General features: G+C 38.7%; 6 protein-coding genes across 8 annotated transcripts in view; 4 read left to right on the forward strand and 2 right to left on the reverse strand.

The window, feature by feature from the left end:
- The first annotated feature begins 2930 nt into the window (after positions 1-2930).
- On the forward strand, positions 2931-7384 carry sdr42e1 (short chain dehydrogenase/reductase family 42E, member 1). The gene is made up of 3 exons (XM_084125274.1): positions 2931-3005; positions 3982-4074; positions 5994-7384. Exons 2-3 carry the CDS (start codon positions 4010-4012, stop codon positions 7090-7092), a joined length of 1164 nt encoding a protein of 387 aa, XP_083981400.1. The 5' UTR covers positions 2931-3005; positions 3982-4009; the 3' UTR covers positions 7093-7384.
- A 1532-nt stretch (positions 7385-8916) lies between these two features.
- On the forward strand, positions 8917-40000 carry wtip (WT1 interacting protein). Its single transcript, XM_084124666.1, has 8 exons — positions 8917-10423; positions 20889-20990; positions 29342-29409; positions 33854-33916; positions 34181-34311; positions 34756-34807; positions 34906-34974; positions 36181-40000. Exons 1-8 carry the CDS (start codon positions 9181-9183, stop codon positions 36331-36333), a joined length of 1881 nt encoding a protein of 626 aa, XP_083980792.1. The 5' UTR covers positions 8917-9180; the 3' UTR covers positions 36334-40000.
- Positions 40001-56540: 16540 nt separating this feature from the next.
- On the reverse strand, positions 56541-67010 carry gpib (glucose-6-phosphate isomerase b). The gene is made up of 18 exons (XM_084124908.1): positions 66668-67010; positions 66208-66298; positions 66045-66113; positions 64992-65111; positions 63669-63752; positions 63268-63414; positions 62570-62641; positions 62438-62482; positions 61759-61812; positions 61311-61371; positions 61188-61231; positions 60523-60675; positions 60323-60452; positions 60172-60248; positions 59405-59533; positions 58789-58864; positions 58638-58704; positions 56541-56910 (listed from the first exon to the last, which is right to left on the reverse strand). The coding sequence occupies exons 1-18, from the start codon at positions 66784-66786 to the stop codon at positions 56787-56789; spliced, it is 1662 nt and encodes a 553-aa protein (XP_083981034.1). The 5' UTR covers positions 66787-67010; the 3' UTR covers positions 56541-56786.
- Positions 67011-67779: 769 nt separating this feature from the next.
- Positions 67780-107855, forward strand: garre1 (granule associated Rac and RHOG effector 1). Of its 3 annotated transcripts, none has more exons than XM_084124906.1 (14): positions 67780-67890; positions 85651-86978; positions 91919-92131; positions 92682-92822; positions 93443-93538; positions 93955-94116; positions 94892-95050; positions 98416-98513; positions 99321-99446; positions 100146-101119; positions 102140-102308; positions 103123-103260; positions 103356-103434; positions 105935-107855. In XM_084124906.1, exons 2-14 carry the CDS (start codon positions 86475-86477, stop codon positions 106271-106273), a joined length of 3198 nt encoding a protein of 1065 aa, XP_083981032.1. In that variant the 5' UTR covers positions 67780-67890; positions 85651-86474; the 3' UTR covers positions 106274-107855. The 3 variants fall into 3 exon arrangements, with proteins under 3 accessions (XP_083981032.1, XP_083981033.1, XP_083981031.1); XM_084124907.1 differs by having other exon boundaries at positions 67780-67813; XM_084124905.1 differs by lacking the exon at positions 67780-67890 and adding an exon at positions 78393-78558.
- A 1620-nt stretch (positions 107856-109475) lies between these two features.
- On the reverse strand, positions 109476-112764 carry ss18l2 (ss18, like 2). The gene is made up of 3 exons (XM_084124683.1): positions 111682-112764; positions 110144-110220; positions 109476-110065 (listed from the first exon to the last, which is right to left on the reverse strand). The coding sequence occupies exons 1-3, from the start codon at positions 111748-111750 to the stop codon at positions 109954-109956; spliced, it is 258 nt and encodes an 85-aa protein (XP_083980809.1). The 5' UTR covers positions 111751-112764; the 3' UTR covers positions 109476-109953.
- A 10995-nt stretch (positions 112765-123759) lies between these two features.
- LOC311089878 (uncharacterized protein) overlaps positions 123760-144179 on the forward strand; it is a 39945-nt gene continuing 19525 nt past the window's right edge. Inside the window, exons 1-5 of the mRNA XM_084124909.1 lie at positions 123760-123954; positions 125473-125598; positions 134028-134117; positions 142279-142377; positions 143646-143750. Of these exons, the coding sequence (XP_083981035.1) occupies positions 125540-125598; positions 134028-134117; positions 142279-142377; positions 143646-143750 (353 nt within the window). The 5' untranslated portion in view covers positions 123760-123954; positions 125473-125539. The remainder of the gene's footprint in view (positions 123955-125472; positions 125599-134027; positions 134118-142278; positions 142378-143645; positions 143751-144179) is intronic.

Raw genomic sequence — 144179 nt, forward strand, 5'->3', positions numbered from 1 at the left:
ACCCATTGACTTCCATAGTAGTTCTCCTCTACTGTACAGTGTGAACATGTTGCCATTGAAAATGTCTTGCATAAACATGACGGTGAGTTTTACTTACACTTTCCAGTTCAAACCAGTATCTCAGAAGCTTTGGCACACGCAGTAAACGGATCATGCTGAGAATCCTCACAAACATGAGTATCCGCACCAACTTCGAAACCACCAGTGAAGAGGTGTCAGTGTGGTCAAAATGCTCCTGTGGTGAATTCATTGGTTGTACTGTAAGAAGCATCTCTACAATTTGATCAGTGTGAGTGATATTAACTGATGAATACAATTACCACAATGACAATGACAACGTCGACCGGAAATGCAGCCACCACATCAGGAACAAACCAAGACCTGAAATAATCCTTTCGAATTAATTTCGGATCAAGGATGACCTAGACAGAAACAGGAATGCATTTTTAAACGTATTTTAGAAAGGTAAAGCCATAATAAATGATTAATATTAAACTATAGACATACAAGACAATGAAGGCATGTTCATACCTGACCGCCTTCACTGAAAATGCCCATTCGAAAATTAAAGCCAACATCAACACAATACATGAGGTCTGAGAATAAATTGTAAGCCACCCAGTATTTGTGGGCACTTCCATGCATATCATCAGAAAATGCCATGTCCACAGGAATCGTTATGAGGTTCACAAATGATAAGACCACCATATACACAAGATAGATGTTCCTAAAAGACAGAAAAAGGCTAATTTTAACATTTCATTTTAGATCACTGTCACTGTGATGCCATTAATGGCACATTGACAGACATAAGAAGACATTACATCCTCATGACAACATATGTATTTATTTAAATAAATAGTGATAATGCCATATAAGACTTTATACCTTGAATTACCATGCAAAAAACATAGTATCATTCGCAGCACACGTTACGTATTAATTTCAATTGCAAGTGTAACATTTTTAATTTTATCGTTACATTTTATATTACTTATATTTATTTAAATTTAATCGCGTGTATTAAAAATGTGAATGTGAAATATGTATTTAAATTGTGTTTGATTTTATTATGAAAAATATTTGTCCAGTGTAATCAGTTCTCGTCTGTCATTCATGTTCACTCTTAATAACCGTAGCCTACTAGAGATAAAATAAGACGTTATCATAATAGCCTATATATATTTTTACGTTACAACGATCACACTTCTAATGCTGATGCTGAATAATTAGAAATTGAATTACATTAGCTTGGTTAATATGAAATATGGTGAGCGTTAGTTTCCAGGCTGTGTTAACGTAGCTACCTGAAGTGACTCCGTGGGTTCAAGACCCAGCGGTGGGTTTCGTCTTCAGCTTCGTTTTTATCTTCATTATCTTCATTTATCTTCATTTTATCTTCATCGTTCCGTTCAACACATGGTTCAACACACACTGTCACTGATCGTCGACTTCCTTTTACGAGATATTTAAGTTTCATCCAGCTTGTTTTTTCCCGACTACTTGAGCTATTTTCACTCTTCATCGCGACTGAGAAACTGCCTGATAAAAACAGACTGCAGACACGATTACACGCATTTGTTATTTGTTTTTGTTTGTTGAATTTGTTATTTGTTTCTGTTTGAATTTTAGAATGACGCGATCGCGAACCGGCGCGTGACAGTCGAGCAGTGATGGCAAATTACACTGTTATAAAACCTCGTTCATTCACTGGATGGTTTTCATTGGACTGTTTGATTTGTTGCAATATATTAAGAAGTTATCCTGAAATCGTGAGACATTTTCGTGGACAAATTTAAGTACACTCCAATGACAGCTATTTAACAAACGGGCGCGCGCGCACACACACATTATGGGTGTTGTTCATAATCTGTTTGCCTCTACAAAGTATGCTTTATTAAGGTAGGCCTAAATTGTGTACTAAATTTGGTGCTTCAATAGCACTTTCTTAAGCCACATTAAGCGTATTATATGAGAAAAGAACGCTTGATTACGGTGCCGTCTGTTTTAGCAGCTCCTGCCATCTAGTAGTAGTAGTAGTAGTGTGTGTGTGTGTGTGTGGATCGTGCAAGGCTAAACCGGCGAAATGAAAGTCTCAAAATCCAAATGAAACAAATATGATCGACTCAGAAACGAGTCAATGAATGCACGCGTGTCACCTGATCCACAAATGCACATCTTACTTGTTGCTTGCACATATTCTGACCTACATTAATACAAAATCGAGGTTTTGTATTAACAACTATATCTCTATTTGTACAAAATGGTGCACATTCATGCATTTCTGGATTTTGTTTTGGAAGTTTTGAAATTTTTCTGGAAGTTGTATTGTATTAGTTTAAATGTAGTGACACACATTTGTGAATTTGTCAAATAAATGGCTAGTTGTGCACACATTAATAATTAGCACTAGGCCTATTCATTTGTACTTGTTTGTGTGTGGTTTGTGAAATGCTTAAAAACCGCGAAGCCTCAAAATCCAAATGAATCAAATGAGATTGACTCAGAAAAGACGTCAATGAATGCACGCGTGTCCTGATCCACAAACACACATCTTCTTTGTTGCATGCGCAAATTATGAGACACTAATACAAAAGAAAACATTTGTATTCACAAAAAGTCTCTATTTGTACAAATTGCCACACATTCATTTAATTTTGAATTTTGCACACGTAAGTTGAAAGGCATTTGGTTGTAGATAGTAAAACATATCAGCAATATTTATAAAGTTCATGGATTATAGTGCTTACACGTGTTAATCATTTTGATACTATATTCACCCCATAGAATAGTAGCAATGTACACTCTGCTCTAATGTGCATCTGTTATCTCTTCCTAATGGACGTCGGACAGAGTTCATTTTCAGCCAATCACAGCGAGGCACAGCTCACTCTTATCCAATGAAAACGATTGACCATGTTGTCCCGCCCATTCACGCGTTTCCTAGGAAGTACAGGACAGGTTTTACACACACTTTGCGATCGATTCAAACCTCGATTGTACTGGTATGTATTTATATTTTTATTTATATCAATGTTGTATAAGGTTAACCGTTTTACAGACTGCGTATGATGTTTTCTGTGCAGATTCTGTTAGATCTTGTAAAAGTCGTGTTTATTTTTTTATATATAAAAGCACATCGATGTTACTTAACACTGCTCGAGAGAGACTTCAAAGTCGTTTAAGTACGTGATTAATATAATTATGTTATGATTAATATATTCTACCTGCTTCCAACTCATCCATTTCCAGAGTCTGCATGAATATTAGACATCAGTTGAATCATAGCATAGCATAGTCTGACTGAACCATGATCATTAATTTCACTCAAATGCAATTACTTCTATAAAAGTATGATTAGCAAAACGTGTGTGTTCAGTGTCACATGATCCTTCAGAAATCATTCTAATATACTGATTTGATATGGATATTTTTTTGGAACATGTGGTACTTTTTTTAGGATTCATTGATGAATAAAAAGTAACAAAACAGAAATCTTTTTTAACAATATAAATCTTTACTATCATTTTTTTTTAAATCAATCCTTGCTGAATAAAAGTATTAACTTCTAATTTTCTTCTTTCAAAAAAGAAAGAATGAAAAAATACTGACCCCAAACGTTTGATATAGTGTTACAAAAGATTTCTATTTTAAATAAATGCATGTTTTTTATTCATCAAAGAATCCTGGAAAAAAAGTATCACATGTTCTAAAAAAAAATATTAAGCAGCTTTTTCCAGCATTGATAATAAATAAGAAAATTAGAGTGATTTCTGGAGGATCATGTGACATTGAAGACTGGAGTAATGATGCTGAAAATTCAGCTTTGATCACATGAATAAATGACATTTAAAGTATGTTAAAATAAAAAAAAACATTACTTTAAGATGTAGTAATATTTCACAATATTACTGTTTTTTTTTTATTTTATATTTTGATCAAATATGCATAGGCCTATAATTTTTTTTAACTTTCTTGCAGATTTTATTCACCCTGCATCTTTAACATAATGGAAGTCAACAGAACAGCCAGAACCTTCCTCATAACCGGCGGAGGAGGTTATTTTGGATTCCGGTAAGATTTTATGACATCTTACAATCTTTTCTGCTTATTTTCCACATAACCCTAATAGGAGTACCTCCATGAACCACTAGATAGCGCCATCATACTACAGTACAGTACAGTAGATATAACCCTGTTCCTGCAAACCCCACAAAAATACACATTTTCATGCCCTTATCTTACACAATCATTTCATTCCTCTAAGAAAGAGCTGATGATTTCATCTAATTCTCACTGGGCCACCAGGAACTGGGTTAAAGACCCCTGTTAATGTCTTATCATTCTTTAACATGTGTTATGACTATGTTTTAAATGCAATAGATAAATGCATGTGTCCAAAAGTAAACAGATCATTATGATCACTAGTGATTTTAAATAGGGCTGCATCCGAAATCTCATACTTCCCTACTATATACCAGGCGAAAAACCATATGTGACAAAAGAAGTGTCTGAATTCACAATGCTCATAAAAGAGTCTGCTGAGATTCTGAAGTGTGCATATGATGGACACTTTACTATCCCATGAGGCCTCAGGAGAAGATGAATGAATGAGGATTGATGAACGAGGTCGCATGATAATGACAACACCAGATTAAATTCATACTACACACACTCATACTTTATAAAACATGCTTTTTTTAGTTGTCACGAAGTAATTGCATATTGAAAATAAGTTCCTACTCAAGAGAGTAAGCGATTTTTTTTTTTCAATTTAATACAATTTAATACAATATATATATAATTTTCTTTCAGTTTATGTACTTTTTTGCTTACCAATTTTTTTTACAGGATAATAAAATGTAGGGTACAACGGGGCTAAAGGCGCATTTGACTTTATTCACTTTTAAACCACTAGATGGCACAAAGATTATGAAGAATATGTAAAAGGATGGTATTTTGGGGTAAAAGGCGCCCACTGCTATCTGATCTCTCTGTCTGTCTATCATAAATGTGATAATCAACATATTTATAATGAAACCATCATGTTTACAAATGTGATATGAATCATATCATATGATAAAGTGTCAAATTAAATATTTATTTGTTATTACTGTAAAGCTATATTAAATTATTATGGGATCTCGTTCAATGCTTTCAGAATCTTAACTTTTTTTAAAAATAATTTTATCTCTGTATTTTTAAAATGAACATATTTTAATGAAAGTTTATTTATGGAACAAAAATGAATTATTTTGTCAAAATATACCGAAAATAGTACAAACTTCGTTAAAGTGATTGTTTTGAACAAGCATTAACTTAGATATAAATTTTAATATCTAAATAATATATAAAAAATATTTTAAGTAAAGGTATTTGAATCAATACTTTGTGTCTTTTGCCCCGTGTGTTTGTGGGGTAAAAGGCCCACCTTTAAAACTCATACATTTGTACGATTTTTAAACAAACAAACAAACAAACCTCTTTTATTATTTATTTTCACACAAAATCTGTTGCTGCATCCAAGTTTCAATAAAAATTAGGGCTGTGAAAAGATTAATCGCGATTAATCGCATCCAAAATAAAAGTTTGTGTTTAAATAATATATTTGTGTGTACTGTGTATAATTAAATTTGTATATATAAATACACACACATGCATGTATATATTTAAGAAAAACTGTTATTTATATATATAAAAAATTATATTTATATATAATATAAATTATATATAAATATATACAGTATATGTATGCAAATATTTCTTAAATATATACATGCATGTGTGTGTATTTATATATACAAAATAATTATACCAAGTACAAACACATATATTATGTAAACACAAACTTTTATTTTGGATGCGATTAATCGCGATTAATCTTTTCACAGCCCTAATAAAAACATACCAGTATATATTTTCTGCAATCATACACTATCATTTCCCCCCACTTTATTACAATAAAAGCTTGATTGTTCTGATTTCTCTTTCAGTCTCGCCTGTGCTCTCCTCAAAACCTCCTCAAAGATCGTGCTGTTTGACGTGAATCCCCCAAACCAAGAGCTTCCCGAGGGAGTCGTGTTCACGCGGGCAGATATCCGGGATTACGCGCAGGTGGAAAAAGCCGTTCGCGGCGTTCACTGCGTGTTCCACATCGCCTCCTATGGGATGTCAGGACGGGAGCAGCTCAATGTGAAGCTCATCGACGAGGTGAATGTAAAGGGGACGGAGAACATCCTCAGGGCTTGCGTGGCACAAGGCGTCCCCCGACTGGTCTACACCAGCACATATAACGTAGTGTTCGGTGGTCAGGAGATTAAGAACGGGGATGAAAGTCTGCCTTACTTGCCCTTGCACCTGCACCCGGATCACTACTCCAGGACTAAGTCTATCGCCGAGATGCAGGTGTTAAAAGCTAACGGTTCACAGCTGAATGACGGCACAGGTGTCTTACGGACTTGTGCCCTGCGTCCAGCTGGGATATACGGCCCCGGGGAGCAAAGGCACCTGCCCAGGATCGTTACTTACATTGAGAAGGGGATCTTTAGGTTTGTGTACGGAGATCCTGACAGTCTCGTGGAGTTTGTTCACGTGGATAATCTAGTATCCGCTCACTTGTTAGCAGCCGAGGCGTTGACTGAAAAGCACCAGCACTGTGCCGCCGGTCAGCCCTATTTCATCTCTGATGGAAGGCCTGTCAACAACTTTGAGTTCTTCCGGCCTCTGGTTGAGGGTCTGGGATACTCGTTTCCCACGCTTCGACTGCCTATATCCCTCATATACATCTTCGCGTTTCTGACCGAGATGCTTCACCATGTCGTGGGTCGGATCTATAACTTCCAGCCCCTGCTGACCCGCACTGAGGTCTACAAGACGGGCGTCACGCATTACTTCAGTATGCGTAAGGCACGAGAAGAGCTGGGATACGAGCCTAAACAGTATGACCTGGAAGATGTTGTGCAATGGTTTCGAGGCAGAGGTCACGGGAAAAAGAGCAGCCAGTCATCAATTAGGAAACTAATTTTAGATGTTGTTTTGGTGGTCGCATTTGCGGCCGTGGTTCTGTCCTGCCTTCCGGTTGTGGGACACTGAATGTGCATTGGCTTTCATTTCAGTGCTGTGCCTTATGTGAGGTTCATGTTCACGTATGTTCATATCGATGCACATGAGGGATGTTATGTTGTAGAATGCTGTAAAGAGACAGTAGTGTACACAAAAACACTAAACCCTGATCATTTTTTTTTAATTTCCACTCTTCTCCACTTCCAGGGTTTGAATGAATTTTTGGGGGGATTTTAAGTGATCTCCCTCATTAACATGAAGTACTTGTTTGTAGTGTATAACAATATTAAATTACTTCAAAATACAATTGTTCTTTTTGGTCAAAATAAATTATATATGTGTTGTATGTACTGTAAGGACCAAACATTTGAGATCACAAAAATGCATCTTCTATTTTGTTTTTGTTTTCAGTTCAATTTTTTATCAATATAACAGTTTGATGTGTGTGTATAAATGTGTATATATATGTATATATATATATATGTGTGTATATATATATGTATATATATATATATATATATATATATATATATATATTAGTGCTGTCAAATCGATTAATCGCAACTAACATAAAAGATTGTTTATATAATAAATGTGTTTATACTGTATTTATATTATTATATTTATATATATGCATTATACTCGCATAAATAAACATACTTTTGTGTTAGAGTCAATTAATTGATTTGACAGCAATAATATATATATATGTGTGGGTGTGTATGTTATTTTTGCACTGTATCTTTGCACTAAATGGCATTTATGCATTAGACGATTTTATCCAAAGAAACAAACATTTTATTAATTAATGCAAACATAATTCATAGGCTATATGCTTAAATATTTGCTTTTTTCTGTATAAAAAAAGGTATTGCATAAAAGGTATGAATGTCATTGAATAGAAAACATATCAATCAAGTCGTCCTCGAGTTCTCAGTCAGCGGTGATCCAGGTGCAGCTCATCACATGAATTATCAACATTTTTCTCTAACCACAAACAAATATGACACAAAGTCATACAATGTCTTCATTATATCTTTTAGTTTTCGTTGTTCAACCCAAACCATTTTTTGTCAAACGTTTCACTTGAAAAGTGTGCTTGCTTTTAAAAGTGTCTCAAGTGTCAGAATGTGAGCCACTGTATTCTATGGGGATGGAAAACATAGGTTCGTGACAATAGCTTTTGTCACTGATGTACAATGAAATGTTTGGGATCTGCCCTTCCCCCAGATTCAGTTCAAACACTCACTGCTGTACCTGCATGATAGCACTATTGTTTTTGATGCATGAACTACCTGGGAAATACAAGACAGGTAGAGTTTTACAAATCATTCATAGAGACTTCACTTGCACAGGAGAATTTCTTTAATACTTGTTATAGTCTCTCAAGAATATAAACAATTCAACAGCATAAAAGATTTACCTCTTGTTTAAAGTTTAGAGATGTTCAGTTTAGATTTTAATTATTTTCTGAGGGCTGGTCTATGTGGTTAAATCTTTAATCTGGCCCGCTGGATGAAAGTGGACACACATAGGCTCTCCAAAGGACTTTTTTTCAGGATTCTGCTCCCCCTTGCTGAGTTGCTCTCTATCATTGTTTCGCTCCGGCATTAACCACATTCCAGAGCGCCGCAGCGCCACTCGTCTCCCTCCGCGCATTCCTCTTACACAAACTAGTCCTAAATACATCGTTTAAAACACGCATTCTCGTTCGTCTACGCACTCAACATCTCTCCAGATTGTTGCGAAATTCTCCGGAGGGAATTTCAGGCGAGTTGGATTCGCTGGAAACAAGTTTGCAGAAACAATCATGTAAAATCAAAGCGAGAAAATTCCTCCGCGCAGCGCGCCATTGACTGTAAAGACCTTTCAACTTTACAAAAACTGAAATTGACAAACGTTCGCTTGTGAGGAAACTTTGTCACGACGCCTGTATCGCCACAAATCGACACACGGGGATCATGTATCGTGACGAAATGACGGTGATGGACTAAAGTAAGCGCGAACAGTCAACGATGGCTCGCCTGAGGCGGCATTTTTCCGTGTAAAATGCAGTTTGTGTTGTAGTTAGTGCTCCGCGCGCTCCCGCGTACAACGTCCCTCAACTCGCCGCGCGACATGGATGAATATGAGGAGGATCCGGGGCGCAGAGCGAGCAAACTGATGGAAAACCTTTCCATATATGACGTTTATCAGGATGGGTTATACGGGGAGCAGAACCCCGACATGGAGAAAACTAAGCGAATGAATGGCAGCTCCGGGAACAAAGTCTACGGCGCGGCTCCCGTGCGCTCCGTCAACGGTAACCGACCCTCAGTGCCTCTGGATTTCTGTTCTCCGCAAAGGGAATCGGTTTACCCCGATCCCGACGCGTACTGCACCAAATCTGAAGTTGCCTTGCCGTGTTACAGCGGCGCGTCGGACCGTCTCAGGAGATACACGCACGCGGAGGTGCACCGGTACAGCACCGGCTGCGCATATGACGGGCTCGTTCCGGGGAAACAGGTGCCCGTTTCGGGCGCGAGGAGCAACAGCTTGTGTATGGCCAACCCTGACGGCAGGTACACGGGCACGAGCCCCCGGTCCAGCTTGGCTTCCACTCACTCGTCGCAGGATCAGAGCAAACACACCAGCCCGAGGTCGAGTATCAGCAGCCCGCGGACCAGCTTGGTGTCACCCGGTCAGGACGGGGGGAACAGCGTGATCAGTCCCCGGTCTAGTTACGCGAGCACGGCCAGTGACACCAGCAAACACTCCAGCCCCAGAACCAGCCTCACTAGTTACGACTGCGGGAGCAAACCGAGCAGCAACCGAACTAGCGGTATCAGCATGGGCTATGATCAGAGACACATCAGCCCCAGGTCGAGCACCACAAGCCCGCGTTCAAGCTACTCCGACTCGCGCTTCACGCCTGCGGGGAACCACGACCCGGAGAGCTCCGTGGTGCACGGGATTATCCCCGGTATCTGCAGTCAGGACGGAAGCGCGCGACCAAACTGCGTGATCAGTCCCCGGTCGAGCATCTCCAGCCACAGCTCCAGGAGTTCGCGGAGCTCCCGGGGATCGATGAGCGCTTACCCCGAGCTCCAGATCCCGTTACCGGAGGACTTCACTGAGCCAAACGGCCACCGCGTTCATCTCCAAACGTTTCCCGTGCTGGAAGAACCGCAACAGGAGAGTTCAGACGTCAATATCGCGTTTAGCTACGGGAAAACGGGCTCCGGGGGGCAGCGCTTCAAGCTCCCGTACCAGGTCACTCCATCCCGGGACAGCGGCCCGAGTCAGGCGGAGCGGCGCCTGGAGGCCCTCACCCTGGAGCTAGAGAAGGAGCTCGAGCTGCACATGAAAAAGGAATATTTTGGTGAGTAGATCCAGAGTCACTTCTTATTAGTTTAGAGTTCACACTTGTGCATTTAAAGGGGGTTTTCGCAGTGATGCCACAGATGAACCATTTTGGGTAACCTTTCAGCGAACAATCTTAAAAGAATTTTTTTTCTCTTTATGTGCAAAAGAACACTTTAATAATCTAAATAACATTTTTCCTCCTTTTGGGCAATGGAAAAGTTCCATGGATGTTAAAGAAACTTTATTTTTTAAGAGTGTATTAAAGGGTTCGTTCACCCAAAAATAAAAATTATCCCATAATTTACTCACCCTCTCAAGCCATCCTAGGTGTATATGACTTTCTTCTTTCAACCGAACACAAATAGTTAAATAAATAAAATAAAAAAACTGGCTTTTCCAATCTTTATAATGGGAGTGAATGGTACCTGAGATTTTGAAGCTCTAATAAACGCATCCCTCCATCATAAAAGTAATCCATACGGCTCCAGGGGGTTAAGTGATGGGTTTTTGTAAGAAAAATATCCATATTTATAACTTTATAAACTATAATCACTGGCTTCCGGTAAAGGAAGAGTGACCTCTGACCTGACGCATGACCTATATGATTATATTTTATAAATATTTTATTATATAGATATATAAAATAGTTGTTATATAGGTATAAATATGGATATTTTTCTTACAAAAACGCATAGATTCACCTCAGAAGGCTTTTATTAACCCCTCGTATGGATTACTTATATGATGGATGTATGCACTTTTTGGGGTTTCAAAATCTCAGTTACCATTCACTTGCCATTATAAAGCTTGGAAAAACCAGGGTATTTTTTAATATAACTCGTATATTAAAGTCATACACCTAGGATGGCTTGAGTAAATTGTACTATCCCTTTAAAGAACCTTTATTTTTAAGAGTGCATTAAAGCTCTCCATCTGGAGACATCAGCTTTGTTTTTGTCCTCTTGAGTTCATAAAAACATGGGTTATTTTGAATAAACATGTCCAAAATTGTTGGTGGAAAAGTCACAATCACACCTTGACACACGCAAACCCCCTCCACCAGAGCAGCACAGAGCAGCCTTTGTGTTGGACTCATTAAAGTATCATTAGAGTGTGGGAAAACAGGTGTAAATCATGTTTTGTCAATGAATCAGTGTGCTTTCTGGACAAAAGGGTTTATACTTGAGCACTTTATATGTCTGACATTATGATTATCTTGGAGCGGGTTAAATCATCATTAATCCCGACTCTGTTTCAGAGAAAGGCAGCATGCAAACAACAGCAAATTCCCAAAACCTGGATCATATCACAAGGCATGTTACAGCATATCAGACTGATGGCCGTGTCGTTTCATTCATTAGTGCAGGTTTAATGCTCAGATGTTGAACATTATAGCTCAGGAGACTTCATGACTCTGAATTATTAACTTTATCTTAAACCAAACTTCCTATGTAGAAATAAAAATAGACACAACTGACTTGATAGTTGATAGTAATCCAGTAAGAGTAAAGAGTAGGACGCACAAAATATCGACCACTATATATCGGTATCTGCCGATAAGCCTATATGTTCATTTTTAATGTTATCGTTATCGGCCTGATAATTTTACGATATATTAAAGACAATAAATAATGGATTATTTCCTTCAGCTGAGACACTTTAGATGCGCACTCTTCAACATGATGCTTTTGAACTGCTTGAGAAATGAAATCACTTCAAAAAATAAAAAATTCAGTAAAGTGCAACGTGCAGCGCAAGTCTGTCAAATAGGCTACATAAAATGTAGAGAACATTATAACTGTGTGCTTGGGACATGGATTTTAATGGTGAAACTTTTGTTTTTGCGATCAGGCTCTCAAAAATTACATAATAATTTGGATTTATATTTATCTGCCAATATATATCGGTTATCGTCTTTCAAATATAAAGGATTATCGGTTATCGGTACTGACCAAAATGTTCATATCGGTGCATCCCTATAGACCTTATGTAGCCCCGCCCCTTATGTAGCCCCACCCCTTATGTAGCCCCGCCCCTTTTCAGCGCTGCGCTCGTTGTCTTTTGACTTCCGGTCTGTATTTTCACAGCGATCTTCCGTATTTATGAATGAACGTCTCATTTTAAAATCTTCCCGGTCTACTGACATTTGTTAAGACATCTGCTTTAAAAATGATAACTTTCGTTAACTTTAAATTAAGTAAATCCACTTCAAAAGCTAATTACTCCTGGATAGCAATGCCATAGAAATATATAGAGCGACCGTAAAAACGGAAGTTAAAAGACAATATTCTAAAGATGGCGGCGCCCTCGTTTCTCTGGCGCATAAGGTCTATAGCATAGAGCTATGAAATGAATGTGAGTAGCAGCTCGGATCATTCGGTCTCCTGAGAATTCGCCGAGTGCATATATTGGTACAAATGTGAGCACAGTTTGAGACGTAGCTGGAGGCTTCAGCAAAAAGGACTATTGTTGAAAGATCCTGCGGGTAGATCTTGTTGAATTTAATCTGCTGACAGTATATAATCATAGTTTTTGTTTGTTTGTTTATTTGTTCAGTGTGTTGTTTGTGATAAAACACTAGTTTTGCACCCGACTCACAGGGTTTAAGTATGCAGGTCGGCGCACGGTGCCAAGTGAACTACGAACTTTGGCTAAACACCGCAGTAACTGGGTGATCTGGCTCGTTTCGCATTGGAACCTGCTGATTGCTGATTGGTTTTGGTCACACCGGGCATCAGCGGTAGACCAATCACAACAAAGGCTGCTGGTATCCCAACTGGCACTGCCCAAAAAGGACATTGTAGTCGGTGAGCAGACAAACAGGGTTCTTAGCGGCATGTTTTTGGCCCGGACCTGGACGGAAAAAGGCAAGTCTTCAGAGAGTACATACTTTGTCTCCCAGTTTGAACGCCACTTCCTGCCAGTGTCCTTCCAAGTCCTGAACATCAACAGAAATGTTCTTTAGAGGCATGCGAGCGTGTGTGTGTGTGTGTTTTTTTTTTTCTTAGGGAAATCCTAATTTGTGATTTGGCAGAACTAGCATTGCTTTAGTGGAGGTGAAATACGGCAGCAGAGCAGATAAAGTGCCTTAAAATCTCTTTAAACCATAAAACTCCCATTTTCTTGCTGTAATGACCAGAGAAAACAGCATTTAAACTAGATGCGTGATTTAAGGAATCGTTCATGTCTTGGAGCACAAATGCTGCTGGTCAAGTTACACACTGACTGAAGTTTAATACTGAGTGTTTGTTCAGATCATTAACACTAGGTATGAGCAATAGTAATTGTGATGTTTGCTTAGTAAACCCCACTAACTACTACATCCGAGAAAACACCACAGGCACAGCTCAATCCACATGGGAAGTAAAACAAGCAGCTGTGAATCTCTCTCACTCTTCCATCCTTTTCTTGTTATTTTTATTTCTTATATGCATTCCATTTTTATTCCTATGTATTTGTTTCCTTTTATGTGAAGCACTTTGAATTACCATTGTGTATGAAATATGCGATATAAATAAACTTGCCTTACATGACTTTCTCAACATCTTTTCAAGTGATCAAGTAGAGCTCACTAACAAAAGCTTTAGGTCTTGTCAGATTGTCTCATCTTTTGTGTGTCCGTAGCAAACGTGTGTTTGTTTCTGCTGCTGCCTGGAAACACATTTGCACAGGTTTAGTTGCAGGAAGTCTAGAGATGGAGGTATGACTGTGTTTTTGCCTCTGAGAAGCAGGTGATGTGTTTTTCACTGCATGCCGAACCCTCTTTAGTCTGCATTAGTCTGCGCGAGAGAGCGAGCCCTCTCCGTTACCGTGACAACAGCTCCCTTAAAATCAATCTCGCCGGGTATTCGTGATGTGTCTTTCTGCACTCTTAAAGGGTTAGTTCAACTAAAAATGAAAAATATGTCATGGTTTTCTCACTGTCGTGTCATTCCAAACATGCATCAGAATCTTCTCGCTGCTGTCAAGCTCCTAAAACGACAGAACTGCACTATAAGTGCTGTATTTCCCCCAAAAGAGGTCAGAAATGCAAGTTATCAATGATCTTTCCCTCTGCTGCAGCTCTCAAAGCTTATTTGCAGTCATGTAACATGCAAAAAACAATGCAGTTCGGTATAACTGACATTAAACTGCCGAAACGCCTCCACGCACCCTATTTGAGCATGCATTGAAATGAAGAGATTATCAGTGAATTATCAGAAAACTTCTAACAAAATATATTAGTGCATGTATGGACTACTTTTCTGAGATCAAATGCATGTTTGTTTTGCATGCAAAAGGGCACTGCTAATCATCTCATTCTGTGCATGGAAATGTAGAGATTATCCTGTCATCGATTCAGTTCAATTCGATATCACGATGCACTACATCCTCAATTTTCAATTGTACTTCACATGTATACAATTTTGTCAATAAATACAAGCAGTCAGATATATGAACTGAACCTTTAATTTTGCCTGCTCAAAGAAAACACACTTCTTGAATGTATCAGACATCAACAAAACTCAAGAAGACAACAGGAGCATTTAGAACACACAAAAGTAAATACTAAAAGTGATCGCTGCCATTCGTCCACAACACGAGACCGCAGCTCTGCCAGGCGCTAACAGCTCGGGGTGACACCGGCTGACGTGGTTTCTCAAGTTTGTGGTATTACCCCCTGCATATTTTATTTGTGCGTGACATGATTTACACACAGCGTGTGTCTTCTCCAGGTCGTGCTTACCAGGTTGTTCATAAAAGCCGAAATGTGCACAGATGTAGGCTTTTGAAGTAGTTACTCGCACTTGCGTCTCGCCTCCCTCTGCCATTGTATGCTACCGCGACAAAGCACTTGCGCGACAAATGACGTCAGAAAAACGACATGTGCAACATGCCACAGGTGTAAACGGGAATGTGTCTCCCTTGTCTATTCGTTCGACCAAAACTCATCTTAAATCAACACCAAAGCACTTTTCCTCTTCGGTCCCCCTACAGGTTGGAAGCAGAATTGTCCATTACTGCTGTCGTAAATAATTTAGCCTACTGTTGCGTGCACGCTCGCTGTTTATCCAACACCGGCTTTGGAAATAGAGTATGTTGCATGATTTTATGAAAGTATGATGTATTGCGACATCAGAAACAAAGAAAAACAAAATAATGACTATTGTAACACTTGCCATAAAGCAAGTCAAATTTGTAGTTTCTTATGTCTCATTTGAACTACAGATCCGCTACCCGATCTGGCAAACTTGCATAGTGCGGTTATAGCCGATAGAGGGCCGCAAAGCGAATGCAGAAGTGCCGTTCACCCTGTTATGAGTTGATGAACCACTGAAACCATTTTGGAAACATTATTTTAAAGTAAAAAATAATCTTTAGTGTTGCTTTAATACCAGGTGTAAACAGGGACAAAGTGCTCACTTTAAGTGTATGATTGGCCTTGAATTTTGGATGATTGCTTTTTTCCTTCACTAGTTTACATTGTTTGCAGAAAAACATCGCAACTTTGGGTGATATCACAAATAATGCAGGATTGGTGGAGTTTGCATTCAGTCTTGCGTCCGCGAAGTGTTGGCGGGCCTGAATGCGCTGGCGGTTCAGAAGCAGACTCTTGGCACACACTGAGTGTCTCTGAGCCAGACACAGCTGCTGGGGGTCAACGCCGATCACCTGCTCAGAATAACAATCATCTTAGTCCGCACACGTGCACACAAACACACACAAAACACTGAAACAATCTGCACCGCAACACTCGTAGCAAACATAGCTTTGCTTTTATTTGAGTTTCTCAAAGTAATCTTCTCTGGAGAAGAGCTGGATATTTGCTGGCACCATTTTCGCCCGCTTTTGTGCTGAATCAGCTGACCTCTGACCTCCATGTATCCACACAGGCACTCGGGATTCGTGGTCTGGTTTAAAATAAACACAGAATGAGACTTTGTTCACGTTCTTGGTTTTTTTTTTTTTTTTTGCTAAGCTTCTTGTCTTTCCAACATTTTGATTTGGTGCAAAAGAAATGCAATGATTCTGTGATTTGAGTTCTAAATGCACGTCTGTGTTCAGTTTGGCTGTTGTGGTTGTTTAGTAGAGGTTTTCCAATCTTTCTGCAAAGATTCTGACTGTCGTCGAAACTGAACAATAAGAAAGCAGTAGGTGTGTAACAATATATCGCAATACAAAAATGCCTCAATATAATAATAATAATAATAATAATAATAATAATTTATTGTCATTGCGATGATACAACGAGATTATATTAGAGCATTGATGCTCTTTGATGCATTGATGCGACTGCAATTTCATGGAGTGCAAGAGATCAACAAAAGCATATTTTGTAAACAGGGCACAGCGACAAATAAACAACTAGCAAAACAGTATATGCGGTGAAGAATCATTAGTAACTAGGAAAAGTGAGTATAATTGTGTGTGCTGCAACGATGCAAAGTCCAGTTCACAGTTAATGCATTGGTGGATAATATGCATAATAGACGGATTAAGTGGGATCAACAATAGCACAAAAACAGGGCAAAGCGACTGTTTTCAAAGCGAATATGTATCGTGGATAGTGACTATGTATTATGCATAATTCACCTAAAATGAATATTACTGTGTGAGGAAAAATGAAAGTTTTCAGAGTTTTAGTGTCAGTACTACATTAAACTGCTATATATAATGTTGGATATAATGCATAATAATGCAATGGGGGAATATTTGTGGGTCCTGATAATGACAAATATCTTGTTACCAGTAAAAAGTGGCTGACATTATTTTAAATACATCTAGTCATTGACAGAGTGAAAGCATATTCATCTATAATAATTCTGTATTTTCAGCTTCAGAATCATGAATATTGTTATTCTGGCGTCTCTATTGTCCTGTGCTTTGGGTTTCAGCACCAAGACTGTTCATTTACACCCACCAAATTTAACATTTTAATCAACAGTACATTTTTTGTTAACCTTTTATCATATGTCTTGGAGTATCGCAATAATATCGTATCATGATATTTATCGAATCGTTACATGATGCATATACCCATAATCTTTGACCTGGTGTAAAACAAAGCGTTGAAAGTAGGGATGCTATGATCGATCGGCCGGAGATCACATTTTATGACTTGATCGGTACCCAATGAACTTGGCCGATCTCACGAACCGATCACGATTCGATGACGTCAACACATGAGGCGTGGGGACTTAAATGATTTGGCGCCGCAGTCATGTCATCCCCGGTGTGGAATTACTATGATGTTTCGAGAAACAATGAAAAAAATTTCATTTTCATATCAGCCAGAGATGGAGTTGTCATTCTCGAGCTGTGGAGGAACCGGTACCAGTGTGTACCAGGTGAGAAGAGGAGTGCATCTTCAGTTGCCAACCCTCCTCATTACATGTGTATCTCTCACTGCGGTTCAGAGTCTGCACAATATTGACTTGTTTTGAGTGACAAATAGGCTCATATCTAGTTAATGGTGTTTTAAATCAAGCATAATGCTTCCACTGATGTTAAAGGTTCCTCATGGAAACATCAATGCCAGTAAAGAAACTAGCGAGTATAGTTAGTGCTTCTGAACAAAATGCTTAGCTTTAAACTGTGTTTAGCTTTGTTCAGCTCAATCCATACCATTTGTGCTAAAAATGTATTTGTTTTCATGCTTCGGTTTTTATAGCGCTAGCAACGGCGATGTCATCATGGGTTCGATTGCCAGGGAATGAATGAACTGAAATCATGAATGCAATATTAGTCACTTTGGATAAAAGCATCTGCCAAATGCATGAATGCAAAAACCAGGCTTTTTTTATATATATATTTTTTTTTTCACCTTCTCTTTCGATTCTAGGGTAAAATATGACCTTCTTGTTTTAATGAAAGTCACCATTTTAGTGTTTTTCTTTTTTTTTAAGTTGCTGGCCAACATAGATCTTTTTTCTCGAAATCCGTGTACTTGATGTACTTGTCTCATACTGTTTTTCACCTGCTGTATAGTAGGGAAGAATGCAATTTTAGATGCAGCCAAATGACCATTGACAAATGTATCCCGTTTTAACTGGTTTGGCACAGACTACCCAACATTGGGTTACACTGACCCAGCACTGGGTAGGTTCCTCATTTGTATTGACAGTAAAAATGACCCAGCAAGCCAGCACCTGGGTAAAAAAATATTAAAAACAGCCCAATAAAATGACCCAACATGCTGAACCCAGCACTTGGGTTAAAAAATAAATAACCCAGCATGTTTTAGAGTGTGTGGCTGGCACTGGTCAGATGAGGACAAACCAAGTCAGCCACACTGAATGACAGTCAGTCTAAAATGCGGATCAACATTGTGATTCATGCGTCTTCAGTCGGCTGAACGTGTGATTAGTCACCGCTGGGTTAGTCGTTCTCAAGGGTTATCCAGTTTAGATACAATAACAATAGCTCTGTGATTCCACAGCAAAAAGTCATGTTCTGTTGGACACAATCCTTTAAGTGAAATATTTCTGATTCATTCACATGTAGCCGTGCTGAAGTTTTTTTCCTGGTTTATTATGAAAGCTTTTATCCAGCTAATGAAAAACCGTGCATTTCTATTGGTTACATGCTGATAATAAAACACGAGTGTGGTAAAGACATTTGCTTACAGCTTATAGACTATTCTAAACATGCTGGCCGACTGAATGTAGAAAATAATGATCAGAAAGAAACTAATGACACTGTAGAAAGACTGGTATTGTTAGCCTATTTTGTTCAGAATGTTTGTACTGACTTTGTGCTAAAATTATGCTTTTTTTTGTCTTGTGTTATAAACCAAGAACACCATTTTCTTTATAGCAGAGCATTACAGCAAAGTTTAACTTTTAACTAATTAATTAATTTTATTATTATATCATTTACATTTTATATTTACATTATTTATAGTTTTATATTATTATTTTTATATTTATAGTATTTATAATTTTTATATTTATTTTTGTTTTTATATTATTTATACTTTTATTCAATATTTATTGAATATATCAATTTATTTATTTGTTACACATTTTTATTTGTTTTTCATCTGTTCAAAAAAGTTCAAGGAAACACTGTTAAAAAATCCATGACGTTTCCAAAGTCAACAAGTAATTGTGTTGAATAACTGTGAGCATTCTGATCATGATTATGATTTCTGCCATGTTTTAGCAGCGCTTCTTCTGATTCTCGGGGTGAATAATGTGTGTTTGTGTGCAGAAGTCGTGCGTGTTTATGCAGCCGCGCCTCTCAGCCGTAAACCCGGGACATTTACAAACACGATTAGATCAGAAGTGCTGGATTCTGGGACATGACATTCCCCCTCAATGATGCTATAATTATCTTGATGAGTTAGCCATTAAGTCACCGAGAGCTTATCTGATGAGTGTTGCTCTTCGAGAGCCTGTTATCACACGCACAAATGGGTTTTATGTAGATTAAGCTTTTTTCATAAATCATTAAGGGCTGAATATATTTCCTGTCTTATCAAACAATCGTTTTGTGGTTCGGAGACTGGATTTCCCGAAACACTGCGTTCAGTATCAGAATGTTGTTGTTGGGAAGATGATGTTGTGACCTCAGCGTGACCATGTCTAGATGTTGACCGTGGCCCCGGTGTGGAATGCGACCCCCGGCGGAGGCCATCTTGTTCGTGACACTGCATGCATTAGTCTTGCTGACTCATTCTCCCATGATGCCGAGCACTTCCTGTGTAACTAGAGTGAACAATGACTGAGTTTTTAATCTTCTGTCACTTCTAAATACATAATGTCTCTAACCGTTATTTATTTAGCACTAGTACACAGTCAACCAAAAGTTCTCAACGTAGCTAATAAAACATTCAAAAACATAAAACAATAATGAGGATTTAAATAGCACAAACAGGATAATGTTATGTTTGGCTAGTTCTTTAATAGTTTATGTTTGCATGGAGTAAAATGAATTCCCTTGTTTGTCAACCCAATTTTTTGACAAATCAGTGAATGATTAAAAAAAAAAAAAAAAAAATTATATTAATTCAAAATACATTCAGAATGAAATTCATATCAGTGGCATAAATACACTGATGATCATATTTTTTATTTCTGTATTAAATATCAGATCATTTTTATGACGAGGCAAGGTTGTAAAATGGCATGATTTTTGTAAAGGAATAATTCATGATATTTGGAGAAAAAACAAACTTTAAAAACTTTTAATTTTGTTGCTATTTTTTACTTGAAAATTTTTCTTGAAAATTTTATAAAAGTTTTTACAAAATTATATGAAACCAATATAAATACATTTCTAATAACTTTATATTTAAAGATTTTTTTTGTTTATTTATTGTAGACACTTTTCACTCTTTCTCATCTCACCACATTACACAGTTTGAACTGTTTTATTCAGACTCTATTTGTCAGCTAAAGTAGTAGCGTCAGTGCCGTCTGATGTCTAAAGATCAGTGATTGCGTGTTCCTCCACACAGAATACACTCCTGACAGCTGTCTGTGTGTTTGTTCTCCCAGGGATCTGTGTCAAGTGTGGGAAAGGTGTTTATGGAGCGAGTCAAGCGTGTCAGGCGATGGGGAACCTGTATCATACTAACTGCTTCACCTGCTGCTCCTGCGGTGAGTACACACACACACACACACACACACACACACACACACACACACACTCTCTCTGTTGTGTTTAGTGTGTCTAAAACATGTTGTTTTGTGTCATTGGCATCAGCAGGGGTCCATTTGGTCTTTGATCCAGCAGTGACTGTACGGATCATTTTTAAAATGAAGAATTGTGCATTTTATTAGAATTCTGCATCAAAAATGGAAGAATTATAATTTAATTAGAATTATGCATCAAAAATGGAAGAGTTATACTTTAGAGTTATGCATTGAAAATGGAAGGATTATGCATTTAATTAGAATTATGCATCGAAAATGGAAGAATTATGATTTAATTAGTTATGTATCAAAAATTGAAGAATTATGCATTTAATTTGAATCATGCATCGAAAATGGTAGAATTATATTTTAGAGTTATGCATCAAAAATTGAAGAATTATGCATTGAAAATGGAAGAATTATGATTAATTAAATCATAATTCTTCCATTGTAGAAAACGAAGAACTATGCATTTAATTAGAATCATGATTTAATTAGAATTATGCATTGAAAGTTGGATAATTATGCCTTTAATTAGAATTGTTATTGTCGATCTAGTTTAGTTTGCCAATATGTCAAAGATCAAACAAGCCACATGTAAAGACTCGCTCCTGTAAATGTTGTGTAGTAGAATAGTGCATGTGTATTTGTGTGTATGAATGTGTTTGAGCATGTCACGTAATGCTGATCAGTGTGTGTGTGTGTGTGTGTGTGTGTGTGTGTGTGCGCCGCAGGGCAGGTCCTCTGTTCTCCGCTGAAATCACGGCGGTACTGTAGAGCACAACTGCTGTTCAGTCTTCTCTCTTTCATTCTCTCTTCCCCTCCGCACAGATTCTGTTTCCTCACGCTTTACAGCGAGCGCAGATAATTTACACGTAATGCTAGCCGTCCGCTGTACATGTATTGTTTGCCAAAAGAAAGAGGGCCAGTAAACCGGATGCGCTGTGGTCTGGGAGGAACTGGAAGCCTCTTTTAAAAGCATAATGGGTTCTTGAAGTTCACAGGAACTCTTAGCGTGACGCTGGAGTGTGTTTGTCGATGTTTGGATTATCTGTGATGAAGAAGCTGTTGTGGTTGATCTGAAGTACTTCAGTGTAATCATGTCTTAAGAGTGAAGAGATGCAACATAAACCATGTGTTGCTTTAGAGGTTTGAAAATGAGTGTTTAAAAGGCCAGTTTCTTAATGTTATGATTGTGAAATGGACCGAGGTGGGCGGGTCCGGTATGACCAAAGTCATAAATAGTTGTACGAGTGATTTTATGTCATCATGGTAATGGAATATATCATTATATAGTTATTTTTGGTTGAAGATCAACCCAAAGATGTTTTTCAAATTACATTACCATGAGCTAATGACGATTCTTGTATAATCCAGTGATGTAAATACTTTTAATATTATTTTAAATGTATTTATTTATTGTAATTATTTTATTTAACATCATGAATACAAACCAAAAGATCATTTGATTCATAACAAATAACAAATGGTTAAGTGTAAAAACAGCTTCAATAACACTTGACTAATGTTCCACCCATCCATCCATCATTCACAAATCCATCCATCCATCCATCATTCACAAATCCATCCATCCATCCATCATTCACACATCCATCCACCCATCCATCCATCATTCACAAATCCATCCATCCATCCATCATTCACAAATCCATCCATCCATCCATCATTCACACATCCATCCATCCATCCATCATTCACACATCCATCCATCCATCCATCATTCACACATCCATCCATCCATCCATCATTCACACATCCATCCATCCATCCATCATTCACAAATCCATCCACCCATCCATCCATCATTCACAAATCCATCCATCCATCCATCATTCACACATCCATCCATCCATCCATCATTCACACATCCATCCATCCATCCATCATTCACACATCCATCCATCCATCCATCCATCATTCACACATCCATCCATCCATCCATCATTCACACATCCATCCATCCATCCATCATTCACACATCCATCCATCCATCCATCCATCATTCACACATCCATCCATCCATCCATCATTCACAAATCCATCCATCCATCCATCATTCACACATCCATCCACCCATCCATCATTCACACATCCATCCACCCATCCATCCATCCATCCATCATTCACACATCCATCCATCCATCCATCCATCATTCACACATCCATCCATCCATCCATCCATCCATCATTCACCCATCCATCCATCCATCCATCCATCCATCATTCACACATCCATCCATCCATCCATCCATCATTCACACATCCATCCATCCATCCATCCACCCATCCATCCATCCATCCATCCATCCATCCATCCATCATTCACACATCCACCCATCCATCATTCACACATCCATCCATCCATCCATCCATCCATCATTCACACATCCATCCATCCATCATTCACACATCCACCCATCCATCATTCACACATCCATCCATCCATCCATTCACACATCCATCCATCCATCATTCACACATCCATCCATCCACCCATCCATCATTCACACATCCATCCACCCATCCATCCAGCATTCACACATCCATCCATCCATCCATCCATCCATCCATCCATCCATCCATCCATCCATCCATCCATCCATCCATCCATCCATCCATCCATCCATCCATCCATCCATCCATCCATCCATCCATCCATCCATCCATCCATCCATCCATCCATCCATCCATCCATCCATCCATCCATCCAGTAGTTATATCTATATATCGTCCTGTCTATCTGTCTTTTGTTTTGTATAACGTTCGTTAAATCTATCATGCGTTATATCTATCTATTTGAATTTCCATCGTTCCATCTGAATATCTATCAATGAGAGACAGAGTTCTTGATGCTTTTCTGGCCATTTTGTTGCTTCTCTATATAATTGAGCTTTTCTGTCATGTCCAGAGCTGCACCCGCCCCGTCCTCATCAAAGAGAGAGAGGAATGCACTCATTTATTCCTCCATCTCTCTCTCTCTCTGTGTGTGTCTCGTCTCGCTGTACCAGTGCTGTATCAGTCATGACACTCACTCACATAACCTGTTCTCATAAACACACACTCACAGCATCACAAACACCCTGTAACAGTTCTAAAGATGAGTGTATGTGCTCTGTGAGCGTGTGTTTGAGCTGCATTCATGTCCTTCCTCACACACGAGGGTCATTCTGAACCGCATGTTTCATTCCGGTGATTCATTTGAACTGATTCACTGATAACTTGACTGTAGGGGGTTTTATTTTTCACTGTTCCCATTGTCCACTTTGTGCTTTGGCCATGTAGTCAGAACAGATGTTTGTCTTTCCTGTAAAGCACATAAAATGGGCATTAAATGAACACCGATGATACAGACAGTATATATACAGTGTGTATATACTAGCCTATATATAGTGAGAGAGGTCGCAGAAGAACATGTGTGTGTGACCAGCAGGTCTGCACATGCCGTGAACCGCAGACTAAAATTCCCCTCTTTACACTAATACACACACTCTCTACAATCTGGATGTGAATTCCCAAACATGTACATACACTCTTTGAGTGACTCATCACCTCCACTATCCCATCATGCACTGGGGCGAACCCACCTGCAGATGATAAAGAACTGCTTGTTCTCTCGCTCTGTGTGTGTGTATCTATCTATCTAACTGTTCAAAAGTTTGGGGGCAGTGAGATTATTTGATGTTTTTGAAAGAAGTCTCTTCTGCTCAACAAGGCTGCATTTATTTGATCTGTAAAAACAGTAATATTGTGAAAAATGTATTACAATTTAAAACACCTGTTTTCTATTTTAATATATAGTAAAGTGTAATTTATTTCTGTGAATTTCCAGCATCATTACTCCAGTCTTCAGTGTCACATTTTTGTAACATTATAAATGTCTTTACTGTCACTTTTAATCAACTTAATGCATCCATGCTTAATAAAAGTACTAATTTCTTTCCTAAATTAGTTTAATCTCCTATTTCTATCTATTGTTTTGTATTAAATGATGTGTTTGTGTATTTATTATTCTGCTGGACATGTGGTATTTTCTCAGTTTAAGTGTGTTTAGTGCTGCGCTCAGCATTTCTCTCCGCTGGTGTGTTTTGAATCTTTGATAATGTTCGAGACAGATTTCCCAGCAGTCCTCGGCAGCTGTGTGCTGTGTTTTAATCACATAGTTTCATAACACTTTAGATGTGGTCTGTGTGTGTGTGTGTGTGTGCAGGCTGTCAGTGAGAAAATCATATAACCCTTTGAATGCTTAGACAAAGTGAGGTTTCTGTCAGTCACTGAGATGTTTCTCTAATAGGAGATCACAGGTGTTTATTTTCTTGAGGTTTATTTTATGTTGCTACTTTTCTTTGAGGGATTATAAACCTCAATCAGAGTTAATGCCACATTTAATTTGTCATGAAGTTAGTTGTCATAAGTACAGTCCATTAGGTTGTGTGTCTTGCTGTCGATTGTTCAGCTGACAAAACATTGCAAATCAGTGAAAATGAGGCTGTTGTCCACTGGAAATATTTAGTAAATATGTATTTTTAGAGCCGACGACCCTGACTAAGTTCAGTAGAGGACTCAGTCATGGGAAACATGCATTCTGAAGCATCTCAAGTGTAAAAATTAAATCAAAGATGCATTTAACACAGCAGACCATGGAAATGAAACTGCCCACACACTGTTCTGAGAAGAGCGGAGGAGAAGAGATGCAAGTGCATGAAAAAATAGTTTTTGGGTAATGGACCATTTTCACATTTCCGGGGCTCTCAGAAGCGGACATTATCATCGGATAAACTTCTATAGTGGTGGACGAATTTTTGCATTCCCCAATTTCCCCAACAGTAAAAGAAAAATCCTGTTTACACCAGGCGTTTTCTCTGAAGGGATTTCGATCCGATTGTGAAAAGACCAAGTGTAAATGATGTCCGAATCGGATCCGATCACTCAAACCTCTCCTGGAGGATCTGAGATAAAACTGGACCGGTGTAAATGCATTTGGTTGTTGAAACCACAAATGTGTATTTTACTCCCAAAATGTTAAAAAATGAAAGTGTGAGAGCGTATTATAGGCGATTTCCGATGTGAATAACTGGAAGCGCGTCATCTCAGTCACTGTAAAGGGTCTATTGAACGTTTTTGCTATAACTTTTTAAAAATGTATTTTCATTCACTGTTGGAATAATTAAGGTGAACTAACATTTCAGTTCAGTATTGATTGTTTGCACCGGTAATCTGTAGTTGAGGGGAAGATTTTCTGCAAGTTCACCACTGCCGGTGAAGAGCTAGATATCTGCCACAAATTAACTTTGTGTTTGATGCAAATAAGCATTTTTCGCAGGGGAGATGTAGTTGACTGTGGCCGAGTCTTTGACAAAGCCTGGAGGAATCTAGCCGTCCGTCCCCTCCCCCCCTCTCTCTGTGTGTGTGTGTGTGTGTGTGTGGTGGTGGTGGAGGGGGGGGGACACTGGGACCAGCCGGTGACCTCAGTCCGAAAGAATGTCCCCGTTTACTCAGACCTCTCTCTCTCTCTCTCTCTCTCTCTCTCTCTCTCTCTCTCTCTCTCTCTCTCTCTCTCTCTTTCTTTTTGTGTTCAGTCTCGAAATCTCAGTGATCTCAACGCCGTTTGTTGTGTTAACACGCGTCCACATCTAACTTTGCCATCTCATTAAAAAATAAAAAAAATCTTATTCTCTGAATCATTTACACCTTTTTATTGTATTTTCTGAGGATATTTTGAGTGGTTCTTGACCAAACCTGCACTCATGCTAGAGTGATCTGGATGGTTGCTAGTAGAGATGAAACAGTATGAAAATTTCATATCATGATTATACTGTAGTGACCAAAATAATCAGTTTTATCACAGTATTGTTAAAATGTGCTGGAAATTTTCAAAAAGTGCTGATACACCTGCTGAAATAATTTCAATAATTTTCAATTTTTATGTTGAAAACCAACTAAAAATTATCATTTTTTTTTGTGCATAAAAATTAAAATATCAAAAACGATGGCTGGATATTGGTTGGGTGACTTGCATGTTATCTAAAAAACATGCACAAAATGTTCAAATAAAGTTGAATATGTTCCAGCTGGTGTAAATCGTGTGTTTGCACCCCTAATTGAAAATCTTTCCTCACGTCTGTGTGTGAATCGCGCTTTATCACTCTGAATCACGTCGGGTGTTCGTGTCTCTGTCGGGCCACTGGCTGTTTGAATGTGGCAAGTGCATAAATTTTGCGATGGTGAAAAGAAACGAGATGTCTGCCTTGAGCGCTGTAAATTAAGGGACGGGGAAAGGGGTTAGTCTGATTTATGTGTGTGTGTGTGTGTGTGTGTGAGGGAGAGAGAAAGACAATGATGAGTGTTTTGTGTTTTCTGTGTGTGTTTGAATACAGAGGTCTTCCTCTCGTTCAGTCAGACTAGCGGCATAAAGTCAGATCGCTGCTTCTGTCCAAGAAACGCCCATTTAGACACAAACAGTCTGACCAACCACAGTTTGCACTTGTTTTCAGGCTGGTATAAACCTGTGCATCTTGATTGTAAGGGTGTGTTCACACTTGGCATGTTTGGTTGGATTAAAACGAACCCTGGTGCGATTGCTCTGTTAGTGCGGGTCGTTTGAATATGTGTGAACGAACTTCCAAACGAACTCTGGTGCGGTTCGAATGAAATCTGAACACAACACGGACCAAAGACATGTAAACTAGGGATGCACCGACAATTTTGGCCGATAACTGATAATTCTTTATATTTGATAGTCGATAACCGATATATTCTGATCTAAATCCAAATTTTTATATAATTTTTGAGAGCCTGATTACAAAAACAAAAGTCTCACTATTAAAATCCATGTCCCAAGCACACAATTATAATGTTCTTATTATTATAATATTATTATTATATCGCCTGTATGACAGACTTGCACTGCTTATGTTGGACTGAACTGTATCCAATCATGTTTCAAGCAATTCAAAACCAGAATTCATAATTCATAATCAGAGTGTTTGTCCTATCCAGCCGCGACGGCGACACGCGACGATCTTATTTTAGAAACGGTTTCTATTTTTCTGCGACGTTGCGCTGGAACAACAAACACAAAGTGTGGCGATGATAATCTCAGGCACTGTTTATGTGCTTTATTTAATGTTAAAAGCGTGTAATGTGACTCTGAATATCATTTAGTGCTCCAGCTTTGAAGCTGTAAAAGCAACAATGGATAATTCACCTCAGATCTGGAAATTAAACCAATGGAAACAAGAACGTTCAAACTGTGAAGAAACAAGTGTAATCTTTGACAAAGATTGTTTTAGTAACTCAGCCTATGTATTTTTAATAATGTTTAAATGGTGTAATATTAGTGAATATGATTTTGTAGCGACTTATCCATTTTCTTGCAAGTGCCGTCAAGATTACTCTCTGGTGCCGCGAGACTCCGCCCACACGCTGTTCTGATTGGCTGACTCCTCCCACATGCTGTTCTGATTGGCTGTGGGTTTTGATTGATTTTTACGCATCTCGCAGTCGCGTCTAGTGTGGACAGACAAATTATTTGTCGCTGAAACCTTATCGCGTCTGGTTAGGACACAGTGTCAAGCATATTTGTTTTTTCTCGTCAATATTCGTGATGTTGTCCATCACAGTTCAGTTCAGGCATCAGAACCGCGTCTCCTTGCAGCAGATCTTCGTTTGTGTGTGACGGAGGGATTCCTGACGCTGTTTTGACTCCTTTACACGTTTTATAAGCTCTTCACGAGTTCTCAGCTGGTCTAAATACCATCATATGTAGGTTACACACATACAATAATGAGCACATTTAACCCAGAACACAGCATTGTTTTGGATGTTCGGTAAGTTCTATGGTGAAATATACGCAATAAAAGCCGACCAATCAGGTTGTGAGCATATCCCATGCCTTTAGGTTTGCTTTTAAAATGCCAGTGTGAACGCTAAGCGGACCAGAACTAAATGCTTTTTTGTGTTGTTTTGTTTTTTGGCCCTGACCAATAACATCGAATTACAAATGTGAACACACACCCTAAGAAGCATTTTTGTGTGCTTTACACATCAGGCGCTGGTGGTTTTGTGTGTGTGTGTGTTGTGGGAATGAACACAGCTGTCCACTTAACATGCATCAAAGATAAAAACATATTTCATCCTTTCAATCATTTGATGTTTGCCAATTATAAATAATTGCTTGTTTGTTGTGGAAGCTGTTTATAAATGCACATGGAGTTTCTTCTGCAACATTTTATGCAGCATGTAAGATGAAACTCATTTGAAATGGTAGTATAATTATTTATTTATTTATTTTTCAGGACGGCGACTACGAGGAAAGGCTTTCTATAATGTTAACGGGAAGGTGTACTGTGAAGAGGACTTCCTGGTGAGTCTGAGATTTGCATTCACTAGGAAAAAATGTTTCTGGTCAATGCGTTTTTTTGTAACACTAAGGTTACAAAAGGTGACGTATTTACCCCTTTCTGCATGTACTTACTATAGTAATAACAGTAAATTACGCATAATTACAAATAACTAACCCTAAACCAAACCCTAACTCATAGTAAGTATGTAGTTAATAATATTACTCAGTATTTAAGTACAATGCAACTACGTCACCTTAAAATAAAGGGTAACCAAGTTTTTGCTCAACAAGGCTATATTTATTTAATCAAAAATAAATGTTTCTTTTTAAAAATGTAATTTGTTCCTGTGATCAAAGCTGAATTTTCAGCATCATTACTCCAGTCTTCAGAGTCACATGATCCTTCAGAAATCACTCTAATATGATGATTTGATGCTCAAGAAACATTTATGATTATTATCAGTGTTGAAAACTGTTGTGCTGCTTCATATTTGTATGGAAACTTTGATGAATAGAAAGATTTTTTTCGTCTTTACTTCAGTTTTGATTAATTCAATGCATCCTTGCTAAATAAAATATATAAGTATGGGATGTTCTTTCCCGATGTACTTTTTTAAATATACATTTTGCAAGAACATGGATATAATTTAATGCAGTGACTTAAATTTTATTTTATAAAAAAAAAATGTTTGCCTAATTTTTGGCATTGCTATAGAAATGATTAATTTTGAACGCAAGCATATGCAAGCTTTTAATCTCATAATTACAGTAATTCTGACACAATGTGACGCATTAATCCATTAAAGGAGGCAGGCAGTGTCTGTCCCTGCCGCTGTTGTTGATGCTCGTTCTAATGTGCTTCTGTAGAACCTGTTCTCGTCTGAAGTCATGCTGTAGGGTTAGGGTTACACCAGCTGTAGTGTCTCAACAAAAAAGCTGCAACGCTCCATTTAATTGAATGTTTCCTGAGAGGGAGGTGGAGAGGAGGGTTGTATTGATTAGCACTCATTAGTGGATGGATGGACATCAAAGTCTCTTGGGAGAACAGATGCTGTAGATGCTCCCACCTCCCCAATTCACTCCAGTGTGATCTTATTCTGCCTAAAGCCACACACACACACACACACACACACACACACACACACACACGTCAGGAGAGGTGGGAAGATAGCAGATCCATCATGCAGGAATCAACTTCCTGTCTTAAATCTGCTTCGATATGATTGTCGCTAAACTTTCATGTGACAGTCCTGATTATATGGGCAGATGATATATATATTGGCCTGGACAATTATTTGGTCAATATTTGCGATAGATTTATTTATTTAAATTAAAATTTATTGGCACACTTTAGATTAGAGTCCAATTTTAACTATGTCTAACTATTTACTATGACTTTTGCCTCAATAAACTCATAATGTTTGCTTATTAATAGTTAGTAAGGTAGTTGTTAAGTTTAGGTATTGGGTAGGATTAAGGGATGTAGAATATGATCATACAGAATAAGGCATTAATATGTGCTTTTTAAGTACTAATAAACACTAATAAACTAGTTAATAGTGAGAATATATATATATATATATATATATATATATATATATATATATATATATATATATATATATATATATATATATATGAATATATATGAAGAGTTCAGATGCAAAAGCCTCTAAGTGCCATTTGAAATTTTCTTCAAGAAAGATCATTTTTATCAAGCTCGTATATTTAAGTTCAGTAATTTCACTTAAATTCCATACACAAAAGAAATATATTTTCAGGATATATTTTGGAATATATGCAAATATTTGAAATTGGCCCAATAAATATATTTCATACTTATATTTCATATATTTTTGTTATATTTCAGAATATATTTCAATGTATTTTTTTCTGTATGGGTCCCCAAAAGTGTCAAAAATATATGTGGCATATATTCCAAATACATTGAAATATATTCTGAAATATAACAAAAATATATGAAATATAAGTATAAAATATATTTATTGGGCCAATTTCAAATATTTGCATATATTCCAAAATATATCCTGAAAATATATTTCAAATATATTTCTTTTGTGTATGGGATGGCAATGAAGATTTCCTAATAGTTGCCATTTAAGTGAAATTATTGAACTTAAATATACGAGCTTGATAAAAATGTTCATTCTAGAAGAAAATCTCAGATGGCACTTAGAGGCTTTTGCATCTGAACTCTTCATATATATATATAATATATATATAATATAAAAAATATATTTTTGTTATTATTATTATTAAAAAAATCTATATTTTTTTATAGCACAGATATCAGCATTGGTATCATCCATTGAAAAAAACAACATTATTCGGCCCCTTAATAGATTCATGATTGACCCAAACAGCACTTCTGCTGACGTGACTGAGGAACGCCAGGGGTCGGGCAGATGGTCTGTCTGATGGGACGGGGTGGGGGGGGTCCTGGTATTGATCAGTCCCTCCCAACCCCACCTGCTGGTCCTCCTCGTGCCACAATTAACACACAAACACCAAAGAAAAGCATGTTCAGGCGAGCAGTGATGTCATCAGTAGGGAATGAGCCGAGTTCCATCGTTAAAATGTGGCCTTTGGTTCCGTCAATAGAATCCGGAGATCTTGTGTGGCCTTTGCCACTCATTTCCATAGAGCGCATGTTTGAGAACATCTTTACTCTAATGGCTGCGCTCCAAACCCTTGTAACCCTGGTAACCAGGTCAAAACCCTTCTCCGGGACAGATGGCTCCCCTCAGGGTCGTTGCTGGATTTAAGACGCATGCAACCTGTGCGCCATTAACAACCTCTGAAGACTTTATTCCAGACTGGAGATGTTTTTAATCTCAGGACAGTCTTTTTAGAGGTCTAAACCCTCATGCTGAAGAAGAGGAACCGCTTTGGTTATCCTTCAGGTCCATACCTGTAGTGGCCATCACTTTAATCCTGTCGAGTTGATCTTCTCAGGGATCGTGCGGATGATCATCGGGGATTTTCAGTTGATGTCTCAAGAGTTTAATCAGAAGACTTGAAGACTTCATATAGGGTGTTACTGAAGCTGAGAGAGAGAGAGAGAGAGAGAGAGAGAGAGAGAGAGAGAGAGAGAGAGAGAGAGAGAGAGAGAGAGAGAGAGAGGGAGAGAGAGAGAGAGGGAGAGAGAGAGAGAGGGAGAGAGAGAGAGAGGGAGAGAGAGAGAGAGGGAGAGAGAGAGAGAGAGAGAGCCCCCTTCAGACCAGTTCAATAAATCGATGGTGCTCAGTGATTTGTGGACGTTTTTGGAATTAGATATTTTTTTGCATTTTGGAAGTTGACATGAAAGGTGGAGCAGTGTGGCATGTGGTATGGTTATATTATACATTTATTTTGTTAGTTATTTATTAAATATAATGTTATTTTAATATTTTTTTGTGTAATATTTCTTTTTAGATTTTTTTTTTTTTTTTTTTTTTGCCAAATAGGTTTTTTATTCAAACATCAAATTTCCTTGAAATGATTACAGGTTCCAGGATTAGTTTTCTTATATGCACAAAAATAAATAAACTTAAAATCGGGGGGAAAAATAAAAATAAAAACATTTACTATAACCAACACCCCATCCCCCGCCTGTTAATATACAATCCAGTGACATTAATACACAACACTTGCATTGAGGAATAACATCGCTATTGAGGGAACAGATGAAAGGCTCCCAAATCTTGTGGAATTGTCCAGTATTGCCTTTCAAAAGGAATCTAGTTCGTTCCAGGTAGATATTTTACTAAAAACATTTTTTTTATATTTATATAAATATATGTATAATATAATATTTATAATATTCTAGTATTTATATTATTTAGTGTATATTCACATTTAATCATTTGGCAGATGCTTTAATCCGAAGCGAACTTACAAATGAGGAATACAACAACTGAGTCCTCTTATAGTTTTGCGTTTTGGTTGTTGACATGAAGCAGTGTGACGTGCTGTAATTTATCATAAACTAGTTTAAACGGTCTTCTGTAATTGTTATACATGCAGGTTTTCTCATAAACATGAATTATTTGTACTTTTAAATCTATTTGGCACACAATGTTCGAAATTGAGAAAAACTTAACCTGATACCTTCATGTTGATAAGATATATTTATTTGTATTAAAAAATATTATACTTTATTTCTACTTGCATTATATTTATATCACATGCATGTGCCATTTTAAAATATTAATACATAAATAAAATATCTCAACCAAATCTTAAATAAACATCTAAATGATTGTGCACTTGAAAAATGTATCTATGACTCCTCAGTAAATTTCATTCACACACATTTGGAAGCATTTGGACATATAAAAGTTTGGGGTAAGATAAAAAATAATAATTTTCTTCAGCAAGGATGCATTAAATTGATCACTGAACTGAAGTGTGTGCTGCGGATCAAATATGATGTTCATCTTATCTGTGGTGTTTTCTTCCATAGTATTCCGGCTTCCAGCAGACAGCGGAGAAGTGCTTCGTGTGTGGACACCTTATCATGGAGATGGTACGATTTCATCCGGTGCTTTTTCACTGTTACTATTGCTCTAATTTATCAGAGGAAGGATCTCTTGTCATTTCAATTAGTTTGACCATTTTAAATAAATGTGGAACCAAAAATGGATTATCAAAGCGGCATAATCTCTTGAAATACTCCGGCTCAGTGATGTGTGTCTATACTTGGATACAGAAATGATGTTATTGTGGCTCATTAGTGCTGCATCAGCCCACGGCCGTCTCACCTGTGTGTGTGTGTGTGTGTGTGTTGCAGATCCTGCAGGCTCTGGGAAAGTCGTATCATCCAGGCTGTTTCCGCTGTGTCGTGTGTAAGGAGGGTCTGGACGGCGTTCCTTTCACCGTGGATGTGGAAGACAACATCTACTGTGTGAAAGACTACCACACGTGAGTCATATCCTCACGCTCACCCTGCTTTATATTTCATAGCCAAGGTGTTTTTCTATAATAATGAATATTCATGACATCTAGCATTATTATAGAGAGCAACAGTCGGGTTCCGGAAGTAAAAACTCCATTCATGTTCTCCACAGAGAAATTGATTTTGAGCAATAATTTCTAAACGGTTTCTTCTCACAATATTTCTATGTGGTGAAAAGCGTCAAATGTGCAATATCCCATAAATGTCCGTCTTGTTTGACCTTGTTCGTTCGTCTACTAGAAACTGTTTTTCTCAGCGGAAGATCAAATCAACATTTCATGTCTAATGCTTTACGTATATTCCATGTCGTAAGCGAGATATTGTACATCCAGACGCAAAATAAGGTGTCCTGATCATCCCGTCGGGATCTTGCGATTACATAATGTGGTTTTATGTCTTCATCTCCACAGGGTTTTTGCTCCTAAATGTGCCTCGTGTAACCAGCCGATCCTCCCAGCACAGGTACAAGAGTTTGAGCACAGTAATACTGACTGAGGGTTGAGGTCACGCTTCAGGACAGAGGTTAACTGGTGTGTGTGTGTGTGTGTGTGTGTTCGCAGGGTTCAGAGGAGACCGTACGGGTGGTGTCCATGGATAAAGATTACCATGTGGAATGCTATCACTGTGAGGTAATTCACACTCGTTCATAAGTCAGTGGTTATTGCTGTGAACTACAGGTGGCAGGATCAATCCCTGGTTTAACCTCATGCTGTATCGCTGGTTTACTGTGATTCGCTCAGAGGAAAGCGCGTCTGGTAAATGGCACCTAACGAGGGGTCATGTTTGCACTCCTGGACAATGCTCTGGAGTTATGTAAGATGTGTTTTGTGTGTATTAGGCCTCGGCTCGGGTATAAATGTGCATTAATATTGTGAATCATTGACTGATGACATTCAGCTAAACTTTGAGTCTGAGAGGTAAAGTGTTCACTTAAACACGTTTCTCAAAGAGTCAAACATCTCAGACTTATTCATTATGAAAGCTCAGTTTTTCTGCTAGAGAAAGTGATTTTTGACCTCCAGTATTATCTTAATATTTTATTAACATATCATTTTAGTAATATTTTGACTTATATTCAAGTAATTTTTTTAATTTAGCAACCAAAAAAAACAGTCAATGAGCAGATGATTATTATATACATTAATATATTATATTTTTAAATTTTTGAAATTAATATTATGAAAAATTCATCTATGTCTTATATATATATATATATATATATATATATATATATATATATATATATATATATATAGTTATTTATCAGAAATATATAATTTTATTCAAAATTAATATAATTATTTTTTATTTGTTTGTAAAATTAATATTCAAATATATTAAACAATATAAATGTAATATTACTTTTATTAATAATTATCAAAAAAAAAGACATATACTGTATGTGAGAGAGAAAGAGAGAGTGTGTGTGTGTGTGTGTGTGTGTGTTTGCTTGTATTCAATTGATTACTTTTACATCACTTATCTTTTCCTTATCACGAAAATATGTCTTCCAATTCACAATTTAAACAAAATTGTCATGTGACAGGGTTGAGATTAGGGTGATAGGTTGAAGGCCTTGTCAAAACATTGAATCCATATTTGTTTTTCATGGTAATTTATTTACCATCCAAACCGCAGTTCTGGATTTCCCCGATTGGCTCGCAGGAATTTCCATGTAAAAAGGAAGCGTTGTTCATTAAATGATTTACAGTGTCGGTCCTGCCACGAGAGTGTTGATGATGATGATTCACTGTATTCTGATGCATGAAAAGGCCTTTTATCGGGCCTGACTTCCTTTCTATGAAACATGCTGAGAAATAACACGTGTGTTGCAGGATTGTGGTCTTCAGTTGAACGATGAAGAGGGGCATCGCTGTTACCCGCTGGAGGGGCACTTGCTGTGCCACCGATGCCATCTGCACCGGCTAAAGACCCCTGTACCAACACACCCACCCCCGAGCTACCCGCTACACGTCACTGAACTGTGAACACACGGACTCGCGCTGAAGAAGAGAACGGTGTGACGACAAGCCCGAACAATGAACTAGGGAATCGGTCTATGTATTTCCACTTGTTTGGGGTTTATATGACCAACCAGGGAGGCTTTTATTATTACTCTCATCCCTCATCACCTTCTTCCTCTCACGTTCCCGTCTGGTTCGCTGTATCGAGGGGTTTTCGCTCCGGTCGCGACCCAGAATGCACTGCGGCAGGGGAATGTGTCCTCTGAACGCCAGACAACAGCACTGAACACACACAGACTGAGATTACGACTTCTTGTGCCTTCATCGAATATCCCGTCATCTCGCTCACTGCCTTCGACATGCACCATTTCTGTATGCGTGTGTGTGTGTGTTGTGCCAAGCTGCCCGGGTCTTTAAAGGGACAGTTCACTAAAAATGTAAATTGCGTTGATCATTTATTCACCCTCATGTTGCTTCAAACCGGTATGACTTTTATTTATTAAAAATGCCTTTTTAAGCCAAGACACTACTGGCAGAACCATTGTTTTTCATGCACTGGTTCATTTTGAGGCTCATTTGTGTCCATAACATGTTTTTATTCAGACTGGTTGAACGAAAACATCCAAAACTCTCAGGACCCTACGATCTGAAATGCAAGTATCAAACGCGAAACGCAAGTAACTTTGAGGGCGGGTCTCGGGCGCTGTTGCTATTATACCGGCGGGATAAATGACTCTTGCGCCCGACGCAGGTCTAAAATGGGTTGGTCTGAAGCAGCTTCATTACTCATAGGTGTGGTTTGGGCGTAACGTGAAATAAACCAATCAGAGCGTCATCTCACATTCCCTTTAAGAGCAGGTGCACTTGTTCTATAGCGGATTGCTATTATAACGGCGGATTTGCCAGGCGCGGTTCACATCCGAGGAGACCGACGTTCTCATCAGGGCCGTAAAACACAGAGAAGTGACATTGTATGGGGACGGGAGAAACACACCCAAATTAGCTTCGGTTAAACAGGCGTATAATAATTTGGGTAAATGTGTAAGCTAGATTTATGCCTATTTTTTCACATCTTCATGGACACAACAATGATTTCCCTCATGTGGAATATTTTTCCTTGTAATTATGTATGCTTTGCAAAAATGAAAACTGCAGCGTCTGTGTAGATGAGAGAAGCAAAGTGTATGCTGACTTTAGACTAGGTTTCTCCTGGTCTGTGGCGGAATTGTTTTCTGAAACTGCAAAATAGCACCAGGGAACGTTTGCGCCGGAACACGCCTCCTCTTTTCGCTGAACCGCCCCCGGGAGCGCAAGTTCAAGTCCGCTGTGGACGGGTGCAAAATAGGAATGATACATGCGTCGTGTACAAAGTCAATTGTGCTGGGTGCAAGATAGGGCCCTAGTGTTTATGTTATAACACTTTCTCAATTTGTGTCTGTAGATTTCAGTTACAACGCATAATATTTAAAGGCTGTTTTCTCAAATTGAGACAACGACTAAATAACAATGAGAAATTTGTTATTTCAAAATCAGGAAATGTATGCAAATGAGTGCATATTTAATTAGATAATGCCTTATTTGCATATTCAGAAAATGTATAATTCAGAACTATTGTCTCAGTTTACTGTGATTAATCAACTGGGGAATATTATAGTGATATCTGTTAGCTAATACTTTACCCTGAGGTGTCTTGTACAGCTTTGGACTGACATGAGCGTGAGTGAATAATAGTGAACTGTCCCTTTAAGCATCATTTAAATGCGTAAACTGGTGGCGGCAGTGGGCCGAACACTGATGCATCGCTGGCGTCTTCTTCTTGAGAAACCTGCTGCATATAGCAGGACTAACTAATGTATATTTTGCAGAAGTCTGACTTTGAATCTCTCTGGCCGGAGTCAGAGAGGCCGTTACGACCTGACACCAGCACAACGGGGTCGGATCTGTGAACACTGGTTTGTCTCCGGATGAGGTGCCTTTCTGCCTTACATATTCCTTACCGTGGAGGAGACGCACTGTAACGTGTCTCAGGAGACTCTGAAGGGACTCTGATGTGTCAAAGGTCAAGCCTGGATGTGCTGGACTCAACCAGGCCTGCCAGAGATTACCTGCATTTGTCCTGCAGTCAGTGTGTGTGTGTGTGTGACGCGCTGTCCAAACCAGCTGAGATGCAATCAAGCTACGAGCAACAGAACGTTTTGCACATGTCAGAGTAATAAAGTCATGAACACGTATACGTCTGGGAATGATGTAATGATCAAAACGAAATGAAAGCTCTCTTATTTTTTTATTAGATTCACATGAATGAAAACTCGATGCCGCTGGAAGCTTATTGCATTGCATCTGGTTAGGACGTGTTGTAGGAGTGTGTTCGTCTGTGTGTGTAGTTGTGTATATCTTCATGTACACTAGTGGCTGGACCGCAGTGTGTGTGTGTGTGTGCGTGTGTGTTCCATATACAGTGACCCTGATAAGTATTTACACACTTAAAAACATCTGAATGTCATTGCATTACACTCTTCGGAAAACAAAGTTCTATATAGAACTTCTTAAAGAACCCTTTATGCCAAAAAGGTTTGAAATGTCTTAAACGATCGCGTAATACTTGCGGATACATTTTTTGCAGTGGCATGTTTACGAGCTGTTTAACTCATGAAATAAATTAAAACAAAAATCCATAAATGACGGAACCTCTAAAAGGTTCTATAAACTCTATGAAGTGCCTGATGGAATCCTTCGGGTTCCGTATAGAACCGTTTCTTCTAAGAGTGTAAATCAAAATATCAATGCAAGTGTCATTATAAAGACACTTCGGACACAAAAAGGACACGTTTGTCAGGTTTGAAATGCTAAAACATTAGATCTAGTCAGTGAATCTGACTTCATGCATGCACTAAAATCACCAGCTGATCCTGACAGATCCCGAGGTGTTCCATTCGATCTGATGCATCCGTGTTCAGACCGTTTGAAGCGTGTAATGCTCGTCTGTACACACTCCTGTCTGTCTGTGATACTACTGACCTGAGAAGATCTGACAGTTCTGACTGTAAAAGCTTGTGATGTACTCGTGTGAAGATGTGTGTCGCATCTCGTCATCCCGGCCTGCTTTTAGTGGTCTAAGAGGTTTCCCGCAGATTTAGCTAAAGCAATATTCTGGATTAATGCCGTCGACTCCCAGAGAAAATCGTCATTTACACCAGCTGATGTATTTTTCTATGGAAATCGACAGCATGAATATTCAGTGAACATTCCTTTAAACAGTTCAGTAACCTTATTATTCCGCTTTCAGATCATTCCCACCAGTGTGGTGTTGTTTTTTAAAGTGCGTAATATTTTTCTCCACGTTGTCTTAATCCACTTTTAAAACGTACTACTATTGTATAGCACAACGTTAGAGTCCCTGTAAATAAACCGTGTAGAACGTGTTTCCCGCATTTATCGGAGACTCCACGAACGGTAGCTTTCCTTCAGTTAGTTCTTAAGAAATGCACATCTTACGTTCTGTTGCATCACTTTTTTTATCGTACGATGTTTTGATTTCCTAGATATTTCATAAATAAAGAAAAGGCAAAGTAGATTTATTTATCTAAACGTGAAAAGTTTAAAGTTATTTAATGTATGAAAAGTCGGGGCGTATCATTTAACCGTAGATTTATGTAATCTGCTTTTTCAATAAAGTGGTTTTTTTAGTTAACTTAAACTGTGTGTCTGTGATGTTATTTGTGTGGGTTCAAAACTACATCTCGTTCACAAACTCACTCTCATTTAGAGTTCTTTTTAATTATTTTTTTAATAACAAAATAAAATAGGAAAAAATGTTTGTCACTCCAGGCATTTCTAATAAAAACACTTTATTTTATGGTGTCCTTGTGTTACCATAGTAATAACTATAAATTATGCATGATTACATGCAACTAACCCTAAACCACATCTAATCCTAATCCTATAGTAAGTACATGTAGTTAATTAATATTACTTAAATGTACAATTGCACTGTAACACAGACACCTTAAAATAAAGTGTCAATTATTTTTTATTATGTATTTTTGTCATTTGATTTTGGAATATATATATATATAGTACCAGTCAAAGTTTGGAAACATTACTAATTTTAATGTTTTTGAAAGAAGTCTTTTATTACCGAAAAAAAAACCCTGTAATATTGTGAAAATAATTTAAAATAATGGTTTACTATTTTAATATACTTTAAAATATAGTTTATTTACAATTACACTGTAACACGGACACCTTAAAATAAAGTGTAAACTTTATTTTTTATTCTTATGTATTTTTGCTATTTGATTTTGTCATATATATATATATATATATATATAGAGAGAGAGAGAGAGAGAGAGAGAGAGAGAGAGAGAGAGAGAGAGAGAGAGAGAGAGAGAGAGATATATATATATATATATATAGATATTTAAATATATAGTATCAGTCAAAGGTTGGAAAAATTACTAATTTTAATGTTTTCAAAGTCTTATATTACAGAAAAAAAACTAATATTGTGAAAATAATTACAAATAATGGTTTACTATTTTACTATACTTAATGTATTTCTGTGATGGAAAGCTGAATTCTCATCATTATTACTCCAGTCTTCAGTGTCACATGACCTCTGCCAGCTGTCAGTAAATCTGGCCCTTGAACATCTTGAATGTATTATTTGTTTCTTTCAGTTGGTTCATTCAGATCAGCATCCCAAGAGCATGACATCACATCCTGTCGGCCATATTGACAGTGGAGTGTCTCACTCACAAGTGATTTTCCTAACCTTCGCGCTCCCCGTTCTCTTCTGTCTGAAGTCTTTCTGTTTCCAGCACAAACCTCTTGTTGTTTTCCCGTGTTTTTCCAGTGGTATCGGAGTGTTTATTCAGCGCTGATATCAGCTCAGTAATCTCAGTCCAGCACACACACACACACACACACTCGCCGCGCCCTGATGCCGGATAATGGAGCTCACAGTTATGTGTCATTTACATATGGACTTTTTTTAAATCAAATTATTGGGTAATACTTTATTTTGATTGTCCACTTTAGACAATCCACTGGCTATAAGTAATTCTGAAACTACGTCAAGTTATTCTACTAACCCGAACCGAACAGTCGACTAATACTCTAATATGAGAGTTACTTGACATGTAGTTGCAAAGTTCCTCAACATAAAGTGTTAGCAGTCATTGCTCTTTAAATGTGAAGTTGCCGTCCGCTTTTGTGTGATTGGTTTTGCCAGTAATCGGATCAGAGGAGTAATCGTTGCTTCACTGAGTCCGCTGCAGCTGCTGTGGTGTTTTAATGTTGCTGAGGAGATTTTAGGATTAAACTCACAGTCCAAACATTAATTAGGTCGTAAAGAACAACTTCTTTTAATCTCTGTGCTTTAATTCTAATCTGGGTTTACATCAGACTGAAGAAATATAATACAGATACAATTAATAATATAAAAGAAGAAAATAATGGCGTATTAAACATTCAGACTAAAATTGTGTATGTGTGTGTTTGTGTGTGTGGGTAAACACACATATACAGATTTAGTCTGAATGTTTTTCCTTACATTACATCATTATACAGAAATATATAAATGTATAGGTCCAATTTTTAAAGAAATATATGTATATATAATTCTTTATACATTTTATATATAAACCAAAAAAATCTAAATAATATGTTCTTGTTTATGAATTTATATTAAATAAAATATTATATTAATATACTATATAAATGTATAGGTCCAATTTTTAAAGAAATATGTGTATATATAATTCTTTATACATTTTATATATAAACCAAAAAAAATCTAAATAATATGTTCTTGTTTATGAATTTATATTAAATTAAATATTATATTAATATACTATATAAATGTATAATGAAAAATTCTAAACAATTAAATGTGTGTGTATAAGTCCATGGATTTATGTTGTTATAGTTCAGTTTATGGCATGAGGCCATGAAGTCTATAATTATGTTTATGGTAGACACTAAAACTGCTGACAAAACGTTATATTTCCTCCTGAAAATCCTGCTTGAATTATGAGACAGTGTTGAACAGAAGAGGTGTTGAGTTCATTAGCAGCTCATGACAAACAGAAGATGTGTTTTCACGTTAATGAGACTCTTACTGTGCTTACAGACCCGTGTGAAATACAGCTGTGCCTAAGTGCATATAATGTGCACTTGTACTGTACTTCAAATCTTAAAAGTATATTTGTAATAATTTTATCTGTAGGATTATTTGATATTATATTTAATATATATTGCCAATGTACTAAATTGCAATTCATATATGTGATTTAAAATACATGACATACAAGTTTAATTAGAAATGACATTGAAGTATAATTTAGTTTAACATGCATGCTTCTCAGTTCATTCCAGAGCCTGTAAACAATGCAGCACACTTAAATTTCAGACAATAGACGTAATTATGAAATAACATATAAAGATGTACTAAAACGTCCTCCTTCAGTGGGTCAAAAAAGTTCAACTAATGCATTTTCATTCAATTGCAAATAACAAGCAATTAAGTGAGAAAACATTGCATTTAGTTTGCATAAAGATTGAAGTGAACCTTTTAGAAAAAGATTGCATAACCTCTTTTGAAGTGTATTAGTTCTGTAATTTGTACTCTTTTTCATAAGCTCATATCAAACCTTTAAAGTCCCCCTGTAGTCAATAATTGCGTCCCTTAAAACTAATTTTTGATCACCAAAATTACATATTTAAGCATTTTTTCCTTGAAAAAAAATCTTTATGGCTTAAAATATTTTGAATGTAACTCGACACCCTTGCCTCATTTAGTATGCGTGGTTCTATGAATATGCAAATGAGCCCCGCCTCCACTCACTCACTCAGCTCAGAGATCCACTGGTTGACGATCACACGTTGATCTGATTGGTTACAAGGTAGTTTGTGACGTCAGAAACACCAGCGATTTCAAAGCGTGTTTTTGAGACTGTCTTTGGTTCACTGCAGTTTTAAGGAGGAAATACTCAGCATATTTATGAATTTGCACATAGTTTGTCTTAAAGCATTTTAAAAACAACACATAGACATATAAACTACATTAAAAGCTGGATTTTCACCACAGGGGGACTTTAAGTGCACTTCTGTCATGATTTGTTTTTTTTCCATGCTCCTGTTTCATGTCTGTCATGTGATCCTCTGTTCAGTCATGTGATCCTGCCATGTGTTCTGTGTTGTCATGTTGTCATTGGTTCATTGTTCACAGGTGTCCCTTGTCTAGTCATTACTCTTCGTCTTGTCTAGTCAATCGTCCCCTGGAGGACTACGTTGCTTGGTGGATTTTAATGACGTTGCGCTCAAGGACATTTTTAGAGTGGGTCTCAAGGAACCGATCCGGTCTTGTCTGCCAGGGGCGAAAATTCATTTTTGGGCAACACACACATCGGCTCCAGCCAGTGAGCCCTCGGCCAAGATGGCCGCCGCCGTTCCAGGTCTCGTCCCAGGAATATTTGTCACGAATTTGTTTTTGTGTCATGTTCCTGTTACATGTCTGTCATGTTCTAGTCATGTGATCCTGCCATGTGTTCTGTGTTGTCATGTTGTCATTGGTTCATTGTTCACAGGTGTCTCTTGTCTAGTCATTAGTCTTGTGTATTGAAGCCCTCATGTTTGCCATGTGTCTTTGTCAAGTATTGTTTCTCTGTGGGTAAGCTCCTGTCATGTTTATGTTTTAATCATGCCTTATGTCTGATCACAGTCTGTAAATAAACTGCACTTGGGTTCTCTACAAACTTGCCTCCAGTGGACTGTTACAACTTCTGTTGTTTTGGAGTACATATGCTATTTAACGTTCAAGGAGATGCAAAACTCACTGCTGTGACGATTGTTCTGTATGTATGGGAAGAGCATATGTTGAGTTTTGATATTACTGGGCTGGTTTTGTTACGCAGACCTGGCAACCCTGCCCTCAGGTCTCTGATACTCTGGTCTGCGATGAAGATCGTGCTGATTCAGAGATTCGACTGACACCAGATCAGTGCTGAAACTGAAGCAGATTTTCCATGTCAAACCGGGTTTCTTTGTCAATGACAGTGTCGGGGCTCCAGGCCAAAGGACCACCCAAAAATCTCGGGACAGTGAGGATTGGCTTCACATAACTGCCGGATCCGTGGGAACGTGTGTGTGTAAATCCAGGCGTGACGCTGGGAATCAGAGCTCCACTCGGCATCTCTGCCATTAGATTGATGTGTAATTTAATCACGGGACTTTTTGCTGCTCTTGTTTTCCTAGATTGAAGAACTACAGCTGATCGCATGATGAGATCAGTTCAGTAGCAAAGTTTTCCATGAGTCTCTGGCCTTCTGTGACTTCTGTGATGGAGTTTGAACTGTGAATGAATGAAAGTCCATGAGGACGGGTGAAATCTGGTGCCATTGACCTTAAATAAATACAGGGATGATGTCAAAGGCCGTGCTCGGTCTGCACTAGTGTACATGCATGCAAAAATAGCATGTGAAAAGTTATGCTGTATGCACTGAACAACATTGTGCATGTTTAAATCAGCAAACAGCATCCAGTTATTGTCTCAAAATTAAATACTGTTTCACGTCTGATCAAATAGAGTCAGCAAAGAGGATTTAAAATCAGCTTATGAAAAAATAAAGCAGTGATGCATTTATTGTGTAAATTACAACAAGATCTTCCATTACACTGAATTTAATCTAAATCCGCCTGTGAGCTCTTTAATTCATATCAATCCAAATTCATACTGATATCAGCTGTTTAACTGATTCTTATATTTCTCCCAAATGAATGAGAAGTCTTTGTTTACAGGGTTAAATGGTTGAGCTCGACTAATGCAGTGAAAAATATTCCAACAAAAATATGTGGAAATAAAATGATTTACTTCCATCCTGAAAAAAGCATCTAAATGATTTAACTTTCTGTGTGTCACAATTTTATAGAAAACTTTCAGGGAGATGTAATGCAGTAACTGAGACACAGTTAAATATTATGTTTTGGTGATTAATAATAGTAATATTAATAATAAATATAGCTGAAAGCAGCCATTAAGGGGCCAAGCACAAACACACGATAAATCAGAAAAGTCATTAAGATCATTTGAGGAAAAATGGCTGAAAAATCATAAATACAATCACTAGTGATGTGATTTAATGCTTGATCACATTTGACCAATAGGTGGCGCTGTTATGAAATTGACGTGGTGTGGTTAGTGTGAGGCAACAACGACACATGCAAAGTTTGGTGTCAATCTGCCAAAGCATTGCAGAGAAACAGCCTCAGAGTCATTTTGGCTTCATGCCACAACTTTGTTGGTGCGTAATATGAAAAGGTTCATCTATCGACACGAAATCCATAACTTTTTGCCTGCATGATTTTAAGATGATATGATTCGTTTTTGGTGAAAATCAGACAAACTGTCTTGGATTTGTTCGAAAAAGTACGTTTTGAAAGAAAATCAACATGGCGGACGGGAAGTTCGGCCGACTGTGGCAAAATTGGTATGTTTTCGGCATGACCCAATGAATCTATGAAGACCAGTTTCATTACAATAGGCAAAGCTCATCAAAAGCTGTTAGTATTTTTGGGCATGGTGCCGAAGACACATATCGTGTTTCATAAGGATACGCTAATGCATTCGCAAAAAATAGCATTTTACGACAAAATTTAAAATGTCTGTAGCCTAATTGTTTTTCTAACCCTTACGGTTCAAAAGTTCTTAACAAACGTGAGTGCAACTTTGGACAGTTGGTGGCGCTAGAGGGATTGAGTTAGAGACTCCAAATTTGCAGTAGTGACATTTTAGACTGTCCTCTATATGTGTGCCAAATTTCATAACTTTTTTAAATTATTATTAAAATGATTTTATTCTTTCATGTTGGATCCAGTCGTGAAGGCTGAGGTGAGACTGACCAAATGTTTTGGCATTATACATTAATGTTCAGTGCTTGTTCAATAGTAATAATAGTACAGTATACACAAGCAAATAATTTAATACGTTCACTAGAAAGAAAGCACATCAGATATGAGTTATTGAGCAGAAATGATGAAGAAACGCGTTTCCTTCAGAGTGACTGACGTGTCTCTTATCTCACATCATCGATCGATTGAACAGGAGACTCAAGCCTTTATTGCTTTAATTAAATGGACACCAGCTCCATTTATGGAAAATGCCAGATAGTTTTTAGCCTTGTTGCCACGGTAACTGCATTGCCTTTCAGGATCTTGATATGTTAATTCATTTTGCATTCTGCCAGTTTTATCTCAGCTCAGATGAAATTTCAGAAATCATTCTCCTTCTGATGATTATTTTTTCTTCTTCCAGGAAAAAGCCGGAAATAACCAGGCGTGTGATGTTTGAAGTGAAAGTCATGTTGCCAGGCAACAAGCACATTTTCCCCTGATCTGATCTCTCTCTGAGATTTCTCTGTGATCTGTCAATCATTTCATTAGATGCAGGAATTATTTACAGCTCCAAAACTTGTGCGATTAATCATTTCTGTATGGTAATATAGGGTCATTTACTGTTGTTCATTCACATGATGTTTTCCAGATGTGAGTTTAGGTTCTGACTCTGTGTGATTTGGGATTTGAGTGGAACAGAACACAACTGACCTTTGACCTCATGATCCAAAAAAGGGAAACACTGGGAACTGATGAACTGTTATGCATATGGACCTACAGCGCCACCTGCTGCTGGTGAACAACTCGTCCTTCTGATCCGTTATAAAAATCAGATGCAGCTGATTTCTTACACATATATATATATATATATATATATATATATATATATATATATATATATATATATATATGGATGGAATATATATATATATATATATACATATCATATTCCAGATAGTTGAAGTTGAAGAAGATATGTCATAATAGGAACTCTAATAACGCATATTGAATTAATTCATTAAACTAACCTATAGGTTTTAATGAAAGCGACGATGTCTGAAATGTACATCTAATTCATGGAAATACTGAATAATAACCCCATTAATTACAATAATTATTACATTTAAAAATAATAACATTAGACACTCTGGGCCTTAAGTGCTAATTCTGCTGGCACATCTTACCCCAAGGGTCTAAATTTCACAAATGTTGATATTCAGATGAAAAATAGCAAAGCCATTCATCAAAAGCGCTGAGATTAGATTTTATGTCAATTACGTTCAGGAGAAAAAATGAAGGTGATGGGTCATCTTACCCCGACTCACCCTATATAGTAGGCGAAAAACAGTATTTGACAAAAGAAGTATGTCCAAATTCATAAAAGAGTCGGCAAAAAGTACACGAATGACCTACTACTAAATGAAATGTGCATTCGATGGACACTTTACTATCCCATGGCACTTGGATTTCCAGTCGTTACTGCTGGTTTAATGCATGTGATGGTGTGTGTGTGTGTGTGTTTCCCATGAGGCCACGGGATTTATGAATGGCAGTGAAGCGACGCAACTGACGCTGGAAGTGTCACATGATAATGACATCATGGAGAATGTAGTACGTCCAGATTACACTCATACTATATGAGACACTTTTTTTAGCAGTCGTGAAGTAATTATTCAAAACAAGTTCCTACTCAAGACTGTATGAGATTTCAGACGCAGCCTTGGAAATGTGAAGTTGAGCACATTGCATTTTGGGATACATTACAGTATCCATTGCAGTGTGCATTTACATCCCAGACAGCAACATAGTGTCGGCCCAGATCCGGCCCACATCTGGTACGCGAGGAATCCACATGTACAGGGTCTGGGCCGACACTTATGTTGCTGCCTGGGATTTATGGATCAGTTCATGCGTAGTGTAGGAGCCATTTTTTGGGATAGTAACGTTTTTGTCCACTGGGTGGTGCTGTGTATAAGTAGATCCCCTGAGCAACAGTTGTGTGCGTTGTTGATTAGGAAGCACACAGTTTTTGACCGCACGACAGAGTAGCTTGTAAGGTGGATTTTAGTTGTATGCGGTCCATAAGGTATGGCTTTGGGTGTACATGTGGACAAGGAAAGGCCACAGTAAGTTTGCGATCATGTGTAATGGAGCACAAGCAATAAAGAGACATTTTTTATGCATCTACATTCGTCTGTATGGACTCTGTTTGTACGCGTTCTAAACTTGCATACTCCTATCATCAACGGCAACGGCATTGGAAAGCCATACAAAAGTCAAAAACTCTGCTTCACTGGATAAAGGAGATCATCTGGAGTAAAAGTCAACACGTTTGTTTCAATGGACCGAGGGAGGCTGCTTGGATAAAGTCTCCGTGTTTCTGCACGTGAGGATCGTCTCGTCAACACGTCTGGCTGGATTTTACTCAGAGGATTCGTTTGGATTAGATTTCCCTCTCTTGTTGGTGTCATCACTGGATTGCCGCGTTCATCTGGCTGTTTAAAGGGCCGATCGTTCGACTGGATTGTAGGTACGTTGTTGCAACATTAACATGGCCATGTGATATTGTGTGCACACATTTGCGTAATTCCAATGCATTGGTTGCCAAAGACAGACGAACATTGTTTGTGTGTTTGAATTGTATGTTTGTTCACAACTGTTTGCAAAATGGAAAATGAAATGTCTATGAATGCTAAAGGGTTTAATGAGTCAAATCAAAACCTGTCTAATGTTGAAAACGAGTTTGAAAGAGGGAAAAGACCTGTTAAATTAACAGCTAAGGCTTTAATGGAAAAACTTGACACTTTGCAAAATTTAAGAAAGGCTAAGTTAAACAAAGCTCAGAAACTAATAGAATCAATTAACAGGTTAATCTATGAAAACAAAGAGTATGAACCTGAGGTACGCTTGCCTTATGAAGATTTTGTGAGGTTGTGTTCAGAGGCTAAAGAAGCTCATGAGTCATTGTTGGTTATTTTACCCGTGGATGAAGCTGAAAAACATGAAATATGGTTTAAAGCCAAAATGATACCAAATAACGAGTTAATTGAACGGGTGAACAAATGGTTATCAGACATAGCAAAAGGTCAGAAAAGCTCTGAAATGGGTGAAGTATGTAGTGATGTTGGTCCTGGAGACAGCGTCTCAAACGTGTCCTATGCTACCTCCAAACGTAGTAAACACAGCTCACACCGCAGTTCATCTATAGCATCTTCATGCATTCAAGCGGAGGCAGAAAAGGCTGCACTTATGGCACAAGCTGCTGCATTGAAGGCCAAGCATGCAATTGAAGCTCAGGAGGAGGACTTGAGACAGAAAAAGGAACAATTGGAGTTGGATGCTCAAATAGCAGCTTCAAACGCAAAGATCGCTGTGTTGCAAAGGTCTGATAATCCAAGCAAATGTTCACGCAATTCAAGATCAAAGTCAATTGGGATTAATAAAGCTGATAACCTTAAGTTTGATTTTTCTCTGCCAAAGTGTTTGAATCCCAATGCAAACGAATATGTATCAGTGAATTCAAAGCCATCGAATACAGCTGGAGCAGCTGATCTCTCTGTATCGCGAGTCATAACAGAGAATCAAAGGAAAGGATGGAGAAATCAACAAATATTCCATACAGCTCAACCATCTGATTTCCAATATTCGGCTCAAGTGCAACAAAGCAATATGGGAGTCGATCAAATGTCTCATACTCTTCCTCGGTATGGTGATCCACTGTTTGAAGTCTTAAAAAGACAAGAGGAATTAACATCTTATCTCATTCAACAGCAAGGAAATCCTTGAATCTTACCAAAAAGAGAGATTCCAGTATTTGATGGTGACCCATTGCAGTATATTGCATTTATCAGAGCGTTTGAACATGGCATTGAAGAGAAAACTAATAATGAAAAGGATCGTCTGTATTTTCTCGAGCAGTTTACAAGAGGACAGCCTAAAGATCTAGTCCGCAGTTGCCAGCATATGGCCCCAGACAGAGGCTATGCACTGGCCAAAAGATTACTACAAGAGCATTTTGGCAATGAATTCAAGGTATCTACTGCCTATCTGGAGAGAGCCTTGGGCTGGCCCGCTTTAAAGGCAGAGGATGTGCAGGGATTACAGGCTTATGCTTTGTTCTTGCGTACATGTTGCAATACCATCGATGAACTTTCATACATGCAAGAACTTAACATGCCTAGCAACATGAAGATTGTTGTTACAAAATTACCTTACAGGCTGAGAGAGCAATGGAGGGCTCAGGCTTGTGAGATTATGGAGTCCAGTCATGGCAGAGCAAAGTTCTCACACATTGTTGAGTTTATTGAAAAACAGGTCAGGGTGGCATCTGATCCTGTGTTTGGAGATATCCAGGACAAACAGGGCACAGGTAAATTCAAAACCCAAGTGCGCAAGACATTTAAGGGGAATAGTTTTGCCACTGATGTTGCTGTTTCAAATAGGAAGACTGACATTGGGTCAGTACAGCAAGGATACTGCCCTGTATCTAGGTCTAATGGAAACTGTTTGTTCTGTGCAAATCAACATCCATTGGAAAGATGTTTTACTTTGAAGAAGAAGACTCAACGAGACAAGATTGAATTCTTGAAAGCCAAGGGAATTTGTTTTGGCTGTCTAAAGACAGGACATATGAGTAAGGAGTGCGACAATCGTTTGATATGCGAGGTTTGTGGAGAAGGGCACCCAACTATCCTGCACATCTATCGCAAGGAGGTATCTGGGAAAGAGTTGGAGGAAAGGCATAAAGTAGTGTCTGCTAAAACTTGTGGTCATACAGGGGCCGGTAATGAGAGGAGTTTAATGCCAATCATACCCGTTCAGGTAAAAGCTATAAAAGGTAACAAGGTGATGCAGACCTATGCTTTTCTGGACCCGGGAAGCTCAGCTACCTTTTGTTCAGAACATCTACTGAAAGAGTTGAAGCTGAGCGGAAAGAGGGTCAACATTCTTCTTCGTACCATGGGTCAGGAAAAATCGGTCTCCTGCAATGTTATCGACGGACTGGAAATCAGTGGAATAGATACCAACCGTTTCTTCCCACTTCCTGCTGTATATACACAGCAGAAGATGCCTGTCGACTCTGAAAACATCATTACTCAGGAGGAGTTATCCAAATGGTCATACCTGGACAAGGTTAAGATACCACACATTCAAGCAGGCGTTGATTTACTGATTGGAACTAATGCAGCTAATGTGATTGAGCCATATGAAATAATAAACAGTCATGGTAATGGGCCATTTGCCATTAAAACCCTACTGGGATGGGTTGTTAATGGGACCTTGGAGGGAAACGGTGACCACAAGAATGAAGCTGGGCATTCTGCGGTTACTGTTAACAGAATTTCTGTGGTTAAATTGGAAGAGATGCTCAACAACCAGTTTAATTATGATTTCAGTGAAAGGACTGCTGATAAGGAAGAAATGTCAAGAGAAGATCTTCGGTTTGTGGACATAATGACCCGCAGTGTCATGCTCCAGGATGGACATTATAGCCTACAGTTGCCATTCAAGACTGGTAATGTCATGTTACCTGATAATTTCTGTGTCGCTAGGCAACGATTAAGTGGTCTGAAAAGGAAACTGGAAAGAAACAAAGGGTTTCATGAACAGTACTCTCATTTTCTTGCTGATGTTGTGCGTAAAGGTTATGCAGAGAAGGTACCATCTCACCAATTAGATCGTGTGGATGGCAAAGTTTGGTACATTCCTCATCATGGGGTGTTTCATCCCAAGAAGGGATCACTGAGAGTTGTGTTCGACTGTGGAGCAACTTATAAAGGAACATCACTTAATAGTCAATTGTTGCAAGGCCCTAACCTTACCAATTCTTTGGTAGGTGTGCTGATGAGATTCAGGCAAGAGCCAGTAGCCTTCATGGCTGACATTGAAGCAATGTTCTATCAAGTTAAAGTGGCTGAAGAAGAGGTAGATTTCCTTCGGTTCTTGTGGTGGCCTGACGGAAACTTGGCAAGAGAACCCATTGTATTTAGGATGACAGTTCATCTTTTTGGAGCTGTGTCTTCTCCAAGCTGTGCTTGTTATGCCTTGAGACAGACCGCAAAGGACAATCAAGCAGACTTTCCGGCTGAAGTAATTGACACCATTAATAATAACTTTTACGTAGACGACTGTCTGAAGAGCGTCTCTTCTGAGGAAGTGGCCATTTCTATGGTTGCTAATCTTACTGTTCTCTGTCAAAAAGGAGGTTTCTGTTTAACAAAATGGATCAGCAACAGTCGCAAAGTGTTGCAGTCAGTTTCTGAGGAACACCGAGCTAAGGATATACAGCAACTAGATCTGGATCGGGACAAATTGCCTGTTGAGAGAGCTTTGGGTCTTCAGTGGAGTGTGGAAACCGACACCTTTCAATTCAAGACTTCCATGAAAAGTCAACCCTGCACTAGGAGAGGCATTTTATCGGTGGTAAGCTCTGTCTTTGATCCCTTGGGTTTTCTGGCACCACTTATTCTGCCTGCTAAGGTACTTTTGCAGGAGTTGTGCAGACTGAACTTGGGTTGGGATGATGCTATACCATCGATCCACCAGAAGAAATGGAACCATTGGATTTTCGAGTTGGACAGAATGGCAGGATTCCAGGTAAACCGATGTTTTAAACCTATGGAATTTGAATTGCCCTCCTATGCTTGTTTACATCACTTCGCAGATGCTTGCGAAGATGGATACGGCACAGTTTCCTATATTAAGATGCAGAATAGTGCAAACGAGGTACATGTGGCTTTCTTGCTGGGCAAAGCCAGAGTTACACCACTAAAACCGGTGACCATACCTCGTTTGGAGCTTACAGCGGCTGTCCTGGCTGTCAAAGTTGACGTCATGCTAAAGAGGGAGCTGCAACTTTCATTGGAAGATTCGGTCTTCTGGACTGACAGCATGACTGTCCTTAATTACATCAAGAATGAAGACAAGCGGTTTCATACATTCGTTGGTAATAGGGTGTCGTACATAAGAGACAGAACACAACCTCAACAGTGGAGATACGTGCCCACTAAAGAAAATCCAGCAGATGATGCATCTCGTGGTTTGAAAGCAAAAGATTTTCTGAGTAATAAGCGATGGATTGATGGTCCCAGTTTTCTCTCGAAGCCGAGTGAGACACACTTTCCAACAAGCGATCTGATATCAACTGATGACCCAGAGATTAAAGGGTTAAAAGTCAATGCTATGGTTGTGCAGAATGGACAGAATGCCACAAGTCAACTTATTCATTTCTTCTCAGAATGGAAACGTCTGAAAGTTGCAGTCGCTTGGTATTTGAAACTGCAGAAACTTCTGATGGAGCTGAGACGTAAACGAAAGGAGTTATTTTTGGGGCAGATCGACAGTGTCGCGGTGGATGTAAAGTTACAGGAATTTAAAGCATCTTTGGGCAGACAAAGTTTGACACTGGAGGATCTTTCTATGGCTGAGCATGGCATAATTCGTTTCAGTCAACAGGAACAATTCCAAGAGGAAATTGCTGAACTCAAGGGTAGAAACGTTGGTGTTAAAAGAAACAGTAATGTTTATAGTCTGGATCCTGTGTTGTGTGATGGACTGTTGCTAGTGGGAGGAAGACTTGGTAAGTCAGCTATGCCGATCGAAATGAAACATCCCATCTTGTTATCTAAAGATCAGCATGTGTCTCATCTCATACTTCGAGATATTCATGAAGAGTTGGGGCATAGTGGCAGAAATCAGATGCTTTCCAAGCTCCGGTTCAAGTATTGGATTACAAATGCCAACTCTGTTGCAAGAAAGATCATTTCCAAGTGTGTCATCTGTAGACGTTATAAAAGGAAGTTGGGTGAACAGAAGATGGCAGACCTTCCAGTGGAAAGGATCACCCCTGACCTGCCACCTTTTACTAATGTTGGAGTGGATTTTTTCGGGCCTATTGAAGTAAAAAGGGGACGAAGTAGGGTGAAACGCTATGGAGTGATTTTTACTTGTATGGCAAGTAGAGCTGTCCATTTGGAAATGGCATACTCCCTAGATACAGACTCATGTATTAATGCCTTACGCAGATTTGTCTGTCGTCGTGGACAGGTCATTCACATGAGGTCTGATAATGGGACAAATTTCATCGGAGCCGAGCGGGAGTTAAAGGAGGCACTCACTGCATTAAATAATGAAAGAGTTCAAAGGGCCTTAGTGCAGAAGGGAGTTCAGTGGAGCTTCAATCCTCCTACAGGCTCTCATTTCGGTGGGGTATGGGAGCGCATAATTCGAATGGTGAGACAAATTCTTTGTGCAGTCCTTCGGCAACAAACACTGGATGACGAGGCCCTGCAGACTGTCTTGTGTGAAGCCGAAGCTATTTTGAACGATCGACCGATCTCTAAACTATCCAACGATCCTAGTGACTTGGAAGCCCTCACGCCCAATCACATCCTGCTTATGAGAGGAAATCCTGCGTTACCGCCTGGGTTGTTTGAAAGATCTGATCTGTATGCCAAAAAGAGATGGAGACAGGTGCAATATATTTCCAATCTCTTTTGGAAACGATGGGTACAGGAATACTTACCCTTGTTGCAAAAGCGACAAAAGTGGAACAAAGAACGAAGAAGTTTTTCCCCTGGAGACATTGGCCCTCATTTATCAATCTTGCGTAGAAACGGGCGTATATATTGGCGTAAGATTATGCTTACACTCCTCTCATCGCCTGATTTATGAAGCTGTGCGTACCTTTGAAATTCTGGTGTACGCAATACCTGCCCTTGATAAATGTCGCGGCTGAAAACGATCGTCATTAGAATAACACGCCCCTATATATTCAAGTCTCCGCTCCCCCCACGCCCTCATTTTACGCCATGGACACACGGAAGACGGCAAATTAAAGAGAAACTTCTTTGAGAAAGAGAAAGCGAAACCAGGGAAGTGGAAAGAAACAAAATTGATTTCTAGATTTTTATTATTAATGACGCTTATTGTTATTTAGAAGAAGAATGTCGTTATTATTATTTGTATTATTATTATTATTTAAAATAAGAAGAATGGCATTTTTATTATTTTGTCAGTCTGAATTATTTTTTTGGTCATTGAAAGCCTTTCATTTCTAAACCCAGTCCGTGCATACCTGCCGGGCCTAACCCTGGCCTAACCATCGTTTCAAAGAATAGTACAACGGCGAGCGCGTCGAGTATAAACGCCTCGTTCGTTTGGGGAGGTGCGCGCGCAGTCTGCGGAGACTCGCGCTGCGGAGCCAGGCGAAAGTATAAACAAAACGTCAGGTAAAGCGCACAGGCTCGCAACTTAAGGAATACATATGCCTACAAATCAAATGCTTTGGTAAAGTCACACAAATTAAACATTGAAGTCCATGTTGCACAAAAATAAACACTTAATTTTATAATTACCATGTTGCTGTTTTTTTACAGTGGGTCATAATATATTATATCTTTTAGTTTGTCAGTGCGTTTTGTGGTGTTAGGAATTGTTTTTCTGCGCATTCCCGCACTCAAAACGTGCGTACACCACCTCCTGAGCAGGTGTAGGATTTGAGCGTGCCGTACGCCAAAGTCCATATTGATAAATCTCAAAGTCACCGTGGTTTTGGGTGTACGCCCGGTGTACGCTGGAAATTTGGTGTACGCACTTTTGATAAATGAGGGCCATTGTGATTATTGCTGATTCTACTGCACCACGTGGTTCATGGCTACTTGGAAAAGTAGTGGAGACCTTCCCTGACAAAAAGGGCCTGGTACGTTCAGTAAAAGTACAAACTAAAAGCAATATCTTAGAACGTCCAATTAGCAAGCTTAGCCTTTTATTAGAAGTAGACTAAAATAGGGCATTCAACAAGTGTTTTTTGTCATACATTTCATACATTGGTACAAACCTTTAATTTGTATGTATGGCTCCATTTTGTATGAATTTGTAATTGTTATGCCAATATGTCATATTCAATTAAGGGGCCGGTGTGTAGGAGCCATTTTTTGGGATAGTAACGTTTTTGTCCACTGGGTGGTGCTGTGTATAAGTAGATCCCCTGAGCAACAGGTGTGTGCGTTGTTGATTAGGAAGCACACAGTTTTTGACCGCACGACAGAGTAGCTTGTAAGGTGGATTTTAGTTGTATGCGGTCCATAAGGTATGGCTTTGGGTGTACATGTGGACAAGGAAAGGCCACAGTAAGTTTGCGATCATGTGTAATGGAGCACAAGCAATAAAGAGACATTTTTTATGCATCTACATTCGTCTGTATGGACTCTGTTTGTACGCGTTCTAAACTTGCATACTCCTATCATCAACGGCAACGGCATTGGAAAGCCATACACGTAGTGTTCACACTATTTTCTGCTCAAATAATTATGTTTTTATGACAATATTCTGAACAGAAGTTCAGTGCAAAGTGATTTATTTTGGGGGGAAAAACACTCCCACTTGTGATGAAAACAGAAACTTTCATGAAGTCCAAACTGTAAAACACGTGGTGCTTCAGATGAGGGACATTTCACAGAGTTTGGTGTAACAAAGATGGTAACTTTTTTTACTTATGCATAATCATAAATTAACACAATACTGCATATTTATGGTAACACAATAATGCATCCTGGGAAAAGGTGAAGCTTCTCTTCCTGGTTCATTCAAGCGAAGTTCTTCTTGAGGAAGTTGATGAGGCCGTTGGTGGATGAATCGTGCGAACTGACCTCGGAAGAATCCTGAAGCTCGGGTTCAATCTTCTTCGCCAGCTGTTTCCCGAGCTCCACGCTGAGAATAGAGAGAAGACAGACGAGAATATTTATCGAAATTAATCTGGAACTAAAACTAAAACCGTAAGAAAACATTTTTGTTACTTGAAACAGTTCAGTTTTAGTTGTTTTAGTTTTGTTTTCATGGACATTTAGTTTATTTCTCATTATTCCCTGTGTTTATGTATGTTTTCATTGGTTGCCATGGTAACTCATTGTTTCATTGATTTCTCATACCTGTTCCTTGTTTAGATCATTAGTACGTGTTTTTTATCCTCTTTTGGTTTTGTAAAATAAAGCTACATCTCGTCTTCTTCCTCATTTTGACCGTGAAATTATTTTCATTTAGTTTATCATTTTCATTTAGTTTAACTTGAAGTACTAAACAAAAGTGATGTGAGAAACAAAGCTTTTCAGTACTCTGAATCAATCAATTCCTTCAAAATGATTCACTGATTTAAAGCGCTGGAAACGCGACACACTGGTGACCCCTGCTGACCAAAACAGTGTAAATGCAATGAAAACTCAGCATAAAAACACCTTTTACAAACCATTTGCAAATGTTTTCTTGAAAGGTTAGTCTATCAAATGGAATCTACAAATCAACAAGCACCATTAAATATGAAGTGTCTGTATAAAATGTGCTCTTTTATTATTTTTTTGTTTTTGTTTTGTGTTTTATGCAGGACATGGCTAGTCAGGCCAACTATACTCTATGTCTTACTATGTCTTTTTTATTATACAAATGTGTCATTTCAATTGTCTACAACTTTATAAAACAGACCCGAGATCAGGCAGAAAACATTTAGACTGAGATAATATTCACTGAGATAATCGCCCCCCTAATGGCGAACAATTGAAATCAAAACGGTTATGAAATAACGAAGCCTCGTGTATAGAAATCACGCGAGTTTAGCAGTTTGATATGCGCTTCGAATCACTGATTCGAGACAAAAGATTCAAAAAGGTTTCAAATCTTCACAAAGAGCGTTTCAATAATGGCCATCATTACTAAACGAACTAAAAACTAAAACTGGAAAAAATACTGAAAACTATACAGGCATATTTAAAAAACAAAATGAATAAAAATGACAAAACACAAATAACTAGAATTTTGACAGAAATGCAAATGAAAACAGAAATTACAAAAAATTCCAAATATATATATATATAAAAAAAAATCAATTATACTAAAATTAAAACTGGTCTTATAATAAATTATTTAACAAATTAAACTTGAGCTCAGGGTCAAAAATATAATTATTTTGATGGGTTCATTCTGTTTCATTAACATTCCAGATATCATTTTATTTATTCTTCCTAAATAGTTTATTTTATTTTTTATTTGATACAATCAAGTTATCAAGTCATCTAAAACTAAAACCATAAGAAAATATTTTCCTTAATTGAAATAAAACAAAGTATAAAACAAACTTATTTTACAATGTAACATTTCTCATTTCAATTTAGTTTAACTTGATGCAGTTAAACAACTAAAATTAAAACTGAAATAAAAATAAACAAAAACTAGGCATGTTTTTTTTAAACTAATAAAAACACAAAATTACAAAACAAAATATATAAATATAATATAAAAATATAATAATATAACATAATATTAAAATAAAAGCTACTTTCCAATATTATTAAAAACTAATAATAAAATAGCACTGGTCTGGTAATAATAGCTACTTAACGAATCAAAACTCAATTAATTTAATCATATTCATCCATTGGCTGACTCACCCCCACTGATCAAAACTGTTGATTTCCCACATGACGCCCTGAATGAAGATCTTGTGTTCGTACATGGCTGTTAAGAAAGGTCAGAGGTCAGGAACCTGCAAATCTGATGATATCTAATACACTAAAACATTTCAAACAGCGTTTAACCCACCAATCAGAACGCCTAGAGTATACGGGGACAACTTTTTGAAGATGATGGAGTTCGTTGGCTTGTTTCCTTGAAATACCTGGACAGAAACAGATGGATTATGTTAAAATGCTACTGCAATACTCAGAATTCAGCTGTGTTCAAAATGTAGTATTGCTTATACATTGTATAACAGCTGTTTTTTAATAATAGCATCTGAAATTATCATTACGCAATGATAAATATTCAAATAGTAGGATTCTACATTGTTCTTCACTATGTTGCATGAGATTTGCACATTATAAAATATTATAAATTATAAAATAAAAAAAGAAATATTAAATAAATAGATTTAATTAAATTATAAGTGCATGGAAAATCTGGAACCAAATCGTGAGTCAACTTGCTTATTTATCACACTGGAAACTGAAGGTCATGATTGTGGGATACATTAACTCATACAGTATATAATATAATATATATAATATGGGTATTCTTTGTGCACAGAAAATCCACATACTGTGCACATTATACATGCTGCATGAGTATTAGGAGTAGTGTGGTGGTGTTTCTGGGATGTAGTTGTGATTTGTGTCATGTAGGGGTCAGTATAAGCCAGTGGTTGACTTTCTATTCTCACTTTGTGTGGTAGAATACTCTCTAGTTTCTCTCCGCTCAGTCCTCCAGCTTCCAGCTCTTTCTTCGCCTCTTCTGTGGTCTTTCCCTTCATCAGTGCCTCGGTCTGGGCTAGGAAGTTCGCCACCAGGATCTACAAGTCAAATCACATTTATTTATATAGCATTTAATACTGTACAATACAGATTGCTTCAAAGCAGCTTCACGTAAAAAAACAACAACAGAAAAACAGGAAAATAAAAGTTAAAGTCACCATGAAATCAAAATAGACAATTCTTGTTTTTTATTTATTTAGTCATGATTTTGACTTTTTAAAGTCATGATTTTGACTTGATGTTTGTTATGTCATAATGTTTGACTTTTTATGTGATAATTATGACTTTTGAATCTCATAATCACAACTGTCATAATTTCAACTTTTTATCTCATAAATGTTTGACTTTTTATGTCATGACTTATGACTTATGTCAAAACTTGCACTTAGTATGTCATAATTATGACTTGTGTCATACTTGTGACTTTTTAAAGTCGTGATTTCGACTTTTTGTCAAATATCATATTTTTGAAGTCTCATAATCACAACTGTCATAAAACAATCTCAGAAATATGACTTTGTTTTTCATAATTTCGACTTTTTGTCATAATTATGACTTAGTTTGTCATAATTTTGACTTTTTATGTCATAATCACGATGTACTAAAGCATGATTAGTTTTTCCTCATGTCTGAAATGGGCTTCAGTGAACCACTCGGCGACCCTGCAGCTCGGTACCTTGTGGTGAAGGCTGTTTCTGATTGGATGTTGAGTCTGGGCAGGAATGAGGAAGTCAGCAGGAATCATGCGAGTTCCTGTTGAGGAGACAGAAGGGTCAGACAGACGCCCCTCGTTCTGTATGTCAGATTGAGCAGGTCAGCGATTGAACCTTGGTGGATCAGCTGGTAGAAAGCGTGCTGTCCGTTAGTTCCCGGTTCACCCCACACGATCGGCCCGGTGTGATAGTTCACCTTGTCACCCTTAGTGGTGATGTACTTTCCATTAGACTCCATGTCACCCTGTAAAACCACAGCATTAGATATAGCATACTCTTAATAAAAGCTCTGTGCAGGAGTGTGTGTTTTCTACCTGTTGGAAGTACGCAGCGAAGCGGTGCATGTACTGATCGTACGGCAGAAGGCAGTGTGTCTCCGCCTGGAAGAAGTTGATGTACCAGATGCCCAGCAGAGCGATCAGAACGGGTGCGTTCTGATCCACAGGGGCCGTGCGGAAGTGAGTGTCCTGCCAGAGAGTTTAAGCACGCTTTTAAAAAGAGATCAGCACAGGATGCATTCAACTGATCAGTTTCTATTTCAAATAAATGCCTTTTTATTCATCAAACAATCCTGAAAAAAGTTTCCACAAAAAATATGAAGCAGCACGACTGTTTTCAACATTAATGATAATAATCATAAATGTTTTTGAGCAGCAAATCATCATATTAGAGTGATTTCTGAAGGATCATGTGACACTGAAGACTGGAGTAATGATGCTGAAAATTCAGCTTTGATCACAGGAATAAATTACACTTTACTATATATTCACATAGAAAACAGTTCTTTGAAATTCTAATAATATTTGACATTTTAACTGCATTTAAAACATTTTTTTAATTTACAAAATCTTATCAGCTCCATACCCCATAAGTGTATCTGCAGGTCATTATACATAAATGTTTGACTTTGAATATTTTAATTCAGTTTGCTAATGAAGGTCAAATACTGATAACGTCCTCCTCCAGTAATAAAACCCACCATCCAATGAGCTCCAGCCAACAGCTTCTCGAAGTTCTCGAATCCTGCGACAGAAGAGATCAGACAGACGCTTGAGAATCTCTCACACTCATCGTCTGACACGAGTCACATGATAACACTCACCGATATGAAGTGCAATAGACAGCCCGATTGCAGACCATAAGGAATATCGCCCGCCGACCCACTGAAATCAAAAAAGAGGCACAATACAGAACTGCACACGGTGTGATTTATGCATTATTAGATGTTCACTCGAGTTTTGTAAACATACTAATCAAGCTTTCTTTACTTGATCAAACATACAGTAAGCTGAAGAGCTTATAGTGTCCATGATAAACGGGATTGTAAGGAACCTTGCCCTTTAAATATCAACAATGTGAGTAAAAGTATCCCGTCGGCCTTTCCAGTGACCTGCGCTCGGATAAGGTCAGGATCATGAATAACTGCGAGTCAGTCGAGAGACTCTGGTTACCAGCAGCTGCTGCTGTGAGCTTACACACACACACACACACACACACACCTACTTCAACAGGGCAAAAATAACTCAGGCCCTTGACGGACACACACTCACGTCCCAAAACTCAAACATGTTCTCCGGGTCGATGCCGAAGTCCTTCACTTTAGGCTGAAACACAGAACGGAATAAAGTTGGTCTGAGAACTTAAAAAAACTGATGCAATATTTTCAAATGTCTGCTTTTTTAAAGGGGTCAGGTCATGTTTTTATTGATTATGTTTTCTCCCTGAGATGTCCATAATATAATGCTGGTCAATTAGTCATAATTTGGTCATAATTTAGCATCTTTAAGACACAGGACCAAAAAACAAATGACAAAAACACAACAAAATTAGTAAAACTTGAACAAAAATTTAATTGAAAAAAGAAAATATACAAATAAAAATAATTAAAAATATTTATGAAAACTATAATAATATCTCTCAATGAAACTAAAATAATACTGTTTATAAAATGCATTTTTTTCAAGTGCATCTTCTATGTAAATGGATTTTTAAAAAGAAATGATTTTGATCTAAAGCACTGTGTAGGAAGTGTGTTATATAAATAATTTTGCTTTGCCTTAGACATTTTTGGGCAGTTTAGTTTCAATAAATGCTCTTTTCGGTTTGTTTTGAGTTTTGAAAGTTACAATATGATTTAATAGTACAATGAAGTGTTTCATTTTTAAAGTTTATGGAAAATGTAATTCCTGATGATATGAGCCCTTTACATCTAATCTAGAATGAACTTACTCCATTGGTAGAGAGCGCCACGAAATGCTTGGCAACTGCAGATTTCTGTGAGAATGATAAAAACGACAGACAGATCAATGCGTGGCACAGACGCCTCACACACGTCACGTCACTGTAAGAGATGCGACTCACGTCTTTGGCGGCCAGCAGGAACCATTCCTTCGCTGATTCAGCATTTGTGATGGTTTCCTGAGTCGTGAATGTCTGAGGAAGACAAACAGACAACAAACTACTTCACAACTTTATCATTATGATACATATAATATCAAATTGATTTTGTTGCTGTTTGAGCATGAAAAAGCTCTGCAAAGTTCCAGTTCTTCTCTATATCAGTGTCACTGTTTCTGAACTCCCTGAAACGCCTCCATTGTAGTCTTGAGTTTCTTCCGGGAACGAACACGTCACAATATTCCTCATTTAAATAATTAATGCGCAGAATAAAGGGGCGGGGCCTGGTTGAGTTAGTTAGTAGTGTGTTGAAACTGGTGGTTATGGAAAGGGGCGGGACATTTCCCAAACACACTCAAAGTGCTCGACCAATCACAACACTCTGCTCCAGCCGACCAATCAGAGCACAGTGTGCTTTTCAGAAGGAGGGGCTTCATAGAGACAGGAAGTAAACAGTGTTACTGACAGACTGGGAAGAGAGGAGCTGCAACAATGGAGAATATGAGGAGAATAATCAACATTCAAGCAGGAAAACCTGTTCTAGTAGAGCCCAGAAACAACATCAAGAAAAGTACACAAAATGGCCTCTTTAAAATGTTTATTTCCTCTGCTTGTTTGTGTATCTCTGCTAATGCTGTAAAATATGTTTATTTTCTGAATACCTTCGATGCGACAATGAAGAGTGTGGTCTCAGCGTTGAGTTCAGCCAGAGTCTTAGCGATGTGCGTTCCATCGATGTTCGACACAAACCAGACCCGAGGTCCGCCTTTAGAGTAGGGCTTCAGCGCTTCTGTCACCATTAAAGGACCCTGAAACACACACACACACACACACACACACACACACACACACACACACACACACACACACACACACACATATATATATATATATATATATATATATTTATAGTATACATTTTTCACAGTATATAAAAACAACTATATAGATGCCTGTACAATTTTAGGATGGGGGTCCTTGGCATCTAAAAGATTGAAAACCCTGATCTAGAACACCAAAGCAGGAGGAAAAGAATAAAATACAGAGTTTTGATTTCACAAACCAGATCAGATCCACCGATGCCGACATTGACCACATCAGTGATGGATTTCCCAGTGTAACCCTTCCACTCGCCACTGCGGACTTTCTGTGGCGGGAAGAAAAACCTGTGAGTTATAATAGCATCCTGGTGTCACGATCAGCTGTTGTTTTAGCTTCGTTTTCATGGACTTTTAGTTTGTTTCTCATTCTTTCCTGTGTTTCCTTAGTTTTCTTGTTTTTTAAAGTCCCCCAGTAGTCAATAATTTTATCCCTTAAAACTCATCTTTAATCACCAAAATGACATATTTAAACGTTTTTCCTTGAAAAAAAATGTCTACATGCCTTAAAATATCTTGAATGTAACTCGACACCCTTGCCTCATTTAGTATACGCGGTTCTATGAATATGCAAATGAGCCCCGCCTCCACTCACTCACTCAGCTCAGAGATCCACTGGTTGACGATCACACGTTGATCTGATTGGTTACAAGGTAGTTTGTGACATCAGAAACACCAGCGATTTCAAAGCGTGTTTTTGAGACTGTCTTTGGTTCACTGCAGTTTTAAGGAGAAAATACTCAGCAATGGTGTCGACTTATGAATTTACACATGGTTTGTCTTAAAGCATATTAAAAACTCCACACAGACACATAAACAACATTAAAAGCTGGATTTTCACCACAGGGGGACTTTAAGTATGTTTTTATTGCTTGAAAACTGATTTCAGACAGACTTCTGAGGCAGCATAACGGTTTAATAATCTACAGCAAAATAGAGAGAGCTTTGGTGAAAACTAAGCAAGTATTAATTACTATAATTGTATTTTCTCGCTAGAAATGACATCAGAAGTGAAAAACGTTGATCAAAAACGTACATTTACACACGAACTGACCAGCAAACGCAACTTTCAGACGCCATCTTTCTTTAACTAGTCTCAACTGTCACAGGATAGAAAGCACAGGATTGTGGGATTTCAAAGCCAGCGAAGGATGCGTCTATGCTGCCTTAAAAATCGATCTGATGAAGGAATCTCAGGAGACACGAAGTGAAGCTAACACTGGATTCAGACGTGCCTTGATGCCTTGAAGGCAGCATTTTTAAGTATTCGTACGCAGCCATTGCCCTCAGTTCAGTTTGCTCATGGTCTGGTGTTGGACACTGTTTCGTTGACTCTCGTTTGTGTATATCTGTCTTTTGTTTTGTTTAATAAAGCGACTGCTGGATTTAGATCTGCTACACTCGCACACTAGCCCAAAAACAACACCTGGTCTCTGCTAAAACACTTTACTTGCTCAGTGTTTACCTGTATTATTATTGAACAGCATCCCATCAGATATGACACTCACATGACAGAAGCCCTTCATCTTCTCCAGAACCTTGTTCACCTCTGGCATCACGTCTTTCCCATCCACGTTTATGGGTGTGTTTGAGCGGTTCCTCAGGGCCACGTGGAGAACAGCTCGACCCTGTAGACGACACAATCATCATGCAATGCTGACAGTTATGATTTATGCATTTGCCAGACACTTTAATCCAATGCAACTTGCACTGCATTCAAGATATAAGTTCATGCATTTCCCGAGAATCAAACCCATGTCCCTTTTGTTGCTACTAGACTGTATATAAGAACTGCAAACATTTTACAAGTGCATCTTACATTTAAAAATATCAGACAAATAAAGAATCATAGTAAGACTTTATAATAACTGCATGCTATGAATCTTTATTTAAGCAATAGTAAATAGTTAATTCATCATTTATAAAGCATTAATAGACATTAATAAGCAGTTTATAAATACAGCTATAAATGCTTTATTATTGATTTATAAGCATATCTATAATGTGTTTAATAGTTGTATTTTCATATTTTATTAATGATCAATTTATCATTTCTAAATATTACATTATTTACAAACCAGTTATTTAGGAGTTGTCAGTGGTTCATAAGATTTAGAAAGTGCATAATAAACTATTTAAATGTATATTTATACATCTTATTATTCAGACATATAGTAAGTTACTCAGTGTGTTAATAAATGCTTTATTAACATGTATTCCTACTGTAATTCATGATTAATTCAGGTAGTTATAAAACATTTAGTAGTTGTCAGTTAACTATTTCTGCGAGCTCATCTACTATTTATGCCTCAAAAAGCTTTTACAAAAGAGATTTATTAATTGTTTATTAATGCTTTAAAAATGATGAATTAACTATTTACTAATGATTCATAGCATGCAGTTATAAAGTGTTACCAGAATCATTTATAGCATAAGTATCCATCAAAAAACATGTGTAAGTGCAAACAGAGCTCAGCTGATCTCGACCATAAACGCAGCAAATGGGACGTGTATTCGGGCATGTGTTGATTTAAACCCAGACACACAAACATACGAAATACCTCAGTGAAATTAATCTTTTCTCCTGAGAACATCTTGTCTCTGGATGCCTCCACACCACGAGACTTTGCCTTGGATAAAGCGAATCAGAATATTAACAATAGCATGTGAAGAATGATAACTCTATTTAATTCTCATGAAACATTCATCTCTTCAAAACTTTACCAGCTCCACGAGCATCTTCATAACCTCTTCATTTATACGGTTCTTAGAGTAATCCAGCAAGATGTCTCCTTCATCTGTTTTTAAAGTTAAGCTGTTAAAAGAATACAACATCTGGCTTCTTCAGATGAACTCTTGGTTACAGAGGAAAACAAATCAAGCTGAACTCATGCAAAACCTGAGACCAAGTTAAAATTACACATAGAAAATACATATTTATGATTTACGAATAAAACATATTTTATGCCATTTTGTAATGTTTACATTTTAAAAGTTATGAATTAGATGTGTGGTTTGATGATTGACAGGATATCAAAAAAACTATTGTCCTTGTGACCCCGCCCACTAAATTTACTGCATGATCTGTGAAGGTCAATTACTATATTTTTTATAAATTAAATATTACTTTAAATAATGACCTGTTTCATGCAGAATAGTTACATAAATAAATAAAGTAAAGTACCTGAACTTTTGAAATCGGTTTTTATCAGCCTCGAACATCTGCCTCATGTTGAGATTCGCGGCGTTTGATTTGAACCATTTTTCTAGATTCTGAAAGTTTGGGTCGCTTGTCAGTCCCATCGTGACGTGTATCGGACCCGAATCTGTGTGTGTGTGTGTAAGAACCTCCGGCTGAACTGAACCCAAATGTCACAGATCCACCTTATGAAGGGCGAAGAAAGCAGCTGATCTGCAGCTCAACACACCCCTTCATTCACACACACACACACACACACACACACACACACACACACACACACACACACACACACACACACACACACACACACACACACACACACACAAAAACGCACGCACGCACACACTTCTCTATATATTATGTACTGTATAATATATTGTATTTATTAAATCAAATTTGGCCTAAACACACGCACGCACGCACACAATACGTAAATATAACTTTACATTTGTGTCTGGAAACAATCTACAAATAGCAACATGATCCAGAGATTGATTGTGGCGCCATCTATCGATCTATCGTGTGAAAGACACTGAATATTGTGTTTGTGGTTGAAACATTGAACACTAGGGGACACAGGAGTCCATCACATCAATCCACACTCTCAGTCATCTGTGGCTGGGGAAATTAAAATGAAATAAAAAATAAATTAAATAATAGAATAAAACATAAAAAAATTAAATTAAATAATAAAAATTAAATAAAATAAAGAATACGAAACAAAAAATAAAATAAAGCATAAGAAATAAAAAAAAGACAATAATAAAATAATATAAACAAAGTAAAATGAGAAAATGTAAAACAAAATATTATTAAATAATACAAAATTATCACCACTGTCATCAAATAAATAAAGTAAACATAAATAACAGATAAAACTCTTAATTAATATTTTTTTTTTTATGTATTATTATCATCAATATTTTACAGTATTAACAAAAAGTTCCATAGCCATTTGTACTTTGGTGAAAACTTTGGTTATCATAAAGTGCACGCGCTCTTTGGTACTGTAGGTCGCGCACATCGCCTGGCGATCTCGCTCGTGCTCGTGCTCTATGTGCGCGCGCCCGGAAGCCGCGCTTCGTCACTTCCTCTCTCCACAGACAGGAGGGTGGGGACAAACAGCTGGTAAGTGATGCCGTGATCCGACCGCCTGCTCGGGCTGTTTTTCACACCAATAAACGCCTTTCCCGGAGCCACTACAGGTAGGACTCGTGTCCGTTAATCCCACGTTAAATCGAAACACTCAAGCGCTTGTGTTTTGACGTGTTTGAGATGTTTTTGAATCCGTGTCAACGATAGGTGCTAACGGCTAACTGAGATTAGCTCCATAAATACTGATGATTTTTTTTTTTTTGTAAAATCATTTGAAATGTCATTTCGCGGCTGTTAAAAAAAGTGAAATGACAGGAGGACAACATTAAAGTGATATTTCAGCGACGTCAAGCGTGTATGTTTGGTCGTTAAGTGGTTTTGGTTCATCTGTATCAGCACTGAGCCGTTTAAATCTCATCAAATCTGCTGCAGTCTGACTGTCTGGTCTTAATTACTCCAATTAACGACGTGATTAACTGCCCACGGTGCCTCTAAATTACGCTGGGGCTGAAGACCCTTCAACGCCCTGAAAAGGCACAGATACGGTTCACTGCAGCCCTTTAACACCCTAATGACAGCCGACGGGTGACACACACACCCAATCCCCTGGCGGGTGTCATTGGCGATGGATTAGTCATTTTTGGGGTGTTGAAGAGTCAGAAACTGCTGGATTTGGTTTGAACTGCAGCATCGTGAAGATCAAATCAATGCATGATCATGTCTTCAGTAATCAGACATCATACTCGGGCTCTAGTGGTAGTTTAACGTTGTGTAACAGTCCTAACTGTTAGTTTTGCTTGGACTATTTTTTGTTTTGTTTCTCTGGAATGAGGGTTGAATGCATGACAGTGTGTTTTGTTGAATTTAATTTAATGTGTCAGAGAATCCGTCCGAGTGTCAGGAGGATCCAGATTCCTGTTGTGGTTCTAGAGGCTGTAGCTCAGAATATTTCAGGATATTTATACTCAACTGCACACCAGTGTAACCCTGTAAGTAGCTTAAATTACACTTTGCAGTGTGAAGTTAATGTATTTGTTGCCCCATAAGTGAAAAGGTATTTTCATTGGATTTTATTTGGCTGTTTTATTTATTTGGGATGGTTCACCCATAAATTAAAATTCTGTCATTAATTATTCACTTTCATGTTGTTCCAAGCTTGAAAGACATTCATTCATCTTTGGAACACAAATAAAGATCTTTTTGATGAAATTTGAGAGCTTTCTGTCCCTCCATTGACAGCTACCACTTTGACGCTTTAAAAAGATCATAAAGAGATTGTAAAACTAATCTGAATGAATTGAGTGGTTCAATCCAGATTTTCTTATATCTCTTTATATGATAAACAGATTGAATTTAGGCTTTTATTCACATATAAACATTGATCAGCAAACATAAACAAAAGCTCAACCGAACCTGCTTCATGTGCATTAACAAACATGATTGGTTCTTGAGAAGCTCGAACGTTCTGCGTAACACGAGAATGAACCTCATTGGTTCTTGCAGAAGCTCAAAACGTTCTGCGTAACACGAGAATGAACCTCATTGGTTCTTGCTGAAGCTCAAACGTTCTGCGTAACATGAGAATGAACCTCATTGGTTCTTGATGAAGCTCAAACGTTCTGCGTAACATGAGAATGAACCTCATTGGTTCTTGATGAAGCTCAAACGTGATGCGTAACACGAGAATGAACCTCATTGGTTCATGCTTAAGCTCAAACGTTCTGCGTAACACGAGAATGAACCTCATTGGTTCTTGCAGAAGCTCAAACGTGCTGCGTAACACGAGAATGAACCTCATTGGTTCTTGATGAAGCTCAAACGTGATGCGTAACACGAGAATGAACCTCATTGGTTCTTGATGAAGCTCAAACGTGATGCGTAACACGAGAATGAACCTCATTGGTTCTTGATGAAGCTCAAACGTTCTGCGTAACATGAGAATGAACCTCATTGGTTCTTGCAGAAGCTCAAACGTTCTGCGTAACACGAGAATGAACCTCATTGGTTCTTGCAGAAGCTCAAACGTTCTGCGTAACATGAGAATGAACCTCATTGGTTCTTGATGAAGCTCAAACGTGATGCGTAACACGAGAATGAACCTCATTGGTTCTTGATGAAGCTCAAACGTTCTGCGTAACATGAGAATGAACCTCATTGGTTCTTGCAGAAGCTCAAACGTTCTGCGTAACACGAGAATGAACCTCATTGGTTCTTGCAGAAGCTCAAACGTTCTGCGTAACATGAGAATGAACCTCATTGGTTCTTGATGAAGCTCAAACGTGATGCGTAACACGAGAATGAACCTCATTGGTTCATGCTTAAGCTCAAACGTTCTGCGTAACACGAGAATGAACCTCATTGGTTCATGCTTAAGCTCAAACGTTCTGCGTAACACGAGAATGAACCTCATTGGTTCTTGCAGAAGCTCAAACGTTCTGCGTAACACGAGAATGAACCTCATTGGTTCTTGCAGAAGCTCAAACGTTCTGCGTAACACGAGAATGAACCTCATTGGTTCTTGCTGAAAATTTTTAATTTTTGGGTGAACTGTCCCTTTAAGGTGCTTTAGCAGTTGGTTTTGTTTCAGGACCCAAATTGTACATTGTTCAGGCAGGGACCCAAAAACAGGACCAGATTTGATTATCATGATCAATTGTTGAAATTTATAGGCTAATTAATTATGTTATTTTTTAAGCCAGTGATGCATCACACAATACACATGGTTGTGGTCTGTGCAAACCATATTTATCATCTTTATTGTTGGCTTTGACGGTTCCAAGAAGATCCTTGGAACCTCTGAAGGTTCTTTATAGTAGAACAAGGTCCTTTAAAAAATTGTTCTTCACACTAAGAATTTTTATTTATTTTTTAAGAACTGTTGACTGAAAGATTCTTTCAGGAACCAACCAAAAATGCTTCCTCTATGACATTGCTATTTTAAGAGTGTGTTCTGGTTTCTTTTACCTTGTGTAGTGTTTATGTTTTTTGCGGATGAGGGCATGTGACACAATCTGACTTTCTAATATAACTATCTTTTACCATGTGAGAGATGAGTTTTTTGTCTCAACATGCTGAGTTTGTTTGCTGAACATCTAAAAATGTGTAAAATATCCCTCCTTTTTAGAAGTTAAGCTTTTTTTTTGTGTGCAAAAGTCACATTATATTATTAGCATTTATGTTTCCCCTGCTCTCTATGATCAGTCAAAACAAACATGTGACCCACTCTTGTACAGTATTCACAAACTAAAAAAACCTGCATTTTTACACGGTGTGATTGTGATCCTAATGGTTGGTTTCCACATTCTTCACCCTGGATTCCACAGAAGCCTGTGATTAGTTTGTTAGATTTCTGCGAGTAGGTCAATTACGCTCTATTCTGTGTGAACCTCATTGTGTTTTGCAAGCAGGGTTTTCGTTAAGCCCTCTTTTGAAAAGTGCTGCGAGCAGACGGCCAGCCCCTCTGAGCTTTTGTATCCCGACTCTGGCAGTGGCTTCTCTGAGTTCATGTGGAATGTATTTCCTGTTTGGGTCCCTTCAGTTTTGGGAATGAAAGAAAAGGCATGACTCGCTGCTTAATGGATGCTGCAGCAGGACTAGTTATTTAAAGAAGTGTTTTCTCATGATCGCCTGGAACATTTTGTTTTTCCTGACCCGTTTACAATGCAGGAATATTGTTATAGTCTGGGAGATTTTTCACTTTGCATGAAATGGATTTTAACCTCTTTATGTGTGTCTGATAAATACCTAAATCAAGTTTAGTATTTTGTTCTTCCCTCATATTTAAAATATATTTTTAAATATTAAATATTTAATGGTTTAATTGAAGTTGTAGGGTCATTAAAAACAAATATTTTTTATCACTATTGGCCACTACTGTATTAAAGGGATGGTTCACCCAAAAATGAAGATTCTTAAACCCGTAAGACTTTCGTTCATCTTCAGAACACAAATGAAGATAGTTTTGATGACATCTGAGAGCTTTCTGTCCCTCCATTGGCAGTCTACGCAACTAACACTTTTACGCTTCAAAAAGTTCATAGATAATGTAAAACTGATCCATATGAATTGAGCGGTTTAATCCAAATTTTCTAAAGTGACTCAGATTTAAGTTAGGCTTTTATTCACATTTAAATATTGATCAGTGGATATAAACGCAAGCTCAACCGAACCTGCTTGATGCGCAAGAACAAACCTCATTGGTTCTTGCTGAAGCTCAAACGTTCTGCGTAACACTAGAATGAACCTCATTGGTTCTTGCTGAAGCTCAAACGTTCTGCGTAACACTAGAATGAACCTCATTGGTTCTTGCTGAAGCTCAAACGTTCTGCGTAACAAGAGAATGAATCTCATTGGTTCTTGCACATCGAATATACTTGAGCTTCCATTTACCAGAACTGATGTGCGAGTTGAATGTTAAATGTGAATAAAAGCCTAAATTCAATCTGTTCATCATATAAAACAATGGAATTGCTTCAGAAAATTTGGACTAAACCGCTCAATTCATATGGATTAGTTTTACGATCACTTTATGATCTTTATGAAGCGTCAGTGGTATAGTTGCGTAGCTGTCAATGGAGGGACAGAAAGCTCTGATTTCATCAAAAAAGATCTTCATTTGTGTTGAACAAAAGATAAATAAAAGTCTTTAGAACGACATGAGGGTGAGAAATTTATGATGGAATTTAAATTTTTGGCTGAACCATCCCTTTAAATAATTTAGAATCAAACCTGTGAGAATGATGCTTCAAAAGGATATGCATTATTTTGCATTTGTTCCCCAGATGATTTGAAATGCATTTCTTGGCATTTCTGTATGTTTATATAGATGTTGCGCATCATGCACAATCTGTACGCTGCATAACTGCGTCCTGTGAAACACAATCTCGTCTGTTTCTTTAATTTGACCAGCGTTTGGAATATGAGCATTGGTGTTGGCTGATACTGTTGCTATGGCAATAATGCTCAGGTCAGCTGCGAGCCAGCGACCAAACACGCCGTTTCATGAAGTTTCTGTTCTCTTAAACCGAAGCGTCAGTCTTTGAGCAACACATGGCAACTTTTGCTCTTTTAACAGTCTGTGAAAATAGAATTGGTTTTTCTTAGACTTCTAGCTCAGTTGAGAGGGACGTTTCAAGGTTGCATGCATTTAGGTTTGGATACATCGAGAGCCAGAGGTCTCTCTCTCTCTCTCTCTGTGTGTGTGTGTGTGTGTGTGTGCGCTTGCTGGCCGGGCCAGCAGGCTGAAAGATATCCCACTAACAAAGCATTCCAGTGTTGTTTCGGAATATGCTGCATTCTCTTGCTGACTGCTATTGCAGTTTAGAATGTCACAATGGAATCTTTTCATGGGGGAAGGGCGTGTGTGTGTGTGTTTCTAACAGAAGTCAGATTAGCACTTCTCACTCTTTATGGATTTTTTTAAGTGCTAAGTTTTGTCTGAAGCCGAACATAAGAAGCTTAATCTTTTTAGGACAGGTTTATCTAAAAGTTTTTTTAAAGTGGTGTTAAAGAAGTATTGAGCTTTCAGCTTTTTTTCGGCTTCAGCACTTCAGCCTTTACTAAATTAATCACCTTAAATTCACTGTAAAACAATTTTCTAAGGCTGGGTATTAAGTAACACCGATTTTAAGAATCGATTTGATTGGATTCAAAAACTCTTGATTAGATTATATTTTGATTCCGATTCGATTTTAGTTAGTTTGAAAAACAAAAACAAAAAATAGTCTCTTTTATGACAAAAAAATAGTTTATATAACAGATTTATTCAAACATACAATCAACGAGACATCACTAAGTAAAAATATAATGAATATGTAGCAAGTAAACAGGAGACAAAATAAACAATGTACAGTTATAATACACAGATTTCAAGATTCTTATAATATAATATAGCCTACATTCACATAGGCTATATACAGGGAACCCTGTTAGTTGGTACATTAATACAATATTAAATGCTAAAATATATAAAATAACAGGGTCAAAATTCAATTACTATTTATTTAGAGATGCATGATTCAGGATAAATTGAGAATTCCGAAATCCGAAATCACAATTCCACCACAATTCTGAACAGCCAACTAAACAAAATAACATGTAAGTTAATATCGGTTCTGACAAAATGTTAATTGCTGCATTAAGATAAAAAAATCTATTTAAAAAAATCAGGTTGAGTGAATGATTCAATGACTCGCTCGTTTCATTACTGGATGAATCATCATTTTTGAATGAATCTCTTGAATAATGATTCAATGACAAATACATTTTTAACGGTCACTTGTCGACACATGGTGGCGTGACGATGTAATCCATACAATCGTTATTTGAAGCTCCAAGTGACTTTCATAAGCTGATTTACTTTCTTTCTTTCTTTCTTTCTTTCTCCTATTGCTACCGTAGACATCAGTGTTTATATCTTTTATATCTTTTATATATTTTTGAAATGCAGCAAAGCCTTTCACAATATTTTCTTCAGATAACTCCAAATTTCTCCCACACACTGGACTTGATTTTTGATGACGTATTGTCAACAACTTTACAATCTCCACTAGCTATTCTTTTCTTCAACTCCTCAGCATCCATCTCGACGACTGCAAGCAGATTGCGCGCGCGGTTATGATGAATTTTTAAAAGTGAAAGTAGCCTAGGTAACGTTATAGATACTGAGAGGGCGTGGGCACAAATAAACTGATGTGGATTTTAAATTATTTTATTAACTTGAAATAAAGGCATATTTTTGTAGATGTGTTCCTAAAAATATGCATATTATTTTTATGTTTGCAAATGATTGTTTTAAACCCGTGTTTAGACCCGTGTTTTCCCCGTGTCCGACCCTACCCGCACCCATATCCGGCACGGTTGGATATTTTTCACCCGTTTGAGCAAAATTTGCGGGTCACCCGTCGGGTACCCAAACCCGTGCAGGACTCTAATATTTGTATCCCAGTAGCCTTCTTCTGTGATAATATAAATACATGTAACAGAAATTAAGATAAAGTGTGGTTGAAAAGTCAGTCAGTCTCAAACTGAGTTGTGTACAAAGAAACGTGCATATTTTTAGCAAAATGCTCCTTTTCTGAGGTAAATGTAACAAAACGTGATGTTTTACTGACGTCTTTCCATGAAACTTTGAGCGATTACAGGAGACACGATACATTTCTGTATCTTTCTGTATCTTTTGGACTATTTTACCATCCAAAAAATGGATGAGACTTTATTACTTCATCTATTGGGATTTGATTGAATCATAAAAAATGGGTGTTACTTTGCATGTTATGTACCACACTGGTGTCAGGTGGATGGAGAAGAGAAGGGATTTGTTACATCAACTAAAATATATGAAGTTGTTTCAAAGGTGGAGCAAAGTTTGATTACAATTTAGAAACCTATAATTATTCTCTTTGGAATAAAGTGGACTGATAAATCATTCAAAATGAGACCAGAACCATGTATTAATTTTGATTAAAATAGAATATTGCGGTTATTGCAATACGAAATAACCCACTAATGTTATTAAAACATAGTCGTACAGGTTTGGCACAACATATATTTGAGGTATATATACCTCAGATTTGTAGGGAATTTTTTTTATCCACCCTTCAAATCAGAAAATCTTCAGATAATCAAGCGTCCATCAGCTCGCCGATGATGTCATCTGAAAAACAGGTGTTGCAGGAAAGACTCTTGAGTTTCAGAGGCTTCAGTTTCGCCCTCCGCAAACATGTCCTCACGGGAAGCAGGGCTTTCCTCGACGTGCGCCGCAGGCTTGCTGTTTTTTTCATTAGCCAAAGCCAAAGATTTTGAGGAACAAAGACCACATTCTAGACTCAAAACAAATGACTTCTCTCACTGTTACGAGTTTATCCACGGCAGAATCGGAGCCGTCAGGGCTGCTTTTAGTAAGCAATGAGGTCATTCAGCATGAATGCAAGACTCTTTTGTTTTAAGCTTTGTGTTCGCAGAGGTCACGTTGTTCCAAGTTTGCCAAAGGGCGCAAGAGGAAAGTCTTCCCTCAGACGTTTTTAAGTGTTAAATTGTTGTTTAGTGATGGATCTGGGATTTCTTTTGGGTCTCCATTTAGTGTAAGAGTGTATGAGGAAATGCTGTTTTTACTCAGAGGTAGGGGTGTAACAATATATCGCAATACAAAAATGCATCAGTATGTATTGTGGATAGTTTACCCAATAATGAAAATTACTTTGTGAGAAAAAAGTTTTCAGAGTTTTAGTGTCAGCACTACTATCTAATGCTGAACATAATGTATAATAATGCAATGTGGGAATATTTATGGGTTCTGATAATGCCAAAGGTCTTATGTTACCAAATAAAAAGTGGCCTACATTACTAAATATATCTGGTCAGTGACAGAGTGCAAGCATATTTGTCTAAAAATAATTATGTATTTTCAGCTTCAGAATCATTAATATTGTTATTCTGGTGTCTCTATTGTCCTGTGCATTGGATTTCCAGCACTGAGTCCAAGACTATTCATTTCCACACCCAATGTAATCCAAAATGTTGCATTTTAATTAACCGTACATTTTTTGTTAACCTTTTATGTCTTGGAGTATCGCGATAATATCGCATCTTCAGTTCAGTATCGTGATATATATCGAATCGTGACATCAGGGTATCGTTACTCCCCTACTTAGAGGTGATTTCTCCATCAGTTAGTTGTCATTTGAGTCATAATGGCATTTCAGATCTTGTTTGGGATGCCTGCAGGTAATCCCAGTCATTCCCAAACATTCAAACACATTAATGTGATCTTAAAGTTTGGATTAGCGCCAACACAAACAAGATTTGAAAGTGGTGACATGAGAGTGAGCAAATTATTTTTTATTTTTGGATCACTTTAAACGTTCTGTGCATTCCTGTACAAATTGTCCCAAATCGTTGTGATCGTACAGATTTAGATGCTTGGTTTGGCCTGATATCTGGGACTGTGATGGGGTTACGTGGGGTAGTTTCTGTTTGGTTTCTGAGGTAACCGGCCTAAACTTGTTTCGTTTGCTTGTCTACTTTCCCTCGTGTCTAATTTCCCAAAGGAAAGAAAAAACCCCAAGCAAGCAGTCTTGTCTACATTAATATTTCTGACTTCTGCTGAAATCGTCTTCGAAATTGTCAACACCAGAAACCATTTGAAAGTGTAGGATCTTCCCAAAGTGCTCAAAAGCAGACTCAGTATTTACCAGATTGTACCATTGTATTATGTTTTTGGAGTCATGTACTTCAATGGTATGTGAATTTTAATCATTCCGTACCGTAGTATTGGCATCTGATAGCATCACCGTACCATGGTACCACCATAAAATGTTTCATGTTGTTTAATAGCTGTGTCCTAATCCTACTGTTAATAGCTCATGGGAAAAATTTAGGTGGGTTTAGGAATAGTTTAGTTTATGAAGCTTGCATTTTCAAGAATCAGCCGTCATCAGTAAAATTAATGATTTTTGTCCGTAGCAAAAACAATACAAGTGAGAGAAGTTTGTGTAAACTTGTACTTTTGGGCAGTGATGTTATTGAGGTGCTTCACTGACCAATATATTATTTAAGTATAAATGGGAAAATTATATTACTGGGATAGTTATTAATAGTTAAAACGTTTGACCCACACTGTAAAAAAAAAAAAAAAAAAAATGTTGCTGCCTTAAATTTCTAAGTACAATCAACTTGGATGTTTAAGTTATTTCAACTTAAATTACATTAAACTGACTTAAAAAAAAAAGTTGAATCTTGAATAACTTATTAAAAAAAAGATGAAAACTGCTTTACTTATTTTGATGAGTTAAAGCAATGTAAAAATATATGTTGTCATAACTTGATCATATCATTTTTCAGTGTAGTGATTGGTTTCATTCCATTGTTGCTGATATACAGTAGATCGTTATTTTGAATATCACTGTAATATTGACGTACTTTTAAATGTTCTTCAATGTGCACTTGGCGAATAATGGTGTTTATAGATATACTAGAAATACTACTATATAGATAAGATATGCTACTTTATATGTGAAATTAATTTTTTAAATAGTTATTTTGTTGTAACTTGCAGAAAAATCTGCTTTGATTATTTTCAGCATTTTGTACAGTTATGTTCATGATATAACATCGTTATTGCAGTGTTTTGAATCATGTCAAAACAAATACATAATTAACTTAATAAATATTGAAATCCTCAAAGTGATTTTATTAAACAATAACAGCACTAGTCCAAACAGAGAGTTGTGCATTAATATGGCCTGAGCTCATAAAGTCGTGGGTTATTCTCATGGTTTCCGGTCCAGTTCTGTTGGGTATCAAGGAATGTAAAATGTGTTTCGCTTTGGGAAAAGTGCAGGGTAAAGTCAGATGAACTGGAGAGCTGGGAAATGTCATGCACATTTATAATCAAGCTTGTGCTTCAACACGCCTGTCGTCTTCAGTTTTATATCCGAATGCTGCATTTAGAAACCATCACAGCCACAGAAACCATTTCCATCGCAGAAATCACAGAGTCCTCAGACTCTCAGTAGAGTTTTTCTCCACGTCAGGCCTGCTTCCGAGCCAAGTAGCAGAGAAGGCCATCATTCCCACAATGCACCACGTGCGTGTGAAACCCGAGCCGTGCTCTCTTTTGGCGTACGGCTGAAATGGAGTCATGAGTTGGAGAAGGGTCTGAATTCAGGGGGTCATACGCTTGTTTCCGCATCTAAAACAGGAATTATTGAGAGATACTGTACATGACTGATGTGGAACGGAGACTCTGTTTAAACGACGTCGTTCGTCAGGGAAACTTTGTGAGGATCTGTTGTTAGATCTGGTATTGTTGTTGCTGTTTCTTTTGCTTCTCGTTTAACTGGGTTTTGTATAAACGTACGGTACTGATATATGTTGACGATTATAGGTGCTATGCGCTGACATAAGCACATATGACAGCTGCGCGCAGCACGTGTCGATTTAGGGGTCTCCGCTGTGTGTAACACTTGTGTTGTGTTCGCCTGTTGTCTGTCTTCTGAATGGGAAACGCCAGGAATAATCCCACAGACGCCCTGGAGTCAGTGAACTGCATAAATAGATCCACTGAATGAATGTTATATTGATCCTTGAGAAGAAATGATGAAAAACAGGAGCTTTCTGCAGCAGTGTGACATGATTAATGCAATGAAGACACTTTACAGTGATTTTACCACAGTTAAGAAATGTTCGTAGGCTTGAAGTGTGTTTAGCTGTGGGAAAATCACTGTAAAGCATTGGCTTATGCGTCAATAAAATGGTGAAAATAGTCGTTTGACAATATTATAAAGATATGCATTTCATTAGCCTTAACTGTAGGCTGACATGACAAAAGAGAGTTTTGATGCATTTTATTTTAGTTTTATTTCAGCATGACATGATTAATGCAATGAAGAAAAAAGTTGCTGCCTTACATTAAGTACAATCAACTTGGATATTTAAGTTATTTCAACATAAATTACTTTAAACTGATTTTAAATGAGTTGAATCTTCTATAACAAAAAAGTTGGAATTGCTTAACTTATTTTGATGAGTTAAAGCAATGTTGTCACAACTTAATAATCATATAATTTTTACAGTGATTTTACCACAGTTAAGAGGTGTTCTTAGTCTTGAAGTGTGTTTGGCTGTAGAAAAATCCCTATAAAGCATTGGCTTATGCTTCAATATTATAATATTGTCGTTTGACAATATTATAAAGATATGTAAAGATATGTATTTCATTAGCCTTAACTGTAGGCTGACATGACAAAAGAGAAGGGATTTTGATGCATTTATATTGCATTTTATTTTAGTTTTATTTCAGCATGACATGATTAATGCAATGAAAACACTTTACACTGTAAAAAAAAAAAATTGCTGGCTTACTTTAAGTGCAATAAACTTGGATATTACAGATTACAGGGATTTTACCACAGTTAAGAGGTGTTCTTAGGCATGAAGTATGTTCAGCTGTGGGAAAATCCCAATAAAGCATTGGCTTATGCTTCAATAAAGTGGTGAAAATAGTCGTTTGATAAGATTGTGAATTAAATATTGTAAAGGTATGTATTTCATTAGCCTTAACTGTAGGCTGACATGACAAAAGAGAGAGGAATTTGATGCATTAATATTGCATTTTATTTTTTAGCACAGTAAAACCCTCTCCAAGAAGCTTCATTCCCCAAACTAAAATGAATAAATCAACATAATTATTTAGGGCTTCTTAAGACAGACTAGTCGAGTTTGCATTAAGCCCTAAATAATTATGCTGGTTAAGTAGGTTAAAATAATTATTTTAATATGCTAAATCTACTTTTTTTTTTGTCAGCCAAACCCCTTGTACAGAAGATTTTAAGTTAATATTTTAATGATTCTCGTTGCTCGGATCAGACAACAGACCAAAACCTGTCTGGAAAACATTTGTGGAATTCAGCTGAACGTGTGCTGCCGGTTTGTCCCTTTTTTGATGAGTTTTTAGCTGAGTTTTGCCTCTCACTGCAGGAGTGATTGTGTGATCTGCGTTATAAATGATGTCGTGATCTTCCTCTGACGTTCAGCGAGACGAAAGCCATCCTCTCCGTCTGTGTCTTTGGGCTGATAATGATCCACCTTTCTGTGCGGAGCGGAACATTCCTGGGCTTCATTAGTAACAGATGTGAAGGACGATTTCAAAGGGTGTCCTGTGAGTGGAAAGCTGTGGTGGACAGTTGTGTTTTCACATTTTATTATTCGTGTATTTGGGGACCGTTGTTTTGCCCGTCAGGATCTGTCTGGTGGATCATGAACAACAGCTGCCCCGCGGCGCGATCCCAGTTCTTCCGTTTCTACACAACCCTGAAATACAACACAGCAGCCGTTTGGTTTAATATAGCAGGACCCAGCAGTCAGAAAATATCCAATAACCTGGTGCATAATATATGCTCTTCCGTTCAAAAGTTCGGGATCCGTATGATTTTTGAAAGAAGTCTCTTCTGCTCACCAAGGCTGCATTTATTTGATCAAAAATACAGTAAAAATAGAGAGATATTACTACAACTTAAAATAATGGGTTTCTCTGTGAATATATAGTAAAATGCAATTTATTCCTGTGATCAAAGCTGAATTTTCAGCATCATTTCTCCAGTCTTCAGTGTCACATGATCCTTTATTCTAATATGATGATTTGCTGTAGAAATGATTATCAATGTTGAAAAAAATTGTTGTTCTTCATATTTCAAAAGTTCAAAAGAACAGCATTTTTTAAATGAAATCTTTTTGTTACATTATTATTGCCTTTACTGTCTCTTTTGATCAATTTAATGCATCCATGCTAAATATTAGTTTCTTAAAAAAGATCTTACTGACTCCAAACTTGTAGTGTGTGGTTTATCTAAAGCAGCTTGCAGTGAGACTTGAATTAATATTTATATTTAAATAACATGAAATCATAAAAATGCTACAGCCTTTAGAACTCAATGCACAATCGCTGTAACTTCTGTGTGTCTGTGCGTCTCTGGATAAATGTGTTTGGCAATTCACTTCTTGCTTTTGTGTACCTTACTCTGTTGTTATAAGTGAGTTTAGGATCATTGTGGACTAAAACAAGCTTGCATCGATATTATCTGGTCAATTGTAGGGGTGTAACAATATATCGTGTCACAATATATCGCAATACAACAATATGTATCGTGGATAATTCACCCAAAATTAAAATTATATAAAAAATTCAAGTTTACTTTGAGTTTTAGTGTCAGTACTACAATTAACTACGATATATAATGTATAATAATGCAATGGGGGAATATTTGTGTGTCCTGATAATGCCAAATGTCTTGTTACCAGTAAAAAGGCCTACGTTATTTTACATATATCTAGTCAGTGAAAGAGTGCAAACATATTCATCTAAAATATTTCTGTGTTTTCAGCTTCAGAATCATGAATATGTTTATTCTGCTGTCTGTATTGTCCTGTGCTTTGGGTTTCCAGCACTGAGTCCAAGCCTATTCATTTTAATCAACAGTAAAAAAAAAAAAGTTAATCTTTTATCAAATGTCTTGGAGTATCGCAGTATCGTATTGTGAGTTGTGTATTGTGATGTGTATCGAATCATGACATGAGGGTATCGTTACACCCCTGGTTGATTGATTTGTGTTCTGTGAACTGATACTCTAGTATTGCTCTTTTGTCAACACAAAAAGAAGCTGCACTGACAGAGGAAGCTCTGGACTTTATTTAGCACGAGACCTTCAGCACAGATGATCCATCATCACAAGACTTCCTTTTAATCTTTTCTCTGGGCAGTGGCGCTTCCCAATCGTCTCCCATTTGGCTGGTGTGTGTGTGTGAAGCTTGTTTTTGTGCCACCCTGTTTCCACTGTTGTGTGTTATTGAGCAGGTAAAGCAGCAGTGAACGCTTTGACCCGGTTGGCACTGAAAACACACTTTAATCCGCAGGGTTTACAGACAGGAACTGTGCTCGCCTATTCCTTGTCATGCGCTCAAAGACTGGGCTTTTACAGGAGACAGACGTCTGCTCTTCTCTTTCTGAAAGACACCAGATGCTCGCATGAGGAGCCCGTGTCTGTCGTCTAAAGGTGACGCGAGTGTTTGTCTGCGATTTGGTCCCGTTGTGCAAGTGAGCAAGTGTTTTCCTAGATTGCTGCTTGCTGTTTGTCAAAGGAAGTGAGATTTGAGGTCACTGGAACACAGCAAGATAAACATAAGGGACTTCTGGAATGTTTTTATGCTGTTTAACAGCACAAGTTACCATAGCAGCACAGTGACAGTGGAAAGAGACACTTTTTCATCTGTGTGAACTACAGCTAAATATATTCCTTAATAATAATAATAATAAAATTTCTGAAAACATTACATTTATTTATTATGATTTTTTTTAAGGAATATCACACAACCATCTAAGATATTTTTTCATCTAATTACAAAATGTATGCAATGTTCTGATATTTTCAATTGGTTACATTTTAAAAGATTTTTTTTTTTTTATTAAATTTTTATGAATTAATTTAATTAATAGACACAATTTTTGATGATATATTTGAATTAAAACACAAAACACAGAATCTAGAAAAAGTAAAAGAATTTTGGGGGAAAAACGACGTAGTTTACATGTACACAAACAAGTAATGTTTGCATTCATTCTTGAGGTCCAACAAACATGTGAAATGATTTCCTTCCCAATTAATAGGATGAAATGAATATCGTGATAAATACTGATTTATATCAGTGTTTCCGTTACTCTTGTAGTTACTGTAGTAATAACTATATATTATGCATAATTACATGCAACTAGCCTTAAAGGGATACTCCACTTTAAAATGAAAATTCTGTCATCATATACTCACCCTCGTGTTGTTTGAAACCTGTATGAATTTCTTTCTTCTGCTGGACAGAAAGGAAGATATTTAGAAGAATGTCGGTAACCAGACAGTTTCTGGTACCATTGACTTCCATAGTATATTTTTTTTCCTACTATGGAAGTAAATGGTACCAAAAACTGTCTGGTTACCGACATTCTTCTAAATATCTTCCTTTCTGTCCAGCAGAAGAAAGAAATTCATACAGGTTTCAAACAACACGAGGGTGAGTATATGATGACAGAATTTTCATTTTAAAGTGGAGTATCCCTTTAAACCAAACCCTGAATCCCATAGTAAGTACATGTAGTTAATTATTTTTACACTGTACTTAAATGCATAATTACACTAACACGGACACCTTAAAATAGTGTTTCTGAATAATTTTATTGTAATAATATTTTTGGCCCTATTGCCCAGCCTTACTAATAGGGATGTGCATAATATTGTTTTTTTTCTAGTCCATGGGTTGTCTTATATAAAATGGCACGTTTCATGCAGGGTGTGTTTTTGTGTTCAATAATAGACTCTCCAGCACCTGTGTCTGTCACCTGAAACGTGACGACTTAAGCTGTGAAAATGAGCAAAAATGTGCAGCATTTCTTTTTCTTCTTTTTTTTCCTCCAGCTTATGCAAATCTGACTGGACTCTTTGCATAATGACAGACCGAAACGACACGTCTCTCATGGGTTTTGCCTGATGGTTTTGAATTGCAGATATTGTGACGGGCAATGACCCTGTTCTGTTCTTTAGACAGTGGGATGCTGTGCTCTTTCGGATCCTATTGTGTTCTGTCAGGTTTGAATAATGAGGGTCAAACACTGATTTTTTTCAAGGCCCATTGTGATTTGTAAGGCCCATTGTGATTTGTTGTTTCAGTGCCTGTCATATAGAAGTGTTTACAAACTCATGCATTACTTACTGTTGCTCATTGCAATTTAAAGGTACCTGTAATACGAAATTAATAAATTTAAGCATCTAAACATGCTCCATTTGACATGAATGATTCCTCCAATCATGTCTTGTTGAAGAGAGGTGTGTTGCATCAAGTATTATTTAAAGTATTTATTAATATTTTGAATTTATTAATTAAAATATTTTTTGTTTTCTTTTTAATTTTAGTTATAGTATGTTTATGTGCTTTTGTCATCTATTTTTTTATTTTTTTTTATTTTAGCACTTCAGCATACACTTATTTAGTTCTATATGTTTTCGTTTTTCATCTAATATTTATGTTTTATTTTATATCTGCTTTAATTCAAAAACTTTACTAAGTGATCAGACATACTGTTCATTGCAGAATGGTAAAAAAAGAAGTAATAATTAACTAATGATTAATAAATTCAATCAGTACACTATAGTGGAAATTATACTTTTAAAAAAGCGGAAAAGACATCGAAGAGACGTTATGTTTCCGCTCGTCTGTTTTCGATCAGATCATTAAACTGTAAACTCAAGTTTTCAGTCCCAGGATCCAGTAAGCAAACGCATTAGAACAGTCAGTCCAAAACAGCCCTAATGCAGAGAAAACCTGTCCGATTTCATCAGAGATGGCAGAGAGAGATTGGCACCGATAGCCTCATATAGCGCTGCTGCGCTTCGGGTGACCCGAGTTCGAATCCCGGCTCGTGGACCTTTTTTACGATCCCATCCCGTCTCTCTCATCGCTTTCTGTCCACTCTATACTATCTTATCACAATAAAGGCAAAAATTACCAAAAAAAAAAAAAAAAAATTTAAATTTCTATTTTTATTTGGCTTCAATTTCTCTCCTATTTTGTGATTGTTTCGCATCAGCCCAAGCCGTTTCTCATTGTACTTTGAAATACAGACTGAACTTTGACTCAAAACACCCAACCGCTGCATGAGTATAATGATACGCAAACTACATCTCTTGGTTGGATAAAGCAAACCAGTGTCACGCTAGTAAAGTTTTGATGGATGTCAATTGTAGTCACGGTAAAGATGTAAAAGTCGTGCATTAAGCACACAAGACGAGTCCGTTATTATTGATGTGCAAATAAACCTCTCAGCACATTGATGATCGCTACTGAAAATTAGTAAACATTTGGAGGTGGGGAGGTGCTATTGTGTTAAAAGGGAGGCTTTTGACTTTAAAAACCCCTGATTTGGGCTGTATGCATTTGAGTGGTTTAATGACCACTAGTCTAGTCAAGTCACCTTCATTTATACAGCGCTTTAACAATATAGATTGTTTCAAAGCAGCTTTACAGTGATAATAGGAAATTAAAGTAACTGAGATTGTTTTGGCTTTACAGCAGCTCTAGAATAAAGTTATTGTCCAGCTAAAGTTAGTTTTTGATTGATTCACTTCCATTGCAGAGATCATTGGTGATTAACTTGGGGGCCGATTACACGACACCGTTTTATCTGAAAACAGATTAGAGAAGCTGTACTGTAATCAGTGTGGCGTCTGAAAACAAACGTCTGATCAAATCAACATGAAACGCTTGGAAACAAATGTCAGAACACATCCTCCCTGTGAAATCTCACTGACGTTCTCTCTTTGTCTCTTTCGCAGGAAATGACCGAGAGGCCTTACAGATAATTTGTGCTTTTGTTGCTGCAGTCCGCGTTTGCAGAGAGACCCCTATCTGGAAGCACATTTGTTTCCGTTGTGAGTATTAACTACCTCAGGCTCTGGAAACGGATCAAGAGGGACCCGTCGATCTCGTGTGATCCACCAGCCCCCCCGATCCACTGTTCGGCCCTCAGAAAACCCTCTGACCGACTGGATCCGTCAGAGCGGCTCAGGCCACGTCACCCTGTAGCTCACGCCAATCCTCCGTGCTTGCTGTTGAACGGTGTCACTGTTTTTCCTCTTCTGAAAAATTCATATTGTTTTTGCTGACAGATTTTTAAGATTTTTCTATTTTTATTAGAGGCCTACGAAAAGAGTTCGGAAAGAAGGGTTTTTCACTTCCATTTGAAGGATTGATTATGCACTTTTGGATTTTCGTCCAGAATTGAAGCTGTGCTTGGTGTGTAAGTGATGTGCAGATAATCTTTTTTTTTTCCTCGTGAGGAACCAGTTCTAATAGAAAATACCTGAAGCTAATTGGAGTTGGATTGCCATTTCACTGGGATATAAGCGGAAACGTTTTGATGTGAGCAGCGTCCAGAGTTGCAGCTGGGCTGCAAGATTTCCTCAAACCTTTCTTTGCATCACTCTCATTCAGTGTGGAATACTGTCATGACTTCCCCTCTGATGGGATCTTTAAGCTATCTATTTACTTGACTCCAGGAGACCCAAATTAGGCATCGAGAACTTGTGCACATTAAAAAAAAAATTCAAGAGTTGTCTGCTTCGTGAGGACCGACTCTTCCTGGGCACGTTGAATACTTATGTATTGTTGCAGTGCGCAAGAAAGTAAAATGGACTACAAGCTGCGCTTTTTGCTTGGCGGGTCCAAGCACAAAGTGCAGCAGCACCAGCAGTTCCAGTTGCCGGAGCTCAGCCGGACCCTCAGCGCCCCGTTGGGCACGTCTTGCTCCACCCCTTCTCCCATGGCAACGATAGGCTCCTCCCCTTCTGGCTGTCATGCCCCGCCTCCAGGCGCTACATCTGCGATTGCGGACATCCAACAGGGCATCTCCAAATACCTGGACGCGTTGAACGCGTTCTGCCGTGCGAGTGCGTTCCTGACCGAGCTCTTTGGCAGCGTGTTTCGGGACTCCCGTTACTCCAAAGCGGCAATACAACTGAAGGACGTGCAGGAACATGTCATGGAAACGACCAGCCGGCTCACCACAGCAATAAAGCCCGAGATCGGCAAAATGCTGATGGAGCTCAGCGCAGGCGCGGCTAACTTCAAAGACCAGAACGACTTCAGCCTGCAGGACGTTGAGGTAGGTCGCACAAAAACAACCTGCACATTATATATTATTATTATTATTATTATTATTAGTATAATAATACCATTACACCTCAGACTTCCTGTCAAATCTAGCAACTAAGGGGTTAAGTGTCTCGCTCAAAGCACAATTTTAGAAGGACAGGACAGGAATGCTTATAAATCCAGCTCTACCTGCGATCAAACCTGTGGTGTTTGTGCTTGTAGTCTTGATGCTTCCCATCAAGCCTGTTGTTACTCCAGACACTGAATATTTTTCAAAGGCGAGGAGAGGCTTGCAGATCTTTTATAGAGGAATTCCTCTGTTCCGAGATATTTTCGGAAACCAGATGCTCTCTCTCTCTCTCTCTCTCTCTCTCTCTCTCTCTCTCTCTCTCTCTCTCTCTCTCTCTCTCTCTCTCTCTCTCTCTCTCTGAGAACATACTTTCTATCCGCGTGTGTTGAGCTGTGCTGGTCAGTCTCCGTGTCTCGACTCGAGGGACACATATGAGCTGAAATGATGCCTTTATGAGCGAGGGTTTGCGCCCCGGTGGATGTGGATTCACACCACAGGCCTTTAAAACGGGCACGCTGTGGCAGGGACCTGGGCCAGACCTGCAGCTATAGAGACCAACTTTACAGAGTCCCAACGGAACCTTGTGCCAAAACACAAAACGCCAAAGTTTTTAAAAGTGTGTAACGGAATATTCTGGTAATTCCAAGTTCTTTCCCCCTGAACGAGTTTACTGTGGAATGTATTCAAATATTGAAAGTGTTTTATAATGTTTGCACAAGCAAAAATGTCCTGAATACTCAAACAGGAACTTTACAGCTCGTCCGAAACAACCATTCCGGAAAGTTACGGCTCTGTTTTCAAGTGTTTAACTCTTGTATTTTTGTCTCTTTTTTTTTGACAGAGAACGTAAAAAAAACATACCAGTTTTGATGCTTTAAAATAAACACCAGGGCTGCGTTTCCCAAAAGCATTGTAAGCCTAAGTAGATCGTAGAACTGTTACCACCTATGATCAACTTAGCTCATGATGCTTTTGGGAAACGCAGCCCTGGTGTTTTTTTAAAGCATCAAAACTGGTATGTTTTTTTTACGTTCTCTGTCAAAAAAATCAGACGAGACAAAAATACAAGTGTTGTATTTTTAAAAATATACCACTGGGTTTTGACAGTGACACTTTCATGCATTTTTGGCAGCTGAAATGCTCTGTTTATTAGTCACGGCCTACTGAATGAAACTGAAGGAAATGTTTCTCAAATGCACACGTACATTAGCAGAACACGCTCTCTGTAAACACGGCACAGTCTTTACAGGCGGCAGCTAGTGTCTATTCAGCGTCTTGTATTTGCTAATGAGCGTTTTTGTTTGCAAGTGGCCCTTCCTGCCTCGCGGGAATCTGCCTGTGTGTGTGTGTGTGTGTGTGTGTGTGAAGGGGCAAGTTCATTCTCCTGTTTACATTGGGCTGGCAGGGCGACAGCAGGGTATTCCCGTCCCCGGGGTGTGTTACCCGACTCCACGATTGTCTTAATGATGCGCTGCTACAGAAATACACCAGTGCATCGCTGGGCCAATCAGCAGCGCTCTTCTTTTTGGGTCTCGGCATGCCCTCAGTATAAGAATACTGACCCTAGATCAGGTTTCCAAACTGTGTGATGTGATTTGTATGCATATGAACAGTTGAACAGACTGATCCTGAGAAGTTTTATTTAGATGTTTTCAATTCTATTTGCTTTCACAGTGTTCATGGCCTTGCACTAAAGTTGCACACATGGCCTTTAGTCACTTAAGTTTCTATTTCTAGTATCTAGTAAACATTGTATTATTTAAATTCATTGTTAATAATAATAAAAAATATATATATTATTAATATTATTAGTGGTAGTAGTAGAAGCAATGATAATAACAATAATGCAAGTAAATATTATATATTCATATTTATAATAATAATAATAATAATAATTTATTAGTAGTAGTACTAATAGTAATAATAATAATATCAGTTTTTTATACAGTAATATATTTTTCCCCAATTTCCTCACATTTTATAGTATTTCAAGGTTGTTTTAAAATCCTTTATTTTTTTAAAAAAAAGCCTTAAATCCTTTTTAAAACAATTTTTTTATGTCTATATATAGATCATTTGTAAATGTATGCATACAAATAAAACTAGCTAATGGAATCTTTTTTATTAGGCTAACCCATGGCATCAGCGTTTCGTTTTCTGTCACTGTATGTGAGAATCAAGAATCAACTTTGAATGCTTCTTCTGCAATTGCAATTTTTATTTATTACATATTTTATTTTTCTTGATCGTAAAATTGTTTTTTTGGATTTATTCCAAAATTATTCCAAAAATTATTCCAAGTTTCACTTGTCCAACTCTTTTCTGTAGTTATCACCAACAAGGGACGAGAGTTAACGTCGAGCCCTGAAACCATTAAATTAGCTTTGAATAAAGAAGTTCAAGTAGTGACCCGACACCGTGTAAGTTACACGTGACGATGTGCGATAAAAGGTTATTTTCCATGTTAATCAGAGTGTTTGTCCTAACCAGCCGTAACACGGTGCGATTTTATTTTAGAAACGGTTTCTATTTTTCTGTGACGTCGCGCTGGAACAACAAACACAAAGTGTGGCGATGATGATCTCAGGCACTGTTTATGTGCTTTATTTAATGTTAAAAGCGTGTAATGTGACTGAATATCATTCAGTGCTCCAGCTTTGAAGCTGTAAAAGCAACAATGGATAATTCACCTCAGATCTTGAAATTAAACCAATGGAAACAAGAACGTTCAAACTGTGAACAAACAAGTGTATTCTTTGACAAAGATTGTTTTAGTAACTCAGTCTATGTGTTTTTAATATGTGTTTAAATGGTGTAATATTAGTGAATTTGATTATGTAACGACTTATCTATTTTCTTGCGATTGCCGTCAAGATTACTCTCTGGTGCCATGAGACTCCGCCCACAGACAGACAAATTATTCGTCGCTGGAATCTTATCGCATCACATCTGGTTAGGACACAGTGTTACAGTTAGTTGATTTATTAGTCTAAATCTGTCTTTAGCTAACATTTAAGACCGCTTCCTATAAATGCTTTCGTCTCTCAGGTGCTTCTGCGCGAGGGGTGAAAGACTGAAACTGGCGCCACCTTGTTTTTCCTGTCTCCTGTTGCACAAGATGGCATATTTCTGTCTTTACAACTTGGCCTGTAGATATTTTCAGCAGATACCTGTAAAAGAAACCCTTTCTGCTGTGGGTGGGGGTGACAGGCCTGTGTCCTGCCTTCTCTCTTTATCAACAGAAGCAATTCATGCATTACAATTCTGACTCGATTCTATGCCAATCTACAGCAATTCTGAATCTTATTCATTATTCTGGCCAACAGGACAAAGAACAACCATCATAAGTGGTCTGAGCACACAATGATCCAGTGTCTATATCTGATTATTTTTACGAGCTCGTCTCCACTTTCTCGTGCCGATGAGTAAGACGTGAGTCAGGAAAGACTCCCTATTTAGGAAGCGATACGACAGCAACACTGTAAATCTGTTCAGAATGCTTCTGTGTCTGGGAATGTTCCCGAACGTGCTCGGTACTATCGGGATCGACCGCCGTTTCCCAGAACTTCAAGCGCTGTCTGGTGCCTTGACCTCGATGGGGTTTCTTGGTCTTGATGGTTTTGGTCCTGCGTATTAATAAAACATCAGCACCAGATGTACTTCACTGTTTATAGCCTGAATTATGTGTTTGAAGTCTGTTATATGTTGCATATATACATGCAAATATTTCTTAAATATATACACTACCGTTCAAAAGTTTGGGGTCAGTAAGCTTTTTTAATGTTTTTAAAAGAAGTCTCTTCTGCTCACCATGGCTGCATTTATTTGATAAAAAACAATAAAAAAAACACAGAAATATTGTGAAATATTATGACAATTTAAAATGACTGTTTTCTATTTTAATATATTTTAAACTGTAATTTATTCCTGTGATCAAAGCTGAATTTTCAGCATCATTACTCCAGTCTTCAGTGTCACATGATCCTTCAGAAATCATTCTAATATGATGATTTGATGCTCAAGAAACATTCATTATTATTATCAGTGCTGAAAACAGTTGTGTACAAATATTTTTCAAAATTCTTTGATGAATAGAAATTCAAAAGAACAGCATTTATTTAAAATAGAATATTTTCTAACATTATAAATGTCTTTACTGTCACTTTATATCAGTTTAACTCATCCTTGATGAATAAAAGTATTTATTTATTTTATTTCTTTCCCCCAAAAATAAAATTAAAATTCTTACCCTAAACTTTTGAACGGTAGTGTACGTGCATGTGTGTGTAGGTGGGGGTTTATCTCCTGCCTTCTCTCTTTATGAACACAAGCAATTCATGCATTGCAATTCTGACTCGATTTTGTGTCGATCCACAGCAATTTTAAATCGTATTCATTATTCTGTTTATTGAAAACATACGCAGGGCCAACAGGACAAAGAACAAACGTTGTAAGTGGTCTGAGCACATAATGATCCAGTGTTTATATCACATTATTTTTACGAGCTATATGTTGTATATGTTGGTGTTATATTATATACAAATATATATTCAGTATATACATGCAAATATTCCTTAAATATATACATGCATTTATATATACAAAATAATTATGCACAGCACACACATATATTATGTAAACACTAATTGTTTTTATTATTTGAAATAACTTAAAGGCTGAATCTTTTTCAGTGCAATATTTTTCACATATTTCTTTTGTTTTTACATAAAACATCACCTTGAGTGACTTCTTTTGATAAAAGCAGACTGTTTTTTGTCTGCAGAGTAATATGCATTGATGAACCATTCACAATGAGACCAGGAAAGTGATTTTGGGTTTGATGTTGATGATTAAAGGCTCGATGTGACTCTTCTTCTCAGGTGCTGGGCCGCTGCTTCCTGACGGTCATGCAGGTGCACTTTCAGTTCCTCTCGCAGGCGTTGCAGAAAGTCCAGCCGGTGGCACAGTCCTGCCTGGCGGAGGCGCTGGCACAGGTTCAGGAGAGACGTGGGAATGCCCACACGCAGAACACAAACCCCGGGCCCCTGACGGAGCTGGAGGAAGCCATCCGCTCATGGAGGGGAGCGTCCGAGGTGAACAACACCACCGATCAGTGCACAAACAACCAGCCTGGAGTCAAAAGGATTTAATTATAATCATTACATTTTAGATTTAAAAATATTTATATGTTTATAGTTTTGCTGTGATATTTACCCATTTTATTATCCAAATATTATTTTATAATGTCCAGTTTGTCATGCTATAATACTCAAGCTCAAATACTTACCTAAAATAAATAAATAAATAAACACTGATGCATTTGAGTGAACAAGCTCTGGCAAAATTAATGTTTTAATGTATATTTTATTATAAAATTCACGTAGCATTTATATTAGTTATATTTTATAATATATTTAGGAATATTTAATTTTAATTTATAGTTCATTTATATAACATTATATGTAATTTTTTTTAATACACTTTTTTTGTTTTGATTATATGTATGTGGTATTTAATCTCTTGTCATCCTATTCAGTTCAGACTGCATACTACCTTCCTTAACTATTTGAATGAATAAATGTTTGCAGCTGCAATGTAGCAGGAAATTGTGGATATTAAAATAGGTGTGTGTGTGTGTTTCAGGTGACGGCGTGTCTCAGGGAGCGAGGGAGAGACGGCTGTCTGTCTGGCATTCAGGTACAGCAGCTCTTCTGCTCCCAGAACACCTCCATACCTGAACACCAGCTCAAAGAGCTCAACGCCAAGATCGACAACGCTCTACAGGTGAACACACACACACACACACACACGTGCTGTAAAATCATAATTAATGAAAGTGAATCTGTTTGTCATTGTAAGTTTTCTTTTTGTGATGACTGGTGGGTTATACCATGTTATCACAGTTTGCTTGTGATAATTATTTGATAAATGCTATTGTCTAGTATGTACATTTATGCTTCTGGCAGAATGCAAAGCGACATCGCTTTTAAGTTATACGGTATACATTTTATCAGTTCATTCATTCCCGGGGAATCGAAGCCATGACCTCGGCGTTACTAGTGCATTGCTTTACTGTTTGGGCTACGTAATGCTATAATTACTTTAAAACTGTTTTAAACAATAGTTATATCAGAGCTCGTATTTGAGCACATTAAATATTTTTACTTTAAGAATGTAATGATCACTTTGTATGTGAAATGCAAAAAACCATGATGGTGCAAAACTTAAAATAAAAAGTGACCTGTGACAGGATTGAATGTAGAAACGGAGATCTTTAGTATTATAGATCCAGAAGTTTATAGTACTATTAAAATTTAAAGTGAATAATTTTGTATTCTGTTAATAATGAGGCTTTTTGTGAGCCCCAGACTGACCCACTGACGTTGTGTGCATGTGTGTTGCAGGCGTATAAAGTGGCGTTAGACTCTTTGGGTCACAGTGAATACGCGCTGAAGGCCGGATTTCACCTTAATCCCAAATCAGTGGAAGCAGCTTTGCAGGTATGTTTGCCGTGTGTGGAATTACAGCTTAGTGCAGATTAGAGTTTCTCTCAGGATGTTCATGTGTTCAGCAGTCGCACACAGAGAGACACGTGAATGTCCACAGATTTAAATATGCTGTGCTGCACAAATCCCATCCACTTGAATGGGGGAATCCTAAAATCTCAAAAACTGCTTGCCGAACTCACAATTACATAACATTTCAATTCCGCAACTTCCTCAGAAGCTCTCAAGCTGTTACTTGTAAACATGACTTTGTTGCATCTTCACAGGCATATGCATTTGTGTGTTGTTGTTTATTTGGTTTAATTGTGTGTGCATATGAACGGTGTTTGATTATTGTCGTGTGTGTGTGTGTGTGTGTGTGTGTGTGTGTGTGTGTGTGTGTGTGTGTGTGTGTGTGTGTGTGTGTGCAGGGCTGCTGCAGTGACGCTGAAGCCCAGCAGGCCGGACGGTTTCACACCACGTCTCAGCCAATCCAGTGTGAATTACCCACAATTCCTGTCCAGATCGGCTCTCATCTCCTCCGAGGAGTTTCCTTCAACGAAAGTGCATCAGATAACCTCAAGCTCAAAACGGTATTCTGTACAGTCTCAAAACACAATATTATGAATTATGACTAGAGATAAGATCCAGCTGGAAATGTAATCTATGATAGCATGTACACAAATTAGAAAGGATAAAACTAGGTGGAAAATGCATGTCTCAGACTGTTGAGACACTGTTATGTGAATCTCACAAAACCGAGTATTTCACATCCAAAACAAAAATAAATCATATTTTTCATTTAAAAAAAATTGTCTTTTTAAAGACCATTTAAGTGCTTTTTTATACTATTCAAAAGTTTGGGATCAGTTAAGTTTTTTTTTCTTAAAGAAATTAATACTTTTATTCATCTAGGCTGCCTAAAATTGATCAAATGTGACAGTAAAGAGATGTATAATGATCTAAAAGATTTCCATTTTAAATAAATGCTGTTCTTTTCAACTTTCTATTAATCAAATAATCTTGAAAAATAAAAAATATTCACAAAAATCCCCCCCCTGATTTCTGAAGGATCATGTGACACTGAAGACTGGAGTAATGATGCTGAAAATTCAGCTTTGATCACAGGAATAAATTACACTTCACTATATATTTACATAGAAAATTGTTATATTAAATTGCAATAATATTTCCTTGTTTTTACTGTATTTTTTTTTTTTTTATCAATTAAATGCAGCCTTGGTGAGCATAACAGACCCCAAACTTTCAAACAGTAGTGTCTATTATTTACATTGTATAGTCATTTTACAAATAAAACATTAGAGTAAAGAGAATCATCTAATTTATTCAAATGTAATCTCTTCCCAGCATGCCGTGCTGCAGCTGATCAAAGATGCGTTGGATCAGAACGGCGTGGCGGTGCGGGACGACTCCCCCGTCACTGAGGTCCTAAACCAGGTCTGTCCCTCCAGCTGGAGAGGAGCCTGTAAGACCGCAGTACAGCTGCTGTTCGGGCAGGCGGGACTGGTGAGTTTCACATGTTTGATTGATGCCAGAGAGTCTGGTCCACATTGCAGCTTATTTTATTGGACTGTCCTGGGTTTAATGCTCTTTTATGAAGTTATTTCACTTAAAGGGATGGTTCGGAGTAAAATCAACCTAGGGTCCTTTGCACCATGACCTCGAGCCAAAAAGATGCATAAAACCACCAATCACTTTTTTTTTTTGTGTGGTGTTTACATTTATACATTTAGCAGATGTTTTTATACAAGTCATCTCAAGTCAAGTCACTTTTATTTATACAGCGCTTTATACAATACAGATAGTTTCAAAGCAGCTTTACAGTGATGCATTTTGGCTGTTGATTCAGTTTCGTTGTAAAGATCATAGTTTGCTAACACTTTATTTTACAGTGTCCTTGTTACAAGTGTTACATGTACTTACCATTGTAATAACAGTAAATTATGCATAATTACATGCAACAAATCGTAATCCTACCCTAATCCTATAGTAAGTACATGTTGTTTATTAATATTAATTGAATATATAATTACACTGTAACAATGGCATCTTAAAATAAAGTGTAACCATTAGTTCATTTCATCTATAAAGCGGTTCTGCAAGCTGTGAGGCTGGTCATAGGGTCTGTGTGGAGGACCGGTCCGGTTCACACGGTCTCTGCTGAGGATCTGTGCCGGTGACTGTCGTGCCGACGAGGCCTCACAGGGATTGTCTAGTAGACGCTGACATTCAGGGCTGTGTTTTGGTCGTGTCTAGGTCTAGATGTCCACCGTCTGATGTGGATGTGGACCGGATCCGGCTGACTACGGTAACCTCGAGATGAGGAGGAGACGGAGACTAATATTAGCGTAGATGCCTTTCTTCTTACGGTGTAACGAGTACATCGGGTGTTATAGGTATAGGTTGCAGAGTAACAGTCATTTAACTGATTTGAATAATAGAAATTGATAGTGTTGTGTACGCCAGGTTTAAGAGATGTGTTTTTGACAGAGTGTGTCTGCTTTCTGAACAAGGCTAGAAAGACTGTTCCACAGTTTTGTTGTTAAATAGGAAGAGGATCTACCGTCCACAGTTGATTTTGATATTCTAGGTATTAGAGATTGCAATAGACGTGAAGGATGTAGACAATATATCGGCCACCATATCTGTATCAGCCTATATGTTCTTTTTTTTTTTTTTTTATGTTATTGTTATCAGCCGATACGGAAATTTGGCTGATATACTAAAGCCGATAAATAATGGATTATTTCCTTCAGCTGAGACACTTCAGATGCGCACTGTTCAACATGATGCTTTTGAACTTTTTGAAATATGATTGGAATCACTTTAAAAAAGGAAAATACAGTTGCTGTTATATAGGCTACATAAAATCATAATGAGAAGAACATTATAATTGTGTGCTTGGGACATGAAACTTTTGTTTTTGTAATCAGGCTATCAAAAATTTAGATTCATCGTCCAATATATCGATTATCGGCTTTCAAATATAAATAATTATCGACCATATCGACCAGAATTTTCATATCGGTGCAACCCTATTATAATGCGTTTAGAGCTCGCTCAAGTACTGAGGAGCTGAACCATTTAGTGCTTTGTAAGTAGAAAGATTTTAAAATGTATGCAATGTTTAATAGGGAGCCAATACAGTGTTGACAGTGATGTTTAGAAGTGGTCAATATTTTCCTGAGATAACCTGCAATAAAGACACAAAACATTCATGTTTTACACAAAAATCTTCACATTTTAGACGTTTATCAGGACGTTTCATCAAAACAGTTTCTCTTCTAAACATGTAATCACTTAAACTATTTTATTTATGGCCAAAATCAACATGAAAACTAATTTGGACACGTGAAGTGAAAGAGAATATTTAAGAGCAGAACTTGATGAGGAAACTGATGTGTGTCTCTTTGTAAAGCATTACATTCTTTCTTTATCTGTGATAAAGCTGATGACTGATTCACATTCAGATCGCTAAACCTCAGAATCATTAGTGTTTTACAGTATATAACACATAAAGATGACACATAAATACACACATCTTCATATTTATCTGAATACATCACAAACGTGACGGAAACCTTCATTATTAGCAACATTATATGTGTGAGAGTGTGTTTATGTGTGCGTGTATATGTGTGAGAGTGTTTATGTGTGTTTGTGTGAGTGTGTGTGTGCGTGTATTTGTGGGAGTGTGTGTATATGTGTGAGTGTGTGTATATGTGTGAGTGTGTGTATATGTGTGAGTGTGTGTATATGTGTGAGTGTGTGTATATGTGTGAGTGTGTGTATATGTGTGAGTGTGTGTATATGTGTGAGTGTGTGTGCGTTTGTGTGAGTGTGTGTGCGTTTGTGTGAGTATGTGTGAGAGTGTGTTTGTGTGAGTGTATATGTGTGAGAGGGTGTGTATATGTGTGAGTGTGTGTGCGTTTGTATGTGTATGTGTGAGTGTATATGTGAGAACATGTGTGTGTATATGTGTGAGTGTGTGTGCGTTTGTGTGTGTGTGTGTGAGTGTGTGTTTATGTGTGAGTGTATATGTGTGAGAACATGTGTGAGAGGGTGTGTATATGTGTGTGCATTTGTGTTTATGTGTGAGTGTATATGTGTGAGAACGTGTGTGAGTGTATATGTGTGAGAGTGTGTGCGTGAGAGTGTGACACCTCTGTAGTAGACTGGACACGTCATGTGTGTGTATATGATACCAAGTGCCTCAAAGACAACTATGAATTATCAAATTTATTAGATTTGATTTCATAAACCTCACAAATGTGAGCAGTAACTAATCCCTCCTGAGACGTGTTCGTAACAGAAGCCTGGAAACTTTCAACCGATATTCACCAGCATAGTTTTATTGGTTCATTGTCCGCAACGTTCACACGGAAGAATGAGGGTCTGAACTCAAGGTTTTGGAAAAGGCCACCGGCTGCAGGAAAATGATTTATGAAAAATCATAAAGCCGTTTCCATGACGCCGTTTCTGTCCTTGTTGTGTGTGTGGTCAGAGTGACCGTGACCTTTGGGCGTGTGTGTGTAGAGTCCCCATCATTTGAGTCACATTGAGGATACACCTGCGCTATTAATAACAATAGCCCACTTCCTGTTTGATAGGAAACACACTCCCTGTTTCAAACTTCACGGCCTCTTTTCAAGAACTGTGGGAAATATTTCATTTGTGTTTTCTGGTGGAAACGGCTTTCTGACAGTGATGAAAAGTCGGTTCACTGGGGCTCTCGAGTGTCCAAGTGTTGTTTGTTTGACAGAAATGATTTATGACCACAGGACGGGTAACATGAATGATTCATTCACTGGCAGAGCTTCATTACAGTGTGTACAGTTATTAAACCTGATGATGATGATGTGTTTGTGCAGGTTGTGGTGGACACGGCTCAGATCGAGAACAAGGAAGCCTACGCCCCTCAGATCTGTCTTGAAGGATCTAAAGTTGTGATCCAGGTTCCCTCCACATGGTGAGTAACTGTATAGGGTAAAGTATTATAGCACTAGTTTATTAAATCTCAGTATCACTGAAAGTAATTGTAGATCCACATCCTCTAGTTTGCTAGAGTTCAAGCTGCTTTACTGCATTTACTCAAAGTTGGGATGGCTAATGTTGTATGAATAAAATGAAACATGATGCTCTTAACTCTTTCACCGCCATTGACTGAACTTGCCAGCTTTTTCTGTGATTTCACTGTTATACGGTAGAGGGCGCTATTACAAAAATTCTGAAAGAGAACTGAATCTCTGCATCAAAACAGGCAAAAAAAGGAGCAGAAGCGAACGATAAAAGCCTTATGCACGTTGTAGTCTTTGAAAAGAAAAAAAACTAGATTTTTCTCAGCTCTTTGTTTAAAATGTAGCTTTTTTATGAAACTTACCCACATTCAAGAGTTGATAAGAAATAACTTTATTGTTTAAAAACAAAGGCTCTGTTCTTTCTTCTGATATATTGCATGTTCAGATATTCAAACAACAAATATTCTGAGGCCCGTGAAAAAATGCTGGCAGTGGCAAGACCTTTAACCCCTGTTAAACTGGGTCAATTTAGCTACAATAATCTTTTCTATCAAATATAAAAGTTAAAGGAATTATATAATTGCTATATTTGATTATTTTTGCAAGAAAAATATTGTTACATTTTTGCTAAATAATTGTCTGTTTTAATTTAATTTCTCAAAGTTTAGCCTTTGCTGAGGATATGGCATAACATAAAGTAAAATAAAAATAAATAAAAGACTTCTAAGTGTAATCTTCTGTTCTGTTTTGTCTGTCAGGTGTCTGAAGGAGGATCCAGCCACGATGTCTCTGCTGCAGCGCAGTCTGGATCCGGAGAAGACCCTCGGCCTGGTGGATGTGCTTTACACGGCTGTGTTCGACCTCCACCGCTGGAAGGAGCGCAAGTCAGTGGCAAACGCTTTAGAGCTGCGATCACACACTCACTCAGTGCTGAATCAAAACAGGAATCTGACATTTTTCATTAGATCACGATAAGGATATGTTTAACTATATTTTTTATATAGTTAATATATATCAATACAAACCATATATATATATATATATATATATATATATATATATATATATATATATATATATATATATATATATATATATATATACAAATACATATACATATACATATACATATATACATATACATATAAATAAATAAATAAATATATATATATATATATAAATATAAATGTTTTATTTTTTACTAATAAAATAAAAATTACAAACTAATAAAAATGACAAACTCAACAAATCACTGAAAATTAAACATTTTCTTTTTGTGTGTGCAAAATATTCTACTAAAATGTATATACATGTATTTAGTAGAAAATTATACATACTTATGTATTTATAATATATATACTTTTCTACTAAATGTATGCATGTATATACATTTTAGTAAACTATTAGAAAAACTATATAGAGACAAAAACTATATAGAGACAAAAAAATGACAAAAACAACAGAATAACTTAAACTAAATTGAAAATGGACAATATAACAATCATAATATTAATCTCAATGACACTAAATTAACACTGATTAAGAGAGAGGTTGTAATTCTCTGCTTATGTGTGTGTGTGCAGGGAACAGACTTTGCCCACCATTCAGATCCAGCTTCAACGGGACACGACTGATTACGGCGGCCCCGTCGATCTCCCCCCCGGGAACAGCACCAAATCCTCCAGCGGCCTCCCCAAAACCATCTCCAAACTCACCTCACGCTTCACCAAGAAAACCTCGTCCAACTCCAGCGCGGGCGGCAGTTACTCCATCCCAAACACCCCGTCTCGGAGCAGCACCAACTCCGACGACAAGACCGCACGCCTGCACAGCATCCTCCAGATGAGCAGCATGCCCTGCACCCCCGACCCGAGCCACACACACATCACCAACGGTGCAGACGAGCAGGGCATGAACCTTCCCACCGACCAGGAGATGCAAGACGTCATCGACTTCCTATCAGGGTTCAACATGGGAAAATCCCAGCAGGCGTCTCCGTTGGTGAAGAGAAGGAACTCGGTTGCGTCGACAAATGCGTCCGACTTGAAACCGCCAACCTCGCAAGTGTCTCATAACGCCGTGCAGACGTTAGCGCAAACCTTACAGCAACAGACACAACAACAACAACAACAGCAGCAGCAACTTCCTTCAACACCAAAACAACAGCAAACGCAAACACAAACGCAGTCGCAACCGACCCTGCCGTTCTACCAGCATCTCTTGCAGCCGATTGGTCAGCCTCAGCAACAGCAAGCCCCAGTTTCTCCACAGATTTCTTCCCAGCAGCCCAGAGCTCCCAGTAAGTGGCCCCAGGGTCCGTTGGGAGGCCTGTCACCGATCGGGCCCTTGACGCAGTGGCCCACTCCGGGTCTGCCCGACCTCAGCTCTGACCTCTACAGTCTCGGGCTGGTCAGCACATACATGGACAGCGTCATGTCGGAGATGCTCGGACACAAGCCCCCGCAGGGACCGCGAAACAACACCTGGCCCAACCGAGACCAGAGCGAGCAGAGTCTGTTTGGGGTGCTGGGAGACTCCATGCCCTTTGACCCTGCAGGTGAGCAGAGATGTGTTTGTAGTGGTTGACTTTCATTGGTTGAGCAAAACTCCGCTGCATGGTAGAGAATGACTGTTCTGATCTAATTATGTATGTATAATTTTAACTTACTTTGACTAAAGAGTTTTTTAGTTAAAGCTATGCTGAACAGATACATTAAAATGTATGATGACAAACATTGCTATATGATAAAACAACAACAAATCAGATTTTTTTCTAATTCCTAGCTTTTACTTTGGTCATTTTCAAAGACATGTTCAAAAACATTTTATTTAAATATTTAGTTATTTAGTATGCATGTATTTGTATAAATATAGTTAGTATAATATTACATTTGATTAAAAAAAAAAATTATATGTATGTATGCATATGTATATATGTATGTGCATATATATACACATACACACACACGCGTGCATATAATACTGTATATATATATATATATATATATATATATATATATATATATATATATATATATATATATATATATATATATATATATATATATATGCATTGCATGCACACACACTTAATATTATTTACATATATATATATATATATATATATATATATATATACACACAAATTCATTGTCACATTTCCATAATGTGCATATTTTTATCTGCCATTTTTTAAAATCAATATTATTGTACTATTACTACTTTTTTTATTGCAGTCTTTTACTTTATAATTAATTGCATCAAAGAATGAAAGATGCATAAAATTGACAGTGCAATGAATTTAGAATTTATTTGAATGCAAGTAGCATGCAATAATTGTCATATGTAATAATTTAATTGTTTTCTCATTGCGAGTGGAGTGTGTGTGTGTGTAGAGAGAGTGACTAAGTGTGTGTGTGTGTAGACAGAGTGACTAAGTGTGTGTGTGTGTGTGTGTAGAGAGAGTGACTAAGTGTGTGTGAGTGTGTTGGACTCTATTATGTGTTTCTGCTGTGCTGGACAGTTTAAACAAAGAGCAGGACTAACCCCACACATCTCTCTGTCTCGTCTCGGTCAGTGGGCTCGGATCCAGAGTTTGCTCGTTATGTTGCCGGGGTCAATCAGGCCATGCAGCAGAAACGCCAGGCTCAACATGTCCGCCGTCCCAGCAACCCCCGCAGTAACTGGCCCCACCCCGAGGAGCAGCAGCACAGGGGCTGGGCACACCCTGAATACTACAGCGAGGGGTGAGTGACACATGACCAGTCACATGGTGCTCGCCATGAGTTATTTCAGGTGTCCTGTAGTGGAAACATTGACGTTAATAGTTTTGGATGTTGATATGTAAGGGATAATGTACATCCAGCCGGTTGTTCTCTCAGAATAAACCCCCGACACGAAGCGGAGGGGTCTTCATCAGCCTGAAGGGGTTTATTCTGAGATAACACCCGGCTGGATGTACATTATACCGCTCATTACACGGCTACAGTATATAATTAGACACGAAATATTGGTTGAAATATTTTATTAGGTCTTTAATCGCAGAGCTTCCGCGGAGAGAGCCGTTGCAGCGCGGCAAGTTCAAACTAGACGGACATTTAAGAGATACAGTATACAGTCATACCACTTATTACACAGAATTTCGCCACATAAATAATTATGGAGATAATAGATATTGATTTCAGATTTAACCGTTTTAAAATCGTACCTGTTTGTGTATCTCATAATCCAACAGTGTACAAAACAATAGTCACAAAATGGCCGCCACTGCGTTTGTATGAAACAAGAGAGAGCGAGTCCATGATACTGGATGGCATAGTTAAATATCTGTACACAAAATATTGATTAGACTGTGTTAATATTTTATTAGCTCACTAAATGCAAAACTTCCACAAAGAAAAAACGTTTCTAGTGCTGCTGACCTCAGTGACCCGGATGAGCCTGTGTTTCTGTTCTCAGAGGTTGTTATCTGGGAATAATATACCGCTGGATGGTGCGATTGACCAATCAGAATCACGTATTCCACAGAGCCGTGTAATAAAGATGTTTGTATTTGAGCAGGGAGGCGGTCAACAGTGGCTGGTCAGCCAATCAGGGGGATTCAGCCAGTTCGAGTGACGAGACCTCCTCGGCCAATGGGGACAGTCTGTTCTCCATGTTCTCTGGGCCGGACCTGGTGGCGGCTGTCAAACAAAGACGGTAGCAAACATTTGATTTGTTCGTCAGAAACTTTTATCGGAAATGATTCATGTGTTTGAGATGAGTGTGTTGCTCATGTTGAGTGTGTTTTGTAGGAAACACAGCTGTGGTGAACAGGAAGTGTGTACTCTGCCCTCTCCTCCACTGCACCACACCAGTGACGACAGTAACCAGGTAGAAATCAAACACACACATGTTTATTCCATAATAATATGAGATGGAGTTTCACAGTAGGTGCTTTTCTCCACCACCACCACCACCACCAATGTGCAGCATCCACCTGGATGATGCGATGGCAGCCATATTGCGCCTGAACGCCCACCACACCAGCTTATTGGTGGAGAAAAGACAGTGATGAAGCCAATCAGTATATGGGGATGATTAGGAGGCCATGATAGACAGAGGCCAAGGGGCAAATTTGGCCAGGATGCCGGGGTTACACCCCACTCTTTTTCCGAAGGACATCCTGGGATTTTTAATTACCACAGAGAGTCAGGACCTCGGTTTAACGTCTCATCCGAAGGACGTGCTCTTTGACAGTATACGGTCCCGATCACTACACTGGGGCGTTAGGTCCCACACAGTCCACAGGGAGAGCGCCCCCTGCTGGCCTCACTAACACCTCTTCCAGCAGCAACTTGGTTTTCTCAGGAGATCTCCCATCCAAGTACTAACCAGGCTCAGCCCTGCTTAGCTTCAGTGGGGAACCAGTCTTGGGCTACAGGGTGATATGGCTGCTGACAAATAATGGGGTGGAGTGGAGTTTTTTGCACGAGTGCACATTTTTTTCCCCAAATTAGTAGTAATATGCTATATTTTTGACTTAGCCAGATAAACATAATTTCTGACAAATGATGTCACGTCAAATTCAGTGTGGCGTAACATGCAGGATGCCAGGAAGTTCACAGAAAGGACTCTTAACCCTCTGATGGTCCTCGGTCATTTCTGACCGAATAATTTTCTGTTTTGAAATTTTAAAAATCACAGCTTCATCGGAAGGTTATGAAACTTGGTGACTTTTCTGGCATTAGGTATGTGAATACAAAAAAAAATTGAGGTCATGATCCGAGCATGCTAAGTGGTCGTAAAAAAAATAGTCACACTCGTGGTCTTCGGTCAAAAATGACCGACCCATAGGAAATGAATGGGAAATTTACAAAAACACAAAAATTCTCTGAATTTTTGTCTGTACAATCTACAAATCGGACACGATTCTAAAAAAAAGTACACCGCAGTAAAGGGGTGACACTCTACAACATCAAGAGTGCAAAAAATTCACACCCACCCACACACACACACATACAAACACACGTTTATACACATACACACCAATAAATTCAGATTACAAAAATCTGTTTTGAATTTTTAAAAATCACAGCTTCATCGGAATGTTACGAAACTTGGTGACTTTTCTGGCATTAGGTATGTGAACACACAAAAAAATTGAGTTCATGATCCGAGCATGCTAAGTGGTCGTAAAAAAATTAGTTATGATTTTGGTCTTCGGTCAAAATTACCCCCATAGGAAATGAATGGGAAATTGACAAAAACACAAAAATTCTCTACAAATCAGCCACGATGCAGAAAAAAAATGCTCAGCAATGAAGGGGTGAAGCTCTAAAACATCAAGAGTGAAAAACATAACATAACTAATAATTATAATTAATATATGTATATATAATTAATATAATAATTATTAAAATTATTAAAATAATAATTAATAAAATGTTATAAACCTTGGCAAAAAGTATTATTTGAGAATTTCAAAAAAAATACATTCAATCCACATCTTAAAAGTAAGTAATTTGGTCCAAAAACAACTAGAATTCACAAACATCTCCATTTAGAGCTATACAGGCATCTAGTGGTAAACCCATGCAATATCATGTTTTATTTAATTTTATGATTAATAAATTGATGAATTTTTTATTATTTTATTTTTTTTCTGAAAGCCTAGTCTCTATTTTACCCGAAAATACTGCATAGAATTTTTTTTTTTTTTAAATCAAAAAAAAAAAAAAAAATCATTATTTTCAATGTCAAAAAATGGACTATAAATATTGCATAAATATTAATAAGTTCAATCAAATTGTCTCAAAATTCTAAATTAAAAAGAATAAATATTATAGAACAAAAATAAATTGCATTGGTTTTTACTGGGATGGAGGAAGTTTCATTTTTAGGTGTCCGGTCATTTATGACCGGGAAGGCCCCCAGTGTGACTGCTAAACGAAGACCATCAGAGGGTTAAGATATGATTTGAATTTGCATAATTATTTTGTATATATAAATACACACACACATGCATGTATATATTTAAGAAAAATGTGTTATTTATATAACGAATATTTATATTTATAATATACCTGCATGTGTGTGTATTTATATATACAAAACAATTATGCACAGTACACACATATATTATGTGAACACAAACTTTTATTTAGGATGTGATTAATCACAATCAATCGTTTCACAGCCTATGTGTGTGTGTATGTGTATATATATATATATATATATATATATATATATATATATATATTATGTAAACACACACTATTATTTTGGATGCGATTTAATCGTTCATCTTCTTGAACATGAATATCTATCATTGGCCCTTCGGCACACTTTCATAGTTTTGCTCCATATGTGTGTTGTGCTGTGTGTGTTACAGGACAGCAAAACTAAAACATGGCCTCCTAAAGCCCCGTGGCAGCACTCCTCGCACACCAACACCATGCCCAATCCCAGCTCTTCCCTCTACCAGATGACCATCCCCTCCAGCCAATGGGGCGACTCCATGCAAATGCTGCAGTCTCCGGTGTGGTCGACAGCCAATGACTGCCCTCCATCCTCCGGGATCTCTTCTGGCTTCCCGTTCACACCACAACAACAGCAGCAACAACAACAGCAACAGCAGCAACAGGTTTCCCAGCACAAGATCCTGAGCAAAGGCTTCAAAACCTTCCCGCTCAAACCCGAGCATCGACCCTCATACCTACACCAGTACTGAGCTGGACCCGTGCTGGGAGAGGTCGAACCCAGGGTTTTATAATCCCAACACGGCTTCATCGTAGAAACCCAGCTGGGATTGTTCATCTTGTGGTGAAGTGTGCCGTAAACCTGGTCTAGAGTCCAACCTTGTGAACTAGAAGTGTTTTTATAGGGAAATTTGCATTTAACATAGTGGTTAATAACCTTTTTGTACACAGATGCGTGTCCCCAAACAGAAACGTAACTGCCTTCCACGCTGTCCGAACGATGCATGATTCATGTTAACAAACAGCAGCTAGTCGGACCATTTCACTGGCAGCCGCTTCGATCTCGATTCGTTCGGCTTCGAGTTTACACACGACTTTTCCGATATGCATGGCCAGCGTGCTCACTCACAGCGCACTATTGCAGCCGCATTACGAAGATCCGGGGTCCTGGTTCGCTTACCGGACGTCCCATATAACGATACTGTGTTAAAATAGCTGTAACTGCCAAATGTCATGTGGGACGACCCAGACCGCAGCTCTCAGCTACTGTTCCATAGCTTGTAAATGACTCGGAAAAAAAGACACAAAAAAGAACTATAAATAATTTACTTTTTATGAAGAGGCTTTGAGCAGGCTCGGCAGAAATATAATAATCATAGCAGAGGTGTAATTTGAAAGAAATACACTACTTTTTCAACGTCTGACAGATTTAAAAAGAAAAAAGAAGAAAAAAAAAAAAGGATGTTAGCAGTAAGTAACTTTGTGCCATGTTGTTTTGAATAGCACTTGCAGATATTTTCTCTAACCAAAGTATTGTTTAGAGGGGGGAAATGGTGCTTGAACTTAAAAAAAGAAACGTTGTTTGGGAGCGTAGTAGTAGTTATATCTAGAAAGAGAGAGAGAGAGAAGAAAAAAATCCTTTTATGAAAAACACAAACCCTTCTGTATGGTCTTCATCCCTTCTTCATCGCGTTTGTTTTCCCATTGGCTTTCCTTCAGAACGACACTAACACTTCTCATGAATATAACATTTTATTCCTTTCAAATACAATATATTTCTTGTACAAATATTGACAGTATTAATCTTATTTTTGTATTTTCTTACACATTATACCATTACTCTATAAGTTAGCATAATATAGGCTTAATAATAAAAATAAGTAAAACGTTATTTTCCCAAGATGTGAAGCACATTTTTTTTTTCTTCCTTTCCTACAGAGTTTAACTGTACCTTCTTTCTACAGAGGTTACCAAATACGCCATTATAAACACTAATAAATGGTTCTGGTCGGATTGGGATGGATTTATTTTTTTGGGTTATTTTTGAGCCCAGATTCCGTTGGTTTCTGTGGTTTCGGGCTGCATCTTAAAAGCCCAGAATGTTCATTTCGTGACGTTTGCCGATGCCAATGTTGCCTGTATTTATGATATGACCATGTTTTCTGAAAACTAACATACTTACCATGTTTACAGAGAATCGTTTGCTGTATATAAATATATCTTTTTATAGTTCTGTGCTTTGCACAATCAAAAATGTAGGTTCGTTGCTTCGTCCGTGTTTTTCTCCCAAACTGTTTCGGCTTTTTTCTTCTTTTTTTTTTTAAAAAGATAAAACATCTTCAATGACCTTGGACTGTAACGCTCAACATTTCTCAGCTGTGTCAAAATGGTTTACTAGTGGCTTCAAAAAAAATTAAAAGAAGTTTAAAAAAAAAAAGAGAAAAAAAAGAAAGAAATGATGTTGCCCTGACAGAAGATATGATGGGCGACTGCTTGGCTTATGTTGCTTATTGTTCACTAGAGCTGGCAACTGATTATTTCCAAGTGTACCAGCAATGCAAAAAATAAATATATAACATAACATCTGCTTTCATTTCGTCTTTGACTCATTTTGCATACGAACTGAGCTTTCACATTTCATATCTCCGTAACATTTGTTAAAGCGACACTGTGTAATTTTTAAAGTTGATTCTTAGCAAAAAACACTTTGTTCTTTTTAAAAGTATATGTGCTCATTAATGTGTAATTACTTGTACCAAATCAAGAATTCTCGTAAGTGTAGAATCTGCCATTTAGAATACATATGAGCGAGTCGCTCGAATGGTGGAAGCCATGTTGTGCCTCCATCTTGAAAATACATTAGCCAAAGAGGGACATACCTGGAAATTCAAGCTTTGCCTTTCGTGTTTTAACACTCAGTGACACCGTGACGAGTGTGAGGGGGAGATTACTCGTGACTGCCGGCAGATTTGAAATAATACGGCCACCGTAGGAGTTAAAACGCCCTCGGAATGGGAGGGGCTGGAAAGTAATATCAGAGCCCGTCTACAGAGAGCCTGGCCACTCCTATTGTACTGAATTTTGGTTGTAGTTCCACCAGAATTCCACTGGGGGCGATCGCCCTCGATTGTAGGTTTTGCAAGTTCAACATGGGTTATAGGTCGAAAGTTGAATGAACGAATACTTATGTCCTTTCGATTTCTTACAGGTTGAGTTGTTGTTGCCCATAACACACTAACATTCTGCTAATGAACGCTGATTGGTCAGTGAAGGACTGATTACGACCAGAGATACCGCTTGATGGCATCGTGACATCCGAAGCGGGACCAGAAACAAACAAAACAAAAACTCTTCTAGCACGTGTGTTTACCTGTGTCAGCTGTGTTGTGTGTTTGCCTGTGTCAGCTGTGTTGTGTGTTTACCTGTGTCAGCTGTGTTGTGTGTATGCCTGTGTCAGCTGTGTTGTGTGTTTACCTGTGTCAGCTGTGTTGTCGATGCCTCGAGAGAAAAGAAAGTGCAGAGCGTGAAAGCACCAAAGTGACTGAAGGATTGCCGTAAAACAGTATCTCTGGTCGTACGATGCGTATGACGTCATCGACACTTTAAAAGACTTTTTAAAGCAAATAAGTGACTCTAAAAAATCTAACACCCAGCAGAAGTGTGTAATTTCTTTGCATCTCCTTTCGAATACAATATTCAAATTACTAGACAAAAAATTTAATCCTGAGAAAAGTGGATTTTGAGGGGTATAGCTCCATAGACCTCCATTCATTCTGCACTTGTCCTGTGAGCGCCCTCATGTGGAGCCAGAGTGGAACTGCAACCAGTTCAGAAGCCAGAAGTTTACTGAGAGTGGAAGTTCTCCCCTTATTAGACATTCTCTGGTAATATTCAGTTGGTAGTCATAAACAATTTCACCGCTAGATGGGAGTAAATCCTACACAGTGTAGCTTTAATTCATGTTCTCAATTTTCTTTATTGCAGTTAAAAGTCAGAAGGCCAATGCAACAACACCAGAAGTACTTCAATGACGTGGATTTAAAAGGAGTCTGATTTGCATTTTGTCCATAATGGATTTAAACATGGTATTTTATTTATGGCATTTCATATATTCATTATACATAGTATTAAAGTATAAATATTATGAAATTATGTACATAAAAACAGTGTTCCCCAGCAAAGCCATCTGGGATTCCTTTCGGCCAATGGGATTCTGTTTCCTTAAGGATTCTGATTAAAAAATATATATAAATAACCAAACAACCAGGTGGGAAAACATTTTCGCAATAACATTTGGTGCCTAAAATTGGCACATTCATCACTTGTATTTACTCATATTCAAATGTACATAAACAACTGAGCTGTTGAGCAATACATTAGTTAATGATACATTTATTATAATGCATTTACAATATTCCTGTAACCTGAACATCTAACTGACTGAGTCGTTTGCAGAAGTCTGCGTCTCCTCCGGCACGATCTCTGCGCCGGCATCAGCTATGGTTCCCAAATACACGATGTTCCGGTGCAAAATCTGCTGGTATCTGTGAAGCAGATGAAGTACATACTTCATTAAAAGCACTAAAGCATATGAAGAGAACAGACGCATGAAACACACGTACTGAACACACTCGGTGGCTCGGCCCTTCTGCAGATACTCTGTGATGCATCTCACCAGCTGATCGTTCTCATCCAGCAGCTGCAAAACAGTGGCAATCAGTTAGTAGCCTAACTTCAGGAAACACTTATAAACTTTACATATTATACACTTATAGGTCTGCACCAGAAAGGTAATTTAGTTCATGACCATTTCAAACATCTTTCTGAACCTCATGAACACAGAAGCGCAGATAAAGTAAAGCAAAACACTGATCATGAATTACTTGGCTTATGCTACTCCTAAATCCTACATCATTCGTCAGGTCAGAGGTCACTCTCCCGCCGGAACTAGACTCGCATATGGTCGTTACCGGAAGCCAGTGATTATAGTTCATTATAAAGTTATAAATATGGATATTTTTCTTATAAAAACGCATGGCTTTTCTTCAGAAGGCCTTTATTAACCCCTCGAATGGATTACTTTTATGGTGGCTAGATGTGCTTTTTTGAGCTTCAAAATCTCAGGTACCATTCACTGCCATTATAAAGCTTGGAAAAGTCAGGATATTTTTAAATATAACTCTGATAGTGTTCGATTGAGCGAAGAAAGTCATATACACCTAGGATGGCTTGAGAGGGTGAGTAAATTATGGGATAATTCTCATTTTTGAGTGAACAAACCTTCATTTTAGGTTGTACCTATCTCTCTCTTTTTTTTAATAAATATAATATGTGATAAACTTTTCACTGAAAGATATATTTCTTTATTTGTCTTTTGCATTGCAAATTTCATTTTATTCACAAGAACAAATTTCTCATCAACACTGTCTAGATTCTTTAATGTTAATTTTCCCATAATGTAAAATCTCTTCAACTCAATTTAAAATAACACATTATATGATCTGCCTTACTGATTAAGGCTTTTGTGTACCTGTTTGTATTTTCCATTTTCCTATTACAAATGCAGTGTTTTTTCTCAACAGTAAAAAGTCCTTGTCTAACTTAACTAATTTAATTGCAGTTTCTTAGAGAACAAAATCAAAACTAGGGATTTCAATACCATAGTTTGAAACCTATTGAGTTTAGTCGCTTTGGAATTTTGATCAGTAAATGTTACATCGGCAGCGTTCACACTTATTTAATAACAGGTGCGACTCTCGAACTCTCGCGTTCACACTGCAGCAACAGAAGTGGCGCGAATTCAGCGTTTTAAATTTCTTAACGAACATGTTTTTAAACTTGCGTAAACGCGCACAACGGACAACTAACGAGAGCAGCTCCGATGAATGAAAGAGACTGACTGGATCAACAATCTTTATATTGAATTTCTCTAATATCTGCATCTCCGTAAGTTACCAAAAACACACAACAACACATACGAGACCCACATAAATGACGTAACTAACGTTAGTTGTCAGTACGGGTCCGTCATTTCCGTGAGTCCTGAAAACATATATGGCTGAGGTCGTTTATAGAAACTAAAGCGGTCGTTTCTCCCATAAATAACCGAACTGTGAATGTGTGTACACGAATTAAGCACTGAGTTCAAATGTTTACTCACTCTTTGAATTGTCTCCTGGTTGATTTGCGCTTTTCCACGCTGCCGTTTGGGAACAAAAACAACAGACATTTTCACGGGCTCGAAAACTCAAAGCACCGATGCGCCTCACACGGATATATTCAGCTCAAAGTGCTTCTGTAGATGAAAACCGCTCCAGAAATCGATGAATATCAACATTTTATTATGTGACCAACAACAGTCTCCATCAGGGCGACCCGCTTCTTCTGTGGTGTTCGGATCTTTTAGTGACTCGGTTCATTACTGACCCCTGCGGGTCATTCTTCTTCTTCTTCTTCTTCTTCTTGTGTTTAATTTCCCTTGCACACGGATGCTACATGTCCGAACCTCTGACATTTAAAACATCTAAGAGGTGGGGGAACATAGGGCCTCACTTCATAACACATATATCCAATAAGAATCTTTTCCGGGAGTCTTTTCTCATCAAATGTGACTAGTACAGAAAGACTATCACTTCTAATCCCATTTCTGTTTGCTTTAAGACGTCTGGCTTCACTCACTTTTGCATTTGTTACATTTCCTTTTATATCCTCTGCTGTTACATTTACCGGAATCCCTGTAATTACTCCTCTGACCCATTTTCTGTCATTCATCAGAGAACAATGCACTTTCTTGCCATTTATTTTACTAATTTTAATTGCTTTTCCTTGTTGTTCTCCATCCTTACATATAATTATTAATGATCCATCTCGCAATATTTTAGCACTCCTTACCTCCCCGATTTCTTTACTTATGGATTTAGTTAGCTGTATTGGATTCCAATCGCCGAATGAAGCCCCCTCTTGCGCAAGTTTTACTATTATGTTGAAATCCTCTCTCTTCCTTTCTGTTACATTTCCTCTCCCGTCACTATCACACCCATCTGATTTTACGCTCTTTTTGCGTTTATTTGTCCTACCTGCTGTATTCCAATTTCCATAACTCCCGCCACCTACATCCATCTCTCCTGACTCACTTCCTGAACCGTCACTTCCTTCTGCCATCTCTCGTCCAGTCCAGCCCAGCCCATCCACCAATGTGATAACTGCGCAAGTCCTGACCATATACAGTATAAGGTCCTCCTGCGGGTCATTCTGCAGCACTGACGCTTTTTCTCTTGCAAATCACTGCAGTTTAGTCAATATGCAATAGATCATCATCATACCGAGAACAAATGTAAAACAAGCTCACCAAGTTGATACAAAATATACTATACATATGTATGTATTGCATAGAGCTTTGCTTCTCTTTTGTCATCAAGTTAAAATAGCCTAATTTAATAGAATAAAAATGCTAAGATGGCCTACAACATGTAAACTGACATCATATTTCTTAAGCTCTGCAACTGTCTCTGAAACAGGATTTACATAATTTAAGAGAAATGTCGGAGGAGCCTGAGTTTGAGAAACCCAGCGCGGTTTGTTTGAACCATGAGAGTTATAATTTACTCACCCTCAGGTTGTTCCAAACCTGTATAAATTCCGTTGTTCTGTTGAAAACAAAGGAAGATATTTTGAAGAAAGTTTGTTAAAAAAAAAATTGTGACGTACAATTACAATCCCTTCACACACCACACAAGTCCAAATAGACCTTATTGTGGAGGGGGGAACACACAAGTGCCAAGTGCCCTAAAACAACACAATTTGAAGATAAAACTATGCAGCACAGGTATACAAATATAAATGTATTTTTGGTTTACTTTGACTACAGTTAAAATCAATTTAAGTGTTAGTGCTAATCAGGGCATTTATATTAGTGTACTTAAGCACCACAGTTGGCAAAATGTACTTATAACTAGTAGCATCAATTATTAATATATTTTTAATAAGTCAATTTAACTTAAATTTACTATATAAAAGTCTAGATTGAGCTTATTTTTAGAGCATTCAAAGCACACCTTTAAGAAATACAGTGATAAAGCTCCTCTATATTTTTGCGGTAGTGTACTTTATTTCAATGCACTACAAATCAATTTAAGTATTAGTGGTATTTAGTATACTTTTTCAAGAGCACTGAAGTACTACTGAAGTATAAATATACTTTTAATTAGTGTATTTATAGTGTATAACTTAATAATAATAATAATAATAATAATACAATTTACAATTTTATATAATTTTTAATTAGCACAAAAAAATAAGAATGTAGCCTACTACAAAATGTACTTGGTTGTATTTTTTTTTTTTAGTGCATTCAAGTATACTTTTTTTTCACCTGGGTTAGGGTTAACCACCATGATATGACATCACAGATAGGTCCCCTGGCTCTCAGCATGGCCGGCCCAAGCCTTTATGGGGCCCTAAGCAGAATTTTATTTTTGGGCCCATGGTGCCACCAATATGGTCGTCAATACTTGTCAATACTTGATTATTCGCAGACTACAAAACACACCCATTATCAATGTTATTAGTTGTAGCTGTGTTGCTTACATCAGTGTGTGTCTGGCATGTTTTTACCCTTCTACAGTTTTAAATTGTAACAGTAGCAAACCCAAGCTAACTTTAGATAAACAGTATCTTCTTTTATATAAAAAAAATTTAATTACAAAACGACAATATTAAATTAAATACTTAAAGCTACAATATGTAATTGTTTTCGCCACTAGGGGTCACTAACCTCTTACAGTAACAAAGGCGCATGTTGATGATGCATAAGCAGAATTATGGATCTTGTCGTCATACTGATGGATCTGTGGTATGAAGCAGGGCACGATTGCTAATGAGAGACAGATATCAGCGCCACATGTGAGGAAGGAATAAGTACATTTAATCCTACCGAACTAACGTTACCCACAAGTGCTGAAATAATACTCACAGGTCAGTTTATTAGACGTATTAAAGTCGCCATGAACTGGAAGTTACAAACGACTTTTCTCCAGTGTTGTGACGTATTTCCAAGTGAAACGGAATATTGAACAGAGGCCAGGGTTTTACTTTAGCGCTCCTCCTCTCCATCTCTCGCTCATAGCAGACTAACGGTTTGAGGGGAGTTGCCACGCCCTTGCGCCATAGCACATGACAGGAAGAGAAGAGAAGTCGTTTCAAGGGGGGAGGGAAGGATAACATATTTGATTAAAGAATATAAGGGCACATGAATTTTTAAAAATTAATAAAGTACACAGAAAAATCATTTGTAAAAACACTACAATATTACATATAAAAATACGAATTGTAAAATTTGATTCATGGCGACTTTAAACTTGTGAGGTAACGCAGCGCTGTTTCACTTGGTCTACACTATCACACTAAACTGCATTTGAGTGTGTTAAAGTTATAATGTTATTTTATGTGTTAGTTTGTCTGTATGTGACTAGCAGTGAGCTAGCCTGGCTCCGCCCTCCTACGTACTTTCGCTCCATTTTCATTTTCCGTCAGTACTCCGTTTGGGTTTGCGTTATATTCTTATATTCTTGGGTTTTCTCTGGCCAAATTTTTGGCGGTCCAATCAGCGAACAGAGGGAGTGGCTGAGAACGATGAGGTTGAGGTAGTGCGCTGTTGTGGGATTACGTCACAACCAAATGTTAGCGATCCAGAGTGGCTCTGGGCAGATCCAACAGTTTTAAACTTCAACAGAGTACCCGCCTTCAAGGAAGTTTACGCTTGTCAATGGAGAGTGGCCTGTACAAATGAAATGTATGAGAGTCTGGTAGGACCAGGCTAGCAGTGAGCTTGGTCAACATTAGAATAACATACTGATCATACTCTAACATTTCATCATATTGAGCTATATTACATTGATTAGTTTTATGTACATTTGCTCAGCTGTCTAATAAAGTACATGCAAGAGTGGCGTCTCTGTCAAGTCGAAGTTTGTCATGGACGCTAGCTCTCGGCATCTCGAAGACGCCACACCGATATTGATCCTCGTTTTAGTTTTCCTTTTGTCCCAGAGTCTGCCTGCCATGGTCCATAATATTTGTCCATAAGAAACAACAACAGCGTGAGCGCGCCGCTAGATGTAACGCAGTTGTCCACGTCTGTCGCCATGGTTACTATGGCAGAACGAGCGGAAACCAGGGATAACGCAGATATTACATCATTGACAGGCGACAAGTGAACAGGGACGAGCCATTATTTAAAATTGGAATTTCTCTGAAATTAACAATCTTTGGGAACTTTTGGGATATTGTAAGTAGACAACTGCAGGAAATATCTCACACTGTGCAAGTGATTTTTGGATATTTTATTACAAATATCTTACATATTGTAGCTTTAAAATCACACAAAATAAATAGCACCCTGCCTCAGTGCAGCGGTCTGACATGTACGGATGACAAAATTCCCAGCACTCATACATATGTATGTGTATGTACTAGTTTTCAGCATATGAACGCATACTACGCAAGTCGACTCTCACGCCACAAGAGTAACTCGTGACGCATGTATGACGTAGATTGTAGGAGTATCGTAAGTTTAGACGCGTCTCGCGGTTCAAACAAACAGCGCTGGGCAACAAACTCAAGCTCCTCCGACATTTCTCTTTAAAAATTGTTATTTTAGACTTCTAATTCCTGACTGGTGTTTTGTTTTGCTCTATCCTCTGCACTTCCGCGTTTGTCATTATGTCGCATCATGTCAAGGGTCACTCTTCCACTGTAAATCGATGCATATGGCCGTCTGCCGGAACCCGGAAGCTAGTTATTTTAGTTGATAAAGTTTTAAATATGGATATTTAAATCCCCCCAGAGCCGTGTGGATTACTTTTATCATGGATGGATGCACTTTGATGGACTTCAAAACAGAAACAACCATTCACTGCCATTACAAAGCTTGGAAGATCCAGGACATTTTTTAATACAACTCCGATTGTATTCGTCAGAAAGAAGAATGTCATATACACCTAGGATGGCTTGAGGGTAGGGCTGCACGATTAATCGTATTTTAATCGCGATAACGATATCTGCCTGTCTCGATTAATTTTAAAAAAATCGTCGCGATATTTGCCCGCTCGTTTTTTATCCTGAAAACGCTTTTTTATTAGACATTCGCATTATATTGCATTGTAAACAAGTCCCCACTAGCACTGATGTTTGTGGTTGCCAGATCTGAATAGCTTAAATCTCCCAAATTACCCAAACAGAGTATTTCTCTTACATTTTATGCCCCGTGTTTTACTTAATCGGTGCAACCTGGCAACCCTGCGCGCGCGCTCTACACTGCGGAAAAAGCACTGATCTCCACAGCGATATTCTGTTTGCATGAAATTGTTACACAGCTAGTCTGTTTCTTCACAAGTCACTTGTGCCGTTGTGTGACTAAATCTGTTTCGCTGTTTTATTTTTTGAAGTTGAAGTTTTTACCAGTTTTCATGATGTGAATAAGTTGAAAACGACAGCCACTGACCGTTTTCAGTGTGTATCAACAAGTAGACTATTTTTCTTTGTAGTACGAATTTGCTGAGCGATCTGGATCTGTAGCCTACTTTGTCTCATTTTCAACCGAAATGTGTCGTTTAGAAGATCTAATGTGAAGACGCGCATCACGCCCATCTAACGTTAAATCATGCCATTTGTATTGACTTGCTGTCTGAGGAAGTTGTAGTTGGTTAAATGAAGTCTGATGGTTTGAAATTAACACCCGTCAACCCGCCAAATGCGGCTAAAAATGAACTTTGGCGGGTATCGCTGTCAAATCACTGGCCAATTTGGCATGTTATTATGTTTACTGACTTTGCTGGGGAAATTCGTGTACACCAAATCTACGCGGATTTTGCGCAAATACTCGTGCAAAACCATTAACTGTCTCTTCTCTTTCTCTGTAGTTTCTCAAATGAGAATAATCGTGATTAATTATCACGATTATAATTTTGAGCAAAATAATCGTGATTATCATTTTAACCATTATCGTGCAGCCCTACTTGAGGGTGAGTAAATCATGGGGTGATTTAAATTTTTCAACATGATTGGGTGAACCAATTAACCCTTTAAGGACAGGCGACAGCATGTTTACTAATAAGCTGCTGTCACTTTAAGATCTGCACGCATACAGACACGCATCTGATTTTCTCTCAAATAGAATCAAATGAATGAATCAAATTATCTCGGAGGCACCATTACTGAACTGATAGAATGCACTGTAGGACAATACTACGATATTTCTACAAAGCAGATCGTGGAGACATTTTAATCGTCCACGATCAAATTCGTGATATAGCACACCCCTACCTTGGAGTATCCAGTCAATTTAGGGATTTTTTCAGTATATCTTGGTCACATTGTTTTTTAACCTTTGTATTTTCCATTTTTGTGCTTCACACTATAGTACTTTCTTTCGGACATTTCGCTGCTATGCCGCCTAGCAGTGACGTAAATGAAAATGATTGACATGATTTGACCAGCAGCTGATTGGACAGATGTGACCTAAATGTCACATCTATCCAATCACCTGCTTATTATTATTTTAATGTTTCTTATGGGTTTCTTTTTGTTTGTGCTGATGTAAATTTAAAATAATAAAAAAAAATAGTCTGGCCAACCTGGGTACCCTGCACACGTGGGGCCCCTAGGCTGCAGCCAACGCAAGCCTGTGCATTAATCCGCGCCTGTATATGACTGACGGCACCAGTGCTACTGCTGCCTTTGTGTTTCATCTGCACAGTGTTTACCACGCTTGTATCATGTTCATGACAGCACCGGCATCGCCGCTGCAGTGGACATCAGTTCTAGGCTTTGGCACGACCTTCACCATTAACCATAAACACTGTGACGGTGCGGTGCTCAGCCTCGCGCTATGGATGTCTCATGTCCCGGGATGAACGTTGCTAGGCGATAGTGCCGTCGCCTATCCATGTGCCTGGGGTGCTGAATGACGGCTGTTAATGCAGTCTGGAGACAATCACGACATGACTGCTGGCAGTGAGTTTACGGCGGGATTTTAGATCCCGAGAGCGCCACCTTCGGTGATGCAGTGTCGAGAGACCAACTCGAAAGGGAACGTCACCGGTTACCTAACGTAACCTCGGTTCCCTGAGAAGAGGGGTTCATATGGAAACAAAGCTAGTCCATTTCTAAATGTAATGGTGCATGTCCACTACAGCCAATAGAATCTGTCTGCAGCCTGCAAGACTTCAAGTCAAGTCAAGTCAAGTCATCTTCATTTATATAGCGCTTTTAACAATGTAGATTGTTTCAAAGCAGCTTTAGAGAGATAAACGTATAATTTAAGGTAACAGAGATTGTTTTGGCTTTATAGCGGTTCTTTAATAAAGTTAAAGTTATTTTCCAGCTAAAGTTAGTTTTGATTGATTCGCTTCTGTCGCAACGATCATTTGTTATTAAATTAGGGGCCGCTAAGACGACACCATTCTCTCTACACAGACTTTAAACGCGAACCTGTGAGAAACACTGATGGCGTTCACATGCGCATTAAAGGTCCCGTTTTTCGTGTGTTTTTGAAGCTTTGATTGTGTTTACAGTGTGCAATATAACATGTGTTCATGTTTCGCGTGTAAAAAAACACAGTATTTTTCACACAATTTACTTATCTGTATACCGCTGCTTTCACTGTCCTAAGAGCGGGCTGATGACTTCCTTGTTCTATGAAGTCCCTCCTTCAGAAATACGTAACGATCACATTTCAAACGATCACATTTCAAAAGACAGCTCGAAGACAGCTCGATCATGCAGGTTTGCACTGTAGCCTACAACATCAGGAAGATCAGGCCTTTCCTTACTGAGCATGCAACACAACTCCTCGTCCAGGTATTCAGTGTTTGTAAAATCTTTAGTGTGAGACTAAAAACTGTGAACCCAAGTCTTTAGATGTGAGCTGATAATCTTATAAAGTCTTTTCTAAATCTTTTCAAAGTCTTTAGGTGTACAGAAAGCATAAGTCGTGGACTGACGACCCGACAATTCTTCCTTCTATTTCTTATCCCGACATAGGCTATGTTCAGATTGTCAGTCCAAATCCGATTTTTGTTCATATCCAATTAAAATCTGATCAGAATTAGCTAACGTGAACAGCAAAAAATTACATGAAATCCGTTTCAAGCTATATCCATATGTGGTTTAAAATCCTATTCAAATCACATATCAGGAAATCCGCTTCAGTCTGATCGGATTTCATGTGGTTTATGTGACTTTCTCACGCCACGTAAAATGTCAACATCAGACGTTATAGGAAACATGCTGAAAGTCACTGCCGAAACAAGGCTGTGTTGTTGCAAAGTACCGGACGAGCAGACAATTATTATTTTTGAAACATATTTTGAAACCGGCGGAGACAAGAGCGCGGAAAAAAAGCTGTGCATACCAGCCTCCTACAGTTCTGCAGCTCAAGACGCAGGAGTCCAGCGCGGCGGCTACACATTTGCATGTTGTAAAATTTAAATAAGACAGCATCTCTATTGCAAATGCAAACCCCTCCATCAACGCAACGTCATTGCCATAAAAAACAATGCAGATATTCCGGAAAATGAAAGAGCTACATGGACACACAGATCGATCTTAAGTTGCGATACAGAGTGGACATCATTTTATATCAGATTCTAATCGGATACAATTTTTTTTAAATTTTTAAATTCCAATCGGAGGCTGCAGACCTGGAGCCGGTAGATATACGTCCCAGGCAGTTTTACGCCCCTGTTGTTCCTGATGTGTCCAGTAGGGGGATATACTGCGAAATAACATCATTAAATCGACGCTCGAAACTTAAAGTAACAACATGTAACTTTTCAACCTTCATAATATATTTCCAAGACCCTTGTGATAGTACATCGACTTACAATAGGTTGAATGAGACGTCTGCCAGAGCCTGACGGGGTCTGTATCGCTTTTACTGGCACTATGTAACTTCGGGGTGCGGGTAGTAACCAGCGCTCAAAAAGAACTACAAAATTCGACTGCTTTACGGCATACGTCACTTTGCCCACCACTTCCTCAAATGTGGCCAACCAGCGCGTTTGTTTTCGTACGTCTGTTTTCGTCATGGCTGAAGCAGCAGCGAAACGTAAGAAGTCCAAGGTTTTGTCGGAGTAGAGTCGGAAGAGGAAAAGTGAGAGTGATAAACTGAAAGGCAGGACGAGGATCAATATTGGTCGAGCGTTTGCTCGCTGGCGTTAGCTTATGGAGGAGGAGAGTTACCAGACCGATGCTGACTTGGCCGTCATGCTGTTGAACTAGTAAGTAACTGTAAATTGCTTGCATACTATCTTTAGTTTTTCTAATCTGTTGTCTGCCTGGCTACGTTACGGAAACTTTCTGGTCCTCCCATTTATTTATCTTCATGAATCAGCTAGTAGATGAGCGAATTATCAATCTGGTAGCTAGTAAACACTAACATGGTAGTTTTAGATGGTTAGGATGCTATCGCTATCATTCTCGTTCAGATTTGAGCATTGCAATCGACATGCAAATCGCAAATGTTTGAGTTAAAATGTTTAGTCTACTAAACATGTATAAATTATGAAAGGGGGAAGATTAATAATATTATCATTGCCCATATGAAAAAAACCTGCATGCTTCATATACAGTAACCGTAAATCATTTTACGACAGCGGTAATGGACAATTCCGCTTCCAACCTGTAGGGCGACCGCAGAGGAAAAGTTCCATGTTGTTGCTTTAAACATTAACCATATTTATCCCATTAGACATACAGTACCGTGTAATCATATGGATCCTTGATGAAATATCTGCTGTACTATTCTCATCATACAGCTACAAAATAGTGTCCTTCATAGCATTTTATGAAGACAAACACAATCCAAGGGCCATTTAGAAGAAGGGACAATATTGTTGTTCACAAAAAAATTATTAACCCCATTTATGAATTATGATGACTCCCGTAGATTACTCTCCTATGGCTTTAACTGTTTTTCTATCCTCCTGTCAAAGTGCTTCTGCTCACTGATAAATATATATATATATATTAAAAAAATTAAAAAGGACATCCATGGTGAATTTGATCTTGTCACTGTGGGTGTGTGTGGGTGAGCGTGTGTGTTCTGCCCAGAATTGATGTCAGGCGAGTGGATTGCATCAATTTGCTCCTGATCTTCAAAGTAAAGGCACAGGCACTTGTTGGTGGAACACTTTTGGAAAAAAGTGTCAAGCCACTTCGATTTCTTTTGGCCACTGATGATGGACTGTGCAGAGAAAATTGAAAATGACATTTTAAAACATCTCTAAAAAAGAGATGGGTGTTTATATTTTATACAAGTTTAGAGAGAGATTTTCATTTCCTTAAGTAGCTAGCAAACACACACCTTTATGAGATGCAAGTTAAAGAGAACTTGGTAAAGACAGAGTATGATAAATCCCATATTAGTGCACAGCCTGTCCAGATCAGTAAGCTATTTTAAGAAAAATGAATATTAAGATAGAAATGAGGTAATTAGATCATCTCATAAGAAACATCTACATTCAAACCATATGGGAAAAGTTTTTAATGTGTGTTTTATCATGACGTTGGAAATTATCAAAATATTTGAGTGAGTGTGCAGTTTAACTCTTTACTTAGAGAGAGAGATTTACATACATATTACATATATGCCTTTTATAAATGTGTCTTTTGTGTGTTCACACCATAGACTGTATAAAAAAACAAACAAAAAACAAACAAGTTCACATATTTCCAATATCTACTGGAATGCAACAAAAGAAAAAAAATAGATTTAATTAATTAATTAATTAATTAATTAATTAATTAATTAAAATTAAATCAAATCAATGGCCCATTTGGTGTGATCATCCCTTGATTTGTTTTCTCCTAATGCAATTACAGTACCAGTAGATTTTGAGACTTGAGGATAAAAAAAAAAAAAAGGTCACGTGACAGGCAGAATGAGGAGCAAATGCGCACTGAGTTTTTAGAAACGAAACCGAAAGTGTTAAACGAAAGAAAACCACTTTTGAATAAGAAACAATATTAAGACTATAAAACTCGTGAAAACTCACGAATTACAACAAGCGTATCAGTGAGAACACTCGTTTAAACAGCACACACACCCGAACTTGTGTGACCGATGTGACTGCACGTCACATTTTTGACATGCATTTAATCGTAATGCAACGGACCGGTCAACGGGACATAAATTAAACCTTTAAATAAAATGGTTATTGAGGTTATTGTCATGACGTCACACTCTGAGCGTATGTTTAAAAAAAGATAATTTAACATATAAATAACACTTTTTAAATAGCCCATTAAAGTGTTTATTACAAATAAATGACTAAATGTTAAAAATGAATAAATGTAATGAAAAAAAATTTGCGTTGCATTTACAATCCTTTGAAAACAGGGGGTGCCCTCACTAACTGTGCACCTGGCGCCATTTCTCCATCACCACATTTCTCAGCGCGAGCGTGGCTTCATGCTTCCGCAAAAGGAGGATATAGCCTAATCTTTAACAAAGTTAATGAACAGGCGAGAAATCTCCTCCACCTGATACTGTAATTTGCTTTGGACTCGTAGCCTACATGTGACAAGCGAACACTGAAAGACAGAAAAGAAATTAAAGTCTAAATTCTCTTCAGACTTCAAGTAAGTTTTAGCTTTCTTGATTACAGTTATTTTGGGAAATATAGTATTGATTTTATACTGTTTATCACCGTAATTTAAAATTCGAAGTTACAGTAGGCCTGTTTTATTCCGCAAGTATTATAAGCCTGTTACTCCAAACATACGCAGAAGCTGCTAGAAATGAACTTACACGAATAAATATTTTGAAGGCGATGAAAGTTAAAACATGAAGTTTATTCGAAAGGGTTATTGTAAACGAATAATACGTTTCAGAAGGGTTTTCCTTTTCATTTCGGGCGGTTGCTTTGTGATAATGCGAAATCGAAAGTATTTTAAAATAGACTTTCAGAGATAAGACAGATAAATCTCAAAGTGAATGTTCGTTTATGTCAAATATAATTGTAAATAATAATAATCTGCTGAATATAATATTTTGGTTCACACAGATATTAATTTTATATATTCGGTGCATAATACATTTTTCTCAATGTACAAATAAATGACTAAATGTTAAAAATGAATAAATGTAATGAACAAACATTTGCGTTGCATTTATAATCCTGTGAAAATGGGGTGCCTAACTGCACCTGCCGCCATTTCTCCATCACCACATTTCTCAGCGCGAGCTTTGCTTTATGCATCAGCAAAAGGAGGATGTCATATTGAGCAGTTAATCGTTAACAAAGTTTATGAACAGGCGAGAAATCTCTTCCACCAGATACTGTACTTTGCTTTGTACTCGTAGCCTACATGTGACAAGCGAACACTGAAAGACAGAAAAGAAATTAAAGTCTAAATTCTCTTCAGGCTTCAAGTAAGGTTTAGCTTTCTTGATTACAGTTATTTTGGTTAATATATTGATTTTATACTGTTTATAACCGTAATTTAAAATTCGAAGTTAGGCCTGTTTTATTCCGCAAGTATTATAGGCCCGTTACTCCAAACAGACGCAGAAGCTGCTAGAAATGAACTTACACGAATAAAGATTTTGAAGGCGATGAAAGTTAAAACATGAAGTTTACTCGAAAGGGTTATTGTAAATTAATAATACGTTTCAGAAGGGATACGTTTTGTGATAATTCGAAATCGAAAGTATTTTAAAATAGACCTTCAGAGATAAGACAGATAAATCTCATAGTGAATGTTCGTTTATGTCAAATATAATTATAAATAATAATTCCAATAATAATAATCTGCTGAATATAATATTTTGTTTCACACAGATATTAATTTTATATATATATATATTCAGTGTATAATACATTTTTCTCAAATGTACAAATAAATTTAGGACCATTTTAAAAATAATAAAATAGATTGTGAACTTGGGGCAATGATAAAAAAAAAATGGAAAGAAAAATAACTGAATAAAGTAATAAACAGTTTTGGAAATAAATTAATGTAAAAAAAATATTAAACTGCAATACATAAAGTTATGAACTTTATATGAGTTCAGTTTGCCACCTCAAGTTTTAAACACAGTAGCTTAATTATAATGTCCATTTCTTAATGTTCTTAAATTTCCCTAATAGCACATGTAGGCCTACATCACAGAGACATGTTTTTGATGTCTACATTTACATCTGCAGGTTGTAGTTGCTCATCTGCAATGTCTCTAAGATGTTTAGATTAGATTAGATTTTAGACATTTAGAAAATATTTAAGATTAAGTTTATGATTTAGAATGTATGCAAAACTGCTTTCATTAAGACGTTTATCAGATGTTTCCACATGAAGCGTTCTTTAACAGGCATCTTAGAGACATACCTGTGCAATCTGGCTTAGACGTGTTGTGAGAAGTTTTAAGCCAGCAATGTTAGTAACGCTTCCCTGCGACTTATTAATAAAGATGCTTCGCTACTGAATGGCTACATTAGCTATATTACTCTCTAATGCTCAATTAATAGAGAGAGACCCCCCCCCCCCCACCATCCTCAATAATGAATTCAAATAAATGCTATGATTCATTCATTCAAATAAATGTAATCTTATGCAATACTTAATCTCCGTGTCTGATTCGTCGAAGCAGGCAGAATGCTAGATCTAACTAGCTGTATAGGTGATGAAAATTAAAAAAATGTACCCTTCAGGTCAAATATTGCACAGCAAACATCAATAACAGCTTTAAATTGTCAGTACTGGGAAATCCACAGCTAGCTGTGCATGAAACAGTTTTGAATGCACTCTGCTTTATGTCATGAGGTTCTTTGCCTCCATGCTGTGCTTTAAAATCATTTAATTTACAGCTGGTTGTGAATTATCCCTTAATGAACGATCTCTACATGGCAGTATAGTTGTTTGTAACATCTCAGTAACATATTGTCATCTCCAGGTCATGTTGAGCTGACTGTTTTACAAACCAGTGCTGATCTGTTTGCACTGGCTGTTTAACTGCAGTAATGTCGGAGGAGCGAGGAAAGGACTCTCTCTCTAAGATGAGTCTCTCAGAGAAACAGAGGTAAGACTGCAGCCGTTTTCACATTATCATTTTAAACACTACTGGAGTTTCAGGTTTTTCCCTGTGAGGAACATAACCTTAACAAGGAGTGCTTCTCTCACTATTGTTGTGTGCAAAACGTACTCGGTTACTAACGTAACCTCGGTTCTCTCTAGAAGAGGGAACGAGTACTGCGTTCGTCAGAACGCTGCGGGAAAAGTCTCTTTTCACGAAATACTGAAGCAAAATTATCCTTAATTTTCATATTTGTAAAACGCATTGCGGCAGTGCACAGCCATGGCGAGACGGCTCGCTCACTCATTGGCTGTTCTGCGGCAACTGCATAAGCCTATCGAGCGAGGGCTGATGCAACATCAGACCAATGAGAGCGCTTCGCGCGCTCCTCGTCACATCCCGCCGAAACGGGTGTGGCCATCCCCTATAAAAGGAGCTCGAGTAGGCTGATTCAACTGGTTTTCATCGCCGAAGCGAACCAGAGCGAACCGCGCGCACGGCAGGGAACGCAGTACTCGTTCCCTCTTCTAGAGAGAACCGAGGTTACGTTAGTAACCGAGTACGTTCTCTTACGAGAGTTCTCTCGTACTGCGTTCGTCAGAACGCTGCGGGAACCACTTGTAAGACGCCGTGCGTGCTGGGATGAGAAAACACCGACCACTGGAAGCTAGTCCAGGTATACAGTGCATAATCACCCGGTAGACTCGGAGAGTCTGGAGGGGGGGGGGACAACCACCCTCAGATAGCTGCGTCCTAAGACGCGATATAACATCACATAGGCAGGGGGAGGCCTGGCTAATGTGGGAAATGTGGGTCTTACGCAATTTCGCCCAAATGGATGCGCCCTTAAGCGCGATACAACGTCACATAGGCAGGGAGAGCCTGGCTGATGTGGGAAATGTGGGACTTACACACTTTCGCCCAAATAGCTGCGTTCTAGACGCGATATAACATCACATAGGCAGGAGGGAGCCTGGCTAATGTGGGAAAAAGAAACATGGGTCTTACACAATTCTGCCCAGAAAACTTCGGCGGCGCTGTGCGTCTGCGATATCAGTGCCGTGCTTAGACAGCTGACTCGAATACACCGAAAAACTTGGCTTGCAAGTGCGGTGAAGTCTTCGGTGGCGTTGTGCGCCTGCGAAATCAGTGTCGTGGTAGACAGCTGATTCGGCTAAACCGAAAACAACCTGGCCTGCAAGGCGGGAACTTCTAGGTTGTAGAACCTTATGAATGTAGACGGCGAGGCCCAGCCCGCCGCCGTACATATTTCCTGTAAGGAAATCCCGCTAGACCAGGCCCACGATGAGGCAACGCCTCTCGTGGAATGCGCTCTAATGCCCAATGGGCACTGAAGGCCCTTGGTAGTATAAGCCATTGTTATGGCGTCAACCACCCACCTGGACAGGCTCTGTTTCGAAACAGCCGTTCCCTTGGAACGTCCACTGAACGAGACAAAGAGCTGCTCCGTCTGTCTGAAGGCAGCGGAGCGGGACACATAAGCTCTTAAAGCCCTAACGGGGCAAAGACAGCTCAAGTCCCCTTCCTCGTTTGATCCCGGCAGGGCAGACAGGGAAATAACCTGAGCCCTAAACGGAGTGTTGAGGGATTTCGGCACGTAGCCGTGCTTAGGTTTGAGTATGACTTTGGAGTCATTGGGCCCAAACTCCAAGCACGTTGGACTCACAGAGAGCGCGTGCAGATCGCCTATGCGCTTCACCGAAGCGAGGGCCATCAAAAACACCGTTTTGAAAGACAGATGTTTGAGGCTGACAGATTGGATAGGCTCAAAGGGAGGACCTTTCATGGCTGCCAAGACCGTAGAAAGGTCCCACACCGGGACTGAGGGAGGTCTGGGGGGATTCAGCCTCCTAGCTCCCCTGAGGAAGCGGATGACTAAATCGTTCCTTCCCAGTGACTGGCCTGGCGTTGCTGTCGAGCACGCTGCGATAGCCGCCACATAGACTTTGAGCGTGGAAGGGGATCTGCCCTTGTCCAACAGCTCTTGTAGGAAGGAGAGAACCTCCGTCACCTCACAATCGAGGGGTGACAGGCCCCGAGCTGTACACCAGCTGGAGAAAACCGACCACTTCGAGGCATAAAGCCGCCTGGTGGAAGGCGCTCTAGCCTGAGTGATGGTGTTCAGCACTCCATCCGTGAGACTAACGGGTAACCGTTGAGCGTCCACGCATGAAGGGACCACAGCTCTGGGCGTGGGTGCCAAATCGAGCCCCTGGCCTGCGAGAGGAGATCTCTCCTCAATGGCACTGGCCATGGAGCGGAGTCTGCTAACTGCATCAGGACTGGAAACCAGGCTTGGTTGTCCCAGAACGGAGCTATAAGCAGTACTGGGCATTTCACTTCCCTGACTCGCTCCAGCACCTGAGGTAGGAGGGAGACTGGGGGAAACGCGTATAGCGGGCAGTGCGGCCACTTGTGGGACAGCGCGCTGTCTTTCTTTGAAAAGAACACGGGGCAATGAGCGTTTTCTGGGGACGCGAATAGGTCCACCTCCGCCCTGCCGAATCTCTGCCACAACAGCCGGACTGTTTGTGGGTGTAGAGACCATTCGCCCGTGGGAACGTTGTTCCTGGACAGCCTGTCTGGACCCAGGTTGAGTGTCCCGGGCACATGCACCGCTCTCAGCGAGCTCAGGTTGCGCTGAGCCCATATTAGGAGGCGCTCGGCCAGCCTGTAAAGGGATCTGGATCCGAGACCGCCCTGGCGATTTATGTAGGACACCACGGCCGTGTTGTCCGAGCGGACTACGACGTGTTGGTCCTTGATGTGGGGACAAAAGCGCGTCAGCGCGTTGTGAACTGCCAGCATTTCCAGGCAGTTGATATGATGGAGCTTTTCTCGTTCTGACCAAAGGCCAAAGAACGGCCTGCCCTCGAGCAGCGCTCCCCATCCCGAGGTGGATGCGTCCGTAGACACCACTTTCACTCTCGAGGAAGTCCCCAGGCTTACACCTGAACGGTACCAATCGCCCGCCGCCCATGGTCTCAGGGCTGCTGCGCAGTCTTGATCGACTTTGAGGCGCAATCGGCTGAGTGCCCACGCTCCGCGTGGCACTCGCGCTTTCAACCAGAACTGCAGAGGGCGCATGCGAAGCAGGCCCAGCTGGAGAACTGATGATGCTGAGGCCATGAGGCCCAGCATCCTCTGAAACCGTTTGAGCGGGATAATCGCACCGCAGCGGAAGGACCTCGCTGCGTGCTGTATGCGCAGCGCGCGCTGTTGCGACAGCCGCGCCGTCATAGAACGAGAGTCCAGAACGATGCCCAGAAACGATATAGTTTGGCTGGGGTTCAGGGAGCTCTTCGTCCAATTGATCGTGATACCAAGATTCTCGAGGTGATCGAGTAACATGGTTCTGTGCTCCACGAGCTGAGATCGTGATTGAGCTATGATCAGCCAGTCGTCCAAATAGTTCAGTACTCGCATGCCCCTGAGTCTGAGGGGAGCGAGCGCTGCGTCCATGCACTTCGTAAATGTACGGGGTGCCAGGGACAAGCCGAATGGCAGGACTGTATACTGGTATGCCCGACCCTCGAAGGCGAATCTCAAGAATCGCCTGTGGCGTGACGCTATCTGTATTTGAAAATACGCGTCCTTTAGATCTATCGACATAAACCAGTCTTCTCGGCGAATGTGCGCGAGGATTTTGCTGGTCGTGAGCATTTTGAAACTGCGTTTCACTAAAGCTCTGTTTAGCCGTCTTAGATCTAGTATGGGTCTGATACCACCGTCCTTTTTGGGGACTAGGAAGTATCTGCTGTATAGCCCCCCTTCGCTTTGAGCTTGGGATACATGTTGTATCGCCCCTTTGCTCAACAGTTTTGATATTTCGGTGCGAAGTAGGTGTGCTACTTCTGAATTCACCGTAGTTTCGACGCGCGCTGTGAAGCGTGGAGGGCGTCGACAAAACTGTAGCGAGAAGCCTCTCTTTATAATGTCTAGCACCCAGTCCGAAACCCCTGGAAGCGCGGCCCATGCGTCTGCATGGCCGGCTAGGGGCTGGATGCGAAGCGCGCTCTGTTCGCTGTGCGACGGCGGCGCTTCGGGGTGCGCTAGCATAGGCGTTACGCCTGAGACATTTGAGGCGGGGAGCGCGCTTAATACAGCGGGCAAAACGCTCATCCTCGACCGCGCTACAGTGTTTATCTGAGCGGGGGAGGACTGAGAAGGTCTCATGGGACTCATGCAGCCTACAAGTGAACGTGGGCGGGGACCGGGCACGTTTACTGCTTTGGCCGTGCTGTCTGCTTGAACAGAGCGGGCGCGCACAGGTCCCGTTTTTACAGGGAGCCTGTGGCTTGCCAGACATAGCGTTTGTGGGCACTGGGAAGTGGGCACTTTGACTATGTTTGGGGCGCGACCGAACTGCATCGATCTTATGAGTACGGGCCCTGTGTGCAGGGCTGTGCTTGTGTGTAGGGATGGGCACAGAGAAGTGGGCATCAACGCTACATTTATAGCACCATCGGCCGTGGCCGGGACACCAGAAAATACACTCTTTTCGGGATTTATCTGGGTAGCCGTAAAAACGGCTTTTGTGTGCAGGCAAGCGGGCAGCTGTGCGGGCTTGTGCTCTGCTGAGAACGCTGAAGCAGTCGCAATTCCTGGGACTGAGACAGCGGTGCGCTTTGGTGAGGGCCCGGTCGCAACGGGGCTTACACACCTGCGCTTTCCTAGGCGTGCTAGGATTTCTTTGGGGCTTCCGGCTTCAACACAACCCTTGGTCGCGGCCCGCGGTGAGTGGGGCGGCGGCTAGTAGAGCGAGAGCGAGGGCGTGAGCTGCGCTGCTGTCGCTGTGAGGAGGCGGCCGAAGGCGGGGGCTGAGGCTGTGAGCTCCGAGGGGCCTGTTTCTCACGGCCCGCTGCAGAACTGGGGCGCTTCGGCAGGAAGTGCTTGAACGCCTGTGACGCTTTTTGGGCTTCGGAAAATCTCTCCACGAGCTCGGAGAGAGAAGATCCAAAAAGGCCAGCGGAGGATAGCGGGGCGTCGAGGAACGCGTTGCGCTCTGCATCAGCCATCTCCGTGAGCGTCAGCCACAAATGCCTCTCGGCTACAGTAGCGGAAGCCATACAGCGTCCCATGGCTTGTGCTGCAGCCTTGGTAGCGCGGAGCGAAAGATCCGACGCGCTTCTCAGGTCCGCGATGCAGACAGCTTCAGGTCCTATCTCGTCCAGTTTGCGGAGGAGATCGCCTTGGAAAACCTGAAGCGTGGCCATGGTGTGCAAAGCCGATGCCGCCTGCCCAGCGGCGGAGAAGATCCGCGCGAGCATCGACGACGTCATGCGGCAGGCTTTTGACGGCAGCGCTGGCTTAGTCCGCCGTCCAGCAGAGGGCGGGCAAAGGTGGGCCGCTATCGCCTGTTCCACCGGCGGCAGAGTGAGGTAGCCTCGGTCCTGAGCATTATCCAGGGAGGAAAATGCTGGGGATACAGACGAACGTGTTCGTGCTGAAAAGGGAGCGTTCCAGGCCTTCGCCACTTCTTCATGAAGCTCAGGAAGAAACGGAGCGGGCTTAGACACAGGAGAAGTGCGCTCACCAGGGAGGAAGCTACCATCAAGCCGGGTGCGCGAGGGGAGTTCCGGTGCAGACCACTCGAGGCCGAGGCTCGCCGCGGCCAACGCGAGTACTCGCATGAGCTCCCTCTCGATGCTAGCTCTAGCCGACGGCTTTCGGGCAGGAGGCGTGAGATCCGCAGAGCTCGCCCAGTCCTCACTGCCTGAAGCTAGCAGAGAGCAGGAATCCTTTTCGACCGACTCGACTTCAGAAACAACTTCCTCGGATGAAGCGGCGGCAGACTGCGGGCGCTGAGCATCGGGAAGTGCATCGGGGGAAGCCGGTGAAGCTGGCGGGCGAGCCGGCGAGCTTTGTCGGGAAGAGGTGGGTTCCGGGGCCCGCTGCGAGCGGCGCTTCTTACGGCGCGGCACCGCGGCGGGGGGCGCAGGCTCGGAGAACTGTGCCAGGCGAGTCCGCAGAGTCGCCATCGGCAAAAGCTCGCAGTGAGGGCAGCCGCCGTCAGCGAGCGCGAGCGCTGCATGATCTTCGCCCAGACAGGAGACGCAAATAACATGGCGGTCTCCCTCGGTGAGCGGGGCTCGGCACGAGCCACAGGATGGCATCTTGAAAAAGACGCGGCTCTTTTAGGGGTGAGTGTTCGGAGAACACTGCACACACACACACAGAACAGAGCAGGTAAAGGATATGAAGCGCCGGAAAGCGCAGCAGGTACGGCAGTAGAAGGCGGCGAAGGCCAGCGGCTTCAAGGGCTCGTCCCGCTGAAAAGCTTGCCTCGACGACGCTTGCTTCTTCCGTGATCCAGCGATGCGTGAGCTTCGCTGAAGAGATGAAAATCAGTTGAATCAGCCTACTCGAGCTCCTTTTATAGGGGATGGCCACACCCGTTTCGGCGGGATGTGACGAGGAGCGCGCGAAGCGCTCTCATTGGTCTGATGTTGCATCAGCCCTCGCTCGATAGGCTTATGCAGTTGCCGCAGAACAGCCAATGAGTGAGCGAGCCGTCTCGCCATGGCTGTGCACTGCCGCAATGCGTTTTACAAATATGAAAATTAAGGATAATTTTGCTTCAGTATTTCGTGAAAAGAGACTTTTCCCGCAGCGTTCTGGCGAACGCAGTACGAGAGAACTCTCGTAAGAGAACTTTAGTTTAGAACTTCCTAACGTTTTACACAATTTACACTAATTCTAGAACATGCTTGTTTGCATCCAATCGAATCTCTGTGGAGTGAAAAAAAAGAACTTTTGGCAAATCAAATGTGAAACACTGCAAAAGATTACTAGTGTGTCCAAAGTTAATGTCTGCGGTTAAGATAGAAATAATAATTCATATAGTTTTAGTCAGAGGCGTCGTCAGCCGATTTTGCCGGGGCTTCAGCCCCGAATGTTTTGAGTGTAGCCCCGAATGTTTTTTGAAAAGTTGACTGACAAATATGAAACTGGACAATAGTCTATGTAAACCCCCGAAATCATAAGTTGCCTTATTTCATTGTGCTTTGGCTTTGCTGCTGTCTCTGACTAGTGATTGTTGAAATCTGTCTCTGCAGACGCACCACGTGAGTGATTAGATCCTAGAATATCTCCAGGATTTGCGCAACAGCAAACAATCTCACAGCAATAAAAAAAAGAAAAGAATAAATAACGCAGTCAGCACCGCCGCACAGTCCTCTGTCAGACCAGATGTTGTCAGGCTATATGTCAGTAAAACTCAGAAAAACGAACTTTCCTGTCGTATCAGCCGTGTGCTCGCAGCGCGCACTCTTAAATATCAAGCGCAAATGCAGAATCCTGTATCACGCAAAATAAACTACGAGCATGTAACGTTGTGTTCTGTCGTCAATTAAGTATTGAAATAACCAAAAGGGAGATTAAAGCTGCGTTATTTTTCATTATTAATATTCTAACATTTTATCAATATTGCAAAGTCATCAAAACTGACTCGTGTCATAAAAAATAAAATTAGTGACCAAAAATGTGAAAAATACATCTAGCCTAAATGATTGTTCTTGACATTCTTTTAACTATAAGCAACCCAATTTGTCTAGATCTGTAATATTATTTCCTTTGTATAATGAGCTTGTCTTTGTTTTAAATTATATTGTATTTTTATTGTGAGTGTGAACTGCTGCACAGTCGTGTGATTTAGTCAGCTTGATTAACATTATTACAATGTATTCCTATTTAACACAGATGTTCTTCGCTCATTACAGAAACTAAAAGCAAAATATAAGTATAAATATTTATAAAATAAACAAACAAAATATTGCACTGGTGTTTGATTGAAATGTAGCCTAACATCTATGCAAAATAATCCTTGAAAGATTTCTCATTTAAGGCCATTCCTGTTTGGAATATGTGATTGTGTATTGTCAACAATAAGCAGAAACATTGCATTTCCATTTTGTACTGTGGATCATTCATTTCAACATTTATCCTCATTCTCATGTTTAAGAATCTGTTATCTGCTTGACAAATAATTTATGCTACTGCCCACTTACATGCTTTTAAAGCTATTGTTATCCAATTTTTTTTGGCCTTCAAACACCTTAAAATGCACATATGTAGGTCCAAGAAATCCAAATTTTCTCGGGGGAGCATGCCCCCGAACCCCCCTAACTACCTTACATTTGAATGCGCATGTCTGTGGGGTAATGTGGGCTGGTGTGGCTGCCCCCTGCATATAGACCTACAATATATATTATTCTCTTTATCGAATCATGTTATCTTGTAACCCACCCCCAGCCCCTGATGTTTCGGGCTCAGCCCCTGATGTTTTTAAAACCTAGAAACGCCCCTGGTTTTAGTTAAACTGTATATAATTACCATTTGGAACATCAAATGTCTTCATTGATGCAGAGGAACCTCTTGTAGTAAAGTGTTTTTTCCTTCTGCTCTGTCATTAGTGAAAGATCAGACTCTGTGTCTGTGAAGAGTGAACGATCAAAAGGTGGTGGACCAAACTTCAGTGAAGAAACATCATCAGATATTGAAAGGTATATTTCATGTGTTTCTCCACCTTTAGTAGTTACGTTGAGTTTTGCTGCACTTTATGTAATGATAGCCTGGCAAGCCTGCGATTCAGTTAGTTTAAAGGGCCCCTATTATGCTATTTTAAAGGGGGGGTGAAATGTTATTTCATGCATACTGATTTTTTTACACTGTTAAAGAGTTGGATTCCCATGCTAAACATGGACAAAGTTTCAAAAATTAAGTTGTACGTTTGATGGAGTATTTCTGTGCCAAAAATACTCCTTCCGGTTTGTCACAAGTTTCAGAAAGTTTTTTTCGAGTATGGGCATGTGTGACGTCAGCTGGGGCGGAATTTCCTTATACGGGTCCTAAGGGCACTTCTCCCGGAAGGGCGCGCACGCACTCGTAGACCAGAGCGAGAGAGCGAAAGCAGTACGCCCATCAAAGCGCTGTGCTCGCTGCAGTCACAGGACTTTGTTTGTTCCCTGCATTTCGACGATGATTGTTTTATAAACAAGGCCCAGTTCGACACCGGATTTGCGGATCATCTAATGCTTAAGGATGGAGCAGTCCCAACGATAAAGTTTAACGGTCGTGCGTTGGAACCGTGAGTAAAACTGCTTCAAATGTCTGTGTGTTAGCTATTGGCGCGTAAGCACCGCCCACACGGCACACCTCCAGCCGCTCGTTTTTTTCCGGAAAGACTCGGTACAGCCTATCTTTCTTTTATAAATATAATAAAACTAAAGACTTTTTGGAGATATGAAGGATGCAATACTACTCTATAGGTACTCAAGATTAACATGAGATTGACTGAAACTGATTGTTTCACACCCCCTTTAAAGTTTCCTAATGTTGTTTTGGAGTCTACTACAACAGGTTTACATGCATCAAAGGTCAAAAAACACTTTCATTTTCTCATAATATACATTTGCACATCATCACCAGATTTTCAATGATTCTCAAATGACTCGTCAGATGAATTGCTCTCTCTTAGAGATGCACCGATTGATTGGCTGGTGACCAGAATTAGCCGATTTTCACGTGATCGGCCATGACCGGCGACCTGCCGGTCAGTCTGACATATGCCGATTTTATGCCGGTCAAATGCACTCGGGCGCCGCATGATTAACATCGCGTAACATCAGCATCACACGTGCACACGGAACGCACATTTAGGAACCTAGTAAATTACGTCCGTTTCACCGCAAATGTCAGCGGCGCAAATGTCATGAGCAGTGCGTTTTTTTTCCCGCCGTGCATGTTAATCAATAAGTGCATTCACACCGGCAGCAGGAGCAGCGCGTGAGCGTCAAGCAGGAACATCGCGTAAGCAGTAGTGACATACATGCCAACTCTCCCGATTTTTCCGGGAGACTCCCGAATTTCAAAGCCCCTCCCGAAAATCTCCCGGACCGACCTTTCTCCCGAATTTCTCCCGATTTCCACCCAGACAACAATATTGCTACACCAGCCGTTTCAGACCAAACGCTTGCGCTCCCGTGGCGTTCGTCGTTGCTATGCAACCAAACTGCGCTCTGCACGATGACGACGAAGAAGTATCAGCAAAGGATTAATTGATTTCTAGCCCTCGCATTAGCTTTACTATTAGATATATTTCTGGAGATGAGAAGGAAAAACCCGCCTGGAAAAACTAGCGCACCACGTTGCTTCCATTATGAGCGTGCTCACCGCGGCCGCCCACCTACAGTTGAAATAACGACCTTGCTTGAGCGTGAAAAAGATGCGATATGTGAACGGCCCCTTGAAGCAGACGTCTGAAATGAAAGGCAAGAACAGCTATTTATTTAGCTTTAGACTTACATGAAAATTTAAAAATGAAATATTATAATTATAATGTTTTGAGAGTTTACTTATGTAATTGTTGCATTAGGCTATGAATTAATAAATGTTTATTGATAAGATCTAACTATTTCTTGTCTTTTCATTTACAGTAGCAAACAAATTAGGGTCTAACCTCCTGAGGAGAGGCCTTAAGGAATTGAATTTGTCAAATAAATGAATTACATTTTTCTTTGCGTTTGTGTGTGTGATATATATGACACACAACCACAACCCCCCCCCCCCCCCCCCCCCAATCTCCCTAATTCTGAGGTCTCAAGGTTGGCAAGTATGAGTAGTGAAGCGCGGGTTTCGGCGTGGGTCTATTTTTGCAGCGCTGCTCACGCTCAATTAAAGTGAAAGCACACTTTTGATTGACAAACTAAAAATGATTTCACACAAAAAGTGCTTTTGTGTGTTTTAACAAGAACTGGAGTATGTCAGAAAAGAAAACGAAGACTCAAAAATATTTGTAGAAGATTTACCCATTTAAACTTGTTTTCATTATTCCGTTTTGGATGCAAGTATGGTTATGATTATAAAAAAAGAAATAAAGTAAACTAGCCAGAAATTATATAAATTATATCTTTATACTGCAAGGCTATATATATATATATATATATATATATATATATATATATATATATGTATATGTATGTGTATGTATTTCCCACACCAGGAGTAATTTATACAGTTTATATTTTAGTTTATCTATTTTATAGCGATTATCTGTTCAAAAAATGATCTATGTTCTATGCAAAATGTAAAATGTTCTATTAATGAAAAGATAGAAAATAAATATTTGTGTGTGCTGTAAAGTGGTTAGAAAAAATGAAATCGGAATCGGCTAAAATCGGTATCGGCAGGTCAAACTCGATGAAAAATCGGAAATCGGAATCGGCCTAGAAAATTGTCATCGGTGCATCTCTACTCTCTCTAAATCCCTCCTTTCCATGAGTTACTCTGCTGTGATTGGCCAGACAGCTCAGTCCATTGTGATTGGTTTACCGTGTACAACGCGTGTCGAAAACAAAAACGCCCATTGCCATAACAACGTCAGCTCTGCTTGTCCTGAGGCTTCCTACACCATAAACTAAACACAGTAACGAACAATGACGTCTATTTGACCATATCAATGTGAGCGCAAGTCTGATGATGAAACACTGGAAGAACTAGTTATTCAACCCAAACCTCCATCACAAGAACGACTCGAGCAGGACGTTTCTCAGTGATACACTACTCATTTTGAGATACATTGTATGAGATGTTGCAACTGTAATTCCTCAGCATCAGCATTAACAACACTGAGCACATTTTAGATAGAAATCATGTTGAACCGCATATGCTTTCACCAGGGTTTCCGTTGTCCGGTAATTGCCGGACATTGGCCGGAAAAAAAATGAAATGTCCGACAAAATTAAATCTCTCCGGTCAAATTGTCCGATTAAAATTGTCCTAACTAACTACACGAGATGCGACACGCGATAAAAGGTATCTTTTCCATGTTAATCAGAGTTTTTGTCCTAACCAGACGCGACGGCGACACGCGACATTTCTCATTTAGAAACGGTTTCTATTTTTCTGTGACGTCGCGCTGGAACATCAAACACAAAGTGTGGCAATGATAATATCTGGTAGGCTACTGTTTATGTGCTTTATTTAATGTTAAAAGCGTGAAATGTGACTTTGAATATCATTTAGTGCTCCAGCTTTGAAGCTGTAAAAGAAACAATGGATATAATTCACCTCAGATCTTGAAATTAAACAAATGGAAACATGAACGTTAAAACTGTGAACAAACAAGTGTATTCTTTGACAAAGAATGTTTTAGTAACTCAGTAGCCTATGTATTTTTTTAAAATGGTGTAATATTTGTGAATGTTATTATGTAGCTACTTATCCATTTTCTTGCGAGTGCCTCAAGTTTACTCTCTAGTCGGTAGTCGGTTAAAAAAGAAGTGATCTCTAAATTAGGCTATTATAGGCAGTGGACTAAACGCTACTACAGTTAGCCATCTCATTCAAAGATCTTTTTGTGTGAAGTGAACAAATCCCTCACACTCAATTTTTCATAACTGTCACAACGAACCAGCAAAAGTAATGATTATGAATATGTAAAACATTGCAATGAGACATTTTAATTGTCTATTAATAAACAAGTGTTTTCTGTGTCGGCTGCAAAGATGAAGTCTGACTCGCGATCTTCGCAGTAGTGAACGCGCCGGAGAGAGATACACATTTCATACGGATCACATCGTTTTATTTTGTTTTAAATGGTTCTGTTTAAAAGTAGAGATTTCTATAGATAATAGATATATTTCTATTTTTTTTTTTTTTTAGGTGTGTGAGGCGAGTAGGCTACCTTATACGTTAAATTTCATTTCATGGATGATAGCTTAACGTTAGCTCCAGTTCAGGCGCTGGCGCCTCCATGTCGTGATTATTTATTGTCTGCTATATTTACTTTTTATTTATTAAATCGAGGAAATTGCATAATGAAACACTGATTAAAATTAAGATACAATTAATACAAAACGAAATTCGTTTTAAAGAAAGGCTTTGTGCTTTCTGTTTGAGGTCTCTGTGGAAGTTTTAAAGCAGTCTTTTAGTGCCGCTTTGAATGGTCGCAGCGCGTCCGTAATGGAGAACTGTCACGTAAGATGGTAATATTATTATTATAAATAATAAATCGTGTAATAATCCCGCCCCCCTAATTAAGAGGCGATATCATCAAAAATGTCCGGAAAACGAAACCTCTGCCGGTCGTGACCGGCACCATTTTTTTCTAGCGGAAACTCTGGCTTTCACGAAAGCGGCTCATTCAGTTATTGAAATCACATGAGATTGTTGATGTTTGGAGAAATTTTCATGGTAATCAGAATGCAATATACATGGACTCATGCTTACGATAACTTAACTTAATTTCTTTAGCAAGGTTGGATAGGTTTTATGGTTTCAAACACCAGCTTAGTTTTTTCAGAAGCTGTTCAATCGTTCCAGTAAGCTTTTCTGATCATAGCTTGATACAGTGTGTTGTGTATTTGAGCTCCATTAAGTCAAAAAGTGCTTACTGGCACTTTAATAATAATTTATTATGTGATAATCATTTTAAAGAGATTTTTAAAGAATTCTGGAATATTTTTAGAACTACTTTAAATCTTCTTTCAAGTCCTTACAGCAGTGGTGTGAGACATTGCAAAAGTTCAGATTAAACAGTTGTGCCAACAATATACTTGCAATTTCACGAGAGACATAAACTATTCAATGAAAACGATAGAGAAAGAATTAATGGAACTTCAGGGGGTTGCTGATACAGGAAATTTGACCCATTTTGAAACTTTTAATAAAAAGAAAAATTCTTTAGCTGAACTTCTAGACACGGTTACACAAGGAGCTCTGGTCAGATCACGTTTTCAAAGCGTAGAATTGATGGATGCACCATCAAATTTTTCTTTAATTTGGAGAAAAAAAAATGGACAGAGAAGGTTTATTCATGCCTTACGCTCAGAAGCTGGAGTCTTGTTGTCAGACCCTTCTGACATTCGAAGAAGAGCAATTCGTTTTTATGAAGAACTGTACAAAAGTGAACTCACACATGAACAAACTGATGGTAATGTCTTTCTTAATAATTTATCTCAGTTATCCGAAGAAGCTAATACTGGACTCAGTAAAGCTTTAACTCTGGAGGAGTTGGAAAGAGCTCTCCAAAGTATGGAGTGTGGTAAAGCGCCTGGAGTCGAAAGTCCTTCTGGCCGGAGGTGGGTCCGGTTCTGCTGGAGGTTCTTGGGGAAAGCTTAGCCAACGGGCGGCTACCCATAAGTTGCCGTAGAGCGGTTCTCAGTCTGTTGCCTAAGAAGGGAGATCTGAATGATATTAAACTGGAGGCCTGTGAGTTTGCTGTGCAGTGATTATAAATTGCTCTCCAAGGTTCTGGCTAATAGATTGGGCGAAGTTTTGGAACAAGTTATCCATCCTGACCAGACCTATTGTGTACCTGGTAGATGAATTTCTGATAACATTTCCTTTATTAGGGATGTTTTGGATTTAGGTAAGGGTCTCAATTTAGATTTTGGTTTAGTGTCGATAGATCAAGAAAAGGCTTTCGACCGAGTTGAGCATAATTATTTATGGAATGTTTTAGCAGCATTTGGTTTTAATCCTGAATTTGTTTCTATGATAAAGGTTTTGTACTGTGAAGTTGAAAGTATATTGAAAGTTAATGGTGACTTATGCACTCCTTTTAAAGTTTTTAGAGGTGTTAGACAAGGTTGTGCCTTGTCTGGTATGCTCTATGCTTTGTCAATAGAACCTCTTTTAAACAAGTTAAGAACAGATTTGAATGGAGTGTATATTTCAAATTGTTTAAATGTACTTAACTTATCAGCATATGCTGATGATGTTGTTATTTTAATTAATTGTCAGAAAGATGTGGATATGTTGATCAAAATATTAAAATATTTTTAAATGTGTTCTTCTGCGAAGGTAAACTGGTCTAAAAGTGAAGCGATACTGGTTGGGAGTGGAAAACCAAACCTCCCAGATGGTTTAACCTGGGCTAAGGAAGGTTTTAAATACCTTGGAGTGTTTTTAGGAAGTGAAATTATTGTACAAAAAAACTTTGAAGGGGTTGTTGAAAAAGTAAAAGGTTGCCTCGACAAATGGAAATATTTGCTTCCAAAAATGTCATATAGAGGGCACACATTGATTATTAATAACTTGGTGGCATCTTCTCTCTGGCATCGCTTAATTTGTGTTGATCCTTCACCAGATCTTTTGTTAAAAATTCAGTCAATTTTAATAGATTTTTTTTGGGATAAGCTGCACTGGGTTCCAAAAGCTGTTTTGTATTTGCCCAAAGAAGAGGGAGGGCATGGACTCATACATTTACAGAGCAGAACAGCAGCTTTCCGACTCCAATTTGCACAGAGACTTTTAACTGGACCAGTGGACTCAAGCTGGAAATCCACAGCTTTTGCAATTCTGAAGAAGTTTGAAGGATTAGGCCTGGACACGCCTTTGTTTTGGTTGAATCATAAAAAGATGGACTTGTCCAAGTTACCTAGTTTTTATCGTAACTTTTTTAGAGTTTGGTCGTTGTTTATAGTGCAAAGACTGAGTAATACAGATTCCTTGCACTAGATGTTACAGGAACCCTTGATTCATGGTTCTCGATTGGACATATCAAGTAAAGGACCTTTCCCAGCACTTGAAGGTATTTTACTCCGTTCTGGTGTAATAACCCTTGGACATCTAGTACAGCTCGCAGGAGCAGGCTTTAAGAATGTTGATTTGGTAGCTGAACATCTGGGCGTTCGATCAACACGTGTGGTGGCTAAACTCCTTGAAAAGTGGAGATCTGCTCTTACAACAGAAGAACATAAACTGCTGGAGGACTACTCTGAGGGACTGATTACTCTGGACTGCAGAGATCCGTTTCCTAATCTGCTGCTATCACCTAATTTAGAAGAGTGCAAAGGTGTTTTTTTGTTTTCTGAAAATGTGTCATTATTGGGTTCAGAGCAGGCCTCTGGAAAAGCCTTGTATAAAAGTTGTGTCAAATCTTTGAATAGAAGGTTTTTAGATAAAAAAGTAGTAGATCCTGGCGTACCATCCTACAGATGAGAGAGGGCACAAAACCAGAATGGAGAGCTCTGTACAAGTCACCATTAACTAAGAAAATAGGCGATTTACAGTGGAGAATATTACATGGGGCAGTCGCAGTTAATGCTTTTATTTCAGTTTTAAACCCTGGTGTTGGTCATGGTTGTCCATTTTGTTTGATGAGAGAGACTGTGTTCCATGCATTTATGCAATGTTTTAGACTGAAGTCATTGTTTATTGTTTTACAGAATTTATTTGTTTGTTTTGGTGAAACTTTTTCTGTTGGAGTTTTTATTTGTGGTTTTAAATATGTTAGGAGACACCGATTTCAGTGTCAACTCTTGAACTTTTTGCTAGGCCAAGCTAAAATGGCTATTTATAATACTAGGAAACATAAAATTGAACGAGATACAAGTTATAATTTAGAGGCAGTGTTTTTCAATTCAGTGAAATCTAGAATTTTAATTGATTTTTGATATTTTAAAGCCATGAATGATCTTGTTTCTTTTGATCAGATTTGGTGCAATAAGGGGGCTTTGTGTGAGATTATTGATGATAACCTGCATTTTGCATCCCTCTTAAGATAATTGTGTCTTGGCTGTTCTGAGTTTGTTTTAACAGTGTGTTGATTGACTGGACAATGTTTTTAATTTTGTAATAAATGGATTTTGAAATTCAAATTCTCTCTCTCTCTCTCTCTCTCTCTCTCTCTCTCTCTCTCTCTCTCTCTCTCTCTGTAAGATCACGCTCACCTGTGTCCAGTTCTGTGTCTGTGAAGAGTGACTGTTCAATAGGTGTGGGACCATACTTCAGTGAAGAAACACCATCAGCAGCTGAAAGGTATTACACATGTTTTACATGACAAGGTTATTTTTGCTAATTTCTCACTTGTGGTTTATGTGCAATAAACCATTTTGATTTTATTGTTTATAATCACAGAAGACAAAGTCTTATAAAATTTGAAGCTTCTTGCCAGCAAAACAGCTTTACACAGACAACCATAGGGGACATAAAATTACCATGGAAAGACATTAGGCAAACCGAACAAACATAAATACCTCTATCCATCATAAGTCTTAAGAAGGACAATCGTGGGGCTATTCTGTATTTAATTACACTAAAGCCGAGTTCAGACTGCACGATTTTCAAAGTAGTCGGGTCACTGTTCTTTTCACACTGCGTGACTATCTGGGGTAACATTCAGTTGCTGGTGTGTTCACACTGCACGATGCATCGGCGACAGGAGGTTTCACACTGCATGACTTTGAGGAAGAATCGCCGACAACTTCTGTCTGGTCCGCAAACTACGTTTCGCAACCAAACACACGCGAGAAGTGATAAGGAAATTGCGCAAAATCCCGCGAGCGTAAGACCGCAGTTCTCGCGCGAGACTGAAATTGTTATTAAAAATGATAGCCTGCAAGAAGCTTGCGATCCAAATTGTCTGTGCACTGATTTGCAGCGAAAAGGAGGAAAAGAAAAACATATGTATGAGGAAATGGCTGGGAAGACAAGGGGAGCAAGGACTGTGTGTTCTGCAAAGAGAGTTGGGGGTAAATAAATAATTTTGCAATGTGCTGCTGTTGCTGCTGGTCAAGCAAATGTTTGTGCTTTGTTTCTGTTTGATATAATTGTAAATATATATATTAAAATACTGATATTGTGACCTATAACTCCTCCCCGCTGCTGTATCTTGCTCTCTCATTGGCTGTCGGTCATCGCCGATGTAGTTTTCAGTCAGAACACTTTTCACAGCAGGATTTTGAATCGCCGACAGGTCCAGATATTTAGCATGCCAAATATCTCACGGGCGTCGGCGACTCGTCTGTGATTCTCTCAGATCGCGTCTTTGTTCATTCACACTGCGTGATTGTCCCTTGCGTGAACGAGCACCGATTTGCCTGTGATTTCGGGCATTTGTCGGCGATTTCTCAAAACCTGTTGGCGAGCCAAAATCGGGGCTAAAATCGTGCAGTCTGAACTCGGCATTAATCATCCTCAAATGATACAAGAGAACAGCTGGTAGAAAACTCTGTCTCTCTCTCTCTCTCTCTCTCTCTCTCTCTCTCTCTCTCTCTCTCTCTCTCTCTCTTTCTCTCTCATATTAGTGTAAGATCACGCTCACCTGTGTCCAGCTCTGTGTCTGTGAAGAGTGACTGTTCAATAGGTGTGGGACCATACTTCAGGGAAGAAACATCATCAGCAACTGAAAGGTATTACACATGTTTTACATGACAAGGTTATTTTTGCTAATTTCTCACTTGTGGTTTATGTGCAATAAACCATTTTGATTTTATTGTTTATAATCACAGAAGACAATGTCTTATAAAATATGAAGCTTCTTGCCAGGAAAACAGTTTTACACAGACAACCATAGGGGACATAAAATTACCATGGAAAGACATTAGGCAAACCAAACAAACATAAATACCTTTATCCATCATAAGTCTTAAGAAGGACAATCTTGGGGCTATTCTGTATTTAATTACACTAAATCATCCTCAAATGATACAAGAGATCAGCTGGTAGTAAAGTTTCTCTCTCTCTCTCTCTCTCTCTCTCTCTCTCTCTCTCTCTCTCTCTCTCTCTCTCTCTCTCTTCTCTCTCTCTCTCTCTCTCTCTCTCTCTCTCTCTCTCTCTCT

The sequence above is a fragment of the Abramis brama genome (assembly GCF_963993115.1).
Source record: "Abramis brama genome assembly, chromosome: 9".
Taxonomy (NCBI): domain Eukaryota; kingdom Metazoa; phylum Chordata; class Actinopteri; order Cypriniformes; family Leuciscidae; genus Abramis; species Abramis brama.

Coding starts and splice junctions, on each gene's coding strand:
- sdr42e1 (XM_084125274.1), top strand. CDS start 4,010: ATGGAAGTCAACAGAACAGCCAGAACCTTCCTCATAACCGGCGGAGGA. Junction 4,075..5,993: donor GGAGGTTATTTTGGATTCCG/GTAAGATTTTAT, acceptor TTTCTCTTTCAG/TCTCGCCTGTGCTCTCCTCA.
- wtip (XM_084124666.1), top strand. CDS start 9,181: ATGGATGAATATGAGGAGGATCCGGGGCGCAGAGCGAGCAAACTGATG. Junction 10,424..20,888: donor CATGAAAAAGGAATATTTTG/GTGAGTAGATCC, acceptor TTGTTCTCCCAG/GGATCTGTGTCAAGTGTGGG. Junction 33,917..34,180: donor GACACCTTATCATGGAGATG/GTACGATTTCAT, acceptor TGTGTGTTGCAG/ATCCTGCAGGCTCTGGGAAA.
- gpib (XM_084124908.1), bottom strand. CDS start 66,786: ATGGGACTGACAAGCGACCCAAACTTTCAGAATCTAGAAAAATGGTTC. Junction 62,642..63,267: donor TCTTCATTGTCGCATCGAAG/GTATTCAGAAAA, acceptor TGTCTTCCTCAG/ACATTCACGACTCAGGAAAC. Junction 60,453..60,522: donor TCGCTGCGTACTTCCAACAG/GTAGAAAACACA, acceptor GTGGTTTTACAG/GGTGACATGGAGTCTAATGG.
- garre1 (XM_084124906.1), top strand. CDS start 86,475: ATGTATTGTTGCAGTGCGCAAGAAAGTAAAATGGACTACAAGCTGCGC. Junction 101,120..102,139: donor CATGCCCTTTGACCCTGCAG/GTGAGCAGAGAT, acceptor CGTCTCGGTCAG/TGGGCTCGGATCCAGAGTTT. Junction 103,261..103,355: donor GCGGCTGTCAAACAAAGACG/GTAGCAAACATT, acceptor TGTGTTTTGTAG/GAAACACAGCTGTGGTGAAC.
- ss18l2 (XM_084124683.1), bottom strand. CDS start 111,750: ATGTCTGTTGTTTTTGTTCCCAAACGGCAGCGTGGAAAAGCGCAAATC. Junction 110,221..111,681: donor ACCAGGAGACAATTCAAAGA/GTGAGTAAACAT, acceptor ACTGTTTTGCAG/CTGCTGGATGAGAACGATCA. Junction 110,066..110,143: donor CGAGCCACCGAGTGTGTTCA/GTACGTGTGTTT, acceptor TCTGCTTCACAG/ATACCAGCAGATTTTGCACC.